Below are 113,222 nucleotides of genomic sequence, written 5' to 3' on the forward strand. Positions count from 1 at the left end.
CTCTTAGCCTTTATGCCTCTCACGATTTCTGCAGGGTGCTGATGACTCCTCTAAATGGTTGGCTTATCAGCCCACCTCCCCTCTTAGCCTTTGCTGCTTTATGGCACATCACTGAGAGTTCCCCGTTGAGAGTTTAGTTCCTTGCCGTACCCCTGACAGTTCAGCAGTGAGAGGTCAGCTCTTTGCCCTTCCCCAATTCTCCAGGGTGGGTTCAATGTTCCAGTCCCCACCCCTCAATATCAGTGTTAGGTTGTAGTCCACTGTTTATGGCTTTCAGTTTTGCTGGGGGGATTATTTTCCCAGAGCTGGGGAGGTGAGTAGGTGAGTCAAGCATGGTGTGTGGTGCTTACCTATATCTTCTGCAGCTTCATGCAGGCAGCTTTGGAGCCAGCTGTTGGAGAGAACTGTTGTCATTTGGTGCAGTGTAGGGAGGCTTTCCAAGGGCCAGGGGTCCAGGATGATGCAGGGTTTGATTCTGATTGATGCTCTGTTTTCTGCTTGTTGGGAGAAGAAAGCAAAGAAGAAAAAAAGAGAGAGAGAGAGAGAAGTGGCTGGGGGCTTTTTTCCCAGGGCTGGAGCCAGACACTCCTTGCTGGCTGTGCTGGGTGGGATTTTTGCAGCTGCTAGGTACAATTAAAGGCTGATTTAAGGATCATCTTTGAATTTTATCCACACTTAATGTGATGGTGGTTATTATTTTGGCTAGGAGCAATCAGAATTACCCAAGTGTGGCTCCAGCGTCTCAAGGAGGTTTTTGAAGTCACAGAGCTTAGGAGATCTGATTCCCTACCCTAGCTGCCATTTTTTTCCTGCTCATTAGGTTATTTTTAATGAAGGTACTCTTAGGTATAAAGTCTCCCCCTAAGTACTACCTTTGCTATATTTCATAGAATCTGGTAGGTTATGTTTTTCATTTTCATTAAGTTCTAGGAAAATTTTTATCTCTTCTCCCCCTCATTATTTCTTCAGTGATTCATTCACATTCAACAATGTGTTGTTTGGTCTCCATGCATTTGAATATTTTCTGTACTTTCCTTTGTTGCTAAATTCTAGTTGTATTCCATGGTGGTCTGGTAGAATACAGGGAGTCATTTCAACTTTCTTATCTTTACTAAGACTCACTTTGGGTCCTAAAATAGATCTATTCTGGAGAAAGTTCATGGGCTACTGAGAAGAATGTGTATTGTGCCATTGCTGGATTAAATATTCTATAAATGTCTATTAAGTCCATTTGGTCTATAATATAATTTAATTTTGAAGTTTCTTTGTTGATTGCTTGTCTGTATGGCATATCTATTGGTGATAGTCAGTGTTGAAGTTTCCCACTATCATTACATTGGGATTTATCTGTGCTTTTAAGTTCAGTAGTGTATGTTGAATGAAGTTGGGTGCACTGATATTAGATGCATATGTGTTAACAATTGTTATTTCTACTTGATGTATTACTCCTTTTATTAACATGAAGTGACCTTTTTGTTTCTTCTGACTAATTTATGTTTGAAGTCTACTTTATGAGATATTAACATAGCTAATCCTACATGTTTTCAAGGTCCATTTGCTTGGGAAATCTTTTTCCATCCTTCACCCTAAACCAATGGTTTTTTTATTTTGTTCTTGTTTTATCAATGGTATGCACTTCTAATGGGCAACAATTCAATAGATCTTGCTTTATAATCCAGTTTACCAATCTGTCTTCTGACTGGGGAATTCAGACCATTAACATTCAGTATTAATATGAAAAGGTACATTGTAATTCCTGCCATTTTGTTGCTTTTTTTTTTAGTGTTTATTCTTTCCTACTCTTCACTTGCTTATCTACTCATCTGGTCAGATTTACTTATTCCCATATTTTGATGGCTAGATTTATCTTCATTTCTATGCATAGATTCCCTTGGGTATCTTCTGGAGTGCTGGTTCATGGAAAGGTTTTATTTTTCATTCAATTATGAATGACCAATTTGCTGGGTAGAGTAATCCAAATTTGCTGTTATTTTCTTTCAATGTTTTAAATACCTCATACCATGCCCTCCTTGCTTTTAAGGTTTCTATTGAGAATTCTGCTGTTATTCTGATTGGTTTGCCTTTATAGGTGATTTGGTGCTTCTCCCTTGCAGCTTTCAATATGCTTTCCTTGTTCTCTGTACTTAATGCTTTAACTATAATATGCTGTGGAGAGGTTCTATTTTGGTCATTTGTGCTTGGAGTCCTAGAGGTTTCCCATGGGACCTCTTTCTCAAGATTGGGGAAGTTTTATGCTATTATTAATTTTAAATATGTTTCCTATACCTTTAGATTGCTCCTCTTCTGCTTCTTTGATGCACATGATTCATAAATTTGGTGTCTTAATGGAGTCACAGAGTTCTTGCATTCATATTTATTAATTCTTTTTTATATATTCATCTGATTTTTCTATCATGTATACTTTGTCCTCATCCCTGATATCCTGTCTTTCATTTGATTCAGTCTGTTAGAGACACTTTCATCTGAATTTTTTATTTGACTTAAGGAGCTTTTTCTTTCCAAAGCTTCAATTTGTTTGGTTTGGGTTTTTTGTTTTGTTTTGTTTTGTTTTTTGAGGTTTTCTATATCTTTATGGAGATCTCCTTTCATGTCTTGCATTGTCTTCCTTACTTCATTTAGCCATTTATTTGTATCCTCCTTGAGTTCACTCAGCTGTTTGTTTATATTCCTTTGAGTTCATTTAGTTGTTTCTTAGAATTCTCATTGAATTCATTTAGCTATTTACTTGTATACTCTTTGATTTCATTGTTTATGTAAGTCTCTTTTCATCTCATTAATCATTCTTATCATCTACTTTTGAAACTGGAAATTTAGATTTCATCCCCTTCACCAGCAATCAAATCCTTTGTAGTGTGATTGTTGACCTTTTGAGGAGTCATATTCCCTTGCCTATTCATGTTTTTTCTGCCTTTATTTTGAGATTTGCTCATCTGTCATCAATTTGTTGGTTGGATGTTTTAGTCACCTAAAATCTTTCTTTTGAATTACTTTCTATGTTCTTACAGGACTGATAGTGGCTAGGTTGTTGTGCCACTTCTCACCACTGGCCTGGGGGTATAGCTTAGTAAAAACAAATTCACCAATTCAATACCAAACCAGATATTTACATGAAGTAGAATACCACTGATGGCATTATCTATATAACCAATCAATCTGAAGGGGACTATCATTCATGTATGGTACAGAAAAGGGTTAGAAAAATAAGACTTGCTTGCATAGGATTTAAAACCTAGGTAGTAAAATAAGTGGTGGTGAAGGAGAAAATAAGGAAGAAGGAAGATGAGAAGGGGTATGAAGTATGAACACTGCAGGTAAACAAAATCCTAACATGTAGAGATATAGATCAATTGTTTGGAAATGGGTGCTAGTCTCAGGGGTTGAAAAAAATAGAATGTCCTTTTGAGAGTAACATAAGAAGGAGATAGAATAAACCACTAGTAGAATGATTTGTAAACAAGAGATAGGAAACATGAAGAGAAATGGAAATTAAAAGAAAAATGGCAATATAAAAAAGATAAACAAATTAAAACAAAAACAATTTTAAAGTCAATATTTCTTCCTTGTTGAAGAGAAAAATGGATGTCTTCTGTGCTGTCACTACACTGATGCTCCCCTCCAATCTCTGCATCTCAAGCTTTTGTTTGCAGTTCTTCTGTTGTGTTTATGCACATGTCCCCTTAGGTCCCTGGATTGCTGATGTGTAACTTGGGTAGAGGGGGTATCTAGATTAGGGCAGCTGCTGGAAGAAGGTAGGGCAATTCCAGGTACACGATTTAGCAGTTGGGAGTCACTGGTGGGTTTTCTGAGCACAGATTCTGTGTTAAAAAGCACCCTTCTGCTTTAAGAACCTATGTTTTTCCCTATTCAGGGAGTCCAGGGAGTCCAGTGACAGGTCTGGCTTGACCATGAGTTTTTTCCCCCCTTTTCCACATAGATCTCCAGTTCTATGTTTTGTTTGGGGTATAAAGGGCAACTAGTTCCTGCCATTTGTGTGTTTGTACACACTGCTGGGTTGGGCAGTAAATTAATGGCTCTAGCTAACTGACCAGTTCACTTTGGCACACTCTTTGTCTTCGGATAGAGACCCTGATGCTAAGCTCTAGCCAGGAAGTCTGCTCACTTCCCACCCCTCCTTTGGTAGAGACATTGGGCTGAGTGACTTCATCCAACCCCCACCAGGGCTGATCTGGGAGCCTTTAATCAATTTGCTTAGCCAAAGGTTTTCTTAGGGGGTCAGATTCATCCTGTTTAGTCCAAAAATTTCTCAGGGATCAGATAAATTTGCTCCTTTGCACTGAGTTGGCCTTACAGTAGCCCTAAGGACTGAAACAGGCTTCCTCACTTGGTTGATTTCTGAGCTGGTCTTTCTGGTCTAGCTGGTGCTATACAAATGCCAGTGGGCTTCTGTCCAGGGGCTTGGTCAAGGCTTGCTGGTCTGATCTTAGCTCTCCATGTAGCATGTACCTTGCAAGTGACTTTATGGGAAGTAATTCAGCTCTAGATGTGGGGGGTGAAGGGGGAACCTCATGCAAGGAGGGGAGTGTGATGGAAAAGGTCCAGGTCTGCTCCCTCACACACATGGCAAATTTGTACTTTTAAAAGTTTAGTTAATGATGGTTATTCTGGCAGATGTGAGGTGGAATCTTAGTGTGGTTTTAATTTGCATTTCCTTTATTGCTAGGGATGGTAAGCATTTTTTCATGTGTTTTTTGGCCATTTGAATTTCTTCTTTTGAGAAAGTTCTGTTTAGTTCACTTGTCCATTTCTTTATTGGTTCATTAGTTTTGGGAGAATTTAGTTTTTTTGAGTTCCCTATATATTCTGGTTATCAGTCCTTTGTCTGATGTGTAGCTGGCAAATATTTTCTCCCACTCTGTGGGTGGTCTCTTTAGTTTGGAGACCATTTCTTTTGTTGAACAGAAGCTTTTTAGTTTTATGAAGTCCCATTTCTCTATGCTATCTCTTAGTTGCTGAGCTTCTGGGGTTCCATTGAGAAAGTTCTTGCCTATACCTATTAATTCCAGAGTATTTCCTACTCTTTCCTGTACCAACTTTAGAGTTTGGGGTCTGATATTAAGGTCCTTGATCCATTTTGCGTTAATACTGGTATAGAGTGATAAACATGGATCTAGTTTCAGTTTTTGCAGACTGCTAACCAGTTTTCCCAGCAGTTTTTGTTGAAGAGGCTGTCTTTTCTCCATTGTATATTTTTAGCTCCTTTGTCAAAGACAAGTTGGTTATAGTTGTGTGGCTTCATATCCGGGTCCTCTATTCTGTTCCACTGGTCTTCATATCTGTTTTTATGCCAGTACCATGCTGTTTTTATTGTTATTACTTTGTAATATAGTTTGAAGTCGGGTATTGTGATACCTCCAGCATTGTTCTTTTTACTGAGTATTGCCTTGGCTATTCATGACCTCTTGTGTTTCCATGTAAATTTAACGGTACATTTTTCAATCTCTTTGATGAATGTCATTGGGAAAACTAGATAGCATTTGTTGCCCTCGATGCAGAGAAACTAAAGCAGATACTTTAAAGCAACTGAGGCCAATAGGACAGGAACTAGACAAAAGGTTAGTTCGAGAAGAATTAACTTAGAAGGTAACACACATGTACAGGAAATCAATGCATGTCAACTCCCTGTACAGCTATTCTTATCTCAACTAGCAAAAACCCTCGGTCCTTCCTATTATTGCTTATACTCTCTCTTCAACAAAATTAGAGATAAGGGCAGAATAGTTTCTGCCTAGTAGCGAGGGGTAAGGGGGGTAAGGGAGGGAGCAGGGGAGGGGGGAGGGAGGGGGCAGGGGGAAAGGGAAAGAAATGACCCAAACAATGTATGCACATATGAATAAAATTTTAAAAAATAAAAATAAAAAGTTTAGTTAGAGGTTGGTATCTCTAGCTACTCTCTGTCCTTATACTGGTACTCTTTTTTTAGTGTACTAATTTACTCACCTCTCCTTGCAGCCACATACCTGACATTTTATTTCAGACTCATGGAGAGACACAGTAAAGTGGTGACTGTCAGCAATACGCCATCTTGCCTCTCCTTATTCCTCTCTCCTAAACAGGCTCTTTAGATGTAACATTAGAGAATCAGTATTAAACTTAAATGTCAGTTGAAGTGTTTTGAGGAAAAAAATCATTGTTTATTAAGAAGGCCTTTTAATTAATCTAAATCTCAAGCAGTTCCTATGATGTAGTTATTTTCCACATTTGCAAATTGGGAGATAGTAAGAAATATACCAATCCTTCTCACATTAGTAAAGACAAGAGTCCCATAGATATGTCTGATTCTAAAGCCTGTGACCCTCCCATCACATAATAGTACCTCAAACAAATAGAACTACTGTTCAAATTTGGATATCTTGTTATCAATCTGGATTGACAAGAATAAAAATGATACCACATTAATTAATGTAGAAATATCAGAGATAATTTGATTTTATAAGATTCAAATCTATGGTAGGGGAAATAATTATATTAAAGTAATGTAAAGGAAAATTTAATTGACGGTGGATGAAAGAGTAAATGCTTGCAGAAATTTTAGGGAAGCATAGAGAGAAAAATTACCACCATCATCTCATTTTCAAACCTGAACACATCATGGTGAAAGAAAGAGGCTCTGTTCTTCCTCACTTCTTTGTTCATTCTTGGCTGAAGTAAGTTAATGTCCACCCTGGGAATGAATGGGATATGTTCTGAGGCAGTTACCAAATCCACAGTGGCACAAATGGCACTGTTCCTGAACATTACTCCAACTGTCTGACTCAGATTTCAACTCCCTGAGGCCATTTTGTTGAAAAGATTTCATAATGACTTTCAAGAAAGCATGTGAAGTTTGTATTTCATCCCAAGGAAAAGAAAGAATACATTTGTTTCCTATTTTAATTCAAACATGTGCTCTACTTCATGAAGATTGCCAAAGATACACTCACCTGTAATCTCCTGAACATTATTCCTCATTGCAACCCTTTTCTAATTTCCCAGCAATTATCCAAAGACCAACTTCACTGTCTTTCCTCACCTACTTCTGCAGTAGTATATTCTGAAACTACAATACCAGAGATTATTATTCCTTTTATAGTACTCTGAGATCTATCAGTAAACTCCTGATTATAATTCATTTCTCTAGTAAACTTTGCACAACTATTATATGCCAGGTAGTGTGTTAATGTACTAAGAGACCAAAAAATGGGCAAGATGGGTCTTTACCATCAAAGTGGTGTGTCTAGTGGAAAAAAGAGATAGACAGGTAAGTAGATGGGTATTTCATTGACAAGTTTATTTTATGAACAAATATTTGAGGAGCTACAATATACCAGGAGTTTATGTTAGGTGCTGGGAATAAAAAGAGAAAAATCTCCTCTTCAACAGATAAAGCAGAGAATAATTCCAAAGGAGGGGGGAAAAAGTAGTTTAAAAACCAAAAAGAAATGAATGTTTTGAAATGAGCTATTTGGAGAGGAAAAAGACTTTGCCTGAGATAAACTATACTCTTGGAAATTGGATGAAAGAACATGAAGACAGTAAGAAAGACAGAAAATGGAAAAGGAAGAGCAATACCCTGGAAACTCTGCTGTTAAATTAGCAACCTGAGAAATGTCCCCATCTGGCTTTGAGGGAGCAGATCAAACAAGGTTATAGTGTTTTCCTCTGAGATTTTTCCATGAATTGCATTAATGCCACAGATTAGCAAATTGTTTATATGACAATCAAGTCTGGGTATTGAGTGTTGGGGATAGAGGGAAATAGTGGTTAGTAGCTGAGTGTAAAATTACCCTAACATAACTTATTGTGATGAGAAGTAGTAACTGCTTTTTGGATACTTGCTTTTGCTCATTCTGATCCTGACCCAGAACCACTCTCTGCATTTACTAATTTGGGGGTTTATATTGACTTTCAATGATTTCACTTGAGTAATACTCTTAATTTGTACAAGCACAAGTCCTTTTTCTCTGAAACACTGCCAATTTTTGCTCTCCCCTAAGCAAAGGGAAACTTAATTAATATTTTGCTAGTTTCTAGAAGTGTTTCAATTTGCTCTTCTCTAGGGTTTTCACCTGCTCTGAGAAGAGGAAAATATTCACAGATAAAGAATACAGTAGATAAGGCATAAAAATTAACATTAAACTAACCCAATTCCCAGGATGATTCAGAAAACCTATAGTGTTTTGGAGAGTACAGTTTCAGATTATGTATGGATCAACATATAAATATCAGAAAGTGGAGAGACGTGAGACAGCCCAGCAACCCCTTTATTTACCCTGTTCCCCCTAACTCCACTTTAATCCTGGCTTCTGCCCATCAGAAAAGCTAGGTCATAATTAAAATGTAAATATATATAAAATTAGTTAAGCCAAGGTCTTAGCATTAGAGATAGATTTGGAAGACTATTTATCTAGTCATGCTTCCCATCCCTTGCCCATCCCCAAACAAATAAAATCTTTATGAACTAGAGGATGTGGCAAGAGTTTGGAACAAAAGCAAAAGATGAGTCCTGTTCTTTGCTCACTCTACCCACACACTTGCAGACAGGAAGGAGATAGTTCTCCCTCTAAGCTTGAGGATATGAGACAGATGAAACAGACTTTGCTCTGCAGTTCCCTTGGCCATGGAGAGGAAAGGTATACTGAATGAGATAGCTTAAAAGAGCCTAATATATCTTCTCAATCCTTCAGTGGCACAGGAAAATGTCCAAATTTTCCAGACTCCATGTACCAAGAAAGACATAGATGCTAGCAGAAAGAGACAACTATAGTTCTGAGAGTCCCACAGTGGTGCTGGCAGAATTCTGAGACAGAATTCTGTCCCCCTGGTGTCTGCCCATGAGTACAGATAGGATTTGTAACTATAATGAGTTTTATAATTGTGATTAGTTTAGTGTTTATGGAAAACTTTCAACGAGCTACAGAAATCCCTCACCTATTTGAGATAGCATTTGCACCCCTCCCCATGCCAAGTTTAGTATCAACCCCAAGAGCAATAAAGTCAGATGGGTGGAGGTGTTAAAAAAAAAACATAAATGTGACTACATTAAAAGTTGAACTATGTAAGAAAAATGTCAGAAATACTCAAGTTTACCTTTTAGTGGTTGGATTAAGATTTCTGTCTCAGACAGAATAAGAACTCAGTCTAGGAAGGGTCAATTATGAAAAAAAGGAGAGGTTTCATTTTTACATGATCAAGTTTATAACGTGAAATCCATTTCCAGTCCACCATCTTCTACTGGAGTTTTGCTTAGATGGACAGTCCTGTATTGTAGAAACATGGAGGCAAGGATAAAGTAATTCTTCTCTCCAACATTGGTAACTTGAGGAAATGAATTTAAATGTATCATCAAGGGGAACCTTAAAAAGCAGACTAAGAGACTTCCAGAAGAAAATGGCAAATAAAGCCAGAACACACACCCTTACCCATCCCAAATCTAACAAAATGAATACCAAATAAATATTAATAGCCAAGGCTAAGGAAGTAGTTCAAGCGGTAGAGTGCCAGCCCCAGCAAGTTCAAAGCCCTGAGTTCAAACCCCAATACCAATAAAACAAACAAACAACTAAAAATGTCAGTACTCAAAGGAAAGGACACAACTTCAATGCAACATTTGAAACAGCTGACCAAAAAAGAGAAGGATCCAGAGATCAAGATATGTTTCCTCCTTCCCCACCCCATACACACGTGCACACTCTCTCTCATCCTCACTCACACCATATCCCCAATCCTCAACCCATATGTGGAGCAAAAAGTGAGGTCACAAAGTCTTGAGGAACTAGCACTAATTTCCTCAATGAAGCAGGAAATAAGTGGGAAATAGAAGTCACAGTCATAGACAGGCAAGTACAAGGAAGACCTGTTGGCAAGAGAAACTTCTTTACTATAAGCTTCAGCAATTCATTTTCTCTAGACAAAAAAAAAAAGAAAGAAATCAAATGAGGATTCTATCTAAAATATATCAGAAACACTGAAAAGTCTACGACAGGTAACTGATCCAATAGAAAGATGAGTAAAATTCATAAACAGATGCTTCAAACAAGAGGAAACAAAATTGCCTCAAAATTTGTAAAAAACAAAAAGATGCTCAACCTCATTAGAAATCAGAAAAATGCATTAATGACATAATGAGATTTTATTTTACACCCAACAGATTGGCCAACATTAAAAGTTATGACAATAACAAGTATGAGGAAGAATGTGAAGGACTGGGACTTCTCATAAACTGTCAGTGGAAGTGTAAATCATGAGCCCAGGGAAGCATCCCCATTGTTTGGAGTATTGGAAGCAACTAATTCCAATATGCTGCTCTAGCCATTTACATAATTGTCCAAAGACTGCTAGTTTTGAGTGATCAGAGCTCCAGAAGTCTCTGCAGGATGACTAAGCTTGGATGCGCTCCATCCTGACCCTTGCTCTCCATGACTAGAAGAAACCCAGAAGTCCAAGTGTCTGTGGTAAACAGAGATATGGGATGAAGTCTCTGGCAAGTCCCAATAAAATAATACAGCAAAACCCCAGGAGTCTCCTCTGCTAATAACTTTTCAGTTTCACCTTTAAAAAAAGAGCCCCTGGCTTGCTCTCAAGCCTAGTTTAGATAATCGCTTGAACAAGAACCTGGCTATCCATCACAAACCACATGCTATTTGATCCACTGTTTCAGTTATCAATTGCATAACAAGTCATCCCAAAACTTAGAGGCTTAAAACAACAAGCCAGATCGCAGAGCTCTCTATGCAATAAATAGTGATTTTTTAAATCCCCTAGTGGCTTTTAAGTTACATTAATGAATGTTAATAATTCAACTAGTACATACCTTCTGCATTACTTTGTAAATAATTTCCACATTTTTACTGATTTAACTGGTTGCATCTATAAATGAGGGAATAGGAAACTGTTGGAAAAATAAGAAATAAAGTATTTCCAAAGGAAAAAGAAAGAAAGAAAGTATTTCCTATATAAATCCTTACTCTTCCAGAATTATGACCCTTGAAAACATTCTGGAACTCAGTAATTCCAAAATCACAATGTAAACAGAAGTTAGTGTTACTGTTTATTCTCAAGTGAATTCTAACTAGGACATCAACTTGACAGACCTTGGCTACAGAGAAAGATGGTAAACAGCATGACTTTATCTTTTCCCAGACAATCACAGTGATGGGTCTCCAGAGAGGGCATTTTAAAGAAAAGCTAAATACAGTGACAATAACCAGAACTGAACTAAGATCTTAAGACTCCCTCCCCACCCCCATATCCCACAGGTGGGTTATGTACCCTCTGTACATCAATGGCTAGAGAACACATTCATGATACGTCAGTTCAGCCAAACATTGCCAGGCAAGGAGAACAGATAAATGAATTACCTATACCTCCAAGTGTCCCTACCCATCCACCAAACAATCTCTGGTGAGGAGATTCTAATTAAGATTTGGAATATTTTTTATGCTGATCAATTGGAAAAAAAAAAGATTTAGAACACATAGCCAAGTTTCAAAAATGTTCCCAAATACACTAATCCACTAGACTTTCTACAGTAAAGATAAATCCAATAAAATCAGTAGAACTTTTTATTACTTTCTAGGCAAATCTTTTCCTGCTCTCAGCTACATCCAGCAGAAGTTACATATGAACTATTTTAGGTCACTAGCACCATGTAAATAATTTCTACTTCATGTCAATTAAGGCAAGACCAAGCAGTGCCTCTCTATTCTTAGAGCAGAACCTGGCCCTCTAGAGAAGATCCTACAGGTACTATTAGAACCAGTCTCGTTGCCTTGTTTGCTTTTCTCTTTACCCTGTTTAAGGACCAGAAACAAGAGTGGTTCAGAACCCATTCTTCACCAGTTGACCCACAGTTTGCCTTCTTGTTTTTAATTAATTGTTAAGCTTTTCATTTCATTGACTAAGGTGTGGCTTGCTTGTACCCTTTCTCTCTTATCCTTCTTCCAAAAATATATAATGCTATATGTCCTTTAAACTCTAAGATTCCTGCACCCTTTCCTCCTTAGTCCCACTGTGATAGCACTTACCACACTGTATTGTAATTTCAGGGCTCTGTCTACACCATAAACTTTCACTTTGGTGAACCCAGGGCTTAGGAAGTTGTTTGACACATGAAAGTTTCTCAATCAATATTTTTTACTGCAAAAGACTGTTACTCCAGAGGCACCTGCACATCCATGTTTATTGCGGCACTATTCACAATAGCCAAGTTATGGAAACAGCCAAGATGCCCCAGCACAGACGAATGGATTAAGAAAATGTGGTATCTATACACAATGGAATTCTATGCAGCCATGAAGAAGAACGAAATGTTATCATTCGCTGGTAAATGGATGGAACTGGAGAACATCATTCTGAGTGAGGTTAGCCTGGCCCAAAAGACCAAAAATCATATGTTCTCCCTCATATGTGGACATTAGATCAAGGGCAAACACAACAAGGGGATTGGACTATGAGCACATGATAAACGCGAGAGCACACAAGGGAGGGGTGAGGATAGGTAAGACACCTAAAAAACTAGCTAGCATTTGTTGCCCTTAATGCAGAGAAACTAAAGCAGATACCTTAAAAGCAACTGAGGCCAATAGGAAAAGGGGAACAGGTACTAGAGAAAAGGTTAAATCAAAAAGAATTAACCTAGAAGGTAACACCCACGCACAGGAAATCAATGTGAGTCAATGCCCTGTATAGCTATCCTTATCTCAACTAGCAAAACCCCTTGTTCCTTCCTATTAATGCTTATACTGTCTCTACAACAAAATTAGAGATAAGGGGAAAATAGTTTCTGCTGGGTATTGAGGGGGGGGAGCGGGAGGGGGTGGAGTGGGTGGTAAGGGAGGGGGTGGGGGCAGGGGGGAGAAATGAACCAAGCCTTGTATGCACATATGAATAATAAAAGAAAAAAATAAATAAATAAATAAATAAAAAATATTTTTTACTGAATACCCTCGGTTTGGTTTGGTTTGGTTTGGTTTGGTTTGGTTTGGTTTTTGTCTACAGTCCTGGATTATGCTTTCTAATTTAGCTCTCAACCACACTTTCCTCCCCAATGTTGAAACCTTTTGTTTAAACACTGCCCTGGACTTCCTTAGCAGCCCAACCCAGGTAATGTAAAATTCTGCTACTTCTTCCCAGCCACAACTAATCTTGCTCTACCCAGCAACCCTTTCATCTAACCCTTTGGACACAAAGGGACACAGTTAAAGAGCACAGAAGAATCAGGGTAAATCTTCTATTTCTACTATTTGGAATATAACCCTAAGAATGCTTTCAATCAGCCAAAGACCACACTTACAGCTGAGCACCTACTAGATAGGAGGTGCTTTGCTATTTTTATGTATGTCATCTTATTTAATGCTGCCAGCCCAGTGAGGAAGAGATTTGTTTTCTCCATTTTACAGATACAGAAACTAAGGTTGGACATTTATGTGACTAACCAAAGATGACAGAGATTAATTAATATTGGGGCTGAGGTTCAACTTGAATGCCAATGTCAATGCTACTTCTGCTATACCACTCAGCCACACTACGATGGTCTCAAAATAGGCTCTCCTACATATATCTATGAAACCCTCTAGAAAGAGTGAAAAACACGTCTTCAAAATAGAGTAAGAAAAGGGTAAAGTTTGGAAAAAAAATTTAAATCCTCAGTCAAAGGAACTCAATAACAGTTAAGATAGAACAATATACAATGTTATAACTCTGACTGAATGATGGTGCAACATTTTAATGAATCACAGAAAAATACAAAATAATTAGGAAAATCAGATAGTCCATCATAAATAATAATTTCTTATGTATTTTTAAATAACACTATTTGAACAAAGAGAACACGACATAAGATCCAAAGTTAATTATAAAATTGTAATGGTTTTCCCACCTTGCTTTTTCAAGCACACAAGCTGTCTCATTAGTTGGGTATATAAAATAAACTGGGCCAGAAGTTACTAGCCTGCAAATAACTGTGCAACACGAAATGTTCTCCTACAACCATGACTGAGCAAGATTAATCAGAGAAAGTATCTTCATTTTCAGATAATCTTCTAATGCTTATCTAGAGAAAGTATTTAACTATTTTCTTGATCAAATAACATATAAGATTAAAGGCAAAATTCACATAAGGGGGGAAGTAATGTTTAAAAATAAGCCAGTGTTTTTGTTTTTATTTTTGTTTTTTTGAGGAGTTACCATTTTTTATTATTCATTTATTCACATGTGCATACATTGTTTGCATCATTTCTCCCTCCTGCCCCTCTGCCCCCCACCCTCTCCCCCTTCCCCCCTCGCTTCCAGGAAGAACCTGTTCTGCGCTTTTCTCCAGTTCTGTTGAAAAATAGAAATAAGCAATAATAAGAAAGACATAGCATTTTTGCTAGTTGAGATAAGGACAGCTATACAGAGAGATTCCTAGCATTGCTTTCATGTACAGATGTGTTACAACCCAGGTTGATTCATCTCTAACTGATCTTTACACTGGTTCCTGATCTCCTCGTGTTGACCTCTGTCGCTTTAAGGTTTCTATATTAATTCCTCTGGAGTGGGGACATCAAATGCTTTCATGTTTTGGGTTTTCTATCTAACCCTATACCTCCCGTATGTGCTCCCCCCTTGTCATGTGACCCAAGTCCAACCACATGCTATATTTGCCCTAGATCTAAAGTCCGCATATGAGGGAGAACATAAGACTTTTGGCCTTCTGAATCTGGCTAACATTGCTGAGAATGATGTTCTCCAGTTCCATCCATTTACTTGCAAATGATAAGATTTCATTCTTCTTCATGGCTGAGTAAAATTCCATTGTGTATAAATACCATATTTTCTTGATCCATTTGTCAGTAATGGAGCATCTTGGTTGTTTCCATAACTTGAGCCAGTGTTTTAATATATAAATCCATGCTCCTTACATGAGCTTCAAGTTAACTATGTTTGTCTCCTCTCCTCCAGTTCCTCTCCCCAACCATCTGACTGCCTTGATTTGTTATCAGCCAAACATTCCATTCACACAGACCTTCTTCCAGTTCCTTGAATATGCTAGCTCTTTCCAATGTCAAACTAGGCACTCCATGTGCTTCAGGGTCCCCAACACATCTCTGGGTTAGCTGCCTCCTCATTCTTCAAGTTCCAGACTAAGAGCAGTACTACCTTGAAGCGGTAATTCTCTTCTTAGCCAGTGAATGTGAAGCCAGTCTCCCGCTCTATGCTGTCTGACTGTGCCCTCCTTTTTGCATTCCCAAAGCACTCTGTGTGTGTGTGTGTGTGTGTGTGTGTGTGTGTGTGTGTGTGTGTAGTGTATATTGCAATACTAAAGTCTGCAAGTGCTCTATCACTTGAGTCATTCCCCTAGCCCTTTCTTTGGCCTTAGATTTTTTTTCAGATAGGTTTCTCACTTTTGCCCAGGGCCAGCCTCTGACAATCCTCCTATCTCTGCCTTCAATTTACCTGGGATTACAAACCATACCAGGTGATATGCCCACCATGCCACCATGCCCACCTTTTTTGGGGGGGTTGGGAATAGGGTCTCACTAACTTTTTTGTCCTGGCTGGTCTTGAACCATGATCCTTCCATCTCCAGCCTCCCTTGTAGTTGGGGTTATAGGTATGAGCCACAACACTCAGCTACAAAAAACACTATTTTTCAAAGACATATTCCTATGTGAATTTATTATTTATTCCTAGCAAGGAACCTTGCTATTTCATTCATCATCATTTGTCAAAGATGTAGCACAGCATCTAGCAATTACTGGGTGCTCAAAAATGTTTGCTAAGTGAATCAAAATCCATAATGTCCCTATGTCCTTTACCAAGTAACTTCTCTGTCAAAAAAAACTATCCCCAAAGATACCCCCATTACACTGTGGCTGTGCCCTTCCATCCATCCAAGTAGAGCTCAGTGTGTTTTAATTAAAGTAAGTTTCATTTTAATAAAACCTCAGTGTGATTCATTTTTCCTACCAGTATAAATTACCTTATTTGACAAAATCTTAGTCATTTTAACATTAATAATTGACTTTCATGCCCATGCAACTTTTTCACATTTTTATTCGTATTAATTGTACAATGGGAAGGTTTCATTATATTTCCATATGTGCACATAATATACTTTGGTTATATTTAACCCCTCTGTTACTCTTTCTTATTTTAAGTAGTGCTTTAACATGCTCTGAAGCTGAGGTTCAGTGTGTTTTTAAAAATATTTCTGCACCTATATCAGAAAATTTAATGTCTATACATGTTCAGCTTATCCTTTTCCAAAACTGCATTCTTGAAAGGAAAATTTATAGTCTAGTTTAGATTGTGCAACCTAGTCTAGTTTGTATTGTGCAACCATGTCTGCCATTTTTGTTATGTTGTTTCTATATTAGAACCATCTGATTCACTCACAAGACTTCCTAAAACCTTTGCTTCTCATCCCTTCAATCCAGCCCATTACCAGTTCCTGAGATTTTCCTTCCTATGTATTTCTTGAATCCATTCACTTTTCTCTATCACCACCATCTTCACCATGTCACCATCTGCTGGCTGCAAAGGGCTGCAGTACCTCCCATGATCTTCTTTTATCTTCTCTGGCCCCCTCAATCCATTCTCCAAAACCAGAATGTTCTTTCCAAGCTCAGTGGGATTTTTCTGGTTCCATATATGCTTTCCCTGCCTTCATCCACAGTGACCTCAGAGCCACCAGAACACTACATTCCCCTTCCCACTGCAGGTCTTTCCCACATGCTGTTCCCTGAGCCAGTGAATTCTCACTTCTGCCTAACTGCTCTTTATCCTTCATCTTCCATCTTGAGCTTCTAACTACCTCAGGGAAGATACCTTTATTTACTAACATAGTCAAACTCCTCCCCTCAGGCTGGCAGAGGACCTTATACTCTACTATAGAGCACAGTTATGTGCTCCATAAGAGATATGCAGTTATTGTCTCTAAGTAAGCCCATGAGAGAGGTGACATATCTATGAGCTTCTTATCCCCAGCAATAAATTATTACATTCATTTTACTCTATTTTACAAAACACGAAAATAAGCTCAAAGACATTATGTAAGTTGTTCAGTGCCACACTTCTCCTGACTAACACAACTAAAATTCAAACCTAGGTCACACAAAAGGCAAAATGGCATGAAATATATTATTGCATCTTTATTAGGAATACACGTGAAATGACTAAAACTAGAAAGTACTATATAAGTACAAGAAAAGTTATGTTGAAATGGCAGGATTATAAGTATTTTCCACTTGCTAAAAGAAGGTTCTCATTTTGAAAAGTTTGATGGCCACTTCCCTCCACTCAGGAAAGTAGGGGTTTGCCTCAGTTCACCTCATTAGCAGAGCATGCACTAAGCAGCTGCTCCTGCTAAATAAGATGCTACTGCTCCCAAAGGGTCTCAGCACTGACATGATGTGGGTGGGCCACACATCCTTGTAATGCCCCATACCTTGATTCCCCACTATACTGACAGATCAGGCCATACTAACAGCTTAGGTATAGCCAAAGGAGATAATCATGTGGAGAAAATGTTTTACACCATATGCTAAATAAGACAGCCATGAAAATCCACTGGAAATTATTACAAAAGTTAAAGCCACTTACAGTGTGTCCTGTGGGTCACATCCCAGTTCCTAATCTTTCTCCCCTGTTTTTGACAAACTTCCATTTAGTACAATAACCTCACCCTCTACCTACTGGGAATTGATCTGACTCTCGAGTACATTCTTCACCTCTGAGTAATCTATGGGATACAGTAATCGCTCAACAGAACATCTCCCTGAATCTGAAAGTCATCACTGAAACTAGGAAGTCATCACTGGGGACAACTTCAACACAGTTCAAGGTAGGTTTTGGCAACCTCTTGCCTGAGTTTTTGGAGTTCTCCCCACCACTGTGCAAGACAATTGTGTGCCTTCTGCTTCCTGATCATCCAGTGGCTAACTATCTGCTCAAAAACATCAACACTCACCTCCCAATAACAAATAGTGAGTCTCAGAGTCAGTGCAGCCCAAATCTATGCAACAGAAGACTAAGGTTTGTTATACGTACACACACACACACACACACACACACACACACACATATATATATATACATATATATATATATATACACACACATATATATATGAAAACCTTTTTCAAAGTGATATATTATAAAAATAAATAGAAAATACAGTGAAAATGTTAAAATATATATATCTGTGTCCCTTTTTGTCACTATTCACTGGGCAGACAGCAACTCACATTATTGTATTGTACAGGGTAATGGCAATTCCCATGTAGTTATCCTCTTACTTTCATTCTATGCCCCTGGGCTTTCCAATGAATAAGAGACACTCAGCACATCATTTCTCCCCACAGGCCAGTTTCAAAGCTGCCTGTGTAAACCTGCTGATCCAACAGGTGAGCAGCATGCACCATGTGTGACTCTCCTACCCACCAGCAGAGAATATAATCCAGTGCAGCCCCTGGGCAAATTGAATCCCCCTCTGAACAAAACTGAAAAGCATAAACAACGAATTGTAATCTAACACTGACAGTGAGGGTGGGGTCGAACTCTGAACCTGCTTCGGAGAATGGAGGTGGGGCAAGGAGCTGAACTCCCAGCAAATGAGGGTGGGACAAAGAACAAAGTCTGAGAGTGGGGGTAGGGTGACAAGTCAACCTCCCAGAGGAGCCCAACATTCAGTGAGCAGAGATAGGGCAAGGCACCAAGGCTGGGAGCAGGGGTGGGGTGACAAACCAGCCTCCCCGGGTGGGGCTGTAGCGGATCACTGAGCTAGTCTCATAGGACTGAGGGCAGTACTCAAACAGAATTGCCCCACCCTGCCGAAGGAGGAGCTGACCAGACAGTGTTGCAGTGGTAGGGCAAATGCAGCTGCCACATGGTGAAAACAACAATAGATCGGACCACCTTGAACAAACTGGCAGAGTTACCTCAAGTCCCAATTGCAACCTGCCCTGTGGACAGAAGGAACCAAATACTGCTCACAAGCCAGTCACCTGGTGAGGTCACTTCAGAGCTCCCTCTTCTAACAGGCAGCCCATAAGACCAAGGAAAGTGGGAAAATAAAACCTCCAGCCATACACACTCACCCCAAGTCCAACAAGAAGGGCAGGACCCTTCCCCACAAAGCTCAGAATAGCAAGCACCAATACCAGGATTGGACACCAAAGGAATAAGTCCAGAATGTTCACTGAGTGCACTGCACTTTTTGTTGTTGTACCTTGGGGGGAGTTTGTATTATTAACTTTACCATCACTATTTTCATTTTTCCTTTTTTTTTTTTTCGTTTATTCATATGTGCATAAAATGTTTGGGTCATTTCTCCCCCATACCCCCTACCCCTCCTTCCCCCCCCACCCCCTCCCTCTCCTCCCCACCCCCTCGCTTCCAGGCAGAAACTATTCTGCCCTTATCTCTAATTTTGTTGAAGAGAGAGTATAAACAATAATAAGAAGGGCAAAGCATTTTTGCTAGTTGAGATAAGGATAGCTATACAGGGAGATTCCTAGCACTGCTTCCATGTACATATGTGTTACATTCTAAGTTAATTCTTCTTGAACTGATCTTTTCTCTAGTTCCTGATCCCCTTCTCCTATTGGCTTATGTCACTTTAAAGTTTCTGCATTAGTTCCTTTGCATTGAGGAATCAAATACCATCATGTTTTTTGGTTTCTTACCTATCCTCATACCTCCCTTGTGTGCTCTCGCCTTATCATGTGACCAAAGTCCAATCACCTTGCTATATTTGCCCTAAATCTAAAATCCACATATGAGGGAGAACATACGATTATTGGTCTTCTGAGCTTGGCTAACCTCACTCAGAATGATATTCTCCAGTTCCATCCATTTACTTGCAAATGATAAGATTTCATTCTTCTTCATGGCTGAGTAAAATTCTACTGTGCATAAATACCACATTTTCTTAATCCATTGGTCAGTACTGGGGCATCTTGGTTGTTTCCATAACTTGGCTATTGTGAATAGTGCTGCAATAAACATGGGTATGCAAGTACCTCTGGAGTAACCTGTGTCACATTCCTTTGGGTATATCCCCAGGAGTGGGATTGCTGGATCATATGGCAGATCTATGTTTAGATTTTTAAGAAGCCTCCAAATTTTTTTCCAGAGTGGTTGTACTAGTTTGCATTCCCACCAGCAGTGTACAAGGGTGCCTTCTTCCCCGCATCCTCACCAACACATGTTGTTACTGGTGTTTTTGATGATGGCTATTCTAACAGGGGTGAGGTGGAATCTTAGTGTGGTTTTGATTTGCATTTCCTTTATGGCTAGAGATGGTGAGCATTTTTTCATGTGTGTTTTGGTCATCTGAATTTCTTCTTTTAAGAAAGTTCTGTTTAGTTCACTTGCCCATTTCTTTATTGATTCATTAATTTTGGGAGAGTTTAGTTTTTTGAGTTCCCTATATATTCTGATTATCAGTCCTTTGTCTGATGTGTAGCTGGCAAATATTTTCTCCCACTCTGTAGGTGGTGTCTTCAGTTTAGAGACCATTTCTTTTGTTGAGCAGAAGCTTTTTAGTTTTATGAAGTCCCATTTGTCTATACTTTCTCTTAGTTGATGAGCTTCAGGGATTCTATTGAGGAAGTCCTTGCCTATACCTATTACTTCCAAAGTGTTTCCTACTCTTTCCTGTACCAACTTTAGAGTTTGGGGTCTGATATTAAGGTCCTTGATCCATTTTGAGTTGATACTAGTACAGGGTGATAAACATGGATTTAGTTTCAGTTTTTTGCAGCTGGCTAACCACTTTTCCCAACAACTTTTGTTGAAGAGGCTGTCTTTTCTCCATCGTATATTTTTGATGTCTTTGTCAAAAACAAGGTGGGTATAATTGTACCATCACTATTTTCTTATCCCTATTCTTACCCCCTTCACTTTCCCTCCTTGTCTTGTGTGACAATCCATTGTTCTCCCCCAACTTCTCTTTCTGCCCTTTCTCATCCACTCTCTCCCCCTGCCTTCACCTCCCCCTCCTATCCTTCCCCAACATGTCAACACACTACCACTCCCTCCTGCACACTCACCACCTGTTGAATAGTTTACTATACCAACCATAAACACCCCCAGTCTGCTGAAATCCATGACACGAGCACCCTCCACAACAACAGCAGAAATGCACCCAAACACACACAAAGGCCACAAAACCCAGAAACCCCCATGCCTCTTCCTCCACCCACACCACACCCCCTTTCCACCTCTCCTTTTAGCACAACCTTTACAAATTACCCAAGTTTCTATCTCTACCCAAACAACCATTACACCCCCAACTCCCACTGTTTATAGATATTATCACCAAGGGGATATCTATATAACATGTAAACAACTGGTCTGGCATTGAACTGGTGAATTTGTTATTGCTAATTTATATATCACAAGGCCAGGGACAGAAATAGCACATCAACTTACCTAATAACTAAGCCAGTCACAACACAAAAATTAAATCAAGGGAAAGAAAACAGGCAATTAAAATGAACTAGCCAATCAAGAAGATAGTTGCACAGCCAATTAGAATGATGGAGAGCAGAGGAAGGGAAGGAAACTACACTGCTCAAAAAAAACAATTCAGTGGAGGACTTAGTGGGAAATGAAGAAAATGGATGCCCACTTACTGACCTCAACAAAACAATAATAAATGTCACTAATGAGCCAGTGACAAAAAAATGAGCTGACAAAAAAAAAATCCCTCAAGAGGAAATTGTGGAAGAGATCACTGAGGAACTCATGGAGAAGCTACAAGACATGGTTGACCACATAGTACAGGATTCACTCAAGAATCTTCAAGACACCCAAATAAAAAACTTGAGAAGACACAGAAACAACTTAATGAATTCAGAGAGAACTTCAACAAACACCAAAATGAAACAAAAAACACTATTTAAAAAAAGAGATATGTGAAATAAAGCAACACATGACATAAAAGAGGAGTTGGACAAAGATATGGTAAACCTCAGGAATAAAAGAATCAAACAGAAATCCTGAAAACAAAAAGTCCATTTAATCAAACAAAAAATACAGTGGAAGGTCACTCCAGCAGACTACAAGAAGTGGAAGACAAAATCTCAGAGCATGAAGATAAAATAGATATTGAAAAAAAAAAAAACAGAAGAACTCTTACTCAAACAACTCAAGAGCTGTGAAAGGAATATGCAAGAACTCAGAGACTCAATAAAATACCAAACCTGAAAATCATGGGCATTGAAGAAGGAGAAGAGATGCAAGTCAAATGGATACATAATATATTCAACAAAATAATAACAGAAAATTTCCTAAATCTCAAGAAAGATTTGCCCTTTCAGAAACAGGAAGCCTCCAGGACACCAAACAGACTTGACCAAAACAGAACCTCTCCATGGCATATCATCATTAAAACAACTAACAAGAAGAGAGAAAAAGAATATTGAAGGCTGTAAGAGAGAAAAATAAAATAACTTATAAAAGTAAATCCATCAAAATAACAGAAGTTTTCTCAATGGAAACTTTAAAAGCAAAAAGGGCAGGAGTGAGGTATTTCAGGCACTGAAAGAAAATAGTTTCAGCCCTAGGATACTCTACCCAGCAAAACTATCATTCAAAATGGACAGAGAAATAAAAGTCTTCCACAATAAATAGAAACTAAAATAATATATGACCACCTAGCCACCACTACAGAAGATTCTACAAGGAATTCTGAACACAGAACATGAAAGCAAACAAAACCCCAAAAGGACAGGAAGTATTAAGCCACAAGAGAAGAAAAGACAAGTAATCAGAGAGTAGCATTGATTCAGCTGCACACACTCAAATCCTTGAACAACAAAAACAACTAAACAGCAGGATTCACCACATATCTATCAATATTAACACTGAATGTTAACAGACTCAACTCCCCCATCAAAAACACCATTTGGCAAACTGGATTAAAAAGGAAGATCCAAAAATCTATTGTTTACAAGAGACCCACCTTATTGACAGAAATAAACACTGGCTTAGGGTGAAAGGCTGGAAGAAGATTTACCAAGGTAATGGTCCCTGAAAACAGGCAGGAGTAGCAATACTTATGTCATACAAAATAGACTGAAAACTTACATTAGTCAAATGAAACAAAGAAGGTCACTTCATACTACTATAAGGGGCAATACATCAAAAGGAAACAATTAGCAATCTATATGCACCAATGTCAGTGCACTCAACTTCATCAAGCATACACTAAAGGCCTTAAAAGCACATATAGACTCCAACATACCCCTCTATCACCATGGAACATCCAGACAAAAAATCAAAAAAGAAATCCTAGAACTAAATGAGACCATAAATCAAATGGAGCTAACTGATGTCTACAGAATACTTCATCCAACAATAAAACAATATACATTCTTCTCAGCAGCCCATGGAACTTTCTCCAAAATACACCATATCTTATGGCACAAAGCAAGCCTCAAGAAATATAAGGAAACAGAAATAATCCTGTGCATTCTATCTGATCACAATGCAATAAAACTAGAACTCAACAACAAATACACAAATAATTGGTGGCTGAACAACACATTGCTCAACAATCCATGGGTTACAGAAGAAATAAGAGAGGAAATCAAAAAGTTCATGGAGTTTAATGAAAATGAAAATGCAACCTATCAGAACCTATAGAACAGCAAAGATGTCCTAAGAGGAGAGAATATAGCCATGACTGCATATATTAAAATGACAAAAAGATCTTAAATAAATGACCTAATGCAACATCTCAAACTCCTAGAAAAACAAGAACAAGCTAAACCCAAAATGAGCAGATGGAGAGAAATAATAAAATTAAGGGACAAAATTAATGAAATAGCAACGAAAAAAAAAAATACAAAGAATCAACAAGATAAAAAAGCTGGTTCTTTAAAAAAATAAACAAGATTCACAGACCCTGGCAATTCTGACTAAAATGAGGAAGGAAAAGATCCAAATTAGTAAAATCAGAAACAAAAAAGGGAGATAACAACAACCACCAAGGAAATCCAGGGAATCATCAGAGACTACTTTGAGGACTTATATTCTAATAAATTTGAAAATCTTGAAAAAAATGGACATATTTCTAGATACTTATGACCATCCAAAACTGAACCAAAAGGATATTAATCACCTGAATAGATCTATAACAAAAAAAATTGAAGCAGCAATAAAGTCTCCCAAAAGAGAAAAGTCCAGGACCTGATGGATTCTCTACTGAATTCTATCAAACTTTCAGAGAACTAATACCAACACTCCTTAAACTTTTTGACAAAATAGAATGGAAAGGAATACCACCTAATTCATTCTATGAAGCCAGTATTACACTCATTCCAAAACCAGACAAGGACACATCCAAAAAGGAGAACTACAGGCCAATCTCCTTAATGAACATCAATGCAAATATCCTCAATAAAATGATGGCAAACTGAATCAAACAATATATCAGAAAGATCATTCACCAAGACCAAGTTGGCTTCATTCCAGGGTTGTAGGGATGGTTTAACATACGCAGATCTATAAATGTAATACATCGCATTAATAGACGCAAAGACAAAAACCAGTTGATCATCTCAATAGATGCAGAAAAAGCCTTGAACATGATTCAACACCACTTCATGATAAAAGCTCTAAGAAAACTAGGAATAGAAGGAGTGCACCTCAACATTGTAAAGGCTATATATGACAAACCTATAGCAAACATCATACTTAATGGAGAAAAACTGAAACCATTTTCCCTAACCTCAGGAATGAGACAAGGGTGCCCACTCTCCCCACTCCTATTCAACATAGTCCTGGAATTCCTAACCAGAGCAACAAGACAAAAAGAAGAAATAAAAGGAATACAAATAGGTAAAGAAATAGTCAAAGTATCCCTATTTGCAAATGACATGATCCTATACCTCAAAGACCAAAAACTCCTAGACACCATAAACAGCTTCAGCAACATAGCAGGATACAAAATCAACATACAAAAATCTGTAGCCTTTCTGTACACCAACAATGAACAAATTGAGAAAGGATATAGGAAAACAATTCCATTTACGATAGCCTCAAAACAATCAAATACCTAGAAGTAAACTTAACAGAAGATGTAAATGCCCTCTACAAGGAGAACTACAAACCACTGAATAAAGAGATCAAAGAAGACTACAGATGGTGGAAAGATTTCCCATGCTCATAGATTGAAAGCATCAACACAGTAAAAATAGCTATACTACCAAAAGCAATCTATGTGTTCAATGCAATTCCCATCAAAATCCCAATGACATTTATCATCGAGATTGAAAAGTCTACCCTAAAGTTCATTTGGAAGCACAAAAGACCATGAATAGCCAAGGCAATACTGAGCTAAAAGAGCAATGCTGGAGGTATCACAATACCTGACTTCAAACCATACTACAGAGCCATAGCAATAAAAACAGCATGGTACTGGCACAAAAACAGATATGAAGACCAGTGGAACAGAATAGAGGACCCAGATATGAATCCACACAGCTACACCCACCTAATCTTCAACAAAGGTGCCAAGAACATACCATGGAGAAAAGACAGCCTCTTCAACAAGTGTTTCTGGGAAAAATGGTTATCTGCCTGCAGAAAACTGAAACTAGATCCATGCCTGTCACCCTGTACTAGTATCAAGTCAAAGTGGTTTGAGGACCTTAACATCAGACCTGAAACCTTGAAGCTAGTACAGGAAAGAGCAGGCAATACACTGGAAGCAATAGGCATAGGTAAGGACTTCCTCAGAAGAACTCTAGCAGCTCAGCACCTAAGAGAAATAATTGACAAATGGTACTACATGAAATTAAAAACCTTCTACACAACAAAAGAAATGGTCTCTAAATTGAAGAAACCACCCACAGATTGGTAGAAAATCTTTGCTAGCTATACATCAGACAAAGGACTGATAACCAGAATATACAGGAAGTTCAAAAAACTAAACTCCCTCAAAAAGTGAACCAATAAGGAAGCAGGCAACTGAACTAAACAGAACTTTTTCAAAGTTTTCCAAATGGCTAAAAAAACACATGAAGAAATGCTCACCATCCCTGGCCCATAAAGGAAATGCAAATCAAAACTACACTAAGATTCCACCTCACCCCTGTTAGAATGGCTACCATCAAGAACACCAACACCAACAAATGTTGGTGAGGATTTGGAAGGAAAAAGGAACCCTCATACACTGCTGTTGGGAATGTAAGCTAGTGCAACCACTATGGAAAACAATATGGAGGCTTCTTAAAAAACTGAAAATAGATCTGCCATATGATCCAGAAATACCACTCCTAGGGATATACCTGAAGGAATGTGAGTTAGGTTGCCACAAAGACACCTGCACACCCATGTGTATTGCAGCACTATTCACAATAGCCAAGTTATGGAAATAGCCAAGATGCCTCACTACCAATGAATGGATTAAGAAAATGTGGTATTTATACACAATGGAATTTTATTCAGCCACAAAGAATGAAATTTTGTCATTCACAAGAAAATGAATGGCACTGAAGAACATCATCTTATGCGAAGTTAGCCAGGCTCAGAAGGCCAAAAATCACATGTGCTCCCTCTTTTGTGGATTATGGACCTAAAACAAATGCAGTAATGTTATTGGACATGGGTCAGACACTAAGACGAGACCACACACAGGAGGGATAGGGAAGGGGAAGGAAACCAAAAACTTGAATCATTGATGTGGTCACTGTAAAGGAACAAATATCAGGGATTCCAAGATGGTGGCTAGAGGGAGGAAGCAGAAAGCAAACCTCCTATAGTGAAATCTTGGAGAGACGCTGGAGACACACTTTGCAGGCAAAAACACCTAGAAGAGGCAAAACTTTGACCCCTCCACACCTCCAGCCAGCGCAGAGAATCTCCACTTCACATTAAATGGAGAAACAAGGAGGGCCCCCAGGCCGCCAGTCACCCGTGCCCAGATGGCTTCAGAAGATGCAAACAAGGTGAGCTTCGCGGTACCATGGTACTCCCACAGACAACCCTGGGCCAGAGCAGCATAGCCCCCTGGACAGACTGACCTCCACCCAGGGAAAAAAGAGAAACTGACTAATAAGCAATAAGAACAATAAAGACACGTGGGAAAGAGGGTGGGGCGCACTGAGCATCAAAGATTGGGGGAAGGGAATCCTTCCTGGGACTGTAAATAAACAAGCCGGGTGAGCAGGAGAAGCTCCGGTGGGAGCAGGGGTGCGTGCCCAGCAACCAGGAGTGGGAAAGCTTGTGAGAGTGGCGGTGGGAGGAAAACTGCACAGGAGAGGGGGAAAGACCCACTTCCCACATGAACTGTAAATAAACACGCAGGCCTGAGAAAGCGGGTGCAGTGTCATCTTCCCCAGTGTGCTTGGAAAGGGGAAAGCTTGTAGCAGAGGCTCACGCATAGGAGAACTCTGAGTAAACAAAGCCTGCAGGGCCAGGTGAGTGCTAAGCTCACCCCAGAGATCTGCATTAATAACACCTCCAGCAACAGCAGGCTGACAGCAGCAGGCAGACAAGCCACAGCCGCAGATACCATCCTCAGAACTGTCTCCAGACTCTTTTTTTTTTTTCTCTTTTTCTCCCTACCTTTGATGAGAGAACAACCAAATTACACCTGCATGCTGAAAAACTTACTGAAACTGTATTGCATTTGAACTTGGGACACTTGGTGGAGTTTGTGTGTGTGTGTGTGTGTGTGTGTGTGTGTGTGTGTGTGTGTGTAGTTTTGTTCTACTTTATGCATCCCCTTTGATGAGACAACCATAGAACAACATCTGAGGCACCATCTCCAGGATTGGAGACTGAGACGGACACCCAAATTATTAAGACTGAAACTTCATTGCATTTGAACTTGGAGGTTTTTTGGTTTTTTGGTTTTTTGGGCTTTTTTTTTTTAATTTTCTATTTTTCATTTTATTTTATTTTTATATAGAGATATTTCTTTCATTTACTTATTTTTTATTTTTATTCTTATCTTTACTTTTTTTTATTTTTATTTTCAATCCTCTCTCTGTCTCTCTAATGCCTGTTCAGCTTACTGTCGATTAGTTCACTAACACTCCCTGTTTATACCTTTGAAACTTTCTTGTCTGATTCCTTGTTCTGTTTTCTCCTTCTTGTCTGTTTATTTGTTTTTCCCTTTTCTTTAACTTCTCACTTTCCATCTCTGCTCACCCTTCCATTCTAAATATTACCATTGTTATTATTACAAGCTAGAAAATACTTAATTGCACACAATACAGGGACAGTAACAACACCAAAGACAATGACGGGAAGGAACAAATATCATAATCTTAAACTGGCAGAGCCCTTTATGGGAAGGGGACTAGGAAGCAGTGAAAAGTTCTGGTAGAGATGAACCAACTTGAGTTGTAATAAAAATGTGCATGGAAATGATACAAGGAATCTCCCTGTATGGCTATCTTTATCTCAAACTAGCAAAAATGCTATGTTTTCCTTTTTATCTTATATGTTTTTTCTTCAACAAAATCAGAGAACCAGAGGGCAGAACAGGTTCTGCCTGGAGCTAGGGGAAGGGAGGTAGGCCAAATAATGTATACACATGTAAGTACATGTAAAAGCAATAAAATAAAAATTTTAAAAAATCCATCTTCCTGCCAGGAAGGCAATGATGGCCAAAGCTAATAGTCATAACTTCTAGAGAGGCTTAGGTAGGAGGATTCCCTGAGTACAGGAGCTCATGACAGCCCAGGCAACATAAATAGACCAATTTGTGGGGAGGGGAAAATGAAAGTGCCCAGCATATGTGAGACCCTAGGTTCAATGCCCAGTACTACAAAAAAAAAGCTATCTTCCCTTATCAGCATTTGTTAACTAAACAAACCCCTCCAGCTGAAAGCATGCAATTAAATTTTTTAATATATTTCATGGATTCAATTTTTTAATATATTCCATGGATTAAATTTTTGAGATAGGCATCTTCCAACAACTTGTTAAAGTATAGTTTAGCTGAATATATAGAATTCAAGGTTGGCATCTATTAAGAATATTGATAATATCCTGCTCCCTTCTGGCATAACTAATGCTAATGAGGAGTCACTATGAGTCTACTTGTCCTTTTTAGTAAATACTCTCTTTTCTCCATAAAGCTTTAAGATAATTTCTTTGTCTTTGATCTACAGACTCTCCCCATAGCTTTATTTATCTTCATCTGAACTTGATAATCTCCTTTAATCTGAAAATGATATCTTTTCAATTCTGAAAAATTGTCAGCCACTTGGTTCAGACATTGCCTCATCCTCATTCACTCTCTCCTATTCTTCTTGATCCTATTTTATTGATATACAAGGAAACTTTTCAGTCTGTTTTCTTTCTCAGATTTTCTATCTCTTGTCTTATTTTCTATCTCTTGTCTTATTTTCTTATCTCTTGTATACTGTATTATGATTTTCTCAAATCATTTTTTCAATATACTAATGTTATATTCAACTATGTTTAGTCTACTGTTTAAACTATCAAATTATTTTCATTTCTATTATTTCTAGAATTTCTACTTTGTTCTTCCTTTAATCACCTGGTTTATCTTTCATACTCTCTTATTATTCTGTTATGGGCTTTGTTCCTTTTTTTAAGTCCATAAAAATATTATTTCCTTGTCAGAATATTCTATTATCTCCAATTCTTGTGTTTATTCTCTTATGAGTTGTATCTTCTGACTCCTCCCTATGGTGATTTTTTTCCCTGTGTGATTTGTAAATTTTTATACTCAGCAGGATTATTTTTGTGGAACTGCCATATATAATCTCTGGTAATCTCTTCAGAACAATTTCCCATGTAATTCTGCTGGAATTCAGTTTGTATGTAGTGCATATATTAACTCTCTAATCTGTCATAGCATGAAAGTGGTAAATCAATATGCTATCCCCAGTTTTTCTGGGCCAGTGAGCCACACTGGTGCAGACAGGGAAGTTTTATGAGGCTGCTTGCTCTATGCAGTGATCTTGGACCCAGTGTCCTGTCAGTCCTGGGGCCCCTTCTCCTAGGGGCCAAGGTTAAGATCCTAGGTCCCAGACAAAAAGGATTTTATCTGGCTTCACCCTCCACAAGGTCTGCCTCATGTTTACATTCCCTTGCCTCTCCTCTACATTTAATGTAGATTCCTGTCTCTAGAGATTTTCATTGTTTAGCTTTGATCAGTTCTTTTTTTTCAATTACACATTAATTTGTATACCTTTCTGCCCTTTATAATTAAAGGATGCTTCATTGTTTTAGCACACTATACTAGGTGAAATAGTTCTATAATTTCTGTACATGTGAAAAGAAATTGTGATGACTGGCCATTCTTAAAAAATAAATGTTTCCTTATATTTGGGATGAAATTCTGTGAATAAAGAAGGAACATATCCTAAAGTTAGTAGGTCCCACAGCTCAAACACTTTATTTCCCAATGTTTCCTAAATGAAACAGTTTGTCCTTCATCATAATCCAGTATAACTAAGGACTATCCATTCAGACCCTCTTAGCTGTCACAGTCCCATGGAATACATCAGGCTTGGGACTATGAAAATGGCATTCTCAAAGTCTGGGGGCTTTAATATCCTATGTCATGCCAGATTCAATCATAAAAGCAGAAGTCATGCTATATGTTTTTAGTAAGAAAAAATTAATTTAAGAAAGTGGGAATTTATGCCACTATTAGAAGGCTAAAGATCAAAAGTCAAGAATGTCATTTCTGGACAGCTCCAAGTGCAGGAATTCTGGAGATATCTGCAACAATGAAATGGGCAAACCTCAGAAAGTTGTTGAAGCTACTAGGAGTCATCATCAATAGTTCCAGGAAGACATGCAATAACCATATATAAAACCCATACCTTCCATCTGCTGATTACTGGAAGCGTACTATAAAATTTATAGTTACTCCTATCTTTCCACCTTCCAAACCTCAACTGAGTGCCCATCTTTAGCAAACTCTAACCAGACTTGTATTCTTAAGGGAGTCTGGGAAATGTAGTTTCCAGGATTGGTTCCCTACCATAGAAGGAGGATATTAGAAGGATGAGCATATTGATGTACTACCTACATCAATAAAGAACCAATATCTCTACCCATTGTTGTACATTGTGTGTGTGTGTGTGTATGTGTTTCATCCCTCTACCCATCTCTTCAACTGTACAGTAAACTGCTACAGTGAAAAGTCTTCTCCTATCCATCTACTTGACATGTAGTATATGTGACCACAAAGCCACCACTACAAAAGATTCTTCAAGGGATTCTGCACACAGAAAGTGAAACCTAACATAACCATGAAAGGGCAGGCAGCACCAAACTACAGGAAAAGAAAAAGCAAGAAAGTATAGAGTAACAACAATTGAGCTACACACAATCAAACCTTCAAACAACTAAGACAACTAAATGACAGGAATCACCACATACCTATCAATACTAACACTGAATGTTAATGGACTTAATTCCCCCATCAAAAGGCACTGCTTGACGAAACGGATTAAACAGGAAGATCCAACAATTTGTTGCTTACAGGAGACCCATCTCACTGACAGAAATAAGCATAGGCTTAGGATGAAAGGCAGGAAGAAGATTTACCAAGCCAATGGCCTCCAAAAACAGGCAGGAGTAGCAATACTTATCTCTGACAAAGTAGACTTCAAACCTACATTCATCAAATGAGATAAAGAAGGACATTCCATACTAATAAAAGGGGAAATAGACCAAAAAAATAACAATTATCAAACTATATGCACCCAATGTCAATGCACCCAATTTCATCAAACATACCCTGAAGACCTAAAAGCATATACTAACTCCAACACAGTGGTCATGGGACACTTTAACACCCCATTATCATCAATAGATAGGTCATCCAAACAAAAAAATCAATAAAGAAATCCTAGATCTAAAATATACAATAGATCAAATGGACCTAGTTGATGTCTACAGAACATTTCAACCAACTTCTACACAATATACATTCTGCTCAGCAGCCAATCTATCTTTTCCAAAATAGATCACATTCTAGGGCACAAAGCAAGCCTCAGCAAATATAAGAAAATAGAAATTATACCATGCATTCTATCTGATCACAATGCAATAAACTAGAACTCAACAACAAAAATAAAGACAAAAACATGCAAACAGCTAGAAACTGAATAACTCATTGCTTAATGAACAATGAGTCACTGATGAAATAAAAGAGGAAATTAAAAGTTCCTGGAAGTCAATGAAAATGAAAACACAACCTACCAGAACCTATGGGACACAGCAAAGGTAGGCATGAGAGGAAAGTTTATACCCATGAGTGTATATATTAAAAAGACTGAAATATCCCAAATCAATGACCTAATGATACATGTCAAAATCCTAGAAAAGCAAGAACAAACAAATCACAAAACAAATAGAAGGAGAGAAATAATAAAAATAAGAGCTGAAAGCAACAAAATAGAAACCAAAAAAAACCATACAAAGAATTAATGAAACAAAAAGTTGGTTCTTTGAAAAAATAAACAAGATCAACAGACCCCTGGCAAACCTGAGTAAAATGAGGAGAGAAAAAACCCAAATTAGTAGAATCAGGAATGCAAAAGGGGAGATAACAACAAACACCATGAAAGTCCAGGAAATTATCAGAGACTACTTCAAGTCCTATATTCAAATAAATTCAAAAATCTTAAAGAAATGGACAGATTTCTAAATACATATGATCATCCAAAACTGAACCAAGAGGATATTAATAACCTGAATAGACCTATAACACAAAATGAAATTGAAGCAGCAATCAAGAGTCTCCCCAAAAAGAAAAGTCCAGGACCTGATGGATTCTCTGCTGAATTCTATCAGACCTTTAAAGAAGAACTGATACCAACCCTCCTTAAACTGTTCCATGAAATAGAAAGGGAAGGAAAACTGCCAAACACATTTTATGAAGCCACTATTACACTTATCCCAAAACCAGGCAAAGACACCTCCAAAAAGGAGAACTATAGGCCAATCTCCTTAATGAACATTGATGCAAAAATCCTCAACAAAATAATGGCAAATCGAATTCAGCAACACATCAAAAAGATTATTCACCACGACCAGGTAGGCTTCATCCCAGGGATGCAGGGGTGGTTCAACATACGAAAATCAATAAACGTAATAAACCACATTAACAGAAGCAAAGACAAAAACCACTTGATCATCTCAATAGATGCAGAAAAAGCCTTTGATAAGATCCAACATCATTTCATGATAAAAGCTCTAAGAAAACTAGGAATAGAAGGAAAGTTCCTCAACATTATAAAAGCTATATATGACAAACCTACAGCCAGCATTATACTTAACGGAGAAAAATTAAAACCATTCCCTCTAAAATCAGGAACCAGACAAGGATGCCCACTATCTCCACTCCTATTCAACATAGTACTGGAATTCCTAGCCAGAGCAATTAGGCAAGAAGAAGGAATAAAAGGAATACAAATAGGTAAAGAAACTGTCAAAATATCCCTATTTGCAGACGACATGATCCTATACCTTAAAGACCCAAAAAACTCTACTCAGAAGCTTCTAGACATCATCAATAGCTATAGCAAGGTAGCAGGATATAAAATCAACATAGAAAAATCATTAGCATTTCTATACACTAACAATGAGCAAACGGAAAAAGAATGTATGAAAACAATTCCATTTACAATAGCCTCAAAAAAAATCAAATACCTAGGTGTAAACCTAACAAAAGATGTGAAAGACCTCTACAAGGAAAACTATACACTTCTGAAGAAAGAGATTGAGGAAGACTATAGAAAGTGGAGAGATCTCCCATGCTCATGGATTGGTAGAATCAACATAGTAAAAATGTCTATACTCCCAAAAGTAATCTACATGTTTAATGCAATTCCCATCAAAATTCCAATGACATTCATCAAAGAGATTGAAAAATCTACTGTTAAATTTATATGGAAACACAAGAGGCCACGAATAGCCAAGGCAATACTCAGTCAAAAGAACAATGCAGGAGGTATCACAATACCTGACTTCAAACTATATTACAAAGCAATAATAATAAAAACAGCATGGTACTGGCACAAAAACAGACGTGAAGACCAGTGGAACAGAATAGAGGATCCAGATATGAAGCCACACAACTATAAGCAACTTATCTTTGACAAAGGAGCTAAAAATATACGATGGAGAAATAGCAGCCTCTTCAACAAAAACTGCTGGGAAAACTGGTTAGCAGTCTGCAAAAAACTGAAACTAGATCCATGTATATCACCCTATACCAAGATTAACTCAAAATGGATCAAGGATCTTAATATCAGACCACAAACTCTTAAGTTGATACAAGAAAGAGTAGGAAATACTCTGGAGTTAGTAGGTATAGGTAAGAACTTTTTCAATGAAACCCCAGCAGCACAGCAACTAAGAGATAGCATAGATAAATGGGACCTCATAAAACTAAAAAGCTTCTGTTCATCAAAAGAAATGGTCTCTAAACTGAAGAGAACACCCACAGAGTGGGAGAAAATATTTGCCAATTATACATCAGACAAAGGACTGATAACCAGAATATACAGGGAACTTAAAAAACTAAATTCTCCCAAAACTAATGAACCAATAAAGAAATGGGCATGTGAACTAAACAGAACTTTCTCAAAAGAAGAAATTCAAATGGCCAGAAAACACATGAAAAAATGCTCACCATCTCTAGCAATAAAGGAAATGCAAATTAAAACCACACTAAGATTCCACCTCACCCCTGTTAGAATAGCCATCATCAGCAACACCACCAACAACAGGTGTTGGCGAGGATGCGGGGAAAAAGGAACCCTCTTACACTGTTGGTGGGAATGTAGACTAGTACAACCACTCTGGAAAAAAATTTGGAGGCTACTTAAAAAGCTGGACATCGATCTACCATTTGATCCAGCAATACCACTCTTGGGGATATACCCAAAAGACTGTTACTCCAGAGGCACCTGCACATCCATGTTTATTGCGGCACTATTCACAATAGCCAAGTTATGGAAACAGCCAAGATGCCCCAGCACTGACGAATGGATTAAGAAAATGTGGTATCTATACACAATGGAATTTTATGCAGCCATGAAGAAGAACGAAATGTTATCATTCGCTGGTAAATGGATGGAATTGGAGAACATCATTCTGAGCGAGGTTAGCCTGGCTCAAAAGACCAAAAATCGTATGTTCTCCCTCATATGTGGACATTAGATCAAGGGCAAACACAACAAGGGGATTGGACTATGAGCACATGATAAAAGCGAGAGCACACAAGGGAGGGGTGAGGATAGGTAAGACACCTAAAAAACTAGCTAGCATTTGTTGCCCTTAATGCAGAGAAACTAAAGCAGATACCTTAAAGCAACTGAGGCCAATAGGAAAAGGGGACCAGGAACTAGAGAAAAGGTGAGATCAAAAAGAAAAAAAAAAAAAAAAGAAAAATCATTAGTATTTCTATACACTAATAATAAACAAACTGAGAAAGAATATATGAAAACTATTGCAAAAAAAAAATCACATACCTAGGTTTAAACCTAACAAATGATGTGAATGACCTCTACAAGGAAAACTATAATCTTCTGAAGAAAGAAATTGAGGAAGACTATAGAAAGTGGAGAGATCTCCCATGCTCATGGATTGGTAGAATCAACATAGTAAAAACGTCTATACTCCCCAAAAGAATCTACATGTGTAATGCAATTCCCATCAAAATTCCAATGACATTTATTAAAGAGACTGAAAAATCTACTGTTAAATTTATATGGAAACACAAGAGGCCACGAATAGCCAAGGCAATACTCAGTCAAAAGAACAATGCTGGAGGTATCATGATACTCAACTTCAAACTATATTGCAAAGCAATAGCAATAAAAACAGCATGGTACTGGCACAAAAACAGACATGAAGACCAGTGGAACAGAATAGAGGAACCAGATATGAAGCTACACAACTATAACCAACTTGTCTTTGACAAAGGCGCTAAAAATATACTATGGAGAAAAGACAGCCTCTTTAACAAAAACTGCTGGGAAAACTGGCTAGCAGTGTGCAAAAAACTGAAACTAGATCCATGTTTGTCACCCTATACCAATATTAACTCAAAATGGATCAAGGATCTTAATATCATACACCAAACTCTAAAGTTGGTACAGGAAACAGTAGGAAATACTTTGGAACTAATAGATATAGGCAAGGACTTTCTCAATGGAACCCCAACAGCTCAGCAACTAAGAGATAGTGTAGAGAAATGGGACTTCATAAAACTAAAAAGCTTCTGCTCAACAAAAGAAATGGTCTCTAAACTGAAGAGAACACCCACAGAGTGGGACAAAATATTTGCCAGCTATACATCAGACAAAGGACTGGTAACCAGAATATATAGGGAACTCAAAAAACTAAACTCACCCAAAATTAATGAACCAATAAAGAAATGGGCAAGTGAACTAAACAGAACTTTCTCAAAAGAAGAAATTCAAATGGCCAAAAAACACATGAAAAAATGCTCACCATCTCTAGCCATTAAGGAAATGCAAATCGAAACCATGCTAAGATTCCACCTCACCCCTGTTAGAATAGCTATCTTTAGAAACACCAACAACAACAAGTGTTGGCGAGGATGAGGGGAAAAAGGAACCCTCTTACCCTGTTGGTGGGAATGTAAACTAGTACAACCACTCTGGAAAAAAATTTGGAGGCTACTTAAAAAGCTAAACATTGATCTACCATTTGATCCAGCAATACCACTCTTGGGGATATACCCAAAAGACTGTGACACAGGTGACTCCAGAGGCACCTGCACATCCATGTTTATTGCAGCACTATTCACAATAGCAAAGTAATGGAAACAGCCAAGATGCCCCACTACTGACGAATGGATTAAGAAAATGTGGTATTTATACATAATGGAATTTTATGCAGCCATGAAGAAGAACGAAATGTTATCATTCGCTGATAAATGGATGGAATTGGAGAACTTCATTCTGAGTGAGGTTAGCCTAGCCCAAAAGACCAAAAATCATATGTTCTCCCCCATATGTGGACATTAGATCAAGGGCAAACACAACAAGGGGATTGGACTATGAGCACATAAAGCGAGAGTACACAAGGGAGGTATGAGGATAGGCAAGACACCTCAAAAACTAGCTAGCATTTGTTGCCCTCAACACAGAGAAACTAAAGCAGAGACTTTAAAGCAACTGAGGCTGATAGAAGAAGGTGACCAGGAACTAGACAAAAGGTTAGTTCAAGAAGAATTAACTTAAAAGGTAACACACATGCACAGGAAATCAATGCAAGTCAACTCCCTGTACAGCTATCCTTATCTCAACTAGCAAAAATCCTTGGTCCTTCCTGTTATTGCTATACTCTCTTCAACAAAATTAGAGAGATAAGGGCAAAATAGTTTCTGCCGGGTAGCGAGAGGGTGGGGGAGAGAGGGAGGGAGTGGGAAAAGGGGGGAGAAATGACCCAAACATTGTATGCACATATGAATAAAATAAAAATTAAAAAAAAACATGTAGTATAAAACCTATTACAAGTATTCAATGAATATATGATAAATAAATGATTGGATGCATGAATAAATGAATGAAAGAGTTAACAGTACAATGTATCATTGTCATGAGACAACTAAGGATAGATCACCAAATCTGTCTAAAGTGAGTGTACATTATTTCTACTTCTAATTTTTTATTTTCCTATGTGTGGATTTTATAATACTAGAGATTTTTTCTACATTATTACTAAAGCTGTTTTTTAATCTTGTTCTCAATCTTTAAATATTCACCTTTTCTGCATTCCCTTTCAGCATCGCCACCAAAATCTTCACCTTTCTGGAAATACTGGGAGATAGGAGGCTTGAATCCCACTTACATACATAGTCTCAAAGAAGTTATTAAAATTCTGTAAAGCTGTGTGTGCATCTCTGTTTACTCAACAACTCTGGGAACAATACTATTACTGTATTTTCTATAATTAAATCTACTTTTCCTGAAGGCTAGAAATTCAAGGTTGTTTTTAAATAGTTCTTTTGAATATTTATATTTTCCCATTTATTTATTCTCTTAATTTTAAGTACTCTTTATGAACCTAATGTTGTGTTAGGATTTGGAGATACAATGGCTTTAATAAAGATATTATAAACAGCAGAAGTTCCTAACAGAACTGAGTTCAAGAGTCCTTGGAATTTCAAAGGAAGAAGCAACAATACTTATAATAATCAGTGTGGTACTAAGAACAGATGTGTTGTTTGAGCCCATCCCTAAAGTGAGGATTGCAACACAACACAGAAAGCACAAAACTTTGTAGAAAGAAGACACTGAATGTACAAAAGCTTAGAGAAGCTCTGTCCAATAGGACTCAATCAGAACCACTATGACAGGTATGGAGTAAGACTGTAAACCTTTATTATAGAGAGCAAACCTTCTGCAATAATACAAGCTAGGTGCATTAGTTGCTTCTTGATAGCTAAAACCAAATGCCTGATAGAAACAATTTAAGGGAGAAAGAATTTATTTTGGATGACAGTTTCAGAGGGGTCCATATACCATGATAGGAAGGGCATGGTAGAGTAGAGCGGTTCACATCATGGTGGCCAAGAAGCAGAGAAAAGGAATTCAGGAAGGGGAGAGGGTGACTCTACTGAGCTCCAACTCTGTTCCCAAATATTCAGTTTCTTCTGCAGAGAAATCAACGGTCTCTCAGAAATGTTGACATCCAAGTCCTTGGAACCTGTGAATATGTTAGGTTACATGTCAAAGGGGAGTTAACGGTTACAGATGAATTAAAGTTGCTAATCAGCTGATTTTGGAAAGGAAAGATTATTCTAGACTGTTTGGATGAGGTCAGTGCAATCTCAAGGGTGAAAAGGGAGACATAAGAGTATGAAAGGCAGAAAGGTGAGAGCATGAGACTAACTGACCCTGATGTTGCTGGCTTTGGAAAAGGACACAAACCAAGCAACAGCAGCTGCCTCTAGAAACTAAAAAAGGGGAAAAAAACGATTCTCTCCTAGAGACTCCAGAAAGAGATGCAGTGCTATTGACACATTGATTTTAGCCATATCGACTTCTGATCCACAGAACTGTAAGATAAACTTGCACGGCACTCCATATCAGCTGTTCTCACAAAAACACTTGCCTAGCTACAGCTGTGTCCACCAATGAGCTCACACCAACTTCTGCAATGAGCTTCTGTGACCAATAAACTTTGTTTCAAAGCAGCATACATTGGCTTCTTTTATCTTTAAGCTTTCCCATTAACTAGGCATGGTGGTGTGTTCTTTTAATCTCTGCCTTGAGTGGCTAAAAGAGGATCATGAGTCCAAAGCCAATCAATATACATAGTGAGACCCTGTTTCAAAAGATAAAAAAAAAAGTTTCTCATACCCCAACTCCATGATCCATCATAGCACTCATATCCTAGATTGCAATCCTCTACGTATTTCTGAAAACATTTATTCTGGCAGCCCATCTCAGAGTTTCTTTTTTAAATTGGCAGTTAAAAGTAAAAGGATGGGAGAAAATTCATAAGATTAAACTAATCAAAGTCAAAATTCTTCATTGGCTGCACTAATATCAAAGTAGAATTCAGAGCAAAGACTATTACCAAGAACAAAGACATTCATTCATCATGATAAATAGGTCCATTCCTTAGAGGACAAAATAATGACCGAAGTTCATGCACCTGATAACAGAACACAAATCATTAAAAACTCTTACAGAACTACAAGAAATAAACAAAGCCACAAGTCATTCTCAAAAATTGATAAAACAAATACAAGCGTACCTCAGAAATATTGTAGGTTCAATGTCAAAACATAATGTAGATACAGTAATAAAGTGAATCACAAAAACTTTTGACTTTCCAATACATGTAAAATTTATGTTTATACTATACTATGATCTGTTAAATGTGCAATATCATTATGTCTACAAATAATATTCATATCTTCATTCAAAAATTTTTATTGCTAAAGAATGCTGATGATCATCAACAGTTTTATTGTCTTTTTAATTGGCATGCATTAGTAATATGAGGGAGTTCCATTGTAACAATCCCATACATGTGTACAGTATACTTTCAACAAGTTTACCACCTCCGTTATATCCCCTTTCCCCCGTCCTCCTCTTTTCAGTGTTTGGTGGGGTTCATTATGCTGCCTTTGAACACACACATATAGCATATTTCAATCCTCTTCCCCCTTCAGTATCTTTTCCTTTCTCCCTCTTCCTTCCTGTTGATCGTCCCCCAGAAAGTCTCCTTCTTCACAGTCCTATCCCATTATTATTATTTTTATCACTATATTATCATCATCATTTTAAGTAATCTAGATTCCACAAATAAGCAAGAACATGTGATATTTGGCTTTTTGACCTTGGCTTATCTCAACATGATGATCTCCAGTTCCATTCATTTTCCTGCAAATGACACAAGTTCATTTTTTTTTACCACCGAGTAATATCCCATGGTTTATAGATATACCGTATTTTCTGTATTCATTCATCTGTTATTGGACACCTTGGCTGATTCCACAGTTTGACTATTGTGAATAAAGGTGCAATAAACAAGGGTACACAGATGCCTTTCTTATATATTGATTTACACTCCTTCAGATCTATCCCAAAAGTGGCAAAGTAGGGTCATAATGTAGGTCTATTTTTAGTTCAGGAGGAATCTCCATACTTATTTCCATAGTGGCTGCACCAGAAGTCCTAACCTTTTTTTGCTGGTGAAGGGTTTTCCCTCAGTATTGATGGCTGCTGATTGATCGGGGGTGAATGCTGAAGGTTATGCTGGCTGTACTAATTTTGTAAAATAAGGCAACATTGAAGTTTGCCACATCAATTGACTTTTCATCTCATGAAAGATGTGATGCTGTTTCATAGACTTTACTCGCCATAAGCAGAACTTCTTTCATAATGGCGATAAATCCTCCCATGTCCTGCCAATGCTTTATCAAGTAAGCTTCTGTCATATTCTAAATCCTTTGTTGTCACTTCTATAAAGTTTAAAGCATCCTCACCAGGAATAGATTCCATCTCAAGAAGTCATTTTTTTTGCTTATCCATAAGAAGCTACTCCTCATCTGTCATAGTTTTATCATGAGATTGCAGCAATTCAGTCACATCTTCAAGGTCCTCCACTTCTCCTTCTAGTTCTCTCACCATTTCTGACAGATCTGCTCTTAGTTCCTCCAAAGAAGTTTTGAACTCCTCAAAGTCATCCATGAGATTTGGAGTCAATTTCTCCCAAACTTCCATTAATGTTGGTATTTCTATCTCTTCCTATGAGTCATAAATATTCTTAATATCATCTAGGATGAAGAATCTTTCAGAAGGGTTTTCAACTGATTTTGCCCAGATCCATCAGGAAATCACTAGCTACAGCATCTTGGCCTTATAAAGTGTATTTCTTAAATAATAATTGGAAGTCACAATTGCTATGTGACTCACAGGCTGCAAAATCAATGTAATATTAACAAGCATAAAAACAGCATTAATCCTGTACATCTCCATCAGAGCTCTGTGGTAACCAGACAGATGGTCAATGAAAGAAATATTTTAAAAGCAATCATTTTTCTGAGTAAGAAGTTTCAACTGTGAGAATAAAATATTCAGTAAACTATGTTATAAACAGTTGCGCTGTCATTCGGGTTTAGTTGTTCCACTTACAGGACAAAAACAGAGTAGATTTGGTATAATTCTCTTGGGCCCTAGAATTTTCCACGTAGTAAATAAATGTTCGTTGGTTTCAACTTAAAGTCACTACCTTCATCATCCCCTAATTACAGAGTCCGCATGCTCTTTGAGGTTGTGCATTAACTGCTTTATAGCTACAAATGTCCTAAATGCCATTTTCTTTCAATGTAAGAGTGTTTTGTCTATATTGAAATTCCATTGTTTAGTGAGCCACCTTCATCATTTATCTTAACCAGATCTTATGGATAACTTGCTGCAGCTTCTACATCAGCACTGTCTGATTCACCTGCACTTTTATGTTATGGAGACAGCTTCTCTCCTTAAACTTCATGAACCAACTTCTCCTAGTTCCCAACCTTTCTTCTTCAGCTTCCTCACCATTCTCAGCCTTCACAGAATTGAACAGAGTTTGGGCCTTCCTCTGGATTAGACTTTGGCCTAAAAGAATGATCTGGCTAGTTTGATCATCTATCCCAACCACCAAAAGTTTCTCCATATCAGCAAAAAAGATAATAAAGAAATGCTTTCTTATCATCCCTGTGTTTACTGCAGTAACATTCTTAATTTCCTTCAAGAATTTCTCCTTTGCATCACAACTTGGCTTAACTTTCAGCTATCTCAGCTTTAGACATACCTTCCTCACTGAACTTAATCATATTTAGCTTTTCATTTAGAATGAGAGATGTGTAACTCTTCCTATCACTATAATACTTAGAGGCCATTGTAGGGATATCAATTGGGATTTCAATATTGTTGTGCCTCAGGGAATGGGAAAGCATGAAGTAGGGCCCATAGTGAGAAATGTGTGGGAACGACTAGTCATTAGAGCAGTCCAAACATACACAATGCACCTGTTAAGTTGGACATCTTATATGGGATAAGTCAAGTCATCCCCAGACAATTACAGTAGTAACATCGAAGATCACTGATCACATATTACCATAATGGATATGATGATAATGATGGTGTTGAAATATTGTGAGAATTATGAAAATGTGACACAGAGACATAAAGTGAACACATACTATTGGAAAAATGGTGCTGATAAACTTAATCAATGCAGGGTTGCCACAAAAATTTCAACTTGTATAAGTATAATAAAGTCAAATGCAATAAAATGTGTTATGCTTGTACACAGAAAAATCAGTAACCATATGCAAGACTTAAAGAGCACTATTGTTGTAGGTTGAATTGTGCCCCCCCCAAAAAAAGACATGTTCTTCTTCATGGCTGCATAAAATTCCATTGTGTATAGATACCACATTTTCTTGATCCATTCGTCAGTAGTGGGGCATCTTGGGAATACATTCGCTGGTAAATGGATGGAATTGGAGAACATCATTCTGAGTGAGGTTAGCCTGGCCCAAAAGACCAAAAATCGTATGTTCTCCCTCATATGTGGGCATTAGATCAAGGGCAAACACAACAATGTGATTGAACTTTGATCACATGATAAAGCGAGAGCACACAAGGGAGGTATGAGGATAGGTAAGACACCTAAAAAATTAGCTAGCATTTGTTGCCCTCAACACAGAGAAACTAAAGCAGATACCTTAAAAGCAACTGAGGCCGATAGGAGAAGGGAACCAGGAACTAGAGAAAAGATTAGATCAAAAAGAATTAACCTAGAAGGTAACACCCACGCACAGGAAATTAATGTGAGTCAACTCCCTGTATAGCTATCCTTTTCTCAACTAGCAAAAACCCTTGTTCCTTCCTATTATTGCTTATACTCTCTCTTCAACAAAATTAGAGATAAGGGCAAAATAGTTTCTGCCAGGTATTGGAGGGGGGAAAGGCAGGGAGAGGAGTGGGTGGTAAGGGAAGGGGTGGGGGAAGGGGGGAGAAATGACCCAAGCATTGTATGCACATATGAATAATAAAAAAATAAAAATTAAAAAAAAAGACATGTTCAAGTCCTAATCCCTGGTACCTGTGCATGTGACCTTATTTGCAAATAGGGTCATTGCATATGTAGTCAAATTAAGATAAGGCCATATTGGATTACAGAAGTCCTAATATAAAGACTGTGTCCTTATACAAAGAGGTAAATTTGGACACAGCCAGGAAGAATAATTGGTAGACACATCTTGAAGCCAAGCATTGGTAGAAACCACCAGAAGGTAAAAAAAGGCCAAAAAGGATCCTCCCCTACAATCTTCAGAGGGAGCAAGGACCTACCAACATGTTAATTTTGAACTTCTACCCTCCAGAACGATTAGAGAATAAATTTCTGTTGTTTTAAGCCACTTATTTTATGGCAATTTGTTACAGTAGCCCTAGGAAATTAATATAACTACTAGCCACTTTGTTCTAATTAACATTTATAGAACACTCTACCCAACAACAGCAGATAACACTTTCTGTTCCAGTGCAATATAGTAAGATATGGCTTATATTCTGAACCATAAAACAAGTTTCAATAAATTTGAAAAGATTCAAGTTACACAATTCTGCATTCTGACTACAAAGGAATTAAATTATAAATTAATACCAGAAAGATAGCTGGACAACCTGCAAATATTTGAAAACTAAATAACACACTTTCAAATAACCCACAAATCAAAGAAGACTGGGAGACAATGTTCAGAAATCACATATCTGATAAAAGTCTTGTATCTGGAATGTATAAAGAACTCTTCAAAACTCAAAAACTTAAGAAAAGATATAGTATACAAAAATATAGGCAAAGATTTTAGCAGACACATCACCAAAGAAGATACATGAACAGAAAATAAGTAACATAAAAACATTATCAGTTATTAGGGAAATGCAAATTAAAATGACAATAAAATACTACTCTATTAAAACAGCTAAAAATTTTAAAACAATGACCTCACCAGGAGAGGGTAAGGATGTGAAGTAAGTGGAACTCTTCTATACTGCTTCTATACTGCTGATTGAAAGTGATACAATTACTTTGGACAACAGTTTAGTGTTTTCTCAGAAAGTATTCACCTCCTCGATGATCCGGCCATTCCACTGCTAGTTATTTCCCCGAGAGTAGTGAAAGCCTACATCCATATGTACAAAGGCTTGCACACAAATGTTCATAGGCCCTTTATTTGTAAATAGCAAGACATGAAATAACTCAAATGCCCATCAACAGATAAGCAAAATGTGAAATGGAATATTACTCAAAATAAAAAGATTAAATTACCCATATATACAATAACATAGATTAAAATTAAAATAATTATCCTGAGTGATGTTTTCCAAAAATACATACTGTATGATTTCATTTATATAAAAATCTAGAAAGTACAAACCAATCTATAGTGACAGAACAGATCAGTGACTCCTGGGGATAAATATAGAAGTAGAAAGAAAGGAATAGAAGAGAAGGATTACAAAGGAATATGAGGAAAGTTTTTCCTCTTGTTAAAAGTAAAATAAGCTCAGGAAATAAAATTTAGCTATTTCACTTCCATACCATATTTGGGAAAAGGCTCAAATGACTACTACATCAAACTTGTAGAGCCACCGGTGTGTAACACCAGACTGGGAAATCCACACACAAGTGACTTCTATGCAGTGAGAGCTGAATCATGGCCATGACCATCAAAGCCATGGGGATGGGGTTGTCCGAGGTCTTGGGGCCTCACCTCCACTGCAGTATGTTTGGTAGAACATGGATTCAAAAAGATAATACACATTCGTGTCATTGAATTCCATCCATGGCTTCCAAAAAGATTATATTAAGATTTAATGTTGCTTGGGACTTGTGGGTTTGGAATTACTTGGGACCTGTTATTCCTTCCTTATTGCTCCTTTTAGAAATGGGAATGTTCATCCTAAGTCTGTTTTACCACTGTACTTTAGAAAAACATGACTTGTTTATTTCAAAGGCTCACAGCAGGAGAAAAATTTGCCTCTGCATGAATCATACTTTTAGTATACCCATACTGGTTTAGAAGATACTCTGGACTTCAGGTTTTTTTTTTTTTTTGGTGGGACTGGGGTTTAAACTCAGAGCTTCATGCTTACAAAGCAGGCTCTCTACAGCTTGAGCCACACTGCCAGTCTGGACTTCAGATTTTTGAGATGATGGTGGAGCAGGTAAAGACCTGTTGAGGCTATTGAGATGGAACAAATAACTTTGTATATGAGAAAATACACATTTTGGAGGCCAGAAACTGAATGCAATGACATTAATGTGCATCCCCAAATTCACATGTTGGCCACTTAATCCCTGATGCAACAGTGTTGGAAGGTGGAGACTAACGGAGGTGTCATAAGAGAAGACCAATATCAAGGAATGAATAAATCCTTCTATAAAAATGATTGGTCAATGTGGCCATTTGAAGACATAGCACTCATTCTCCTCTTGCCTTTCCATCTCCACCAAATGAGGAAGCAGTACACAGGCCATCTCCAGATGCTAGTACCTGGATCTTGGAATTCCCAGACTCTGGAACTGTGAGAAATAAGTTTCTGACCCAGATGTGGTATTTCTTCTTCTTGTGTCCTCATATGGCAGAAAGTGCAAAGGCAAGTAGGAAATGAACACTGTGTCCACACATGAATGAAGAGCAGAAGAGAGTGAATCTACTCCTGTTAGTCTTTTTGTATAGCCACATTAATTCACTCGTGAACATTCCCATGGGCCCCACTTCCCAATACTGTCACATTGGGAATTAAGCTTCCACCACATTAAATTTTGGGGAACACATTCAGATCATAGCAGCTAGGATGGCTAGGTTAGAGTGTGCAAATGGGAAAGCAATAACCACACAGTGAAGTGACAAGGCTCCAATGATGCAAGACCTGGTAGGCAAGGTAAGGTCTTTGGCTTTCACTTTGAGTGAAACACAGACCTTTCAGTGGGTTTTGAACAGAAAAGTGATACATGAATATAGATAGATAGGTAGAGATATGTGCATGCATTTATATATACAACATATATATAAGTATATGACATATATAACACTTAAATTTTGAAAAGATTGCCTTGAGGCTATGTTCAGAATAGACTGTAAGGTAGCTACTGTAGTCACAGAAAGGCCAGTTTAGAGGCTACTACAGTAACCTTTTTTAAAAAATGATAGTGTTCTACACCAGAATGGTAATGAAGAAGGCTAAATTAGGGACATTAAGGCATGGGAACCAAAGCCAGGAGCTAAGAAGAAACACTATACTAATAGGTAACTTGAAGGCTCTCACCCCTATCAATCTGGCCACACTCTAAACCTGCACTAATGATTTGCCAAGAGCTTCTTAAGAAAAAAAAATCTAGCAAAACCCATCTTTGGACTAAAAGGAGACCTTGTTAAAGGAGAATAAATATCTTCTAATGATGGGCTTCTCTGCCTGAAATAAATATTAAAAAGAAATGTTTAGATAAATATCTAAAGGAAAGCACCTGGTAGATTCTCAAAAATACTAGCATATCATCTATGTCAATAAGGAGACTTGGTCTCTAGGAATCCCAAGTTTATCAGTTCCAAGAACATACAAGGTACAATTAGAGAAAAGTTGTCACAGCAAGTGATTAACCTGTCAGATGGTCAAAACAAAGATAGGTCCAGAGATAAGGACCTATATACCCCTAGACTGACTTTAACCTTATAAATATTCAAAGGATTTGGTGTGCCTCTCCTGAGCTCACATCTCCAGCCTATTAAGACATGGCATGTTTCCTGCCTTTCTGCTTTGTTTGCCTGCTTTTCTTCTTTGCTAAGTAAAACTTCTCACCTAACTAGACTCAATCTTAAATTCTTTTCTATGATGATGTCAAGAACTCAGTTGGCATTGGAGCCAGGCACATAGTACCCATGTCACCAGCTTGGCACCCTAGATCGAGGTTTATGCTCTCTGGGAACATCCCTAGGTTGGAACCGGTCCTGATTCCAGTGACAATAGCAGTGCAGGTGGTTAGTAGTGTCAAATGCTAGATATATTTCAGAGGTGAAGCCAACAGGATTTACTGATGGATTAGATACACAGTACTGAAGAGAAAAGATTTCAGCCTGGCCTACTAGAGGAATGAAGGTACCATCAAGGTGACTGAGAAGAGGGCTGAGAGTGGAGCAGGAAAACCAGAAGTTCACTTTTATACACAAGCTGGGAGATCTTTCTCTCTCTGTCTCTCTGTCTCTCTCTCTCTCTCTGTATTTTTTTGTGTCCTTGAACTGTCCTATCAATCTTCAGACTTCTAAACTTCACCTAACAGATAAATAGATGGAAGTAATTGCCACATACATGATATTTCATACCAAGTTACTGGATGAGATCTACAAGAGTGATTGTAGGTGGCAAAGAGAAAAGAACAAAGTGTCTGCCTAGGGTAAAGAGTTTGACAAGCCAACTTGTAAATCTACAACCCAAGCTGTAAAAGAAAAAAGAGTTTAAAAAGTCTATGAAATTAAATGAATCTGCAATAAAACACCAACTAAGAAGTTGGCAAATAAGACATTCTTCTTCTTAAATGTGCAAGTATAGTGTAAAGGTTTTATTCCTCCCTGCTTCATATATATATGCACATTTAATCATCACAACAAACCTGAGGATAAGTTATTATTGTAACTCCTGTCTTATGGGTTAGAAAATTGAGGCACAGAGAGTTTAAGCCATACAGCTATTCACTATAGAGACAGAATTGAAATCTAGGCTGGTTCCAGAGACAGAGCTCTTAAACACTACACTAGACTGGAGTGAATTACCCAGTAGTACTAGCTGCCATGCACGTCCTTCTACAAAAAGGGCAGAGTCCTGGGGTTATCTAAGGAAAGTGGTCCTGCTGCAGATGGGAACACCTTGCCCAAAGCCCTCTTGATTCCAGCCTCTTCATAATATTTAGCAATGGGGTTCTTGGAGTTTCAGTGTAAACACCTGGCATACATAGTTCTTGTGTTACCTTCCAAGGGATACTTTCCCCAAGGGTAGGAAAAGTAAATCTAATTCAGAAGGTTTTTTATTCTTTTTTCTGCCAAGTAATTCCCCTTAGATGAAAAGCCCAGCTTTCTGCAGTCAGGACAAAAACTGATTTCAAAAAGGTGCAGTCACCTGAGAAGTCTGATTTGTTGAGTAAATTAGATCAGTCATTTTGACTCTTAACACATAGAGCAAGGTCTCTTGAAAAATTCAGTAACTCTTTAACATCAGGCCAGGAATGCTGACCACACAGCCTACAGATCCATCAGGGAGTCAGTAATTCTGGTTTTCTTGAAAAAGAAATCTGCTCTTGTTGGGCACAGTGGAATATGCCTATAATCTCAGTTACTGAGGGTCGAGGATCTGGAAGTCCAGGCCAACCAGGGCAACAAAGTGAAATCCACCTCAAAAAAAAAGAAAAATGCTCCTTCCTGATCCCAAATGCTCATGTCTCTGACCTCAATGGTCCTCAATCTATGAGACTCCACCCCTTTCTATAGCAAATGTTTTCAATTACTCCCTTTACTCTCCTAAAATGAAACTCATAAACTATTATAACCTGCCTACACATATGAAATTTTATCAAAATTATAAAATGTCTTGACTATAAAACAAAGGAGAAAAAAAGAATGAAATCTATAATAAAATAATGTGTATGCTAATAGGCTTAGACATAGACTATACCTTAAGACAAGTAAAATAGGAATCAGTGGGAATTTAATGCTGATTTAGGGGTGTTGTGTTGGTGATTTGAATGCCAAAGCAGCGTGACGCTGGGTAATGTGGTGTTCCCAAGTAGAGAACAACTCTTGGTTGAGTTCCAAACAAATCAAGTGAACTCTCCCATCAATTTACACAGTAATTGTAGCCATGGAAAATTCAGACTATTTTAAATGCATGCGAAAACTATTGTGAGTTGCTTTTGGTTTCCAGGGGAGTAAGGGGATGTGAGAGACTATTTCTTGGTCAGGACCTAGTAGCACTTCTGCATTCAACCTCACTCCTGCTTTGTTTGCTGCAGACCAGGAAGTTACTGCTCTGACCCTCTCACAATCTTACTGGCTTGGCAGTCCACTCTGCCTTGCTGGGACAGGGTTAGCAAGAAATACCTGGAAGCCCAACTCACTCTTGTCACACTATAGAACATGGAAACAGGGAGCAGCATAGGAAAACAAAAACATAAGAGTTTGTTCTGTCTGACTGTGCCACATGGCCAAGTTGTTATGGTTGTACCTTAAGTTGGCATAGGTGGGCAGGACAAAAGATGGTCTTTCTAGGATACTCAACTTGGAAATGGGTAATATCTCACCTCTTCTGCCTGGACTTAGACACAGCCTATACTCTAACACAAGTAAAATAGAAAATACCTCTGCACATGGAATCAGTGAGAATTTGACATCTACAAACACAGACTGATTTCTCACTTTTATAACACAGCTTCCTTTTTCAATGACAAAAGTGAAAGTTATAATTCATACATCATTCTTGCTTCTTCCTATTTCTTTTCACCACCTCCTTAGAAAAAAGATGGTAGGGAATAGAGAAGGCTTTCTTTACTTCCGTCACATCATAACCTACTTCCTAATGCTAAAATTTTGGTTAAACCTTAACTATGTACAAGGATGTTGTCTCTATATGATGGGAACCCTTCTACAATCTGAGTTTTCTTGGCTCAGTTAATAATGTGCAAAATACGAAATAAATTAATTTAACCAAACTTCTTTCTCCACAACACCTGACTAAGATGTCAAGAACTCATTTTCTTCCTCCCCTGGGGTAAGAAAGCTCATGGTATCTCCTTAGGAGTTTACTCTTTATAATATATATTATATAATACATAAAATTTAAATGCAACCATTTATCAAAATATATTAATCCAAAATATTGAATAATATATTAATATCAAAATATTAATCCAAACCCAAAACAAAGCAAAAACAATCTAATCAAAAAGTGACAAAAGAACTTAAATAGACAGCTCTTCAAAAAAGTTATACAAATGTCAATAATTTGTAACCCTCTAAATGACTTTTATTACCTGCATATGTAGGAAGTCATTGCTAATCTTGCAGTCATGATTCTGTAGCCTCCTGGATCTTATCATTTTTGGCTCGACCCTGAAATGATTTTTTATGATAAAAGAAAAAGAATTTTGAAACAGAGTGTTTAAGTATGGTACTGGCACAAACCACCATGAAGAGCAGTGGAGCAGAATAGATGACCCAGTTGTGAATCCACGCAGCCACACCCACCTGAATTTTGACAAAGGCACACAAACCATATGATGGAGAAAAGAAAGCCTCTTCAATAAATGTTGTTGGGAGGACTGGATATCTGCATGCAGAAAATTGAAGCTAGATCCATGTTTTTCACCCTGTAAAAATATCAATTCAAAGTGGATTAAGGACGTTAGTATAAGACCTGAAACTTTGAAGCTAGTGAAGGAAAGAGCAGGGCATACACTGGAACTAATAGAACTCAAATGACTCAGCAACTAAGAGAAAGGATTGAGAAATGGGACTTCATAAAACTAAAAAGCTTCTGCACAACAAAAGAAATGATCTCTAAACTAAAGCAGATACCTTAAAGCAACTGAGGCCAATAGGAAAAGGGGAACAGGTACTAGAGAAAACGTTAGATCAAAAAGAATTAACCTAGAAGGTAACACCCACGTACAGGAAATCAATGTGAGTCAATGCCCTGTATAGCTATCCTTATCTCAACCAGTAAAAACCCTTGTTCCTTCCTATTATTGCTTATACTCTCTCTACAACAAAATTAGAAATAAGGGCAAAATAGTTTCTGCTGGGTATTGAGGGGGCGGAGTGGGTGGTAAGGGAGGGAGTGGGGGCAGGGGGGAGAAATGAACCAAGCCTTGTATGCACATATGAATAATAAAAGAAAAATGGAAAAAAAAAAGAAATGATCTCTAAATTGACAAGGCTGCTCACAGAATAGGAGAAAATCTTTGTCAGCTACACATCTGACAAGGGATTAGTAACCACAATATATAGGAAATTCAAAAAACGAAACTCCCAAAAAAATGAGTGACCCAATGAAGAAATAGACAAATGAACTAAACAGTTTTTCAAAGGAAGAAGTCCAAATACCCAAAAAGCACATAAAGAAATGGTCAATATCCTTGCCATAAAGGAAATGCAAATCAAAACCACGTTAAAATTCCACCTCACTCCTGTGAAAATGGCTACCATCAAGAACACAAACAGGGGGTGGGAAGAAGAAGGTGGCCCGAACAATGTATGCACATGTGAGTAAATGTAAAAATGATAAAATAAGCAAATGTGAAAATGACCTGACTAGAAACTACTTAAAATAATAAATATGAATGGCCAAAAAAAAAAAAAAAGAACACAAACAATAACAAATGTCAGCAAGGATGTGGGGAAAAAGGAAGCCTCATCACTGTTGGTGGGAATGTAAATTAGTACAACCACTATGGAAAACAATATGGAGGCTCCTCCAAAAAACTAAAAATAGAACTGCCATATGATCCAGCAATCCCACTCCTAGGGATATACCTGAAGGAATGTAAGTCAGGTTACAATACAGACACTTACACAACAATATTTATTGCAGCACTGTTCACAATAGCCAAGCTATGAAACAACCCAGATGCCCTACAACTGATTAATGGATTAAGAAAATGTGATTATACACACACACACACACACACACAAAATGAAGTTTTATTCAGCCATAAGGAAGAATGAAACCATGTGGTTTGAAGGTAAATGGATGCAACTGGAGGACACTGTGTTAAGTGAAAAAAACAGTCTAAAAAAAAAAGACCTCATGTTTTCTCTCATGTGTGGGAGTTAGACACAATACAAATACAAGCAATATTATAAAAAATATTTTACACTAAAGGGAGGTCACTAACAGAAGGGAAAGCATAAAAGAAGGAAGTTAAGAAGGCAAATATGGTTGATGCAGTTTCTATACAAGAATGAATACAGAATTTTTAAACCTATTGACATCACCATAAGAAGGGGACATAGAAAGAAGGAAAATAGAGAGGATGAACCAATTTGGGTTATAATACATATACATATGAAAATGTCACAATGAAACTCCCTGTATAGCTACCTTAAACAAACAAAAATGCCTTTTTTTTCATCTTTTTCAAAAATGGAAAAAAGGAAGGTAAATCAGGTCCTGTCTGTGGGATTGGTACCATGGTGTAGTAGGGTGAAGGTAGTGGAAATATTATATACTCATGTATGAAATGGAAAACTGAGACCTGTTGAAACTATTTCAAGAAGGGGGAAAGGGAGATAAAGGAGAATGATGGAGGGGGTGAGTTCAACTATGATACACTGTAAGAACCTTTTTAAATGTCACAATGTACCTCCAGAACAATAATATAATAAATAAATAAAATAATTCAATAAAAAATAAAAATATATAAAATGTTTAAGTCAATTACCTTACCAGTGAGTGACCTTTAATATTTGTTTTTAAATATCATGCAAGATCTGGTGGAAGTTACCCTTTCAAAGAAAAAAGGGCATTTAAAGAGCCACGTCTGCTTTAGCTAGTGGAAAAAACCTCTTGTCTTTATTCTAGTTCGTGGACTTCTAAGACAGAAAATGTAAAATCTTTCTGAATGAATCATCACAGCAGCAGTAGATAGAGGGCATTACCTTAATTCCAAAGTCATCCCATGTGGCACTGTGTAATAACTTGCAGGCTCATGGTTTGGGCTTCCTTTCCTGTTGCAGATTCTGTTCTTCTTGGAATTGTTCCAACCAGGGAGTCTTCAGTGGCTGTCATGGTTTATTTAAAGAAGATGGAGAAAGCAGGAAGGCGTAGAGATCTCAGGGAGCTTGCTGTCTCCTGACTACTAGGGTCTGGCCATCCTCAGTGAGGTCCCCCTGAGTATGATTGCAAAAGAAAAAAGATATACAAATGTCTAATAAAACATGAAAAGGTGCTTAGCATCACTACAGAAATCCAAATCAAAGCCACAGTGAAAGACTGCTTCACACCCACTGGGATGGCTAATATCAAAAAACAAGTGTTGACAAAGATATGGAGAAATTGGAACCCTTGTACATTGCTGGTAGAAATGTAAAATGGTACAGCCACTGGGGAAACAATATGGTATTTCTGCACAAAATTAAACATGGAATTATCATATGATCCAGTGGCAATTCCACTTCTACATATACCCAAAAATATTGAAAGCAGGCACTCAGAAACATATTTGTATATTCATGCTCATAAGAAAATTATTCATAGTAACCAAAGGTTTAAAACAACCCAATGCTCACCAGCATCTGAATGGATAAGCAAAATGTGGTCTGTAGATACAATAAAATATTATTCAGCCTTAAAAAGGAATGAATTTTGACACATTCTACAATATGGTTAAACCTTGAAGACATAAGGCTAAGTTAAATCAATCAGACACAAAAGGATGAACAACATATGTTTCTACTTACATGAGGTAGTTTGAATAGTCAAATTCATAGAGTCAGAAGAGGGAAATGAAGAGTTACTGCTTTAAGAGTATAAAACATCAGTTTGGGATAAGAGAAAAGTTCTAGAAATGTATAGTAGTGACAGTTGCACAATAATGTGAATGTACTTAATCCACTAAACTGTATATTTATAAATGTTTAAATTAGTGAAATTTATGTTATACATATTTTACCATAGTTTTTAAAAACTACGTCATGAATGTTTGTTTTGCAGGTTTGTTCTGAGAATCCCACAAATAAATAGCACAGCTTGGTGAGAGATGATAGCAATAAATCTGAAGCCTCTCCCTTTACAGTAACTGATACTATAATTTTTATAGACATTATTAATTCTCTTCCAGGATTGAACACTATCTTCTTATTTTCCAATGGATGGCTGAGTACATTCAAGATCCAAAGCAGAAGGAAGATGGTATAATCACATCATTATTCAGGGCTGTGTTAGCTCTACTCCAGACTGTCTACTGAGTCCTACTCTTGTATCTTTTTCCAAATGGTCTAATATCCCAAATGAGGTTCTCAGACTCAGCATATTCAAAATTAAATCCATTCACTTGTTCTTAAAACTAGTTTTCCTTTCTGCCTTTCTTTCATCAGCAGTAGAAAATGACATTAGAACAGAAGTTCCCAACTTTTCTTGGTTCACTCTCCCTTAGTGTCTTGTTAATATTTTCACATTGGCCACAGGCCCAAAGAAATACCTAAATGGTTAATTTCCTAATTACTTATACTTAGGAATAAATCAGTAAGTATGTATATCTAACTTAGGTACCACTTAAAATAATGCACATAACTTGTTTTGGTAATACTAAGGTTTGAACTCAGGGCCTTGCACTTGTGAGGCAGGCATTCTACCTCTTGAGTCACACCTTCAGAATTTTTTGCTCTAAGTATTTTTTAGTAGGGTCTCACATTTATTCCCTGGCCTACCTGGACCACAATCTTCCTATTTATGCTTCCCCCATAGCTGGAATGACAGTTGCACACCACCATGACCAGATTTTATTGATTTTATTGATTGAGATTAGGTCTCATGAACTTTCTGCATGGGCTGGCCTTGGACCACAGTCCTCCTAACCTTCACCTCCCAAATAGCTAGGATTACAGTTGTGATCCATCATGCATGTAAATTTTTAAGATAATATTTTATTTTACTCTTAATCAAAATAATGGAATGTATAGCCTGTTGACCACTGCACAGCTTCTAGCACCTTTGAATCCAATTAAACATGGGTACCCTTGTCTCCTGTTCCACACTGATCTTCACACAGCACTTGCTTATTGTTATAATAACCACTCAAAATCCCAGCTTTGCAAAGACATAACATTATCTAAAGTAATGTGCCAGTCTGATACTTACACTGAAAACTTCATTAAGCCAGTAATTTGTAAGATGTCTAATAGTTATAGAGTATAACTATGTTTCCTTCAAATTTTTAAGCTGTCCAACAACACCACTGTGGATACATTATAGTGTCCCAGGGCACCTCAGTCATAGTCTGCAGACCACAGGGTTAGACTGAGTTTGGAACATGCCGTGGTAGCAAGAGGCCACAAATAGCCAAGGCAATACTCAGTAAAAAGAACAATGCTGGAGGTATCACAATACCTGACTTCAAACTATATTACAAAGCAATAACAATAAAAACAGCATGGTACTGGCACGAAAACAGACATGAACACCAGTGGAACAGAATAGAGGACCCAGATATGAAGCCACACAACTATAACCAACTTGTCTTTGACAAAGGACCTAAAAATATTCAAAGGAGAAATAGCAGCCTCTCCAATTACAACTGCTGGGAAAACTGGTTAGCAGTCTGCAAAAAACTGAAACTAGATCCATGTATATCACCCTATACCAAGATTAACTCAAAATGGATCAAGGATCTTAATATCAGACCACAAACTCTAAAGTTGATACAGGAAAGAGTAGGAAATACTCTGGATTTAGTAGGTATAGGCAAGAACTTTCTCAATGGAACCCCAGCAGCACAGCAACTAAAAGATAAAATGGATAAATGGGACTTCATAAAACTAAAAACCTCCTGCTCTAAAAAGAAATGGTCTCTAAACTGAAGAGAACACCCACAGAGTAGGACAAAATATTTTCCAGCTACACATCAAAGGACTGATAACCAGAATATATAGTGAACTTAAAAAACTAAATTCTCCCAAAACTAATGAACCAATAAAGAAATGGGCACATGAACTAAACAGAACTTTCAAAATTCAAATGGCCAAAAAACACATGAAAAAATGCTCACCGTCTCTAGCAATAAAGGAAATGCAAATTAAAACCATGCTAAGATTCCACCTCACCCCTGTTAGAATAGCCATCATCAGCAACACCACCAACAACAGGTGTTGGCGAGGATGCAGGGAAAAAGGAACCCTCTTACACTGTTGGTGGGAATGTAGACTAGTACAACCACTCTAGAAAAAATTTGGAGGCTACTTAAAAAGCTAGACATCGATCTACCATTTGATCCGCAATACCACTCTTGGGGATATACCCAAAAGACTGTGACACAGATTACTCCAGAGGCACCTGCACACCCATGTTTATTGCAGCACTATTCACAATAGCCAAGTTATGGAAACAGCCAAGATGCCCCACCACTGACGAATGGATTAAGAAAATGTGGTATCTATACACAATGGAATTCTATGCAGCCATGAAGAAGAACGAAATGTTATCATTCGCTGGTAAATGGATGGAATTGGAGAACATCATTCTGAGTGAGGTTAGCCTGGCCCAAAAGACCAAAAATCATATGTTCTCCCTCATATGTGGACATTAGATCAAGGGCAAACACAACAAGGGGATTGGACTTTGAGCACATGATAAAAGTGAGAGCACACAAGGGGTGAGGATAGGTAAGACACCTAAAAAATTAGCTAGCATTTGTTGCCCTCAACACAGAGAAACTAAAGCAGATACCTTATAAGCAACTGAGGCCAATAGGAAAAGGGACCAGGAACTAGAGAAAAGGTTAGATTAAAAAGAATTAACCTAGAAGGTAACACACACGCACAGGAAATTAATGTTAGTCAACTCCCTGTATAGCTATCCTTATCTCAACCAGCAAAAACACTTGCTCCTTCCTATTATTGCTTATACTCTCTCTTCAACAAAATTAGAGATAAGGGCAAAATAGTTTCTGCTGGGTATTGAGGGTGTGGGGGGAGAGGGAGGGGGTGGAGTGTGTGGTAAGGGAGGGAGTGGGGGCATGGGGGAGAAATGACCCAAGCCTTGTATGCACATAGAAATAATAAAATAAAATAATAAAACAATTAAAAAAAGAAAGAAAAAATAAATAAGTAAATAAAGTAAATAACCATTGTACTCCAAAAAAAAAAAAAAAAGAGGAAAGCGTCAACAGAATGTTCATAATAAGCAGCACAGGGAGATGTGAGTGATCTTTAACATTTAATGAGTTTTTGCTATTATGATTTTGCCAGTATTTCTTTTTATTTCCGCTAATGGAATTCTTATAATCCTCTTACAAGTTGACCCTACTATAGGTCAGAAAGGACCAGAAAGTTCTCATGTTTTCTCTGTGAGAAATTCTGTAATTTTGTTGCTAAACCATAGCTGAGGAAAATGGGGAAGGAAACTCTTTTTCTCTATGCTTTAATTTGAAAATAACTGCCTCTACTCTTGAATACCTGGCTTAATTAGACTACTCTGATTTTCCATTGGCAAAATTAACTAATGCAGGGAGAAAAGGAACCCTTACACACTGTTGGTCCAGTCACTATAGAAATAATGTATTTATATATGATTTATATATGTTTGGAGTATTTATAAAAGAAAGAATGAAATTGTGTCATTTGCAGGAAAATGGATGGAACTGAAGATCATCATGTTAAGTGAGATAAGCCATTCTCAGAAGGACAAATATCACATTTTTACTAACATGCAAAATCTAGACCTAAAAAATAATGACATCATTGTAAAAGTGGGACTGTTCAGAGGGGAGAACCAAAGGGTGGGGGAGAGGAAAAGGAGAGGGTGACTATTATAAATGTATACAGATACTGTTACCAAGGAGGGGAAGGGAGGGTAGTTAAGAGGGAGTAATATATATGAGGTAAATTTGATCAAAGTGACTGTAAGCATATTGTAAATATCACAGTGAAGCCCCTTTGTACAATTAATTCATTCTAATAAAAAAATTTAAAAACTAAAAAAAAAAAAAATGCCATGGTAGATGGTTGTGGTAATGGCTTCTATAGATCATGCCTTCCTATACACATGCACTTGCATAATCCCCTCCACACTGACTTGAACCAATGTGACTTGCTTTAGCCAATGGGAAACTAGTGAATGGGACACAGGCAAAGGCTTAAAAGTATATATGCACTGGGGTTTGCTCTCTTGCTGCTGGAAAGCACCTGCCATCATGGACACACTCAGACTAGTCCACTGAAGGATGAGTCTTCATCCCAGTCATCCCAGGTGAGAATCCCAGACATATTTGGGCCAACATTGACCATCCAGCACCAACAAGCCAACCCAGTCCAAAAGACCTGACTCACACTTACCCACAAAATCATGAAACATAATCAAACACTTTTATGGTATTAAACTTCTCTGTTTTGAGTGGGTTGGTGTGCAGCAAAAGCTAACTAATATTAGATTTAACTAGTATTAACTCAATGTTAGAACAATTGAGCTTTATACTGTAGGTAATAGAAAAACTGTAAGAGATTCTATGTCTAAATGAAGTTGAATAGAATTGTTAAATGGATGAAAACATAATCATTAGATTTTCCCCTTGGAATTTTTAGAAATAGCTTGTGATTTTCAGGCTTGTCATTTCAGGAACAGATCCTAACCATTACATCATGAATGGGATTAGAAAATGTACTTCATTTGTTTGAACCACAGTTCCTAAAATTATAATGTAAATGATGGTTGACATATGAAGAAACCTGCTTCTAAAAGAAAACATGAATTTTAATTTGGTTGTCAAAAATGTAAATGCAAATCTTGTTATAAAATTATAAACCACAGGTCAGACGGCTGACCATTATTACCACAGTGGCAAAAACTGGCAGAAAACTCAGAAACAAATGGAAATGTCCTCACAACAGCAAAGATGTTTACTGCAAGATCCTGAATCTTGATGCTAATCACACATTCCCAACTGTGAAGGTGAATCTTTTATGGTACTGGGTTTTGAACTCAGGTCCTCACACTTGCTAAGCAGGCACTCTACCATTTGAGTCACTCTGCCAGCCCTTTTTTGGTTGGTTATTTTTCTAGATAGGTTCTCATGAATTATTTTCTGGGGGATGGCTTCGAACTGGGATCCTCTGGATCTCTGCTTTCTGACTAGCTAGAATTATAGGCATGAGCCACCAGCACCAAGCCCAACTGTGATAGTTAATCTTAATTGTCAATTTGGCTGGTTGAGAGATGCTGAGAGAATTAGTAAAGCATACTTTTGGGTGTGTCTGTGAGGGTGTTTCCAGAGAGGATTAACCTGTGAGAAAGAAACTGAGGGGAAAATGGTCCACCACAAATGGGAGGCACCATTGAATAGGCTGGGGGCCTGGATGGAATAAAAGAGGGAAATGCATGCATGCTCTACTCTTCCTAAGTGAGTGCATGTGTTGCCACTGCCATCACCCATGGACATCAGACACCAGCTTTTTCAGTTTTTCAACACAGAATCACATCAGCAACTCTCTGGGGAGCTTCCAGGCCTTCAATCACAGTTGGGACAACATCATTGGTCCCCTTTTTCTGAGTTCAGCTTCTTAAACTATGCAGCTACCAGGTTTTCTGACTCTCAAGTTTACAGATGGTCATTGTTGGACTACCCAGCCTCAGATCCTAAGCCAATGGAATAAATTCCCTTTTATCATTATATATGTTCTACTGGCTCTGTTCTTCCAGAGAACCCTAAAATAACAACCAAATGCTTCTATAATATAGCAGGGTTTCAAAAGAACCAAAATACATGGATTCTCACATGGAACAGTTTCCAGGAGGGGATGCAGTAGGTCAATAATCTAAAAACCACAGGCATAACCTTGAAAGTAAAACAACCAGGGGTTGCTCTTCAAGACTTTATGGTTTAATGAGCTTAGGGGACCCAAACAATGTATGCACATGTGAATAAATGAATAATTAAAAAAAGAAAGAAATTAGGACACAGACTCATATCATGGGGGGAAAACATGCAAAGACACAGAGAAGACAGCCATTCGCAAGCAAGTAGAAACATCAGAAGATACCAACCCTGTTGATATCTTAATGTGAGACTTCTGACCTCCAGAGCTGTGAAATAAAATTCTATTTTTTAAACTAAAAAAAAAATTCTTTATAAGGAGAAACTGAGTAATCAAGAAGATGTTAAATGTTTACTGAAATAAATTGAAAATTCATCAGTAAGGCTTCCAAACAAATAAAAAATATAATATAAGCTTTTAAGATAGTGAACACTGGCTATCTAGAAATTTTAGTTATACGAAAATTTCACTTCCTGGGAGTCACTGAAATGAGAATGATTTGGTATTTACATGAATTAGAGGTACCCTTGTGGACCAGCTCACCCTGACCTTGTTATTATCCACAGCTTATCTTCTTGAGTTGGAGAATTCTCCTATCCCTCAACAGGCAGGATGACTGAGCCTTTGGTTCTCCTCATACAGCAGCATCAGCCTCCTGGGAAGAAGACTGAACAGGGCTGTGAGAAAAAAGATGACTCTAGCCTCATTTGAGTCTACAGGAAAGCTTCTTTCTGATCATGTAAGGCTCTGTAGAGAAGGTGGGGAAGTGGAATCAGTAGCCCCAAATGACCAGGGGCCCTTGTCCTATGAAAGGTATCTATGTCAAGTTGGAATCCAGCTGGGAAAAGCTGAACTATTTCTAGACCTCCTGTCTATGACCAAGACTCTTGTTACCCCACTAATAAAACTTCCTGAGAGACAAAAGAATAGTAAAATAAAACATGCATGACTTACCATAAACATAGCAAACAGTTGTAAATACAGCATATGTAGAGTCAAAACTAAAGTTAGCCCATTTTTATTTTACTTTTAAAAGTATAGAGGATGATCTATCATCAACAGATAGGTCATCCAGACAAAAAAATCAACAAAGAAACTAAAACTGAAAGACACCAAAGTTCATATGGAACTGACATACATCTACAGAGTATTCCACCCCACAACAGCACAATATACATTCTTCTCAGCAACCCACGTAACTTTCTCCAAAATAGATCATATTTTATGTCACAAAACAAATCTTAACAAATATAAGAAAATTGAAATAACCCCCTGCATACAGTTGGACCACAGTGGAATAAAACTAGAACTCAACAACAAAAGAAACAGCAGAAAATACTCAAACACATGGAGACTGAGCAACACGTTAGTTACTTCATGATCAGTGGATCCTTGAAGAAATAAGGCAGGAAATCAAAAAGTTCCTAGAATTTAATGAAAATTAAATTACAACTTATCAAAACCTGTGGGACACAGCAAAGGCAGTACTAAGGAGAAAGTTTATAGCCATGAGAGCATGCATTAAAAATACAGAAAGATCTCAAATAAACAATCTAATGCTATATCTCACACTCCTAGAAAAACAACAAGCTAAACCCAAAACTATCAGAAGAAGAGAAATACTAAAAATAAGGACTGAAATAAACAAAAAAGGGACCATAAAAAGAATCAATGAACCAAAATTCTTCTTCTTTGAAAAGATAAATAAAATTGACAAACCCCTAGCAAATCTGACTAAAATGAGAAAACAACCCAAATTAATAAAATTAGAAACAAAAAAAAAAGGGAGATCACAACAAGCACCAAGAAAATCCAGGGAATTATTAGGGATTATTTTGAAAACCTATATTCAAAACAAATTGGAAAATCTAGAAGAAAGGGACAAATTTCTAGACACATATAACATCCAGATTTGAACCAAGAGGATATAAATCATGTAAATAGATCCGTAACAAGCAATGAAATTGAAGCAGCAACAAAGAGTTTCCCAAAAAAGAAAAGTCCAGGACCTAACAGACTTGCTGCTGAATTCCAACGACCTTTCTTTTTCTTTTTTTCTTTTATTATTCATATGTGCATACAAGGCTTGGTTCATTTCTCCCCCCTGCCCCCACCACCCACTCCACCCCCTCCCTCTCCCCCCACCCCCTCAATACCCAGCAGAAACTATTTTGCCCTTATTTCTAATTTTGTTGTAGAGAGAGTGTAAGCAATAATAGGAAGGAACAAGGGTTTTTGCTGGTTAAGATAAGGATAGCTATACAGGGCATTGACTCACATTGATTTCCTGTGCATGGGTGTTACCTTCTAGGTTAATTCTTTTTGATCTAACCTTTTCTCTACTTCCTGGTCCCCTTTTCCTATTGGCCTCAGTTGCTTTTAAGGTATCTGCTTTAGTTTCTCTGCGTTAAGGGCAACAAATGCTAGCTAGTTTTTTAGGTGTCTTACCTATCCTCACCCCTCCCTTGTGTGCTCTCGCTTTTATCATGTGCTCAAAGTCCAATCCCCTTGTTGTGTTTGCCCTTGATCTAATGTCCGCATATGAGGGAGAACATACAATTTTTGGTCTTTTGGGCCAGGCTAACCTCACTCAGAATGATGTTCTCCAATTCCATCCATTTACCAGCAAATGATGACATTTTGTTCTTCTTCATGGCTGCATCAAATTCCATTGTGTATAGATACCTCATTTTCTTAATCCATTCTTCAGTGGTGGGGCATCTTGGCTGTTTCCATAACTTGGCTATTGTGAATAGTGCCGCAATAAACATGGGTGTGCAGGTGCCTCTGGAGTAACCTGTGTCACAGTATTTTGGGTATATCCCCAAGAGTGGTATTGCTGGATCAAATGGTAGATCAATGTCTAGTTTTTTAAGTAGCCTCCAAATTTTTTTCCAGAGTGGTTGTACTAGTCTACATTCCCACCAACAGTGTAAGAGGATTCCTTTTTCCCCGCATCCTCGCCAACACCTGTTGTTGGTGGTGTTGCTAATGATGGCTATTCTAACAGGGGTGAGGTTCCAACAGACCTTTCAAGAAGAACTAATTCCAACACTCCTCAAACTTTTCCATGAAATAGAAAGGAAGGAACACTGTCAAAATCCTTCTGTGAAGCCACTATTACACTCATCCCAAAACTGGATAAGGACACAACAAAAAAGGGGAGTGATAGGCCAATCTCTTTAATGAACATAAATGTAAAAATCCTCAATGAAATATTGGCAAACTGAATTCAACAATACATCAAAAAAATCATACACCATGATCAAGTCAGTTTCATCTCAGGAATGCATGGATGGTTCAACATATGCAAATCTTTAAACATAATTTAGCATACTAACAGAAGCAAAGGCAAAAACCACATGATTATCTCAATAGATACAGAAAAAGTCTTCCACAAAATTCAACATCCTTTAATGATAAAAGCTCTGGTGAAACTAGGAATAGAAGGAATGTAACATAATAAAGGCTATATATGACAAAGGCTATACACAACATCATACTAAGTGGGGAAAAACTGAAACCATTCTTCCTAAAGTCAGCAATGAGACAATGGTGTCCATTCTCTCCACTTTTATTCAACATAGTCTTGGAATTCCTTCCTACATCAATAAGACAGGAAGAAGAATAAAAGGAATTCAAATAGGAAAGGAAGAAATCAAGCTACCCATATTTGCAGATTGCATGATCTTATACCTAAAAGATCTGAAAACCCCACCAAAAAATTTCTAGTCACCATAAAAACAGCTTCAGCAAAGTAGCAGTATATAAAATCAACTTACAAAAATCAGTAGCCTTTCTATATACCAACAATGAACAGACTAAGAAAGAATACAGGGAAGCGATTCCATTTACAGTAGCCTCAAAAAATAAAATACCTAGGAATAAACTTATCAAAGGAAGTCAAAGACCTGTACAATGAAAACTATAAACCATTGAAGAAAAAAATCAAAGAAGACTATTGAAGGTGGAAAGATCTCCCATGTTCATGGATTGGCAGAATCAATATTGTGAAAATGGCTATACTACCAAAAGCAATATATATGTTCAATGCAATCCCCATCAAAATTCCAATGACATTCATAACAGAGATTGAAAAAATAAACCCTAAAGTTCATTTGGAAGCAAAGAGAGCAAGGCTGGAAGTGTTGCAATACCCCACTTCAAACTATACTACAGAGCCATAGCAACAAAAACAGCATGGTACTAACACAAAAGCAGATAAAAAGACCAGTGGAACAGAATAGAAGACCCAGATATGAATCCTGATTTTTGCAGTTTCCCAAAATATACAATGGGAAAAAAAACAGTCTCTTCAACAAGTACTGCTTGGGAAAATTGGATATCTGCATGCAGAAAACTGAAACTAGATCCATGTTTTTCATCCTGTACAAATGTCAATGCAAAGTAGATTAAGGACCTTAATATAAGACTTGAAACTTTGAAGCTAGTGCAGGAAAGAGCAAGTTATACACTGGAACAAATATGCATAGGTAATTAATTCCTAAATAGAACACAAATGACTCAGCAATTAAGAGAAAGGATTGACAGATGCGACTACATGAAACTAAAAAGCTTCTACACAACAAAAGAAATGGTCACCAGATTGAAGAGGCAGTCCACAGAATGGAAGAAAATCTGCCAGCTAGGCATCTAACAAGGAATTAATAACCAGAATATACAAGGAGCTCAAAAATCTAAATTCCCCCCAAAAAATCAATGATCCAATGAAGAAACGGGGAAATAAACTGAACAGAGCTTTTTCAAATAAGTCCAAATGGCCAAAAAACACATGAAGAAATGTCCACCATCCCTGGCCATAAAGGAAATGCAAATCAAAACCACATTAAGATTCCACCTCACTCCTGTTAGAAAGGCTACCATCAAGAACACAAACAACAACAAATGTTGGCTGGATGTGAGGAAAAAGGAACCCTCATGCACTGTTGGTGGGAATGTAAATAGTACAACCACTATGGGAAATAGTATGAAAGGTCCTCCAAAAATCTAAAGATTGTCATCTGACCCAGCAATATCACTGCAAGGGATATACCCAAACGAATGTGAGTCAGGACACAATAAAGACACTTGTCCACAAATGTTTATTGCAGCACTGCTCACAATAGCCAAGCTATGGAAACAACCCAGATGCCCTACAACTGATGGATGGATTAAGGAAATGTTTGAAGTTTTATTCATATATATATAATGAAGTTTATTCACCCATAAGAATGGAATCATGTGGTTTGAGGGTAAATGGATGCAACTGAGAACATTGTGTTAAGTGAAGTAAGTCAGGCTCAGGATGACAAAGTCTACATATTTTCTCTCATATGTGGGATAAAGATAAAATACAAATACAAAGCAATATTTTGAAAAATATTAACAGAAGATGGAGAGTAAAAGAAGGAAGTTAAGAAGGTGAATATGGGTGATATACTTTCTATACAGGAATGAATATAGAATTTTTAAGCCTATTGAAATCACCATAAGAAGGGGACTAAGGTAGAAAGAAGAAAAATAGAGGAGATTAACCAATTTGGGTTATAATACACATATACATGGAAAATGTCATAGGGAAACTCCCTGTGTAGCTATCTTAAACAAAAATGTCTTTTTATTTTTCTTTTACAAAATCACAGAACAGGAGGGTGGAACAGATCCTGTCTGGGGAGGTTGGTTACAAGCAGGAGGGAAGAGGATGTGGATAAAGGGTGTAAGAGGGTGACTATAGTGCAAATACTGTGTGCACATGTATATAAGTGGAAAATTATAGCTGTTGAAACTACTCCAGGAATGGAGAGAAGGGTGATAAAGGCAAATGATGGAGGAGGTGAATTCAAGTATGACATATTGAAATAACTTTTATAAATGCCACAATGTACCCCCACCCAACACAATAATACAAAAAAAAGAAGGCAAATATGTTTGATGTACTTTCTATACAAGAATGAACATAGAATTTTTAAACTGTTTAAATCACAATAGGGAGACTGAGGTAGAAAGGACAAATATAAGAGGGCATGAACCAATTCAAGTTATAATATACATGGACACTCCCTGTACAGCTATCTTAAACAAAAAAATGCTTTTTTTCCTCTTTTTCAAAAATGGAGAACAGGGAGTAAAACAGGTCCTGTCTGGGGATTGGTACCAGTGGGAGAGGGGAAGATAAAAAGAAAGTGTGAAGCCCCTGTTAGAATAAGCCACCATTAGCAACACCACCAACAACAGGTGTTGGCAAGGATGCAGGGAAAAAGGAACCCTCTTACACGCTGGTGGGAATGCAAACTAGTACAACCACTCTGGAAAAAAATTTGGAGACTTCTTAAAAATCTAAACATTGATCTACCATTTGATCCAGCAATACCACTCTTGGGGATATTCCCAAAAGACTGTGACACAGGTTGCTCCAGAGGCACCTGCACACCCATGTTTATTGCAGCACTATTCACAATAGCCAAGTTATGGAAACAGCCAAGATGCCCCACTACTGACGAATGGATTAAGAAAATGTGGTATTTATACACAATGGAATTTTATGCAGCCATGAAGAAGAATGAAATGTTATCGTTCGCTGGTAAATGGATGGAATTGGAGGACATAATTCTGAGTGAGGTTAGCCAGATCCAAAAGACCAAAAATCGTATGTTCTCCCTCATATGCGGACATTAGATCAAGGGCAAACACAACAAGAGGATTGAACTTTGATCACAAGATAAAAGTGAGAGCACACAAGGGAGATATGAGGATAGGCAAGACACCTAAAAAACCAGATAGCATTTGTTGCCCTCAGTGCAGAGAAACTAAAGCAGATACCTTAAAAGCAACTGAGGCCAATAGGAGAAGGGGACCAGGAGCTAGAGAAAAGGTTAGATTAAAAAGAATTAACCTAGAAGGTAACACACACATGCACAGGAAATTAATGTAAGTCAACTCTCTGTATAGCTATCCTTATCTCAATTAGCAAAAACCCTTGTTCCTTCCTGTTATTGCTTATATTCTCTCTTCAACAAAATTAGAGATAAGGCAAAACAGTTTCTGCTGGGTATCGAGGGGGTAGGGGAGAAAGGGAGGGGGCGGAGTGGGTGGTAAGGGAGGGCTGGGGGCAGGGGGGAGAAACGACCCAAGCATTGTATGCACATATGAATAATAAAAAATAAATTTAAAAAAAAAAAGAAAGTGTGAAGGAGGCTGAATGTGATAGAAATATTACATACATACTTCAGTATGAAAATGGAAAAATGAGACATGTTGAAACTATTCCAAGAAGGGGGGTAGGGGGTACAATGGAGAATGATGGAGGGTGTGGACCCAACTATGATACATTGTAAGAACTTCTATAAATAGCACAGTGTATCCCCAGTACAACAATAAGAAAGAAAGAAAGAAAACATAGAAGAGGATAGGATAGAAAAGGGAGACTAAGAGAAGATATGTGTATGTGTATATACATATATGAAATATGCTACATCAGAATCTACTTTTACTCATTAATCAGTCTATACACCAAGAGCGTCATTTGAATAACTGCATTGTATTTGACTTTATAGACATCTTTTTAAAGAAATCATATGTTTGGGGATATTTATATTTCATTTTGTTGTTTCTATCATTATGGGGGTGTTAAGAAGCCCAAGTTCAATATCAACTGAGTTGTGGAGGGGAGTCAGACAGATGGGAATCAAATTATCACCTTATTTTTTGTTGTTGTTCATTTATTCACATGTGCATACATTGTTTGGGTCATTTCTCCACCCTGACCCCCTCCCCCACCCTTCCCCCATTCCCCTCCTCAGTTTCAGGCAGGTTCCGTTCTACCCTTGTGACTGATTTTGTTGAAGAAAAGACATAAGCATGATAAGAAAAACAAAGCATTTTTACTACTTAAGGACAGCTACACAGAAAGATTCCTACTATTGCTTTCATGTACCCATGTGTTACAACCCATGTTGATTCAACTCTAACTGATCTTTACATTAGTTCCTGAATAACCTGTCACTTTAATGTTTCTGCATTAGTTCCTCTGCAGTAATGACCTCAAATACTATCATGTTTTTTGAGTTTCTTACCTATCCCCATACCTCCCACGTGTGCTCTCACCTTATCATGTGACCCAAGTCTAATCACATTGCTGTATTTGCCCTAAATCTAAAGTCTGCATATGAGGGAGAACATACAAATTTTGGCCTTCTGAGCCTGGCTAACCTTGCTCAGAATGATGTTCTCCAGTTCCATCCATTTACCTGCAAATGATAAGATTTCATTTTTCTTCATGGCTGAGTAAAATTCCATTGTGTACAAGTACCACATTTTCTTGATCTATTCATCAGTAGTGGGGCAACTTGGTTGTTTCCATAACTTGGCTATTGTGAATAGTGCTGCAATAAACATGGGTGTGCAGGTGCCTCTGGAGTAACCTGTGTTGCATTCCTTTGGGTATATCCCTAGGAGTGGGATTGCTGGATCATATGGTAGGTCTATGTTTAGATTTTTAAGAAGTCTCCAAATTTTTTTCCAGAGTGGTTGCACCAGCTTGCATTCCCACCAGCAGTGGATTAGAGTTCCTTTTTTCCCACATCCTTACCAGCACTTGTTGGTGATGTTTTGGATAATGGCTATTCTAACAGGTGAGGTGGAATCTTAGTGTGTTTTTTTTAATTTTTATTTTATTCATATGTGCATACAATGTTTAGGCCATTTCTCCCCCCTTCCCCCTACCCCCTTCATTTATCCCCCCACTCCCTCCCTTACCCCCCCCCCTTACCCCTTGCTACCCGGCAGAAACTATTTTGCCCTTATCTCTAATTATGTTGAAGAGAGAGTATAAGCAATAATAGGAAGGACCAAGTGCTTTTGCTAGTTGAGATAACTATAGCTATACAGGGAGTTGACTCACATTTCTTAGTGTGGTTTTAATTTTCATTTCCTTTATGGCCAGAGATGGTGAGCATTTTTTCGTGTGTTTTTTGGCCATTTGAATTTCTTCTTTTGAAAAAGTTCTGTTTAGTTCAGTTGCCCATTTCTTAATTGGTTCATTGATTTTAGGAGAGTTTAGCTTCTTAAGTTCCCTGTATATTCTGGTTATCAGTCCCTTGTCTGATGTATAGCTGGCAAATGTTTTCTCCCACTCTGTGGGTGGTCTTTTCAGTCTAGAGACCATTTCTTTTGTTGTTCAGAAGCTCTTTAATTTTATGAAGTCCCACTTATTCATCCTTTCTCTTAGTTGCTGGGCTGCTGGGGTTCTATTGAGGAAGTCTTTGCCTATACCTATTTGTTCCAGAGTGTTTCCTTTTCCTTCCTATAGTAACTTCAGAGTTTCAGGTCTGATATTTAGGTCCTTGATCAATTTTGAGTTGATACTAGTACAGGGTGATAGACATGGATCTAGTTTCAGTTTCTTGCAGATGGTAACCACTTTTCCCAACAACATTTGTTGAAGAGGCTGTCTTTTCTCCATCGTATACTTTTGGCACCTTTGTCAAAAATGAGGTGAGTGTAGTTGTGTGGATTCATATCTGGGTCCTCTATTCTGTTCCACTGGTCTTCATATCTGCTTTTGTGCCAGTACCATGCTGTTTTTATTGCTATTGCTTTGTACTATATTTTGAAATCAGGTATTGTGATACCTCCAGCATTGCTCTTTTTTGCTGAGTATTGCCTTGGCTATTCATGGTCTCTTGTGTTTCCAAATGAAGTTTAGGGTAATTTTTCAATCTCTGTGATGAAAGTCATTGGGATTTTGATGGGAATTGCATTAAACATGTAGATTGCTTTTGGTAGTATTGCCATTTTTACTATGTTGATTCTACCAATCCATGAGCACGGGAGGTCTTTCCATCTTCTGTAGTCTTCCTCGATCTCTTTCTTTAGGAGTTTGTAATTCTCCTTGTAGAGGTCATTCACATCCTTTGTTAAATTTACTCTTAGGTATTTGATTTTTTTTTTTTTGAGGATATTGTGAATGGAATTGTTTCCATGTGCTCCTTCTCAGTTTGTTCATTGTTGGTGTATAGAAAAACTAATGATTTCTGTAGGTTGATTTTGTATCCTGCCACCTTATTGTAGCTGTTTATGGTGTCTAAGAGTTTTTGGGTAGAGTTTTTTTGGGTCTTTAAGGTATAGGATCATATCATCTGCAAATAAGGATATTTTGACAGTTTTTTTACCTGTTTGTATTCCTTTTATTTCTTCTTCTTGCCTAATTGCTCTGGCTAGAAATTCTAGTACTATGTTGAATAGGAGTGGGGAGAGTGGGCATCCTTGTCTCATTCCTGATTTTAAGGGAATGGTTTCAGTTTTTCACCATTAAGTATGATGTTGGCTGTAGGTTTGTCATATATACCCTTTACAATGTTGAGGTACATTCCTTCTATACCTAGTTTTCTTAGAGCTTTTATCATGAAGTGATGTTGGATCTTATCAAAGCCTTTTTCTGTATCTATTGAGTTGATCAAGTGGTTTTTGTCTTTGCTTCTATTGATGTGCTGTGTTCCATTTATAGATTTGCGAATGTTGAACCACCCCTGCATCCCTGGGATGAAGCCAACTTGGTCATGGTGAATGATCTTTCTGATGTGTTGTTGGATTCGGTTTGCCATTATTTTTTTGAGGATTTTTGCATCAATGTTTATTAGGGATATTGGCCTGAAGTTCTCCTTTTTTGGAGGTGTCTTTGTCTGGTTTTGGGATGAGAGTAATATTGGCTTCATAAAATGAATTAGGCAGTGTTCCTTCCCATTCTGGTTCATGGAACAGTTTCAGGAGGGTTGGTATTAGCTCTTCTTTAAATGTCTGATAGAATTCAGCAGTGAATCTATCAAGTCCTGGACTTTTCTTTTTGGGGAGGCTCCTGATGGCAGCTTCAATTTCTTTTTGTGTTATAGATATATTCAGGTGATTAATATCTTCTTGGTTCAGTTTTGGGTGATTGTAAGTTTCTAGAAATCTGTCCATTTCTCCAAAATTTTCAAATTTATTAGAGTATAGGCTCTCAAAGTAGTCTCTGATGATTTCCTGGATTTCCATGGTGTTTGTTGTTATCTCTCCTTTTGAATTTCTGATTTTACTGATTTGAGTTTTTTCTCTCCTCATTTGAGTTAAGTTTGCCAGAGGTCTGTCATTCTTATTTATTTTTTCAAAGAACCAACTTTTTGTTTCATTGATTCTTTGTATGGTTTTTGTTTGTTTGTTTGTTTGTTTTCTATTGCATTGATTTCAGCCCTTATCTTAATTATTTATTTCCTTCTGCTTGTTTTGGGTTGTTCGTGCTTGTTTTTCTAGGAGTTTCAGCTGTAGTGTGAGGTCACTGAATTGATATCTTTCTGTCCTTTTGATATATGCACTCATGGCTATAAACTTTCCTCTTAGGACTGTTTTTGCTGTGTCCCATAGGTTCCGGTAGGTCATGTTTTCATTTTCATAACTTCCAAGAACCTTTTAATTTCCTCTTTTATTTCATTAGTGACCCATTCATCACTGAGTAATGTGTTGTTCAGCTTCCAATTGTTTGTGTGCTTTTTACTGTTGTTTTTGTTGTTGATTTCTAGTTTTAATGCATTGTGGTCAGACAAAATGCATGGGATTATTTTTATTTTCTTACATTTGTTGAGTCTTGCTTTGTACTCTAAGATATGATCAATTTTGGAAAAGGTTCCATGGGCTGCTGAGAATAATGTATATTGTGCACAAGTTGGATGAAATATTCTGTAGACATCAGCTAGGTCCATTTGATCTATGGTGTGATTTAGTTCTAGGATTTCTTTACTGATTTTTTGTTTGGATGATGTATCTATTGGTGATAGGGGGGTATTAAGGTCTCCCACTACCACTGTGTTGGGGTCTATATATGCTTTTAGGCCCTTCAGAGTATGATTGGTGAAATTGGGTGCATTGATGTTGGGTGCATATAGATTGATAATTACTATTTCCTTTTGGTGTATTTCTTCTTTTATTAGTATGAAGTGTCCTTTATCTCATTTGATCAAAGTAGGTTTGAAATCTACTTTGTCTGAGATAAGTGTTGCTACCCCTGCCTGTTTTGGGGGACCATCGGCTTGGTAAATCTTCTTCCAGCCTTTCACTCTCAGCCAGTGCTTATTTCTGTTGATAAGGTGGGTCTCCTGTAGGCAGCAGATTGTTGGATCTTCCTTCTTAATCTAGTTTGCAAGTCTGTGTCTTTTGATGGGGAAATTTAGTCCATTAACATTCAGTGTTAGTTTTGATAAGTATGTGGTGATCCCTGTCACGTTGTTGTCTTTGTTGATTAAGAGTTTGATTATGTGTAGCTGAATAAATGTTACTCTTTACTTTCTTGCATTTTCTTCTCCTGTGGTTTGGTATTGCCTGCCCTTTCATGGTTTTGTTTGCTTTCATTTTCTGTGTGCAGAATTCCTTGGAGAATCTTTTGTAGTGGTGGCTTGGTGGTCATATATTGTTTTAGTTTCTGCTTATCATGGAAGACTTTTATTGCTCCATCTATTTTGAATGATAGTTTTGCTGGGTAGAGTATCCTAGGGTTGAAATTATTTTCATTCTGTGCTTGGAAGACCTCACCCCATGTTCTTCTTGATTTTAATGTTTCTGTTGAGAAGTCTGCTGTGATTTTGATGGTTTACCTTTGTATGTTATTTTTTTCTCTCTTACAGCCTTCAATATTCTTTCTCTAGTCTCTGCACTTGTTGTTTTAATGATAATATGTTGTGTGGTAGTTCAATTTTGGTCAGGTCTGTTTGGTGTTCTGGAGGATTCCTGTACCTGATCGGCATACTTTTCTTTAGATTTGGGAAGTTTTCTGTTATTATTTTGTTGAATATATTATGCATTCCTTTTGCTTGCACCTCTTCTCCTTCTTCAATGCCCATGATTCTCAGGTTTCATCTTTTGATGGAGTCAGTGAGTTCTTGCATTTTCTTTTCACAGGTCTTGGGTTGTTTAACTAATAGTTTTTCAGTTTTTCCTTTAATTGCTATTTCATCTTTCAGTTCTGATTTTATGTCTTCTGATGTTCTATTCTGCTGGAATGGTGGCCTTCCATTTTGTTTTGTATTTCTGTTTCATTCTTTTTTCTGAGGTTTTCCATATCTTGGGTTACTTCCTCTTTAATATTTTTTACCTTAATTCATTTATCTCTCTGTTTGTGGTGGTCTCAGTTTCAGTTTGGCTTTTATTTAAGGCTTCTATGATTTCATTTATTTGTTTTTGTGTTTTCTCATATTCTTTATTTTTGTCCTCTTGGAATCTCTTGAGTGCCTCCTGTACATTTTGGTTGACCATGTCTAGTAACATCTCTATGAAATTCTCATTAATTAGTTGTAGGATTTCTTCTTTCAGGATTTCTTTGTGCTTCATTGGTTCCTTGGTATAGTTTATCTTTGTTTTGTTGGAGTCTGGGTCTGGGTATCCATTTTCTTCATTTCACTCTAAATCCTGCAGTACTTTATTTTTTGTGGGGGAATAGTTTTCTTCTTTTTTCTTCTTCTGATATTTCCACTAAGTAATGTTTCTATCCCTGAACTATGTGTAATTTAGTATTAGCTGGGTAGCAATATTAATACTAACAAAACCAAGAGAGAAGGATAAAAAAGAGATAGAGATGGAAAGATAAAAGGAATAGAGAGGAAAAGAGAAAAAAATGGTAGAGATGGTGGATGATCAAACAGTAAACCAGTCAGCAAATCCCTTAAAGGAGGGAAAAAATAAAAATTTAAAATTAAAAAAAAAATCACCAGTTTTGGAGCAGTAGAATTGCAGTCTTAGTTGTTCTGATGCTAGTTCTTTAACATCCAGACCTGTCTGTGTGTATCTCTTAGGTATGTTTGGAGCCTTCCTGTGGCAAGTGGATGGTGGGTGGGGTCCCATGGGCCTTTGGGTGGAGGCCTTTAGCTTAGGTGAAGTAGCAGGCCTTTGGAGCATGGGCTTAGCATGCCTGAAGGGCACAGGCCAGCGGAGTGGAGCTCCTGTGTGTCTTGACAGACTTGGGGGTGTAGTGGAGCAGAACGGAGATCCTGTGGTGGTGGGGTGCTGGCTTGGCAGGCCTTAGGGGCATAGCCTTGCAGAGTGAATATTGTGCAGTGCTATGCAGGCTTTGGGGGCATGGCCAGCAAAGTGGAGATCCTGCAGGGCTAGGGAGCACAGCCCAGTGAGACAGAGCTCCTGCAGGGCTGTGCAGGACTGGGGGGGAGGTGTGGCCTGGCAAAGATCATAAATGTCTGTGGATCCCTGGCCTTAAGGACTCCTCCCACGGAGATCCTGTGGGTCTGAGGGGTGGGAGTTTGGGGTGGCACAGCCCTGGTGGGGCAAAGGAGCAGGGCCGGAGAATCTGAGATCCCATGGCATGTGGAGCAGCGGCTCCATGGGCCTATGGGGCGGGGCTTGGCATGCAGGCCTACTATTCTTTTATTATATGGTGGGGTGGAGAGGCCTCCCAGGAGCTAGGGGTTCAGAGTGCTGAGGTTTCAGCTCTCCCTGGTGTTTTACCTCATTCAAGAAGTCTCCAGCTTCTTGTCAAAGTCCCTGGATCACGGAGGTCAGAAGGCCTGTGGCTGTGTTTTGGTCACCATCTTGGATCTCTCCTTATTTTTTTTTAATAAAAGCTGAATGGATAGCATGGCAAAGGTGTGCAGCCCAATGATATCGCCATATGGTACCTGGAATTAAACAGACATTGACAGAGCTGTAAAAGTGTAGACCTCCCCACTGAAGGGGGAGGGGTCTTCCTTATAAAAGCCCCTCTTAGTAGGCAGCCTTGAGAGCACAGGCTCTCTGCAGGCACACAGATCCCAAAGTAGAAGAGAAGAGACAGTGGAGTCCTGCATCATCAACCCAATGAGTGATTGCTTATCCCCTGGAGAGAACTGTGAGGTCTGTTCTTCCACATAGAAATAGCATGCCAGGCCAAACGGAATCCCTGTTGAACACCATTTTATAAATAAGGTTGCAGTGAATGCCATTTAATTTACACCTTTGCGCTTATCCTTTAAATTTGTCTTTAAATCAAATTTCTAGACGTGAGATTCCAGAGTCAAAGCAAAAAGCAACTAAAACCATCTCTAAACTTTCTCACACACTCAATTTGAAAATACTACATAGATTTACACTCCCAACAGCAGTGGATGAAAGTACCCATTCCCTTACACTCAGTACTATTGTGATCGGTAAAAATATTAACTCATTGTTGTATTGGTTTTCAGTTCCTTACTAGTGCATTTCCTTACTATTCCCATGTATTTATTGGCCACTTTTATTTTTTCTCTGACTCCTTCTCATTGCCCTGGCCCATTTCGCTAATGGTGTTTTCATTTATTCTTATTTATTTCTAAGATGCAAAAATACTTAAGCAAGTCATTCTTCTTAATCTTAGAATTGTGATGCCCTGGGGAGCAATTAGAATCATATGCCTAACAAAACATGAGGCTGGCATTGAGAGTAACTATTTCCATATTTATTATAACTTTCACTTATGCCAAAGCAAGAACTTATCTGAAGAAAAGAAAGGTTTTTACAAGAGGTCAATGTGTTCAGCCCACAGAAGTGCTTATATTTAATATCTACTGATAATAATTTTACTTGCATTTTTATTCTAAGTTTTAAGGAATTTAATGGTTATTGATCCAGAAATATGAAAAAAGTCCTTACAGATATACTTTATTTCAAACATATTCAGTACATGGAAATCTGAAATTTGGAGAAAAAACTCAGAGTAATTGCATATTCTTTAAAAAGCCCACCATCAGAAACTTCAAGCATAAACTGCTGACCACAGCAGGGAACACTGTGAAAACTATGGAATTCCTACAGACATTATATAATTAATACATGGTTGCTAGGATTTTGATCCAAAAATTGCCAATGATATCAAGTTTATATTGTCAAATGCACTAATAAGCAGCATATTATTAAAGAAATGTGTATGGATTATTCAGTAGTATTTTTGTAAGAGGTCTTAAAGTAATGGATATTGATCAAATTCTAGAAAACAATGCCTTGATAAAAAGTACCCAGATATTCTTTCTATAAGAGAACTTCCATTTTTAATCTGAATATTAACACTTCGATATCTACCAAATCATTTAATTTCAAAATTCTAAGATTCCTGCTAATTCAGTCTTATATTTCTCAATATGTTTATCAATGCCTATTAGATTCCTCATCATTCATCACTACTCATTTATTCAGTAACATTTTTAATAATTTGCTAACAAATATTTTCAAAGACTTAGGCTGTACTACATTTGTCACTAGGAGCACAAAAACAAATAAGTATTCCTGCCTTCAAGGAAAATGTGGTCTAGAGTTTATGGTTTAACAGGAGAGATAATCAATATCATATTGTGATGGTAAATTCTATGCATCAACTTCACTGGGCTAAGTGGTGCCCAAATAGCTGACAGAACATTGCTTCTGCATGTTTGCAGAAGATATTAGCACTTGAATCCATAAACTGAGAAAAGAAGATGCCCTCACCCATGTGAGAGGCATCATCCAATCCTATAAAAGCTCAGATAGACTAAAAAGCCATAGAAAGGACAAATTCACTCTCACCTTGAACTGGGACATTGATTTTCTCTTGCCCCTGGACATCAAAGCTCCTGGTTCATGGGCATTTGGAATCTGGTACTAACTCCAACAGCCTACTGGTTCTCGGAAATTTGGCCTCAAACTAAACTATACTACTGACTTTCCTGGTTTTCTACCTTTCAGATTCCATATTGTGGGACTTCTTGGACTCCATGATCACATGAATCAATTCTCACAATTAATCTTCTCTTATATATTAAGTATGTCTACATATATCTTCATGGTCATTTCTATGGAAAACCCTAACTAATGCAGGTATATAATAGGGGAAATTAAGCAGGTAATAGATAAATAGAGTTCATTTTTGTATAATCAATCAGTACTATCAGCCAGTACTTGATTATACAAGGGAGTAGCCACTAACTGAGAGGAGCAGCCACTGAGACTGAAGGAATCAGAGGGGTCTTCCAGGAGGAAATAACAGTGAGTCACTGAGTACCAGAAAATGAACTGGTTGAAGCCAGGGGAAGAGGTGGGATGTATCACAATGTGGAGAACTACTACAAGGAATTCAGCTTGGCTGAAGCATAGAGTTGGGGTGGGATGGACAATGGTGAGAGATTTCACTATAAAGGGAATAATAATAATGTTTCAAAACTAATTATTGAAAATTTAGGATGTGCCAGTTATACTCAGTGCTTCTTGTTGAATCCTAACAAAAACTGCTGAGGAAAGGATTATTCTTAATGACGCTTATCTCATTTAACCATTAAAGAAACAGAAGCCCAGTGAGATCAAATGATTTGCCCAAGGTTATAAATTTTGCAAGTAATTAAGGTAGAATTCCAACTTAGAAATTCTTGGTCTAAGGGCATGGCACAAGTAATAGAATTCTTGCCTAGCAAGCAGAAGGCTCTAAATTCAATCCCAGCACAAAAGGTCTGAGCAAATTGGAACTACATTTTTTAACCCCCTTGCCTATTTCTTTCTGGGCTAGATTGAGCTGAAAGGGAAACTTGTACAAGGTTTTGAAAGTGAGGTGAAGTAGCAGCCATTATCTCAGAAGGCAACTGTGGTTACAGTTAAGAAAAGATAGACACAGAGGTGCCAGCAGGTGTCAATTTGTCCTAACTCTTCTTCCCAACTCTATGTCCTCTTCTGCCTCTGTGCTTAGCTGTTTTTCCTGTCTACCAACCCTGAGACCAATAACTACCCACAACAAGATGGCTATGCAAACTCACACAAGCAACAGTGAGGAACAGACAATAGCCTTCTGTAGATTTCTCTATCAACCCTCTTTGTAGCCCCTTTCTAGAAGATGCCCAAGAGCTCTAATTTGTCTACCAGGCCAGTGTTTCAAGAGGGCTGCTTGCTCACTTTTTCCTGACTCACCAAATCTCCCTCTGGATTCCTACTTCCCCAGCAGGCTTTTTGCAGCAATTGATTGAAAAGATGAAGCTAAAATACATATAGAGCTGTACAGGGCTTATGATAGCCAAAAGTACTCTGAAAAAAAATAAAATTGGATCACTTTCATCATTTGATTCCAAGACTTATTATAAATGGATCTACAACAGAGTTGTAAAGATAGACACCCTGCCCTCGACCTCAAATTTTTCCCTAACCCATTGCTGGCCACTGTTTAAGGTGCCACCAAAATTCCACCCATGAAGTTCTCTTAGGCTCCAGTGGGGTGCATTCTTTATTTTATAGTCCCATTGACTTTCTCTGCCTCTTAGGAAGTTACCATTCTCTGCTTTGCACTATAGCTATTTTCTAGTGTGCTAATCTTGTCTGATCTCTAAATGATAAGTCCCTCCAAGGACCAGGAGTGTTTTTATTCCTTTTTATACTTGCAGTACCACATATAATACCTTATATATACATAGTAGATGTTTAGTAAGTATTTTCTGAAAGTTAGAATTGTAAACCTAAAATTCAGATTCTGGGGACTTTGATTCTACCCATACCAGTAGTCACTGCAACCTACTCATTGGTTTAAACATGATTTTTTTCTTAGGAGAGAAAGGCAATTTTGTAAGAGAATTCAGTGATCATGAGCAGAGAAAGTAAAAATAGTGATATCTCCTTGATTTCAAATAGTTCCTAATTATACCATCAAAATTAAAACTATATATTGGGCCAATATCTTACCTTATTGGTTTGAAGAGATTAAAATCTCTAAGTCTTCTTTACAGCAAAATATTTCTTTATAAAGAATCTCTATTAAGTTTGAAAACATCATGTCAGCATTCTCTCTCACACAATCCAGCAAAGAGAAAATGGGCAGTTGTTTCCCTTTCTAATATCAATACCATTAGCAAATGGTATTGGCATGAGGGCAGCTGGGTGGAAAAGAAATATTGACCATCTATAATGTTACCATACTGGTGCTATAAGAGAGCTGGAAGATAAAACTCGGGGACAAATCAGCATTATTCAGCATAAAATGGTCAAAGCCAGAAGTAGAAATGACCAATATCTATAAAATATTGAAGTGTGCCAAATTTGTTCACTAAGACCTGGAAGATAATGAAGAAGACATATGCTTGAATTTTCAGTGAGGACAAATGTAGGATAAATAAAAACATGTACAAATTTTTTCCAGGTGGAATAAACTTTAAGCTTTTGTTAACAGAAAGATAATAGCAAATAAGAATGAGAAAATAAGTAAATCCACAGATTTAAAGTCTAACCTCCATACAGTTTATTAATAGAGATTTTTGTAGAAATGATAACTAATTTGTTCAGTTCTGAGACCTGATGGCCACTGTGGTTACTACAAGAAGACCTTAATATTTACACACATCAAGCCACTTCTATGAATTTTATGAATGATATACCTAACACATGTGTACTACCATTCAACACAAACAAATAGATAATTTACTCATGAGTAATGAATGCCAGATAGGCTGGGGAAGCCAGGAAAACTGATCAACACCGTCCTGTAGCAAAGTTGTCAGAAGGGGGAAAGGGCTCTGCTCCTCCAGGGCACAGGCCAATGGAAGGGATCATGGGAGGAGACTCAGCTTTGGAAGGCACTTAGTAAAAAATAAAGAGAGAGGCAGAGCTAGCAAGATAGTATAAGGTTGCATGCGAAGCAATGGAGCATCTCAGATCTTCAGGAAATTACCATAATCATACAATTCTATATATGGTTATATTTATTGTGGGAAATGGCTGAGCTTCTGAACTTGACACAAGGCTCATCTCAGACAACAAAAAAAGTAAAAGTAAAGTAAATCCAAGGAATTAAAGAGTGGAAAACTCAAAGAAACATGGGCAGTTCTTTGCCTGTTTCAGGCCCTGGAAATGGAATTTGAGCCGAATTTAATCTGATTTTGAGAGATATGGGGACCTTAGGCCCTATCTTAGTTTCTTGTATAAATTCACCTTAAAAGATTCCTTAATCCTTAGGTGCTTTTGCCATTATTCTTTCCTCAGTTGATGGAATAATGTATAAGAAAAAAGTTTTACATTTTTAAAAAACTTCATACTACAAGAGTCAAGAACCACCGTTTTCAGAGTATTAGCTCATTATAATGGGTGTCAAAAAGCAACCAGGTCATCAGCCTCATCAGAAAAGGAAGGATGAGCTGAGTCCACTGCAGACCATTGTCTTTTCTGGCAGCATCAACCAACCACATTTCCACCCCCATGGGCTGTTGGGTAAGAGGAATGCTGGTCACAGGGAAGGCCCAGAACTGGGGTACTGACCACTGGGTCAGAGCTTTCATCAAAGCATCGGCTCCCTTTTCCTTGCTCTACCTCATCTAATCCTCACAACAACCCCAAACAGAAGTTAATGTTATTATTCCAATAATGAAGATGGAGAAACTGAGGCACAGAACTGACAGTCACCCAGCCAGTAAATAAAGATTGTTATATACATTACATTTTTAAATGAACCTTTCTAAGCCAGGCATGGTGGTGCATGCCTTAATACTAGCACTCAGGAGACTGAGACAGAAAGATTGAGAGTTGAAGGCCAACCAAGGCTACATACTAAGACATTTACTCAAAAAAGAAATGAACCTTTCTCTCAACTCTTTCTTATCCTTGTAGTTACTTTACAATTTATATACTTTACTTATCTGGAATCTGATAGAAGTATTTTTTAGTCTCAAGTACTTGTGAACTTACAATTCCCTTTGTAGCAATTAGGGATGTCATTTACATTTGAACTTTCTAATTGAAAGTATTTTAGACTGTGTGAAAGTCTAAAATGTAGACTTTGCATTTAAATTAGACTGTCAATTACAAAGAACACCTAAATTTACTAAGACATAGAAGTGACATTTGTTCTTCCAGAATTAAAATTTCTTTCTGTAAAAAAATTTACTTATGTAAAACTTTTGTTTTTCACGTTTACCAAATAGACAAAAACAGGGAAAAATTCCTGAGTAGGGAAAATAAGTAGTGAGGAGGCAAAAAGGACAACTTAAATTACAAACAACAGCTAATATAACCCTAGGTTTAAAAAAAACTCAAACTCTAGGACTATGAGAATAATGTCTAGAACACCCACAATATTCTACCTTTCATTCAAACCTGAGAACTAAGTTGAGACTAAGTGTCAGGGTTGGGCTTCCCTGAGAATAGGAATCACCTCTTGTGTCACCAACATGAGGTGCAATGCAAAACTAATAATAGGTGCTCCAAAAACTTTTCAAAACTAAAAGAATGGATATTTATAGAAAATTAATGTAACAGAAGGGAATACATATGATGTCTAGGCATGTAAGCTGACTTGGTGACAGGTTTATCAAGTCTAAAGGCTGAGACTCAAAGACAGAAGGTCTTTGGATTACATGAAGGCAAGTTTCCAAAGCCTGATATGCTTGCTTAATTTATAAAATACTTACATTCTTCCTTAGGACAATAGAAAATACTAAAAATTGGATATTTAAAAATTCACCATAAATATCAGCTAGCTTTTTCATTTTCCCTAAACAGCCAGTGAATTACTTTTGTAGGTTAAATAAAAGGAAATAATGTTCATTCCAAATTCTCCTTTTCTGATATTTCTTTCTACCACCTTAAAACATCTAGGCTTTGTTTCCCAACTTGGAAAATCATTTTTGATATGCACACACTGAGATTTATGTCAACCACAGTTCTGATTAGAAATGCAAGACCAGCTTTTTTTATATGTGGAATTATAGGAATTCTGATGCAGTCAGAGGCCAGATGCTCCTTCACAGCCACAAAAATTCTCACATAGACATATAAATAAATAGCAATCCAAAAATCTCTTCACTTAATATAGTACATTTCCTGGGAAGAAACCCAAAAACACCATCAATCCATGCAGAGTATCAATTAAATAAATCTTTCTCAAAGCTTTCAGAGCAAGACAGAACCACTGACCAAGGAACAATCCAGGATCCAGACCTTTGCATCTGCAAAAAGTTCTCTGAGATCCTTCAAATTTCAATGTTGTGGTGGAAAAGAATCTGCATGGTCAGTTGTTTGGACATGGAACCACATTAGGAAGCAGAAATAGAAAGGGAGACTTCTTAGAATTGAGGTGTGCTCCACAAGGGAGGGGTGAGGATAGGTAAGACACCTAAAAAATTAGCTAGCATTTGTTGCCCTTAACGCAGAGAAACTAAAGCAGATACCTTATAAGCAACTGAGGCCAATAGGAAAAGGGGACCAGGAACTAGAGAAAAGGTGAGATCAAAAAGAATTAACCTAGAAGGTAACACACACGCACAGGAAATTAATGTGAGTCAACTCCCTGTATAGCTATCCTTATCTCAACCAGCAAAAACCCTTGTTCCTTCCTATTATGGCTTATACTCTCTCTACAACAAAATTAGAAATAAGGGCAAAATAGTTTCTGCTGGGTATTGAGGGGGTGGGAGGGAGAGGAAGGGGGCGGAGTGGGTGGTAAGGGAGGGGGTGGGGGCAGGGGGGAGAAATGACCCAAGCCTTGTATGCACATATGAATAATAAAATAAAATAAAATAAAGAATTGAGGTGTGCTCAGAGAAGGATGAAAACTATTAACCCTGGAGTTAAATGTCACCTAGCAATTTTCCTAACTACTCTGACTAATGAAATCATAGAAATTAGTATTGGATGAAGCACTGATATATCTAGACTCTAGGGCAAAACACATTACCAGATTCATGACTGTCCATGATTTGTCAGTCTATTTCTTGTATTAATTTAAATGTATTTGGAGAGGAGTAAACAAAGACTAGAGTTAGGTCTTTTTAAGTCACTGGCAATTTTATGTACATCCAACTTGAATATAATGAGTGATCAAAAGCAACAAAATACAAAATGAAGTGTTTAGGAAAATAATTGTTTGGGAAATTCTAATAAGGTTTTGTTTTAATGTGTCAGCATCTATTTTGAAATTTATTTTAGACAACTTAGAGAAAAAGACAATATTAAGAAAATCTTGAACTATTCACAATAGCCAAGCTATGGAAACAGCCAAGATGCCCCACTACCGACAAATGGATTGAGAAAATGTGGTATTTATACACAATGGAATTTTACTCAGCCTCAAAGAAGAATGAAATTTTGTCATTTGCAAGTAAATGAATGGAACTGGAGAACATCATCTTAAGCTAAGTTAGCCAGGCTCAGAAGGCCAAAAATCATATATGCAGATTATAGACCTAAAACAAATGCAGTAATATTATTGATCATGGGTCACACACTAAGGGGAGAACGGGTACACGAGGAATAGGGAAAAGGAAGAAAGCCTAAAACTTGAAAGCAGTTGATTTGCCCACTGTAGAGGAGTGAATAAAGTAAACTTAAGCTGGCAGCAGCCACTATGGGAAGGTGACTGAGAAGTAGTGAAGAGGTCTGGTAGAGGATGAATCAATTCAGGTTGTAATACACATGTGCATGAAAGCAATGCTAAGAATCTCTCTGTATAACTATCTTTATCTCAAGCTAGCAAAAATGTTATGTCTTTCTTATTATCTCTTATGTTTTCTCTTCAACAAAATTAAAGAAGAACATGGAACAGGTTCTGCCTGGAAGCAATGGGAGTAGGGGATGGGGGGGTTCTGCGGGCAGGGGGGGAGAGGTGGCCTAAACAATGTGTACATGTATGAATAAATGTATAAACAATTTTAAAAATTTAAAAAAGAAAATGTCACATGTACTACTTTTCTGTCTAAACAAATGCCTTGCCACTTCTAGTGGGGGCTCTGTCCCACTGACAAAAGTCAGCTGCTTTGCTGCTTCCCACTCTGCTAAAGTAGATGAGCCATGTATTTTATGACAACATTTCTCTATGGATTTTAGGCAGCCAAGTCTCAAAGATGTCATATCTTTTCCCCTGAAGTCCAAGACTTTCTTTGTTTAAATGAAAAGGTCATAAAAGCCTAACATTTCTCAAGCTTGCTACTACTAGTCAGTCACTTGGTTCATTTGTGTATGCTCTTTTATCTAACACAGTTCAAAAATGTCCCTGATAAGACTTTCAGGAGAGTAGTGTGTAGTCTACCTGGGAGAACTGGCTTTAAAACTATGTTTTCGATGGAAAAAAAGCAGCCTCTTCAACAAAAACTGCTGGGAAAACTGGTTAGCAGTCTGCAAAAAATGGAAACTAGATCCATGTATATCACCCTATACTAACATTAACTCAAAACGGATCAAGGGTCTTAATATCAGACCACAAACTCTAAGGTTGATACAGGAAAGAGTAGGAAATACTCTGGAATTAGTAGGTACAGGTAAGAACTTTCTCAATGGAACTCCAGAAGCACAGCAACTAAAAGATAAAATGGATAAATGGGACTTCATAAAACTAAAAACCTTCTGCTCTAAAAAGAAATGGTCTCTAAACTGAAGAGAACACCCACAGAGTGGGACAAAATATTTGCCAGCTACACATCAGACAAAGGACTGATAACCAGAATATATAGGGAACTTAACAAACTAAATTCTCCCAAAACTAATGAACCAATAAAGAAATGGGCACATGAACTAAACAGAACTTTCTCAAAAGAAGAAATTCAAATGGCCAAAAAACACATGAAAAAATGCTCACCATCTCTAGCAATAAAGGAAATGCAAATTAAAACTACACTAAGATTCCACCTCACCCCTATTAGAATAGCCATCATTAGCAACACCACCAACAACAGGTGTTGGCAGGATGCAGGGAAAAAGGAGCCCTCTTACACTGTTGGTGGGAATGTAAACTAGTACAACCACTCTGAAAACCACTGGAAAAAAATTTGGAGGCTACTTAAAACACTAAACATTGATCTACCATTTGATCCAGCAATACCACTCTTGGGGATATATCCAAAAGACTGTGACACAGGTTACTCCAGAGGCACCTGCACACCCATGTTTATTGTGGCACTTTTCACAATAGCCAAGTTATGGAAACAGCCAAGATGCCCCACCACTGATGAATGGATTAAGATAATGTGGTATCTATACACAATGGAATTTTATGCAGCCATGAAGAAAAACAAAATGTTATCATTCGCTGGTAAATGGATGGAATTGGAGAACATCATTCTGAGTGAGGTTAGACTGGCCCAAAAGACCAAAAATCATATGTTCTCCCTCATATGTGGACATTAGATCAAGGGCAAACACAACAAGGGGACTGGACTATGAGCACATGATAAAAACTTTAGCACACAAGGGAAGGGTGAGGATAGGTAAGACACCTAAAAAATTTGTTGCCCTTAACGCAGAGAAACTAAAGCAGATACCTTATAAGCAACTGAGGCCAATAGGAAAAGGGGACCAGGAAGTAGAGAAAAGGCGAGATCAAAAAGAATTAACCTAGAAGGTAACACACACGCACAGGAAATTAATGTGAGTCAACTCCCTGTATAGCTATCCTTATCTCAACCAGCAAAAACCCTTGTTCCTTCCTATTATGGCTTATACTCTCTCTACAACAAAATTAGAAATAAGGGCAAAATAGTTTCTGCTGGGTATTGAGGGGGTAGGGGGTATAGGGAGGGGGCAGGGTGGGTTGTAAGGGAGGTGGTGGGGGCAGGAGGGAGAAATGACCCAAGCATTGTATGCACATATGAATAATAAAACAATAAAAAATAATAATAATAAATAAATCAATAAAAAAATAAAAAAGAAGTAACCTAGAAGGTAACACACATGCACAGGAAATTAATGTGAGTCAACTCCCTGTATAGCTATCGTTATCTCAACTAGCAAAATCCCTTGTTCCTTCCTATTATTGCTTATACTCTCTCTTCAACAAAATTAGAGATAAGGGCAAAATAGTTTCTGCCAGGTATCAAGGGGGTGAGGGGGAGAGGGAGGGGGCAGGGTGGGTTGTAAGAGAGGGGGTGGGGGCAGGAGGGAGAAATGACCCAAGCATTGTAGGCACATATGAAGAATTTTTAAATTAATTAATTAATTAATTAATTTTTTAAAAAACTATGTTCTCTGAGATTTTATCACTTTTATCTCTGAGATAAAGCAAAACCTGAAACAAAACACAACTATCATCCATGTAACCATAATTTTCTATGAAATTTGGACTATTTAAATATAGTGTAAAGTGTCTAATAATGGAGGTTTGGGTAAGTAAATTATACTGTACACTGGGCAACCAAGTAGCCATTTTAACCACATTTCATGTGGAATATGAAATAGGAAATGTCTATAATGTGTAGTGAGGTGGGAAGACAGGCTACAAATGACAGATGATTTTATGCAAGAAAGAGAAGGAAAATGGAAAAATATGCATCAAATTATAATTGTAGTTATTATTTGCATAGTAAAACATATATGGTTTTATTTCTACTTTGAACTTTTCCATATTTGCTAACTTTCTCCTAAAAAGTATTATTTTGTTAAATAGAACAAAATAATTACAAAAATAAAGTGCAGTCTGTATTATCCATTCAGCAAGAGACCTTGAAAGCCAGACATGGTGGCTTACATCTGTAATCCCAGTACTTGGGAGGCTGCAGCAGATGGACTTTGAGTTTGATGCCAGCTTGAGCTATGTTTTTAAAAAAATATGAAACAACAAAAGATAAATTGAAAAAGTAAAAGTTCAAATATTTTCTGTAATCTTTACCATAAGCTTCCTTAGCATAGTCTTTTGAATTTGTACTTGCCTCTCTTTCTAATCAAACCTGTATTATTTTGTATTGCTGCATAACAGGTTACCCCAAAACTCAGCAACTTCAAACAACACACATTATTAGAATCAATGGAAAATGGATCTGGACAGAGCTTCATGATCCTTCCAGCAAGATGTTCACTCAGGATCTACAGTCTCATTTGAAGGTTTGACTGGAGAAGGACCAACTTCCCAAGTTAACTCAGTGATTGTACACAGCAAGCAATTTTTCACAGGCTGTTGGACTAAGGACCTCAGTTCTTTGCTGCCTGGTGGCCAGAGGATGCTCTGATTTCCATAACAATGTACCTCTCCCACACAGCACCTTGCTTTAATGCATGAAAGCTGGGAAGGCAAATAGAGAAGATCCACTAGCAAGACAGAGGTCTATTATATTTTGTAACCTATTCAGAGAAGTAACAGCCCACCACTGTACCATATTTTATTGGCTAGAACCAAGTCAACAAATCCAGCCCATACTCAAAACAAATTATACAAGAGTATGAATACAAAGATGGGATCACTGGGTACCATCTTCAAAGTCTGCATATCACGTCATTTTTTCCAACAGCCTTTTCTAAAAATTCTCTTATATACTCTAGAATAAGTTCTCTTCTTTTACATCCTTTAATTTCTCTTCCTTCATAGTGTATAAATTTAAGAAAATAAACATAAGAAAAACAAGTTTTGTGCTTTATATTTTATGTCTTGGATGAAATAAGTAATGTAAAAATATTCTGATGAAAAATTGATGAATTTTTTGTGTGTATATCTTGTTAAGAGATTTTCTATCCCTCTAATGGAAAAAAGAAACATTATTTCACTATGTCATTTATAATACCAAAAGCCATTTTAAGAACTTTTTTCAGTATATATAAATTATGCTATCACATTAAAACATATTCAGTCATTAAAGTCATGTTGTAGGAGAATATGTATAATATCAGAAATGCTTCCTTTATCATTAAATGAAAAAGGCAGGATCTTAAGCAATATGTGAAATATGGTCCCCATTTGTTAAAATACATAAGCAGACATATAGGGATACTACCAGAAGTATGCACATAAAAATATTAACAGTGTTTACCTTTTATTAAAATCTCAAGTTGCAAGAGTGGCAAGATGGTAAAGCAGAAAACTTTCTCTGTCAGACACTGTAAATAAGAAGAGTCAGGGTAATGAGACTGTAAAGCTAACAAACAGATCTAAGTAACTTCATTTTGTATTGGACTCTATTTTGTCTAGGCGCTTACCTAAACTTATTGCTTTCAAACCAGACCTAACTAGTAATTTCTCTGTTCTATTCTGAGAAATGGTAGTACCCAGACACTGTGAAGACATGTCTCAGTGCCTAACTGCACCCTGTCCAGTGAGCCAGTCTAACCAGGATACCCATCACACCATCCACCAAGGAACCAATGACCACCCATTCTATTCCCCACCCACATTCCTACAAACCCTGCCTTACAAAAGCCCCTAAAACCTAATACCAATTACCCCACAAGATGAATACTGCCTATGGTTTGTGGCCCCTTTCCTTTTGGAAAGTGAATAAAACTTTGTCTCTGCTTTAACTCTGGCCTTTGTGAAATCTTTCACACCCCTCACACTGTCCACGTGACTGAACCTAACATATCTGGTTGCCCACACAGGGATATTCCTCATGGGCATTTCCCTCCATGAAGGTGCTTCAACCTATCCCAGTCTCCGAGACTAACCATTGATGTGGTAAGTTCATTTTCATTCTAATCTTAAGCTACTTGAAGGGTCAGATGTTTCTCAGGACAGTGATAGTTTTCTTAACTTAGGACTTAAAACCCCTGATGTTGATCTGTCACCAATCTCTAGGCAAGATCTAAGTTTTTGGGAAACAGAAACCCAGGAAGTTCCCTTGTTCTTCCTTGTAGTTGCCATTAATGGCAATACACAATCAGCACCATCAAGAGATTCTACCTTGGGATGTCTCCTCAAAAACTGGAAAAAGATGGGCTTGACCAACCTAAAACAGAAGACCTTGATCTTCTATTATAATGTTACCTAACCACAATATAAACTACCTGCTCAAGAGGTTTGGACTCAGAACGGCTTTCCCAATTTCAATACTATCCTTCAAATAGATCTCTATTCACCATCTTAAAAAGTGGTCAGACTGTCTCTTCAAAAAGATGTTCATATTTTTTAAAGGGCTTTAAAGTTTACTCTATAATCCTGCTTATACTATTAATTTTATTATCACATATTTCACCTATTATTAATATAAAAATGAACTTAACCTCACATTTATAAAGTTCCAAATACCTGGAGGAAATTTTTGAGAGAAATTTTGGAGAATACTGCTGATACTTATTATTTGTCTAAGGATAAACATTATCATGATGAACTATTCTGTAAAACATGCCAAAATATTTAGATTTGGAGTCTTAAAAAGATCAGAGATGCAAAGAAATTTAGGGATCCAATAAATGGATTGTTCCTTCATAAATGAGAAAGAAGAAATTCAGAGAGATGAAAATATACAAAGTGTAATTCTTGGGTTTCTAGTGGCAAAGTCATAACTGAAACTAACAGAAATAAATAAATTTTAATGTAAAAAATTTAAAATTAAAGCAGTCAGAGGTCCCAAATGCCCAGGTTTTCTGGCTCTTTTCCAAGATCCAGATCTCCAATCCACCTGTCAGATGCTTCTCTTGACTCTTCCCTCTTTCTCTCCAATTCTGAGTCCTAAATGATCTCCCTTTTGATACTAATCTGACCTATCAACTAAGCTTACTAGGCCTCCTTATCTTCTTCCTTTCTTTCCCCTCCACCTTTTTGGGAGGATGGACTCACTTCAGTATTCACTTCCCCTTCCAAGAACCTTGACTCGAAAGACCCTACCCCACCTGATACCTCATTGCCTATCACTGTTGGCCCTTTTCACCCTCTCCTTCCTCCTCCCCAGGACCCTCTTCTCCCACTAGGTCAGGACACCCCAGCAGCCCTCATCCCCCCTAAACATCTCTCCACCCTTTTCCCCTTTAGGGAGGCAGCAAGTATAGAGGGGTCCATCAGCATTCACGTTCTCTCCTTTGTATCAGGCCTTTCCCAAACTGAACCTAAACTAGGTAGTTTTTCTCAATACACCTCTTTCTTTACTAAGGAATTTGAATATCTCACCTGTGACTTCATATCATTTATAAAACCTGTCTAAATGGAGAAGAAAGGAGCTGTAGCCAAACAAATACCAGGAAATATGCAGATAACCTAAATTGCCACCAGCCTAATGAGTAACACCCAGGAGGAGATGCAGTCCCTGATAAAAGACCCACAATGGGATTATCAATTGCTCTCCAATGCACCAATTCTGATAGTCATGCAGCTTGAGACCACAAGCTTACATGCCATATAGAAGGTATTACTTGAGCAACCATTATGCCCATCAGTTTGAAAAAAGTTAGGGAAATTACCCAGGTCCCCACTGAACACCTCTCCTCGCTCCCATTCCTTTCCCAACTATCTCTGCTGTTTTACTAACCTTAACCTTGACTCAGTGGAAGGTAAATCTATTCTAGCCATGTATTTCATCTCCTAGTTGACCCCTGACAGTTGACATAAACTCCAACAGCTTGATAAAGAACCCAATCCTCCCATTTCAGAATTAGTAGATGCAGCCTTTAATTTTTTTTGAACAAGAGATGAAGAACAAAAAGAAGCAGAAATCAAAAGAAATAAAAAGGAACCCTCATACACTGCTGGTGGGAATGCAAGCTAGTGCAACCACTCTGGAAAACAATATGGAGGCTTCTTAAAAATCTAAACATAGATCTGCCATATGATCCAGCAATCCCACTCCTAGGGATATACCCAAAGGGAAGTGACTCAGGTTACTCCAGAGGCACCTGCACACCCATGCTTATTGCAGCACTATTCACAATAGCCAAGTTATGGAAACAGCCAAGATGCCCCACTACTGACAAATGGATTAAGAAAATGTGGTATTCATACACAGTGGAATTCTACTCAGCCATGAAGAATGAAATCTTATCATTCGCAAATAAATGGATGGAACTGGAGAACATCATTCTGAGCAAGGTTAGCCAGGCTCAGAAGGCCAAAATTTGTATGTTCTCCCTCATATGCAGACTTTAGATTTAGGGCAAATACAGCAATGTGACTTGGGTCACATGATAAGGCTTTAGATTTAGGGCAAATACAGCAATGTGACTTGGGTCACATGATAAGGTGAGAGCACACGTGGGAGGTATGGGGATAGGTAAGAAACTCAAAAAACATGATAGTATTTGAGGTCATTACTGCAGAGGAACTAATGCAGAAACATTAAAGTGACAGAGGTGAAAATGAGAAGGGGATCAGGAGCTAGAGAACAAGTCAGAGGTGAATCAACTTAGAATGTAACACATTTATACATGGAAGCAATGCTAGGAATCTTTCTGTATAGCTATCCTTATCTCAACTTGCAAAAATGCTTTGTCTTTCTTATTATTGTTCATACTCTCAACAAAATTAGAGATAAGGGCAGAACAGATTCTGCCTGAAAGCAAGGGGGTGCAGGAAGGAGAGCAAGGGGGCACAGGGGGGTGGGTAGGGGGGAGAAATGGCCCAAACAATGTATGCATATATGAATAAATGAGAAAAAAATGTGATATTTATACACAATGGAGTTTTACTCACCCATGAAGAAAAATGAAATCTTATCATTCACAAGTAAATGGAAGGAACTGGAGAACATCATCCTGAGTGAGGTTAGCCAGGCTCAGAAAACCAAAAATCCTATGTTCTCCCTCATATGTGGACTTTAGATCTAGGGCAAATGCAGTAATGTTGTTGGACTTTGGTCACACGCTAAGGAGAGAGCACATATGGGAGGAATGGGGATAGGTAGGAAACCCAAAACTTGAAAATGTTTGATGTCCCCACTGCAGAGGAGCTAATACAGTAACCTTAAAATGACAGATGTCAATATGGGAAGGTGACTGGGAAGTAGTGAAGAGATCAGGTCGAGATGAATCAATTCGTGTTGTAATACACTTGTGCATGGAAGCAAAGCTAGGAATCTCTCTGTATAGCTATCCTTATCTCAACTAGCAAAAACGCTATGTCTTTCTTTTTATTGCTTATGTCTTCTCTTCAACAAAATTGGAGAAAAGGGCAGAACAGGTTCTGCCTGGAAGTGAGGGGGTTGGGGGGTGAGAAAGAGGGGACAGGGGAGCCAGGGGGAGAAATGGCCCAAACAATGTATGCACATATGAATAAATGAATAAGAAAAAAAAGAAATCAAAAGAAATAAACTTTAAAACATGGAGCAAACAGTCTATTCATTTAATAGCAGCAGCTACTGGCAACACGATTAGAGGGCAGACTTACCCCAGGCTGGGGTAAGTCCAAAAAAATAGAAAAGGCTTATTCCTCACTCAAGAGACAACTCACTATACTCTCCACGAAACTCCATCAAATCTGGATGGAAATTCTTCTGTTTGCTCTCCTCTGACTACACATCACTCCCAGAGTTCCTCCTTTCCCTCCATCCCTTTGAGCTTATATATAGATGCCCTTTTCTCCTTGCTCCCAAATATCCCAAGATCTTCCTTCCCTGGGCTCATACCTGCCTGCTATTGAACTAACCTCCCCTAGCATATAAGCTGTACTTCTAAAACAACCTCTTTACAACCCAGAGATTGGATCCTCCTAAAGGACCTCCCAGGAAAAACAAAACCTCTCCAGCCTCCTTGGAAGGGTCCTTTCAAGTCATGCTAACTATCCCCCATCCCCCACCCCTGCTGCAAAACTCTTGGGTCTGCCTTCTTAGATTCATTTATCTATGCTTAAGATTATTGCCTCCACACCAATGTACACTAACCCACCAGGCCTACCTCTTCTGCTACCTCCTAAAACCCGCCCAACCACCAAATACCTGTATCAGACTTCTATACACCTCTGCCTGCTCTTCAATGTGTCCCAGGTGATATGCCCTCTGGACCATAACTTTATGGGCCAGGTCACTCACTATGTACTCTACCAGCCCCCCTTCCTTGTAGGCCCCCTATGTCCCATTGCAAAAAAAAAAATCTTCCTTTTTCACCTGCTGATTCTCTGCTTTATTATATGAACATTATTATTATCAGTGGGAGTCATCTACCATACTTGTGGCTCAATTCTTTGGGGCTGTTGCCTCACATACACTGTATGGCACTGGCATCTCAGAACCTCCCTCACTCCCCCTGTGTCACCTTAAGCCAAACCCAACCTTAATATGCTTCTTTTTTGTACTGTATAATATCCTTCCTTCAGGACCAAACAACCTCATTAATTAAAAATTTACATAACCCCAAAGCCCAAACATGCTACCTGGCTTTTCATTTCAACCCCCATTCAAAGTGACCCCCTAACTCCTCAGTGACAGCTCTATAACCCTTCTCAGCATGAAGTATCCATGGAAGACTGATCCATCCTCCTTCAAAAAACTTAGAGTATGGGTCATCACTCCTACTCTTCCAAAGAATTGTCTCCCTGAGATCAGAAATGTATGGGCCTAAGTAACTTTATTTTGAATCTGGATTACAGTTTATGTAGGCTCCTGCCTAACCTTGCTTATCTTTTTCAGACCAAACCCAGCCAGTAATTTCTCTGTTCTTTTCTGAGAAACCACAGTACCCAGAAACTTTGAAAACATGTCTCAGGGCCAAACCATACCCTGGCCAATGAGCCAGTCTAATCAGGATACCCATTCCACTATTTGTCCAAGGACCCATTCTACTCTCCACCCACATTCCTACAAACCCTTCCTAATAAAAGCCCTTAAAACTTCACACAAATTACTCCACAGAGTCAATATGCCTATGGTATTTAGCCCCTTTTCTCTCTCAGAAAGCTAATAAAACTTTGTTATCTAACTTCAACCTGTGTGAAATCTTTCACACTCCACATACTCACCATATGGCTGGTTAAAAGACAGAAACAAGAAAGACAGGAAGAACACTAAGAACTGCAAAAGAGGGATAGAACAGCTGAAAAGTATGGTGAAAAAGAAAGGTGAGAGTAAATTAGGAAACAGTTTATAGCTCCCCTCAGCTCCCCTGGAGGATGGGAAGCTAAAGCCTCCATCATAAGGTAAGCTAGGCAGCCTTCATGACAGACTAACAGATATAGGTAAGCTAGGCAGCCTTCATGACAGACTAACAGATATAGCTGTGACACAAGCCCACACCCCCCTAAAGCCTTAAACACAGTGTGCAGATATGGTGGGATAGTGATACCCTCAGCATGACAGGCTAGCATTGGACAAGACAATCTTTCATGCTACACATCTTGGAAAGCTGTGACAAGATGCCATCTTGAGAGAAGGTCCACTGTTCAAGACTGAGATTCTAAGGGGATTTGAAACTTAGGGAATCTTGGGACACCTGACCACAGTGTCTGAAAGGGAGACAACCATGAGAGAAGGTCATGAAGAGGGAGAGGGTTTGACTAAGTGAACTGTGAAATTTCCAGCAGCTACCAGGAACCAAAAGGAGGGAGAAAACACAAATTAGTAAAACTAGAGATAAAAAAGGGAACATCACAACTAACACCAATAAAATTCAGAGAATCATTAGAGAATACTTTGATAACCTTTATTTTAATAAACTGAATAACCTAAAAGAAATGGAAAAATTTCTAGACTCATATGATCTGCCTAAAGTCATTAAACACTTAAACAGACCTATAGCTAGCAATGAGATTGAAACAGTAACCAAAAGTCTCCAAAGAAAAGCCCAGGACTGTATAAACTCACTGCTGAATTCTATGAATGCTCCCCAAACTATTCCATGAAATGGAAAAGGAAGGAACACTACCAAACTCATTCTATGAAGGCAGTTTTACCCTTATACCTAAATCAAATAAAGACACACTTTAAAAGGTGCCACCTCCCACAGTGTGCTTGGAAAGGGGAAAGCTTGCAGCAGCAGCTCTGGCACAGGAGAACTCTGAGTAAACAAAGCCTGTGGGGCCAGGTGAGTGCAAAGCTCACCCCTGAGATCTGCATAAATAATGCCTCCAGCAAAAGCAGGCTGACAGCAGCAGGCAGACAAGCCACAGACGCAGATACCATTCACAGAACTCTCTCCAGACTCTTTATTTTTTCTCTCTCCCTACCTCTGATGAGAAAACAACCGAACAACACCTGCATACTGAAAAACTTACTGAAACTGTATTGCATTTGAACTTGGGACACTTTGTGGGTTTCGTTTTTTGTTTTTTGCTTTTGTTTTTTTGTGCAGTTTGTTCTACTTTATGCGTCCCCTTTGATGAGACAACTACAGAACAACATCTGAGGCACCATCTCCAGGATTGGAGACTGAGATGGACACCCAAATTATTAAGACTGAAACTTCATTGCATTTGAACTTGGAGGGGTTTTTTTATTTATTTTTTTATTATCTATTTTTCATTTTGTTATATTTTATTTTTATATATATTTCTTTTATTTACTTATTTTTTATTTTTATTCTTATCTTTATTCTTTTTATTTTTTACTCTCAATCCTCTCTCTGTCTCTCTAATGCCTGTTCAGCTTACTGTCCATTAGTACACTAATGCTCCCTGTTTATACCTTTCAAACTTTCTTGTCTGAAACCTTGTTCTGCTGTCTCCCTCTTGTCTGTGTATTTGTTTTCCCCTTTTCTTTAACTTCTTGCTTTCCATCTCAGCTCACCCTTCCATTCTAAATATTACCATTGTTATTATTACAAGCTAGAAAATACTTAATTACACACAGTACAGGGACAGTAACAACACCAAAGACAATGGCAGGAAGACAGAAAAAACAGGGAAACCAGTTTCCCCACAGCAAAGAATTAGTACAGGAACCAGAGGGGAATGAAGAAAGCAGAAACTCAGATCCAGACTCCAACAAAATGAAGATAAACTATGCCAAAGGACCCAATGAAGCCCACAAGAATAATTTAAAAGAAGACATACTACAGGTACTCAATGAGAATTTTATACAGATGATACTGGATAGGGTCAACCAAAATGTACAGGAGACACTCAAGAAATTCCAAGACAACAAAAATAGAGAATTTGAAAAGAAAAAGAAGAAATAAAGGAAACCATAGAAGCACTGTATAAACACCAAAGTGAAACAGAGAACATGAAGAATAAACGGATAAATGAATTCAGGACAAAAATAGACAACATTAAAGAGGAAATGACCTAGGATATGGAAAACCTCAGAAAAAAGAATGAAACAGAAGTGCAAAACAAAACGGAAGGCCAATCCAGCAGAATAGAACAAACAGAAGACAGAATCTCAGAACTTGAAGATGAAATGATAATCAAAGGAAAAACTGAAGAACTATTAATTAAACAACTCAAGACCTGTGAAAAGAAAATGCAACAACTCACCGACTCCATCAAAAGACCAAACTTGAGAATCATGTGCATCGAAGAAGAAGAAGAGGTGCAAGCGAAGGAAATGCGTAATCTATTCAACAAAATAATAATGGAAAATTTCCCAGATCTAGAGAAAGATATTCCCATACAGATGCAAGAGGCCTCCAGGACACCAAAGAGACAGATAAAAATAGAACTACCCCACGGCATACTATCATTAAAACAACAAATTCAGAAACTAGGGAAAGAATATTGAAGGCTATAAGAGAGAAAAAACAAGTAACATACAAAGGTAAACCCATCAAAATCACAGCAGACTTCTCAACAGAAACATGAAAAGCAAGAAGAGCGTGGGGTGAGATCTTCCGGGCACTGAATGAAAATAACTTCAACCCCAGGATACTCTACCCAGCAAAACTATCATTCAAAATAAATGGGGCAATAAAAGTCTTCCATGATAAGCAGAAACTAAAACAATATGTGACCACAAAGCTACCACTACAAAAGATTCTTCAAAGGATTCTGCACACAGAAAGTGAAACCCAACTTAACCATGAAAAGACAGGCAGCACCAAACCACAGGAAAACAAAAAGCAAGACAGTAGAGAGTAACCTCAACTTAGATACACACAATCAAACCTTCAAACAACTAAGACAACTAAATGACAGGAATTACCACATACCTATCAGTACTAACACTTAATGTTAACGGACTTAATTCACCCATCAAAAGGCACCGTTCGATGAAATGGATTAAAAAGGAAGATCCAACAATTTGTTGCTTACAGAAGACCCATCTCACTGACAGAAATAAGCATGGGCTTAGGATGAAAGGCTGGAAGAAGATTTACCAAGCCAATGGCCCCCAAAAACAGGCAGGAGTAGCAATACTTATCTCTGACAAAGTAGACTTCAAACCTACATTGATCAAATGAGATAAAGAAGGAAATTCCATACTAATAAAAGGGGAAATAGACCAAAAGGAAATAATAATCATCAACCTGTATGCACCCAATGTCAACGCACCCAATTTCATCAAACATACCCTGAAAGACCTAAAAGCATACATTAATGTCAACACAGTGGTTGTGGGAGACATTAACACCCCATTATCATCAATAGATAGGTCTTCCAAACAAAAAATCAATAAAGAAATTCAAGATCTAAACTATACAATAGATAAAATGGACCTATGTGCTGTCTACAGAACAGTTCATCCAACTTCTACACAATATACATTCTTCTCAGCAGCCCATGGAACCTCCTCCAAAATAGATCTTATCCTATGGCACAAAGCAAGCCTCAGCAAATATAAGAAAATAGAAATTATACTGTGCAGACTATCTGATCACAATGCGGTAAAAGTAGAACTCAACAACAAAAGTAAAGACAAAAAACATGCAAACAACTGGAAACTAAATAACTCACTGATTAATGAACAATGGATCACTGATGAAATAAAAGAGGACATTAAAAAGTTCCTGGAAGTCAATGAAAATGAAAACACAACCTACCAGAATCTATGGGACACAGCTAAGGCAGTCCTGACAGGAAAGTTTATAGCCATGAGTGCATATATTAAAAAGACTGAAAGATCCCAAATCAATGACCTAATGATACATCTCAAACTCCTAGAAAAACAAGAACAAGCAAATCCCAAAACAAATAGAAGGAGAGAAATAATAAAAATAAGAGCTGAAATCAATGAAATAGAAACCAAAAAAAACCACACAAAGAATTAATGAAACAAAAAGTTGGTTCTTTGAAAAACTAAACAAGATTGATAGACCCCTGGCAAACCTGACTAAAATGAGGAGAGAAAAAACCCAAATTAGTAGAATCAGGAATGCAAAAGGGGAGATAACAACAACATGGAAGTCCAGGAAATCATCAGAGACCACTTTGAGAACCTATATTCAAATAAATTTGAAAATCTTAAAGAAATGGACAGATTTCTAGATACATATGAGCATCCAAAATTGAACCAAGAGGAAATTTATCACCTGAATAAATCTATAACACAAAATGAAATTGAAGCAGCAATCAAGAGTCTCCCAAAAAAGAAAAGTCCAGGACCTGAAGGATTCTTTGCTGAATTCTATCAGACCTTTAAAGAAGAACTGATACCAACCCTCCTTAAACTGTTCCATGAAATAGAAAGGGAAGGAAAACTGCCAAACACATTTTATGAAGCCAGTATTACACTTATCCCAAAACCAGGCAAAGACACCTCCAAAAAAGGAGAACTATAGGCCAATCTCCTTAATGAACATTGATGCAAAAATCCTCAACAAAATAATGGCAAACTGAATTCAACAACACATCAAAAAGATTATTCACCATGACCAAGTAGGCTTCATCCCAGGGATGCAGGGGTGGTTCAACATACGAAAATCAATAAATGTAATAAACCACATTAACAGAAGCAAAGACAAAAACCACTTGGTCATCCCAATAGATGCAGAAAAAGCCTTTGATAAGATCCAACATCATTTCATGATAAAATCCTAAGAAAACTAGGAATAGAAGGAAAGTTCCTCAACATTATAAAAGCTATATATGACAAACCTACAGCCACCATTATACTTCACAGAGAAAAACTGAAACCATTCCCTCTAAAATCAGGAACCAGACAAGGATGCCCACTATCTCCACTCCTATTCCACATAGTACTGGAATTCCTAGCCAGAGCAATTAGGCAAGAAGGAGGAATAAAAGGAATACAAATAGGTAAAGAAACTGTCAAAATATCCCTATTTGCAGATGACATGATCCTATACCTTAAAGACCCAAAAAACTCTACTCAGAAGCTTCTAGACATCATCAAAAGCTACAGCAAGGTAGCAGGATATAAAATCAACATAGAAAAATCATTAGCATTTCTATACACTAACAATGAGCAAACTGAAAAAGAATGTATGAACACAATTCCATTTACAATAGCCTCAAAAAAAAAATCAAACACCTGGGTGTAAACCTAACAAAAGATGTGAATGACCTCTACTTGGAAAACTATAAACTTCTGAAGAAAGAGATTGAGGAAGACTATAGAAAGTGGAGAGATCTCCCATGCTCATGGATTGGTAGAATCAACATAGTAAAATTGTCTATACTCCCAAAAGTAATCTACATGTTTCATGCAATTCCCATCAAAATTCCAATGACATTCACTAAAGAGATTGAAAAATCTACTGTTAAATTTATATGGAAACACAAGAGGCCACGAATACCCAAGGCAATACTCAGTCAACAGAACAATGCTGGAGGTATCACGATACCTGACTTCAAACTATATTACAAAGCAATAACGATAAAAACAGCATGGTACTGGCACAAAAACAGACATGAAGACCAGTGGAACAGAATAGATGACCCAGATATGAAGCCACACAACTATAACCAACTTGTCTTTGACAAAGGAGCTAAAAACATACGCTGGAGAAATAGCAGCCTCTTCAACAAAAACTGCTGGGAAAACTGGTTAGCAGTCTGCAAAAAACTGAAACTAGATCCATGTATATCACCCTATAACAAGATTAACTCAAAATGGATCAAGGATCTTAATATCAGACCACAAACTCTAAAGTTGATACAGGAAAGAGTAGAAAATACTCTGGAGTTAGTAGGTATAGGTAACAACTTTCTCAACGGAACCCCCGCAGCACAGCAACTAAGAGATAGCATAGATAAATGGGACCTCATAAAACTAAAAAGCTTCTGTTCATCAAAAGAAATGGTCTCTAAACTGAAAAGAACACCCACAGAGTGGGAGAAAATATTTGCCAGCTACATATCAGACAAAGGACTGATAATAAGAATATATAGGGAACTTAAAAAACTAAATTCTCCCAAAACTAATGAACCAATAAAGAAATGGGCAAGTGAACTAAACAGAACTTTCTCAAAAGAAGAAATTCAAATGGCCAAAAAACACATGAAAAAATGCTCTCCATCTCTAGCAACACCATGAACAATTGGCGAGGATGCGGGGAAAAAGGAACCCTCTTATACTGTTGATGGAAATGTAAACTAGTACAACCACTCTGGAAAAAAATTTGGAGGCTACTTAAAAAGTTAAACATTGATCTACCATTTGATCCAGCAATACCACTCTTAGGGATATACCCAAAAGACTGTGACACAGGTGACTCCAGAGGCACCTGCACACCCATGTTTATTGCAGCACTATTCACAATAGCCAAGTTATGGAAACAGCCAAGATGCCCCACCACTGACGAATGGATTAAGAAAATGTGGTATCTATACACAATGGAATTTTGTGCAGCCATGAAGAAGAACAAAATGTTATCATTCGCTGGTAAATGGATGGAATTGGAGAACATCATTCTGAGTGAGGTTAGCCTGGCCCAAAAGACCAAAAATCATATGTTCTCCCTCATATGTGGACATTAGACCAAGGGCAAACACAACAAGGGGATTGGACTTTGAGCACATGATAAAAGCGAGAGCACACAAGGGAAGGGTGAGGATAGGTAAGACACCTAAAAAATTAGCTAGCATTTGTTGCCCTTAACACAGAGAAACTAAAGCAGATACCTTAAAAGCAACTGAGGTCAATAGGAAAAAGAGACCAGTAACTAGACAAAAGGTGAGATCAAAAAGAATTAGCCTAGAAGGTAACACACACGCACAGGAAATTAATGTGAGTCAATGCCCTGTATAGCTATCCTTATCTCAACCAGCAAAACCCCTTGTTCCTTCCTATTATTGCTTATACTCTCTCTACAACAAAATTAGAAATAAGGGCAAAATAGTTTCTGCTGGGCATTGAGGGGGTGGGGTGTAGGGAGGTGGCAGAGTGGGTGGTAAGGGAGGGGGTGGGGGCAGGGGGGAGTAATGACCCAAGCCTTGTATGCACATATGAATAATAAAACAATTTAAAAAAAGGAAATTTCAGACTAATTTCCATGATGAATATCAATGCAAAAATTCTTAATAAAATACTTTCAAACAAATCCAATAATATATTTAAACGATCATATACCATAATCAACTTGTTTCATTCCAATGATGCAAAGACAATTCAACATACACAAGTCAATAATGTAAAAATGACACATAAACAGAAAAAAAGACAAAAATCACAAGATCATGTCAATAGATGCAGAAAAAGCCTTTGACAAAATTCAACTTCCCTTCATGGTAAAAGCCCTGAAAAAAACTACAAATAGAAGGAATGGGGCATCGCCTGGAGTTGCTTATGAGAGGTGTGTGGCTGTAGGATTCACCAACCTGCCAAGTGGAAATAAAGCACCAACTAGAATCAAACCTTTGACATACTAAACCCCCAGCCCATGGAAAGCTTCCCCACAACACGTTACACTGAGAAAACCTGAGGGCTGCTGCTGCCACAGCAGCTGCTGCTGCCAGCTCCAAACCTGCTTGCAAAACATTGAACAAACCAAACAAGTAAGCATTATGCATCACATGGAATTCCCCCACCTCTGGGATAAGCCAGCACAGCCCCTGGGCAGGCTGACCTCCCCCCCAAAAAATAACAAAGAGCAAACTGTAATCTAGCACAACAGCAGAGGGGGCAGGAACACTGAAAGTGCACCAGAGAAAGGGGGAGAAGCAAGGAGACAATCTCAGTGTGAACTACCAGTAAACAAACACTGGAAAGGCAGAAAGGCCGGGAGTGGGTGGGTGATAAGCCAGTCTTGAAGCAGAGCAGGTAGCAGATCACAGAGATCATCTCTTGAATCAGAGAGCAGCACCCAAAGTCAAACTGCCCCAAAAAACTGAAAAACGAACATCAAACCTTCAAAACACACTGACAGCAGAGGAGGCTGACAGAACACTGAACCTGCCCCAGAGAAAGGGGGTAGGGCAAAGAAATAACCCTCAGCACAGAAATCCTAGTAAACAAGCACAGCAAAAAGCCATCTCTAAAGCAGGGCAACTAGTGGACTACAGAACTGCCCTCCTGAACCTGAGGGCAGCATTCAAACTTAAACTGCCCCACCTCACTTGGGGAGGAGCTGACCAAGCAACCACAACTGAAGGGTAACACAGCTATCAGCTGAGGAAATCAATAGCTCTGGCTATCCTGCATGATCTGGCAAAGCTACCTCACTTCACAATTTCAAATTCACTGATAGACAGAAGAACAAAACACTACTCACAAGTCAATCACCTGGATGAGACCACATCAGACCTTCTGCTTATATGCCAATAACAGGACTGGATGCCGGAGGTATAACTCCAGAACTTAAACTAAGACTGAAATCTATTGACCCTGAACCTGGAGTTTTTCCTCATTTTTTTGCTATTTTTTCTTTTTTTTTTTTTTTTTGTGGCACTGGGGTTGGAACTTGAGTTTCACACTTGCTAGGCAGGCACACTAATCCCTTGAGCCACTAGCCCATGGGATTTTTTTTTCTTAATTTATTTATATGTGCATACAATGTTTGGGTCATTACTCCCCCCTTCCTCCCTCCCTCTCCCTTTCCCCTGCTCCCTCCCTCTCACCCTCCAACCCCTCGCTACCAGGCAGAAACAATTTTGCCCTTATTTCTAATTTTGTTGAAGAGAGAGAATAAGCAATAATAGGAAGGAACAAGGGTTTTTGCTGGTTGAGATAAGGATAGCTATACAGGGAGTTGACTCGCATTGCTTTCCTGTGCATGTGTGTTACCTTCTAGGTTAATTCTTCTCGAACTAACCTTTTCTCTAGTTTCTGGTCCCTTCTCCTATTGGCCTCTGTCACTTTAAAGTATCTGCTTTAGTTTCTCTGTGTTGAGGGCAACAAATGCTATCTAGTTTTTTGGGTGTCTTACCTATCCTCATACCTCCCTTATGTGCTCTTGCTTTATCATGTGATCAAAGTCCAATCCCCTTGTTGTGTTTGCCCTTGATCTAATGTCTGCATATGAGGGAGAACATATGATTTTTGGTCTTTTGAGCCAGGCTAGCCTCACTCAGAATGATGTTCTCCAGTTCTGTCCATTTACTTGCAAATGATAAAATTTCATTCTTCTTCATAACTGCTTAAAATTCCATTGTATATAAATACCACATTTTCTTATTCCATTTGTCAGTAGTGGGGCATCATGGCTGTTTCCAGAACATGGCTATTGTAAATAGTGCTGCAATAAACATGGGTGTGCAAGTACCTCTGGAGTAACCTGTATCACAGTCTTTTGGGTATATCCCCAAGAGTGGTATTGCTGGATCATATGGTAGATCTATGTTTAGATTTTTAAGAAGCCTCTAAATTTTTCTCCAGAGTGGTTGTACTAGTTTGCATTCCCACCAGCAGTGTAAAAGAGTTCATTTTTCCCTGCATCCTCGTCAACACCTGTTCTTAGTGGTGTTGCTAATGATGGCTATTCTAACAGAGGTGAGGTAGAATCTTAGTGTGGCTTTAATTTGCATTTCCTTTATTACTAGAGATGGTGAGCATTTTTTCATGTGTTTTTTGGCCATTTGAATTTCTTCTTTTGAGAAAGTTCTTTTTAGTCCACTTGCCCATTTCTTTATTGGTTCATTAATTTTGGGAGAATTTAGTCTTTTGAGTTCCCTATATATTCTTGTTATCAGTCCTTTGTCTGATGTGTAGCTGGCAAATAGTTTCTCCCACTCTTTGGTTGGTCTCTTCAGTTTAGAGACCACTTCTTTTGTTCAGCAGAAGCTTTTTAGTTTTATGAAGTCCCATTTATCTATGCTATCTCTTAGTTGCTGAGCTGCTGGGGTTCCATTGAGAGAATCTTTGCCTATACCTATTAGTTCCAAAGTATTTCCTACTCTTTCCTATACCAACTTTAGACTTTGTGGTCTGATGTTAAGATCCTTGATCCATTTTGAGTTAATATTGGTATAGGGTGATAAACATCGATCTAGTTTCAGTTTTTTGCAGACTGCTAACCAGTTTTCCCAGCAGTTTTTGTTGAAGAGGCTGTCTTTTCTCCATCGTATATTTTTAGCAACTCTGTCAAAGATAAGTTGGTTATAGGAGTGTGGCTTCATATCCAGATCCTTTATTCTGTTCCACTGGTCTTCATGTCTGTTTTTGTGCCAGTACCATGCTGTTTTTATTGCTATTGCTTTGTAATATAGTTTGAAGACGAGTATTGTGATACCTCCAGCATTGTTCTTTTTACTGAGTATTGTCTTGGCTATTCATGGCCCCTTGTGTTTCCGTATAAATTTAATGGTAGACTTTTCAATCTCTTTAATGAATGTCATTGAAATTTTGATGGGAATTGCATGAAACATGTAGATTGCTTTTGGGAATATGGACATTTTTACTATGTTGATTCTACCAATCCATGAGGATGGGCGATCTTTCCACTTTCTATAGTCTTCCTCAATCTCTTTCTTCAGAAGTTTATAGTTTTCATTGTAGAGGTCAATCACATCCTTTGTTAAGTTTACACCTAGGTATTTCATTTTTTTTGAGGTTATTGTAAATGGGATTGTTTTCATATATTCTTTCACAGTTTGTTCATTATTAGTGTATAGAAATGCTAATGATTTTTCTATGTTGATTTTATATCCTGAACCATGCTATAGCTGTTGATGGTGTCTAGGAACTTTTGAGTAGAGTTTTTTGGGTCTTTAAGGTACAGGATCATATCATCTGCAAATAGGGATATTTTGACAGTTTCTTTACCTATTTGTATTCCTTTTATTCCTTCTTCTTGCCTAATAACTCTGGCTAGGAATTCCAGCACTATGTTGAATAGGAGTAGAGATAGTGGACATCCTTGTCTCATTCCTGATTTTAGAGGGAATGGTCTTAGTTTTTCACCATTAAGAATAATGGTGAAAAATAATGCTGTCTAGCATTGTTCTTAATAGGTTTGTCATATATAGCTTTTATAATGTTGAGGTACTTTCCTTCTATTCCTAGTTTCTTAGAGCTTTTATCATGAAATGGTGTTGGATCTTATCATAGGCTTTTTCTGCATCTATTGAGATGATTAAGTGGTTTTTGTCTTTGCTTCTGTTAATGTGGTTTATTACATTTATTGGTTTTCATATGTTGAACCACCCCCACATTCCTGGGATGAAGCCTACTTGGTCATGGTGAATGATCTTTTTCATGTGCTGTTGAATTCGGTTTCCCATTATTTTATTGAGGATTTTTGCATCAATGTTCATTAAGGAGATCGGTCTATAGTTCTCCTTTTTGGAGGTGTCTTTGCCTGGTTTTGGAATAAGTGTAATACTGGCTTCATAAAATGTGTTAAACTGTTTTCCTTCCCTTTCTTTCATGGAACAGTTTAAGGAGGGTTGGCATTAGTTCTTCTTTAAGGGTCTGATAGAATTCAGCAGAGAATCCATCAGGTCCTGGACTTTTCTTTTTGGGGAGATTCTTGATTGCTGCTTCAATTTCATTTTGTGTGATAGGTATATTCAGGTGTTTAATGTCCTCTTGGTTCAGTTTTGGATGATCATCAGTATCTAGAATCTGTCCATTTCTTCAAGATTTTCAAATTTATTTGAATATAGGTTCTCAAAGTAGTCTCTGATGATTTCCTGGACTTCCATGGTGTTTGTTGTTATCTCCCCTTTTGCATTCCTGATTCTACTAATTTGGGTTTTTTCTCTCCTCATTTTAGTCAGGTTTGCCAGGGGTCTGTCAATCTTGTTTATTTTTTCAAAGAACCAACTTTTTGTTTCATTAATTCTTTGTATGGTTTTTTTGGTTTCTATTTCATTGATTTCAGCTCTTATTTTTATTATTTCTCTCCTTCTGTTTGCTTCGGGATTTGCTTGCTCTTGCTTTTCTAGGAGTTTGAGATGTATCATTTGGTCATTGATTTGAGATCTTTCAGTCTTTTTAATATGTGCACTCATGGCTATAAACTTTCCTCTCAGGACTGCCTTTGCTGTGTCCCATAGGTTCTGGTAGGTTGTGTTTTCATTTTCATTGACTTCCAGGAACTTGTTAATTTCCTCTTTTATTTCATCAGTGACCTATTGTTCATAAAGCAATGAGTTGTTCAGTTTCCAGCTGTTTGCATGTTTTTTTGTCTTTATTTTTGTTTTTGAGTTCTAAGTTTATTGCATTGTGATTAGATAGGATGCATGGTATTATTTCTATTTTCTAATATTTCTTGAGGCTTACTTTGTGCCCTAGGATATGATCTATTTTGGAGAAGGTTCCATGAGCTGCTGAGAAGAATGTATATTTCGTAGAAGTTGGATGAAATGTTCTGTAGACATCAACTATGTCCATATGATCTATGGTATGTTTTAGATCTAGGATTTCTTTATTGATTTTTTTGTTTGGATGACCTATCTATTGATGATAGTGGGGTGTTAAAGTTTCCCATGACCACTGTGTTGGAGTTAATATATGCTTTTAGGTCCTTCAGGGTTTGTTTGATAAAATTGGGTGCATATAGGTTGATAATTCTTATTTCCTTTTGGCCTATTTCTCCTTTTATCAGTATGGATGTCCTCCTTTATCTTATTTGATCAATGTAGGCTTGAAGTTTACTTTGTCAGAGATAAGTATTGCTACTCCTGCCCGTTTTCAGGGGCCATTGGCTTGGTAAATCTTCTTCCAGCCTGTCATCTTAAGCCTATGCTTATTTCTATTGATGAGATGGATCTCCTGTAAGCAACAAATTGTTGGATCTTTCTTTTTAATCCAGTTTGTCAAATGGTGCCTTTTGAAGGGGGAATTAAGTCCATTAACATTAAGTGTTAGTATTGACAGGTATGTGGTGATTCCTGTCATTTAGTTGTCTTAGTTGTTTGAGGGTTGATTCTGTGTAGCTAAATTGATGTTACTGTCTACTTTCTTGCTTTTTCTTTTCCTGTAGTTTGGTACTGCCTGCCCTTTCATGGTTATGTTGGGTTTCACTTTCTGTGTGCAGAATCCCTTGAACAATCTTTTGTAGTGGTGGCTTGGTAGTCACATATTGTTTTAGTTTCTGCTTATCATGGAAGACTTTTATTGCTCCATCTATTTTGAATGATAGTTTTGCTGGGTAGAGTATACTAGGGTTGAAGTTATTTTCATTCAGTGCCCGGAAGACCTCACCCCAAGCTCTTCTTGCTTTTAATGTTTCTGTTTAGAAGTCTGCTATGATTTTGATGGGTTTACCTTTGTATGTTATTTGTTTTTTCTCTCTACAGCCTTCAGTATTCTTTCTCTAGTCTCTGTACTTGTTGTTTTAATGATAATATGTCATTGGGTAGTTCTATTTTAGTCAGGTCTGTTTGGAGTTCTAGAGGTTTCCTATACCTGTATGGGCATAGTTTTCTCTAGATTTGGGAAATTTTCTGTAATTATTTTGTTGAATATATTATGCATTCCTTTTTCTTGTACCTCATCTCCTTCTTCAATGCCCATGAGTATCAGGTTTGGTGTTCTGATGGAGTCAGTGAGTTCTTGCATTTTCTTTTCACAGGTTTTCAGTTGTTGAACTAATAGTTCTTTGGTTTTTCCTTTAATTACCATTTCATCTTCAAGTTCTGAGATTCTGTTTCTGCTTGTTCTAGTCTGTTGGAGAGGCCTTCCATTTTGTTTTGCTTTTGTGTTTCATTCTTTTTTCTGAGGTTTTCCATATTCTGAACCACTTCCTCTTTAATATCATCTATTTTAATCTTGAGTTCATTTATCTCTTTATTTATTGTGTTCTTTGTTTCACTTTGATGTTTATATAGTGCTTCTATAGTTTCTTTTATTTGTTCTTGTTCTTTATCAAATTCTCTATTTTTGTTGTCTTGGAATTTCTTGAGTGTCTCCTGTACATTTTGGTTGACCATATCCAGTGTCATCTCTATAAAATTCTCATTGATTACTTGCAGGATTTCTTCTTTTAGAGTGTTCTTTGGGGCTTCATTGGGTTCTTTGGCATAGTTAATCTTCATTTTGTTGGAGTTTGGATCTGGGTATCTGATTTCTTCATTTCCCTCTCGTTCCTGTACTAATTTATTTTTGGGAGGAAAATGGTTTCCCTCTTTTTTTCTGTCTTCCCATCATTGCCCTTGTGATTGTTACTGTCCCTGTACTGTGTGTAATTCAATATTGTCTAGCTTCTAATAATAACAATGGTGATATTTAGAATGGAAGGGTGAGAGAAGATGGAAAGCAAAGAAGGTAAAGAAAAAGAGAAAAAAAAACAAAACAAACAAAAAAAATTACCAAACAAACAAAAAAAACCAGAGCCAAAGAAATAAACAGGGAGTGATAATGTACTAATCAACAGTAAGCTAAACAGTCATTAGAGAGACAGAGAGAGAATAATAAAAATAATAATAATAAAACCCAAATTCAAATGCAATAAAGTTTCAGTCTTAATAATTTTGGTGTTAGTCCTTCAGCCTCCAGTTCTGAAGACTTCTCAGTGTCTGTGAAGTAGTTCTGTCATTTTCTCATCAAAGGGGAAAAAACAAACAAAAAAAAAATTCCAAGTTCAAATGCAATACAGTTTCAGTTAGTCCTTCAGCATCCAATGTTGATGTCTCATCAAATGAAGAGGAAAAAAAAAAGAAGAAGAAGAAAGGGAGTCTGGAGACAGCTTTGTAAATGTCTATCTGAGGCTGCAGCTCACCTGCCTCCTACTGTCAGCCATCTGCTGCTGCAGGCTTTGTTTATTTAGAGTTCTCCTAGACACATGTCACTTTTGTTTTCTCCAGTATGCAGCCCTACCCACCTTTTGCAAATGCCATCTTTTTTTTTTTTTTTACAATTCACAGGGAGAAGTGCCCCTTGCCCCCTCTCCAGTGGAGCTTTGCTCATGACAGCTGCAGTTACAAGCTTTCCCCTCTCCAAGGTTGCTGAGCAGGGGCCACCACTCCTGCCTTCTCTGGCCAGCTTGTTTATTTACAGTTCACCTGAGGGATTGTGCCTCCCCCAGTCTCCGGAGCTCAGGGCACCATGCCCTCTTTGCTACATGGCTCTTTTTTTTTTCAGCTGCTTGTTTATTATTCAGTTTGTTTGTTTTTTTTTTCCCCCTGGGTGGGGGGTCAGTCTGTCCATGGGTCTATGTTGATTTGGCTCGGGGTTGTATGTGGGAGTACCATGTGCTGCTTAGCTCACCTGGTAGTCTGCTTCTCCCAAGCAGGATAGGAGCTGGCATCAGGTGGCCTCCTGGTTTCTCTGTTTAATGTGGAGTGGGGATGCTATGCACGGGCTAGGGGTGTGGAGGTGTCAGAGTTTTGCTTCTTCTTGGTGATTTTTCCTGCAGTGTGTCTCCAGTGTCTCTCCAAGATTTTACTTTAGGAAGCATGCTTTCTGCTTCCTCCCTCTAGTTGCCATCTTGCCCATTCTTTTATTTTATTTTATTTTATTTTTGTTTGGTTGGCTTTGGTTTTTGTTTGTTTGTTCATTTTTTCCCATTGATTTTTTTTGGAGGGTTGTTTGTCTTGTTATTGTGGGTTTTCTATTTTTATTTCTCTTCCTATTATCTTTTCTCTCTTTCTTTACTATCAAATTTACCATCATCATCTTCTCATCCCTACTCTTACCCCCATCATTCTCCCTCCTTCTCCTGTGCTAAAATCCATTGCTACCCTCCCCAACAACTCATTCTGCCCCTTCAAACCCACTCTCTCACTCAGCCCTGAACTTCCCCTCCCATTCTCCCCCAACCTGTAACTAGACCACCTCTCCCTCCTACACACTCATCTCCTGATGACTAACCTACTATATCAACTTTACTCAACCCCAAACCCCTGCAATCCCTAACACAAGCACCCTCTAGTACAACAACAGAAATACACCCAAACACACACAAGAACCACAAAAAACAGCAGCCCCTGCACTGCTTCCCCCACTTACCCACCCCACCTCCCACCTCCCCCTTTAGTGCCACCCTACCCAACTCCCCAAATTTCTATAGCTAACCTTACAAACATTGACCCCCCCCAACTCTCACTGCTTATAGATATTAACACCAAGGGGTATTCTATATAATATATAAACTACTGGTCAGGTAATAAACCTGTGAATTAGTTATTACTAAATGACACCCAGACCAGGTACAGAAATAGCACACCAACCTAGATAAAAATGCAAGACAGCCAAAAAACAAAAATTAAATCAAGGGAAAGAAAGCAGGTGACTTTCAAGAACATAGCCTATCAAGAACATAGTTGCACAGTACCAAGTAGAGTGACAAGAAAAAGAAAAAGGGATGGAAACCACTCTCCCCCAAAAAATAATTAAATACAGGATTCAGAGGGAAAAGAAGAAAACAGATACCCATTTCCAGACTCCAACAAAACAAAGATAAATGAGACCAAGGAACCCAGAAATGCCCACAAAAATATCCTCAAAGAAGAAATCCTGCAAGTAATCACTGAGAATTTCTTGGAGATGTTACTAGACTATGGATAACCAAAGCATACTAAAGGCACTCAAGAAATTTCAAAAGTAAAGAATATGAGAAGACACAGAAACAAATAAATGAACTCATAGGAGCAAAATTAAACATCAAAGTGAAACAGAGAACTACCATAAATAGATAAATGAATTAAAGATGAAAATAGAAAATATTAAAGAGGAAGTGACCTATGATATAGAAAACCTCAGAAAAAAGAATCAACAGAAACACAAAACACAGTGGAAGACCACTCCCACAGACTAGAACAAGTGGAAGACAGAATCTTAGACCTCGAAGATAAAAAAGAAATTAAGGGAAAAACTGAAGAACTGTTAGTAAAACAACACAAGACCTGTGAAAGAAATATGCAAGAAGGGGGTAGGGGGAAAAGGAGGGGGTGGGGGGAGGGGGAGTAATGACCCAATCATTGTATGCACATATGAATAAAGGGAATTTTAAAAAAAGAAATATGCAAGAACTCATGCACTCCATCAAAAGACAAAACCTGTGAATCATGGGCATTGAAGAAGGAGAAGAGGTGCAAGCAAAAGGAATTCATAATATATTCAACAAGACAATAACAGAAAATTTCTGAAATCTAGAGAAAGTTATGCCCGTTCAGGTCTGTACCTAAATGGTACAGCCTCCAGGACACCAAACAGACTTGACCAAAATAGAACTTCCCCATGACATATTATCATTAAAACAACAAGCACAGAGAATAGAGAAAGAATATTGAAGAATGTAAGAGAGAAAAAACAAATACATACAAAGGTAATACACATCAATCATATAAATACATATAAAGGTAAACTCATCAATTACAGCAGATTTCTCAACAGAAACCTTAAAAGCAAGAAGGGAAGGGCATGGAGTGAGATATTCCAGGCACTGAATGAAATTAGCTTCAACCCTAGGATTCTCTAACCAGAAAAACTATCATTCAAAATAGAGCAATAAAAATCTTCCACAAAAAGCAGAAACTAAAACAATATCTGACCACCAAGCCAACACTACAAAAGATTCTCCAAGGAATTCTGCACACAGAAAATGAAAGCAAGCAAAACTATGAAAGGGCAGGCAGTACCAAACCACAGGAGAAGAAAAGGAAAGAAAGTAGAGAGCAACATTGATTTAGTTGCACACAATCAAACCCTTAAACAACAAAAACAACTAAATGACAGGAATCACCACATACCTATCAGTACTAACACTGAATGTTAACAGACTTAATTCCAGCATCAAAAGACACCATTTGACAAACTGGATTAGAAAGGAAGATCCAACAATCTGTTGCTTACAGGAGACCCATTTCATTAACAGAAACAGGCACTGACTTAGGGTGAAAGCCTGGAAGAAGATTTACCAAGCCAATGGCCCCAGGAAACAGGCAGGAATAGCAACACTTATCATGCACAAAGTAGTCTTCACTTACATTGATCAAATGAGATAAAGAAGGACATTCCATACTAATAAAAGGGGAAATACAACAAAAGGAAAAATTATCAACTTTTATGCACCCAATCTCAGAGCACCCAATTTCATCAAACATACTTTAAAGGACTTAAAAGCACATATAGACTCCAATACAGTGGTAGTGGTAGACTTTAATACCCCCCTATCACCAATAGATAGGTAATCCAAACAAAAAATCAATAAAGAAATCCTAGAACTATATCACACCATAGATCAAATGGACCAGCTGATGTCTGCAGAATATTTCATCCAACTTCCACACAATATACATTCTTCTCAGCAGCCCATAGAACCTTCTCCAAAATTGATCATATCCTAGGGCATAAAGCAAGCCTCAGCAAATATAGGAAAATAGAAATAATCCTCTGCATTCTGTCTGATCACAATGCATTAAAACTAGAATTCAACAACAAAAACAACAGTAAAAAACAATCAAACAATTGAAAGATGAACAACACATTGCTCAATGATCAGTGGGTCATCAATGAAATAAAAGGGAAAATTAAAAGTTTCCTGGAATTTAATGAAAATGAAAACACAGCCTACCAGAACCTATGGGACACAGCAAAGGCAGTCCTAAGAGGAAAGTTTATAGCCATGAGTGCATATATTAAAAGGACAGAAGAATCTCAAATAAATGACATAATGCTACATCTCAAAACTCCTAGAAAAACAGGTACAAGCAAAACCCAAAACAAGCAGAAGGAGAGAAACCATTAAAAAAAAGGTCCAAAATAATGAAATAGAGACCAAAAAAACCATACAAAGAATCAACAAAACAAAAACATAGTTCTTTGAAAAAATAAACAAGATTAACAGACCTCTGGCAAACCTGACTAAAATGAGGAGAGAAACCAGTAAAATCAGAAATGCAAAAGGGGAGATAACAACAAACACCACGGAAATCCAGGAAATCATCAGAGACTACTTTGAGAACCTATATTCCAATAAATTGGAAAAGCTTGAAGAAATGGACAAATTTCTAGATAAATATGAACATCCAAAACTGAACCAAGAGGACATTACCTCCTAAATAGAGCAATAACATGCAATGAAATTGAAGCAGCAATCAAGAGTCTCCAAAAAAGAAAAGTCCAGGACCTGATGGATTCTCAGCTGAATTCTATCAGACCTTTAAAGAAGAACTGATACCAACCCTCCTTAAACTGTTCCATGAAATAGAAAGGGAAAGAATAGTGCCTAACTCATTCTATGAAGCCAGTATTGTTGTCATCCCCCAACATAGACACATCCAAAAAGGAGAACTATAGGCCAAGCTCCTTAATGAACATCAATGCAAACATACTCAATAAAATAATGGCAAACCGAAAGGTGGAAAGATCTTCCATGCTCATGGATTGGTAGAATCAACATA

At 37.8% G+C, this 113,222-nt stretch overlaps 1 long non-coding RNA gene across 2 annotated transcripts; it reads right to left on the minus strand.

Annotated features, from left to right (window-relative positions):
• Positions 1–6,018: 6,018 nt before the first annotated feature.
• Positions 6,019–75,052, minus strand: LOC141424907 (uncharacterized). Of its 2 annotated transcripts, none has more exons than XR_012449852.1 (5): positions 74,552–75,052; positions 52,995–53,437; positions 50,795–50,916; positions 50,581–50,659; positions 6,019–6,703 (listed from the first exon to the last, which is right to left on the minus strand). It is a non-coding gene; the product is annotated as an uncharacterized lncRNA (long non-coding RNA). The 2 variants fall into 2 exon arrangements; XR_012449851.1 differs by having other exon boundaries at positions 53,207–53,437; positions 74,552–74,748.
• Positions 75,053–113,222: the final 38,170 nt, after the last annotated feature.

Source organism: Castor canadensis, chromosome 7 (assembly GCF_047511655.1).
Source record: "Castor canadensis chromosome 7, mCasCan1.hap1v2, whole genome shotgun sequence".
In the NCBI taxonomy this organism is placed as follows: Eukaryota; Metazoa; Chordata; class Mammalia; order Rodentia; family Castoridae; genus Castor; species Castor canadensis.